Below are 139,545 nucleotides of genomic sequence, written 5' to 3' on the forward strand. Positions count from 1 at the left end.
AAGTTTCCTTGATAAATGCATCCGCACTTTGCATAATTCCCAGTTTCCCTTGCGTGCTCCCAGCATGCACTACTCCTATGCTGAGCACCAGAGGCTAAAGCAAGATGGCAGCTCCCAAAGGAAGGCCTTCAATTACCCTCAACTAGCATCTGGGCATAAGCCCCTGTCCTAGGTGATTATGGCCACAGGTTAAACTAGTGGTTCCTCCTAATTAATAGCTTGGAGTATTGAAGAAACCAGAAGTGACCACAACTCTCCAAGTTTTTGGAAAAGCCCAGCTGGCTGATTGTCAGCCTTCTGTTAGGCCAAACCTTGGTGTGTTGTTTAACCACATCACCCTTTCCTGGAATCTGGCCCTTTGGCTGACACTCTTCTGTGGAGACAGAGTGTCCCTCTTGTGGTTCACAAATACCATTTAGGCTTTTCTTCTGCCTCAGCATTCCTGTTTCTTATCCTGTCGGCTTCTTCCAATCCATTCTTCTCTTCCCTCAGAAATAGGCTGAGTCTTTTCTCATCCATTGTTTTAGTTTATTTTCTTCAGATTTATTTTTCTTTTCCTTCAAAACACCCTGCGTCCCTTCCTTTCCCTGCTCCTTGATTTATCTATTTCTCTCCGTTCCTCTGCCCTCCTCCCTTTTTCTTTCACTTTCTATCCTTCTTTGATTTTTAATTGACCTCAGATGCAAACAAATAGATTAATCATGGTGTTATGCTTCATGATCCTTTCAGCAGGTTCCATGCATGGCCTTCTTTTAGTTGGTTCATGTTTTTTCTAATTATTTGCTTTTAGTAATGTAGCAAGCACTAGTGAATCTAACAACCACTGAAAAAAAAATGGGGGAATCTTACAAAATCCTACAGCAAAAGCTTTGGTAGCCTTTTACTCCATCCCCTGGCTCCCCCATCCATGGTGACCACCATGACAAATCCTGACCATCATTCCTTCCTTTATTTTAATACAGTTTTATTGTTTCTACATACAGTTCTGCAAAAAAAATCTTAAGCTAATTTTTTAATTTTATGAAGTGCTGTATCTATTTTTTTCCTTTGTTTGCCTTACTTAATAGAGGTTTTCTAATTTTAAAATAAGTTCAAACTTACAAAAAAGTTTCAAGGATAGTACAGCAAACTCCTATACAGCCTTACTGATATATATTATTTATATATTATTTATGTATTTGTTTATAGAGAATTCTTACTCCCCAACTCATTTGAAAATAGGTTGCATATATCTTGCCTCTTTGCCCCATAACACATCAGCGTGTTTCCTAAGAACAAGGAGGATCTCTTACATAACTACAAATGAGGAAATTTAACACTGACACTATACCTACATTTTACCAGCAGTCCATTTTTAAGTTTTGTCAACTGTCCCAATAATAGAATTTGTTTAATACAAAAATCTGATCCAGAATTGCACATGGTATTCAGTTGTGTGTCTCTGGTCTTCTTTAATCTCAAACATTTCCTCCAAAATTCTTTGCTCTTCATGACATTTAATATTTGTCTGATATTTTATTAACATCACTCAACTTGGGTTCTCCCGATGTTTTTTTTTTCCCTTCCTTTTTTTTTTATTTTCCCACTGTACAGCAAGGGGGTCAGGTTATCCTTACATGTATACATTACAATTACATTTTTTCCCCCACCCTTTCTTCTGTTGCAACATGAGTATCTAGACAATGTTCTCAATGCTATTCAGCAGGATCTCCTTGTAAATCTATTCTAAGTTGTGTCTGATAAACCCAAGCTCCCGATCCCTCCCACTCCCTCCCCCTCCCATCAGGCAGCCACAAGTCTCTTCTCCAAGTCCATGATTTTCTTTTATGAGGAGATGTTCATTTGTGCTGGATATTAGATTCCAGTTATAAGTGATATCATACGGTATTTGTCTTTGTCTTTCTGGCTCATTTCACTCAGTATAAGATTCTCTAGTTCCATCCATGTTGCTGCAAATGGCATTATGTCATTCTTTTTTATGGCTGAGTAGTATTCCATTGTGTATATATACCACATCTTCCGAATCCAATCATCTGTCAATGGACATTTGGGTTGTTTCCATGTCCTGGCTATTGTGAATAGTGCTGCAATGAACATGCGGGTGCATGTGTCTCTTTTAAGTAGAGTTTCGTCCGGATAGATGCCCAAGAGTGGGATTGTGGGGTCATATGGCAGTTCTATGTATAGATTTCTAAGGTATCTCCAAACGGTTCTCCATAGTGGCTGTACCAGTTGACATTCCCAGCAACAGTGCAGGAGGGTTCCCTTTTCTCCACAGCCCCTCCAGCACTTGTTATTTGTGGATTTATTAATGATGGCCATTCTGACTGGTGTGAGGTGATATCTCATGGTAGTTTTGATTTGCATTTCTCTTATAACCAGCGATGTTGAGCATTTTTTCATGTGTTTGTTGGCCATCTGTATATCTTCTTTGGAGAAATGTCTATTTCTTTTTGATGGCATTCCGAATAGACATTTTGGCAGGAATACTATAGAAGTGATGCTATGTGCTATGTTCTCAGTAAGTCACCTGCAGAGGCCCCCTCATTGGTGACATTAGCTTTGATCCCTTGGTTACAGTGCTTCCCTGTTTATCCAGATGATATGTTTGCATATATTCTTTGAGAAATTACTATTTCACCTAATATTACACTGCTAAGATTCACCCACACTGATGCATGTCACTTTTTCTCTCTTGCTTTCTATTCCACACCCACCCACACACACAATTTTATCTTCTTTCTTCCTGTCTTTCATTTTCCAGCCATATTCTTACTCAAAATCAAATTGGAAGTATACGACTCCTAGCTGAAGTATGTACCTTCTCTTGTTCAATCACCCCAAAGAGTGTTGCATAACGTGCCGAAGATATGCGTTGTTCTGAAAGTAGGTGGCTTAGCAAAGAGGCAAAGCCCAAAGAGATCAAAAAGGGGCCCTTCACCTTTCACTCACCCAACCAACCTTCAACATTTTATTAACTGAGTAACTATTACATTCCCAACACCATACCTGACTAGAAAGGGACCTATAAAATACAAAGCCACAAAGGGCCTAAAAAGCCAATGCTCCCCCACCAACAGTGCACCACAGACAACTTTCTCACGCTTCAAGGTTCAGCTCAAATGTCACCTTCTCCGTAAAGCTACCCATCCCTGCACCCACCATAAGTACATAACTCAGAACCTACTACTTCCCAAGCACAGTATTAACATGCTTTCCTAACAGCACTTCTGGAAGGTAGGTGTTACTATCATCATTTCTCCTATAAGGAGACTGAGACTTCAGTTTCTAAATGACTTGGATATAGTCACATAGCTGTTTTCGGACAAAGCCAGAAGTGGCACCCAAGCCTGACTTCAAAATCAGTGAGATTTACCTTCTCTCTGTTCCAAAATGCATCCTAAAGGAGTTGGTGCTTTTTCCTTAAACGTCTCATAAAGTCTTGTTTATAGCTCAGGTACAGTGAGTAGCACCCTGGCATTGATTTTGAGCTACTTAAGGCTAACAATTAAGTCCTACTCAACTCTGAGTCCCTAGACTTCAGCAGAGTAACTGCAAATACAGTCAACCTTCATTATTCATAAATTTTCTATTTGACAATTTAACAAAATGTATTTGTCATCCCCAAATCAACAATAGGGGCATTTTTGTGAACATGCAGAAGATGAAAATTTTGTCACCCAACTTAAACAATGCCAGCTGAGATCCAACAAGAGACCATATGCTGCATTCTTGTTTCTGCTCTTACACTGTGTCCTTCTGTGGTCTAATACCACGTTTTCCACAACTTTGTGCTTTTTGTTGGTGATTTCACTGTTTAAAATGACCCCCAAGCATTGTGCTGAAGTGCCGTTCAGTGTTCCTAAGTGCAAGAAGGCTGTGATGTGCCTTACAGAGAAAGTATGTGTATCAGATAAGCTTCCTTCAGGCATGAATTTTAGTGCTGCTGGCTGTGAGTTCAATGTTAATAAATCAACAATATATTACAGTCTCCTTAAATAAAAACATAAATAAAATAAATTTACGTATTGACTGACTTACAGAAATGCTGTGACCAGAGACTCTTAGGACCTTAACACTGTATTTTCCCAGAGTAATGGTTTAGTATTACTAATTCAGTGTTCTTGGTGACTTTGGAGAACATAACAATTAGTAATGTAATAACAATTAGTAAGAAGAACCAACTGCAGTACGCGACACAGAAATGTCTGATGAAAAGATGAAGGAAAGAAGACATCTGTTGGAGAAACAAAAAGCTGCTTCATGAACCCACATGAAGCCAAATATATATAGATTTTATACGGATGTGATCAGTATCCATACTGATACTGAAAACAGATTATCATACAATAAAGAGAACATTCAAGGGGGAAGAGGTGATGAATGTACGTTTCCTACTCAATAGGAAGAAAATGCTCCATGACAATTTCCTTCCAAAAGAATGAATATTTATTATGCAAATTCAAGCATATCTGGCTGCCCTGAATACTCCACAATTAATAACTTTTCTCTTTGTATCTCATTGAGCACATTAAACACTCTGTAATGTTTTACATTTTCCAATACATAATAATACATTGTTTAACCACAAGTGTCTTCAAGGGCCCACTATAATTCTTTCCCAAATTCTTTATTACTACTTTTTCCTTACTAAAAAATGGTGTAATTATCTCCATTTCTTTTTTAAAATGCACTAGATTATTTATCTTTGATCTCTTCATAAGCCAAGGAGAGGAGACCTTTCAATTGACTTTGTAAAGCAGATTCTACCCTGTTGCATGATGGAAGAGGGCCTGACCTGACAGTTCCTTATCCATATGATTGTGGTGAAAGCAGACATAACATTATGGCTCAAACAGAACAAAGATGAGCTTACAAAGTACATGGTTTAAAGAATTCCAGAGCTTTGGGACACAGATCTCTTTTTTCAAGACACAAATCTCATGTAACCATAATCATGATTGGTGGTGAGGAAAGTTTAAAAACAGAGTGTCCCCCAAACCCTCCAGACTTAGTCACGCCACAGCTAAATCAGGTGATTCCAACACATGATTCACATCCCACAAAAAAATGAAATGTTTACAAAAATAAGACTCCCAAAAGACAAAGTAGCCTTTTCTCAAAATTCATTCAAATTTTTAAGCCAATCTTTCTATGTTTTGTTTGCCATAACTACCATGTTTCCTATTTGAAAATAAAAGGTTTATACAAACACACACACACACACAGTTTTCACATCTAAGTTTTACCATTCCGACATATTCTAAATGCAACTTTGCCTTAGTAGATGTAGGTCATAAGTCAAGACTATTACTATAGTGATGTGTACATACAGAGAGTTTTTATTATGAAAATTTTCAACAATAGACAAAAATGGGAGAAGAAATTGTATAGCAAACTCCCATACATCAATCTCTCAACTTCAAAAATTAGAGATATGGGAGGGGGAGGGAGTGGGAGGGATCGGGAGCTTGGGCTTATCAGACACAACTTAGAATAGATTTACAAGGAGATCCTGCTGAAGAGCATTGAGAACTTTGTCTAGATACTCATGTTGCAACAGAAGAAAGGGTGGAGAAAAAAATGTAATTGTAATGTATACATGTAAGGATAACTTGATCCCCTTGCTGTACAATGGGAAAATAAAAAATTTTTTAAAAATTAGTGATATTAGTTAGCAATTGTATTTTTAAGTGCAAAGAAAAAATCACACAGTATACTTTTTCCTGCCTTCAACTCTAGAAACAACATCACCACCAAGAACAACACTGTAATATATGAGCTGTTTGACCTGCAAACACATTAAATTTTGACCTGCAATGCCTAGGGGAGTATCTGCATAGAGCAATTTTCCTAAATCCCTTGTATAATAAAATTGATGTTAAAAATTCATGTTGAGGGAGTTCCCATCATGGCGCAGTGGTTAACAAATCCGACTAGTAACCATGAGGACACAGGTTCAATCCCTGGCCTTGCTCAGTGAGTTAAGGATCTGGCGTTGCCATGAGCTGTGGTGTGGGCTGCAGACGCGACTTGGATCTGGTGTTGCTGTGGCTCTGGTGTAGGCTGGCGGCTGCAGCTCAGATTGGACCCCTAGCCTGGGAACCTCCATATGCCCCAGGAGCGGCCCTAGAAAAAGGCAAAAAGACCAAAAAAAAAAGTTGACTAGAACATCTGATATTTTAAAAAAGATTTATGTCATAAAGCTATGCATTTTCATTTAGTAAATTTGCAATTTCAATCACACGAATTTGCATATGGGCGAGTACTTTATGGTATTATGAAATAATTGGTCATTTTCTAGGTACGATAACAGTATTATGGCTAAGGAGGTGTATTATTTAAGGAGATGCATTAATGAAGTATTTGAGGGAGAAATGTTATGATGTCTGCAATTTGCTTTTGAAATGATTCAGAAAACTGTATCTCTGTGTGTGTATGTGTGTGTGTGTGTGTGTGTGTGTGTTTAGATCCAGGGTTGGCAAAATTTTTCTGTAAAGGACCAGATAGTACCAGTTTTAGGTTTTGCAGACCAAAGACAAAATCAAGGATATTTTGTAGATAACGGTATAACTAGTTAAAATGTTGCTGCTTAACAATGTAAAAACCTTTATTTTTTTTTTAATTTTTTTGTCTTTTTGCCTTTTCTAGGGCCACTCCCGCAGCATATGGAGGTTCCCGGGCGAGGGGTCTAATCCGAGCTGTAGCCACTGGCCTGCGCCAGAGCCACAGGAACACGGGATCTGAGCCACATCTGCGACCTACACCACAGCTCACGGCAACGCCGGATCCTTAACCCACTGAGCAAGGTCAGGGATCAAACCCGCAACCTCATGGTTCCTAGCTGGATTCGTTTCCACTGCGCCACAACGGGAACTCCTAAAAACCTTTAATTCTGGGTTGTACTAAAACAAGTGATGAGCTGGATTTGGCCTTGGCCTTAGTTTGCCAACTTCTTGAATACAGACAGATAGAAACATAGATATATACAGATAGTCATAGATAGGGCAAGTGTGAGAAAACATTAACAACTGTTGAATCTAAGTAGAGGGTACAAGGATGTCCACTGTCTTAGTCTTTCATATTTTCTGAATGTCTAAAGAGTTTCATGATAAAAAGTTGGGGAAAATGCAAATATTTAAAAACATAAGGAAAATATCAGCCACAATACAAGCACCTAGAGGTGAACATCATTAACATCTCTTAAAGCAGCTTTTATTTTTAGTTCCTGGAATGTGTGTTTTTACCAACTATAATGAAATCCTACTCCATATAGTTTTATAGCCTGCCATTTTCATTCACCATTTATTCATAAGCATTTTCACATGTCATCACCACATAATGGACACATATTATTCTACTGCATAAGTGTTTGAAGAAGTTCTAACTATTTCCCAATTACTGAACATTCATTTCCAGTTCTTCACCCATACAAATAAGAACTTGGGGTTTTGTTTTGTTTTTTTTCTATTTTTTTTTTTTCAGGGCTGCACACGCAGCATATGGAAGTTGCAGGCTAGGGGTCAAATCGGAGCTGCAGCTGCTGGCCTACGCCACAGCCACAGCAACATGGTTTCAGACCCACATCTGCAACCTACATTGCAGCTAACGGCAATGCCAGATCTTTAACCCACTGAGCCGGGCCAGGGATCAAACCCTTGTCTTCATAGATACTAGTCGGGTTCATTACCAGTAGGCCACAACGGAACTTCTATTTTCTATTTTTTTTATTTTGAAGAATTTTAAAGCTCTGGAAAAGTTAAACGAGCATTACAATGAACAGGTTCACCAACTGCTAACAGTTTAACACATTTGCCTTATCTCCCCTCCATATATTTACTATTTTTATTGTTATTTTGAGAATCTTGAGTACATTACTCTCAAGTTTCTTACTAAGATATTTGAAAACTACTGAAGAACTGACTTCCTTAGGGTTTCCAATGTTTGCATTAAATGTCCTCTGATACCTAACTGATCTGAAGTGACAAGAAAAAGGCTCCCTCTCTCTCCTCCCCCTCCCTCTCTATGTACATACATACATACACATGTATACCCAGGAATTATTTTTAAGGACAAACTCAAATTAAAACCTTCACCTTGCCAACCAAAAGTTACATCATGTATTAGAAGTTAGATTTAACAGTTCTCTAATGCTTTAGTTACTCTGTAGAGACACAGCCCCAAACACATTCTTGCAAAACAAGCATGTGACATATTAGAGTGTCATATCACACCTCTGCTGTAATTTAACTTTCTCTTTATACAGATTTTGCTCTGTCTCCATCCTCCTCCCAGCTTTATGAGAAAATTCACCAAAGCGACTTTGGATGTTTTTCTTTGACTCTACTGCCACCTAGTGTGGAGAAAGAATAATTCTGGGCTCTGCTATAAATATATATATATAAATATATATATATGTATATATATATGTATATATATGTGTATATATATATATGTATATATATATACCCACTTATCTGGTTTCAAAGCCTGTTTTATTGCAGAATAAACTGCGGGGAACTATGCCTACCATGGTCCTTTTGCTTTTCAGTAAGTAACACCTCTAAGAAAAGAAACCATACTTCAAAAATTAGACTATGCTTCACATTCTCATGAAACAAGGTAGAGACTTGGTTTTCCCAATGTCCCTGTGGCCTATCGGGCCCTTTCGCTACGATCACATACTCAGGTCTTTGCCATGGTATTTTCCTTCTTTCCAGTGTGACAGGCTGAAAAGAGGGTGGAGAAAAGAGGAAGAGAAGGAGAAATGTAAAGAGGAAGAGAATGAGACAGCGGCGGAAATGAGGGGAAAAAATAATAAAGACCCTAAGAGACTAAAAACGGGGTAGAGGTACAAGAAAGAAAATGGAGAAGGAGGGAGTTCTCATTGTGGCTCAGTGGTTAATGAACCCAACTAGTATCCATAAGGACGCAGGTTTGATCCCTGGCCTTGCTCAGTGGGTTAAGGATCCGGCCTTGCCATGGGCTGTGGTGTAGGTCGCAGACGTGGCTCAGATCCTGCGTTGCTGTGGCTGTGGTGTAGGCCAGCAGCTGTAGCTCTGATCTGACCCCTAGCCTGGGAAATTCCATATGCCGCAGGTACACCTCTTAAAAAAAAAACAAAGAAAAGAAAAGAAAAGGAAAAGGAAAGAGGAAAAGAGACCTGAGAGCCTAGAAAGCAGGGAACTACAAGAGGTAAGTGTCAAGGAGCCAAGGGAGGAAGAGTAAAGGAAAGAGATGGGGACGGCAAGGGGACCAGGGTCAGGGCGCTGTTAATCCATCAGCCTTGGGGGGAGCCCAGGCCCACACAACTTGGGCAGCTCATAGAGGTCTCAGCCCTCCCTGGCCCCTCATCCCACCCCACCCCACGCCTCTTCATCCCTTCCCTGGTGCTCACCGCCTCCTTTCCCACAGGACAGCTGGGTTATTCGTTATGAGCGCTGTCCATCTGCACTGGAATCAAAGTTCCAGGAGGGAAGAGACTTGGGCCTTTCTTTTTCTTCCTGTTTTATCCTCTGACATGTCCCTAAGTGTCTCGAGCAATGCCTGACACATGATGATACACATTCAATAAACGTGTATTGAATAAATGAAGGAATGGTGAGGGCCACTCTAGAAATGGGCAAGAAGATGTATGGGCAGACTACATTTTCTTTTTCTTTTAATCTTTTTAGGGCCACACCCAAGGCATGTGGAGGTTCCCAGGCTAGGGGCTGAATTGGAGCTGTAGCCACTGGCCTAAGCCACAGCCACAGCAACACCCGATCCAAGCCGAATCTGCAAACTACACCACAGCTCAAAGCAACACCGGATCCTTAACCCACTAAGCGAGGCCAGGGACTGAACCTGCATCCTCATGGATGCTAGTCAGATTCATTTCCCCTGAGCCACAACAGGAACTCCCTGGGAAGACTACATTTTCACTTGCAGGTTATTGGCTGGTTTATAACACATCCTGCTATGGACTAAATGTTTGCATTCCCCCAAAAATGTATAGATTGAAACCTAATGCCCAATGCGATGGACGGTATTAGGAGGTGGAGCCTTTGGAAGTGCTTGGGTCATGAGGGTGGAGCCCTCATGAACAGGATTAGTGCCCTGTAAAAGAGACCCTGCAGAGTTCCCTCGGCCCTTCCACTGTTTGAGGACACAGGGGAAAGTCCGTGACCCAGAAGACAGCCCTCACCTGACCGTGCTGGCAACCCTGATCTTGGACTTTCAGCTCCAGAACTGAGAGAAATAAGCTTCTATTTGTCATAAGCCATGTAGTCTGCAATTCATTATTGCAGTCTAAAAGGGCTAGTACACTTTCCTTCTGAGGAGACAAGCACTTCTTAGAAGTTATTGGCACTCCATTAAAAAGAACGAAATACCAGCATTTTTTGCAACATGGATGGACCTAGAAACTATCAAGCTAAGTGAAGTCAGCCATACAATGAGACACCAACATCCAATGCTTTCACTGACATGTGGAATCTGAAAAAAGGACAGACAGAACTTCTTTGCAGAACAGATGCTGACTCACAGACATTGAAAAACTTATGGTCTCCGGAGGAGACAGTTTGGGGGGGTGGGGGGATGTGCCTGGGCTGTGGGATGGAAATCCTGTGAAATCAGATGGTTATGATCATTATACAACTACAGATGTGATAAATTCATTTGAGTAATAAAAAAAATAAAAATTAAAAAAAAGAAGTTATTGGCACTCAAGTCAACATTGGTTCCGATAGTTAAATTCTGACACCAAAAACAGAGACAGAAAGCATGTAACAGAATCAACCACTTTTTAGAAACGAAGAGGCAAACCAGTAAAAGAGATAGATCCTCACTTCAAGCTCAGTCTTAGAAAGAATGTTGTACAGCAAGAAAAGCAAATTATAAAAGGTTGTTTTGGGAGTTCCCATTGTAGCTCAGTGGTTAATGAACCCCATTAGTATCCATGGGGATGCAGGTTTGATCCCTGGCCTCACTCAGTGGGTTGAGGATCCGGCATTGCCTTGAACTGTGGTGTAGGTCAGAGATGTGGCTCGGCTCCAGCATTGCTGTGGCTGTGACTGTGGCGTAGGCTGGCAGCTACAGCTTCAATTCGACCCCTAGACTGGGAACTTCCATATGCCTCGGGTAAGCCCTAAGAAGAAAAAAAAAAAAGACAACCAAAAAGTTTTGGTTTTTTTTTTGCTTTTTATTTAATTAAAATTTCACCTTTTCCTATATTTTCCTCACTACATATCTTATCTTTCCAGCCCCCAGATCAAACAGATAACCTGATAACTGAATTTTTAAACCCTGACTATCTATATAATAAAGAACTCTGAAAAGCTCATGTAAAAAATTATTTCAGGAGTTCCCATTGTGGTGCAGCGGAAACGAATCTGACTAGGAGCCATAAGGTTTCAGGTTTGATCCCTGGCCTCGCTCATGGGTTAAGGATCTGGCGTTGCCATGAGCTGTAGTGTAGGTGGCAGACGCGCCTCGGATCTGGAGTTGCTGTGGCTCTGGCATAGGCCAGTGGCTACAGCTCTGATTAGACCCCTAGCCGGGGAACCTCCATATGCCGCAGGCACGGCCCTAAAAATAAGGGACAAAGAACAAAAACAAAAACAAAAAAAATTATTTCAGAGTTAGAAGCTTACATGAAAAGATATCAAAGTCTTTAAGAAGAGATATAGAAAGGAAAAGTTAAGGAAGATATCTTTCTACCTATATTTGAAAAATGGCTGCATGATGCTGGCACACTTCATGACGCTAACTGAAAACATTAGGAGCAGCTGAATTCACTATTCAAAAAGCAAAAAGGAATTTTTTTCAATTCTTTCATGGCAGATCTTTACTGGATAAAGATACAAAGGCTGATTTGGAAATCTGGCCTTTGAGGTGTGTTGTAAAATGATGCCGACTCTGCACGTGCTCACACAAATAGGTCTAGCCAGCCAGACACAATCATTGCTTCCAGATCACACAAACCGTTCCAAGCATTCACACCTACGTTATCCAATTTGGTGCCCCCAGTATGTCTTAGCTGGGAACAGGTATTATCTTCAACTGCCACCATTTTGCGGCTTTAAAATAGTGAAGCTGGATCTACATTATTTTCCCCTCTCCATCTCAGCCTCCCATGACAGCCATGGCAGCCCAGAGCCAGAGGTCTCTCCTGTCTTCCCCTAGACCACAGTGGGTCCTGGGCAAATATCATGGCACTGAGAATCCAAGTGGGTGAATGCAGCAGGAGTTAAACATCTCAAACTGGGTCTCCTCAGTGGTTTGGAAGAAACGGCTTGGGAGATCCCGCTGTGGCACAACAGGATCAGCATTGTCTTAGGAGTGCTGGGACACAGGTTCAATCCCCAGTCCAGCACAATGGGTTAAGGATCCCCACATAGCTGCAGGTGTGGTGTAGGTCTCAAGTGTGGCTTGGATCTGATCCCTGGCCTGGAAACTCCATATGCCACAAGGTGGCCAAAAAAGAAAAAAAAAAAAAGGGAAGAAGAGAAAGAAACAAAACAGCTCTGTCATTGTTTGTGACCATGGCCAAGTTAAGTAAACTCTTTGGGCCTTGGCTGCCTCATTTGTAAGGTGATTTATGTAGTTCTGTGTGGCCTTTAAGGTGGTAGATTCCAGACAATAAATCCATGAGTCAATTGGGGAAAAAGGAAAAAAAAAACTGTTTTAATTTTAAGGATTAACATGAGCTAGCCATCCCGCTATTTAAAATAAATTCAACTACAACCATCCACACACTTCTCCTCTCACACTCGCTACAACCAGTGAAGAAATGACATAGAGATCCAAATGAGGACACAAAACAAGTTTACTAGGGCACTGATTCAGTACCAAATGCCCCACAGAGATGCCTCATAAAGCTGAATAAAGGGGCATTAACTGGCATCTCTGGAGGAGCTGGGTTTAATAACCATGCCTGATGCCAGTCAGATGCAGCACAGCCTATCAGGGAAGCGCTCCTCTACCTGAATGAGAGGGGCCTCAGCACCCCACACCTGCCCTGTGGCTGCTGCTGGGGGCTGTGAAGGGGGCAGCTAAGCTATTGCCCCAGGAGGCTCTGAAAACAGGTCAAAACAGAATATCAAGTAACTTCAAGGCCATACACACTAAAGGCCAAGATTCATTGCCTTTTCTGTTTTCCATTGCAAATGCCATTCCAAGCAATACTCAACATCTCTCACCAGAGATCTTACAATGAACATCATACAAAAGTCTGATGTCACAAAGCCAGCCACACAAAAGCACCCAAATTTCAACATGATCTACGGAAATGACTATCTTTCCAAAGAGAGGTTGAATTCCAAACATGAAATCTTTTGACCTTGGTCAATTCAAGTCTGAAGATGCTAACGTTCAACATTTTCTAACACTCAGATTTGCTATACAATAGGAATCGTCTTCTCCGGCACATACTCCTGACAGCAGAACTGTCTCTTTCCTAAGTGTTACAGACAGAAGATCATGGATCCCAGTGGTACAAAAGGCACTTTTAGGAACAAGCCAGAGGTTAGAGGTACTATCTGCATGCAAGCCTCCCATACAATGGATCCTGAGAGAAGCCATGGAAATGGTACGCAGGGGCTGAAGACGGTCTCTGACTGTGCTTCAGTCTAACTGAAGACTGATTGCTCTAACTGTGCTTTTAAGCTGAAGTAGAGTGTACCCTACATCTTCTCCCACTTCCCAGCTCTCTGCTCAGGAAGATGCTAGGACTCTCTGCGCATTTTTTTTTTTTTCTTTTTAGGGCTATACCTGCAGCAGTGCAACCAGTTCCCAGGCTAGGGGTTGAATCAGAACTGCAGCTGCGGCCTACACCACAGCCCCAGCAATGCCAGATCTGAGCTGTGTCTGAGACCTACACCACAGCTCATGGCAACGCTGGATCCTTAACTCACTGAGTGAGGCCAAGGATTGAACCTGCGTCCTTATGGATCCTAGTAAGATTCATTTCCACTGCACCACAACAGAAACTCCCACTAGTCAGATTCTTAACCCACTGAGCTACAATAGGAACTCCTGGCTGTGCATTTTTAGGCCATTTCCAGAACTATTTGTGCAACAGGTACCAGTTGCCACACTGGAGAGTCTTCCTCAATTTCCAGTAGAGAACAATCAGTTGAATACATACAGTAGAATTATGAGTTAACCTCAAAAAGGAAGGAAATTCTGACACATGTTACAAAATACGGCCTTGAAGACATTACACTAAATGAAAGAAGCCAGTCACAAAAGGATAAACACTGAATAATTCCCCTTATAGGTGGTACCTAGAATAGTCAAATTCATAGAGACAGAAAGCAGAACAGTGGGAGTTCCCATCGTGGCTCAGTGGTTAACCAATCTGACTAGGAACCATGAGGTTGCGGGTCAACGATCCCTTGCTCAGTGGATCAACGATCTGGCGTTGCCGTGAGCTGTGGTGTAGGTTGCAGACGCAGCTCAGATCCCGCGTTGCTGTGGCTCTGGCGTAGGCCGGTGGCTGCAGCTCCGATTCAACCCCTAGCCTGGGAACCTCCATATGCTGCAGGAGCGGCCCAAGAAATAGCAAAAAAAAAGACAAAAAGAAAAAAAGAAAAAAGAAAGCAGGCCAAGATTCATTGCCTTTTCTGTTTTCCATTGCAAATGCCATTCCAAGCAATACTCAACATCTCTCACCAGAGATCTTACAATGAACATCATACAAAAGTCTGATGTCACAAAGCCAGCCACACAAAAGCACCCAAATTTCAACATGATCTACGGAAATGACTATCTTTCCAAAGAGAGGTTGAATTCCAAACATGAAATCTTTTGACCTTGGTCAATTCAAGTCTGAAGATGCTAGAGAGAGGGAGGAGCTAGAGAGAGGGAGGAGTTATTGTTTCATGGGTACAGAGTTTCAATTTCAGAAGATGAAAAAGTCCTGGGGACAGTGGTCATGGTAACCCAGCGATGTAAATGTACTTAATACCACTAAACCATACACTTAAAAAGTGATTAAGACTGTAAATTTTAGAGTTCCCCTTGTGGCTCAGCAGTAACAAACCTGACTAGTATCCATGAGGATGCAGGTTCAATCCCTGGCCTTGATCAGTGGGTTAAGGATCTGGCATTGCTGTGGCTGAGGTGTAGGCCAGAAGCTGTAGCTCCAATTTGACCCCAAGTCTGGGAACTTCCATATGCTGCTGGTGTGGCCCTAAAAATTTTTTAAAAAAATGTAAATTTTATATATATTTTACCATAATTTTTTTAATTTTCATTTTTAAAGAATCTCTTAGCCTGATTATGGAACTACAAACACCTTTTGAATATTCTTTGCAACACTCAGCTATCTGGTGAAGTGAAATACAATGAGACCGCCAAAGCACTGAGGCTCTTTTAGTTAACACCCTAGCAAACCCAGCTCTCCTGAATTCTCTTGTTTTCTTCATAGAGGAAGGCTCTTCCTCCAACATTTTCACATCTGGGTCAATGCTGGGGAGACAGTTTCCACCCCACATGCTTACCATCCAAAAGGAAGAGACACACATTCACAGGGCATGGCTCACCGGTGGGCAAAGTCTGGGTGAGAGTTCATGGCACCTTGGCAGAGTTAAGCTGGCTAAGCCTGGCCCACTCTAGCAATCTATAATTATGTCTCTGCTCCACCTCCTCTACCTGTGACTGGGTGTCACTCAGATCAGCCCTGTGGGGTAGACCTGGCTGAATTCAGTAGCAAAGGAGGGAAGAGAAGGCTGCCCTTTGGCCTGGATTTAGGATGTTACTGAGCCCTTGCCCAGCCCAAGACCAAAGGGACACTTTGATCCCCATCTGGGTCTCAGTTTCTTGAACCTTTTCTCCTCTGACAGGTGCAAGAGAAGCAAAACTATATCATCTTAGGTTTTCAGCTGGAGTTCTTCATGACAAAAACAAAAATTAACACGAAAAAAATAAAGCATGCAACTCGCATCAGTCAGGAGAAATCTAAATGAAGAGGAACTTTTTTTTTTTTTTTTTTTTTTTGCTTTTCAGGGCCACATTCACGGCATATGGAGGTTCCTAGGCTAGGGGTCTAATCAGAGCTACAGCTGCCGGCCTTCACCACACTCAGAGCAACACCAGATCCTTAACCCACTGAGAGAGGCCAGGGATCGAACCTGCAACCTCATGGTTCCTAGTTGGATTCATTTCCACTGCGCCACGACAGGAACTCCAAAATGAAGGAGGAACTCAAAGCAGTGGCTTAGAACCCTAGCTTATATAGCAACTTCGACCAAAAAAAAAAAAAAAAAATCTCTAGGGAAATGGTAGGACAAAGGAAAGCAGTTTTAGCCTTCCAAGAGCGGCAGACAGTGGGAAGGTAACTATATGGGAGGACATTAAAGGAGTGAGGTTTGTTCGCAGATCCCTCTGATGTCTCTGGGCTGCTAAAAGCCTATTGCCAGCAGAATTCATACCCTCTCTTTAAGCAGCAAAGAGGGAGCTTTTCCGACATCTGCGGCTTCTCAATTGCTTTCAGCTCAAAATAAATTTTTCTGTCAGGGAGACATATTTTGGAGTGACATTCCAGTTTCCGTCACAAGAAAGGAGGGCAGCAAAGAAAAGGATAAAGGTTTTACGCCCCCCAAATTAGAAAAGTAGGACAGATATCCTTTTGGGAAATACATTTCGCTTTACGCAAAATTCACTTTCTTTTTACTTGGTTTTTCGTTTTGTTGCAATGATGACAATTATCACTAGCTGACGAAGCGACATTTGAGGAACATTTGAGGAGGAAGTACATTGTGCTCCAAAATTCTGCACTACTAAGACCATTGCTTCTGCTTCCACCAGCCCTCTCAGAATCTCAGGAAATGGAAGTAATAAAAGATAGGTGTGGAAACCAGGATTTAGTGCCTTACAGAATGTGCTGGACAGGTAAGTATTTGACAAGTGAAGAAATAAGGTCTTTTCTCCTGCGCCAGGGTGATCTAGGACCTCATCTGATTTATCTAAATAAATCATCTGTTTATCTAAATCCAGAGTCGGCTTGGACACTCTTACGTGGATGGGAAAAAGAAGAACCAGGAGTGACACAGTCCTGGGGCACACTGCACCCAAAATGATTTCACAATAGGTAGCGAGTTTATTTTTACTTCATGCGGCTGCCCGAAAATTCAGGTTTCTCTGGTTCAGCTCTTTTGTGCTAGCATTTGTTCATTAAAGTGAAATGATCGTCTCTTCATCATTGTATACACGCCAGGACTAAAGGGAAAAGTTACATGAAACGTTCTACATTTCATGAAATTCTCCAGGTATCTGAGTTCATGAGCATGCACTTATTTCTCTGAGAATCATTAGCTCATTCTCTCCACCATGTTCCCCTGCAGAGAGGGGGAAAAAGAACTCGGTGTCCCCACCCCCACATAAAAAGTCATTCTCTCTTGGCAAGCAACTTTTTTTTTTTTTCAGCTGACATGTCCTAGATTGTTCTAAAAAGAGCAAATATAAGAAGAGATGATTCAAAGACTCCCTGGGAACTGCCACCGTCAGCTCCTAATTACAAATGCAGGGCTAGGCGAAACATCTGGATTCTGAGTCATTCCATTTCTCCAGAAAGGAAGATGTCGGCATTAGCCCTCTTGTTGCACAAACCTGTGATCTGGAAGCAGGCTCCTGAACGGGTCCACAGTGCGCTAGGCCTTGAGACTGCAACTCACCCCCACCCACTCGCACCTACATGCAGCACATTTTGAAGGCATTTTAACCGACTACCTGCAACTGAGAACATTTAAGTCTATTTTTTAAAAAAAAGACTATGGAGTTCCCGTTGTGGCACAGAGGAAATGAATCTGACTAGGACCCATGAGGTTTCGGGTTCGATCCCTGGCCACATGCAGTGGGTTGGGGATCTGGCGTTGCCGTGAGCTGTGGTGTAGGTCAAAGATGCAGCTCGGATCCCGTGTTGCTGTGGCTGTGGCGTAGGCCGGCAGCTGCAGCTCCAATTCAATCTCTAGCCTGGGCACTTCCATATGCCATGGGTGCGGCCCTAAAAAGCAAAAAAACAAAAAATAAAAATAAATAAAAATGACTGCAAAAGCAACATATGCATGTCTGTGTCTGTGTATTCTGAGGGAAGAAGGAAATAAATAACCTTAAAAACCTATACAGGTTTCTGACCTTGATTCTCGAATGCCTGGACCAATACAAATTCAGGAATATTGCCTTTTGTGTGAAGAGATCCTAGGAAAAAAGTGAAAAGGGAAGCAGATTATTTTCTAGAAAATGATAAATTCCAAAAGACAGCTGCCTGAGGCTTTTTGATTAATGAATAACAAAAAGATGACGGCAAAAGACATTGAAGAGTGAAAACCAAGTTCACCAATGTGTTTTTAGGAGTGAATGTCTCTTCTCATGTGGCTCCTATGGGGAAATTTCACTGTTTATACAGAGAGTGTAAACATCTGCTGACTTAACAAAATACTGGTTTTCATGTTGTACCCCTTCTCTCTATGCCAGTGGTAGACAGCTTGACATTTAGGCTCACAGGCTTTGTTATGAATCGGCGGTTCAAATCCTGGCTCTCCTATTCATAGCTATATGTCTTAGGCCAAGCTTATTATCCTAAGTTTCAGTTTCCACACCCTGTATGATGGGACTAATGGCTGGGTCTGTCCAGGGCAGCTGTAAGGACAGAAGGAGATAACACAGGGATCCGCCACAGTTCAGTTCCTGGAACACTAAAAGGCTTGATGACTGTCGGGGTGGGGTGGGATGGCAGTTTGCAATGGATTTAGCTAGATTCAGATTATGGGAGTTTCCATCATGGCTCAGCAGAAATGAATCTGACTAGTATCCATGAGGCTACAGGTTCAATCCCTGGTCTCGCTCAGTGGGTTAAGGATCCGGTGTTGCTGTGAGCTGTGGCGTAGGTCATGGATGTGGCTCAGACCCTGCACTGCTGTGGCTGTGGCGTAGGCTGACAGCTGCAGCTCTGATTGGACCGCTAGCCTGGGAACCTCCATATGCCACAGGTGCAGCCCTAAAAAGCCAAAAAAAAAAAAAAAAACCCTCGAATTATAAACACCTGGTATAGAACAAAACTAAAGCTCTCCAGGACAGGCACTACAACCTCAGACTCTAAGTAACAACATCATAAGACATGCTTGTATGAGATCCCTTTGGGTAAAGAAATGCAACCAAATCCGAAAGAAGAACGGAGGCTGGCAGAAATCACCTCTGAAAACTCTGACACAGTCAAGTGTTTGCAAAAGGAAGGTAGCACATTATGATAGGGACTCCCTGAACTGGCCAGGTACTACCTAGTGACTCCAGAAATTAAAACGGCCTGTCCTCAACTGGACTTGGCCCAGATGTCTTCAGAGGAGTGCTTGAGAATGCAACTTTTCTACAACTTTGTCTGAAGGTAAAAAGAGAAAAAGCAAATGGGGTGGCTGGAAGTAACTGTAGGAAGGGCCTGGCATGGCACAGCGGGAGGAAGAACTTGTCTCTTACCTTCACTTCCTCTCAGCCTCCCTTCCACCAATCTCTCCCCAGATGCCACGGGCTAGAGCCCTGGACAACCCTCGAACTTGACCAGAATGATATCACTCTAAGATAACATAATGACATATTGTTATAACTTACTTTTAGTAGCTAGTACTAGAATTCATCTTGCACAAGATCCTTCTGTGTTTGTAAAAGGCCTGGGTCAGTCCACTTGGAGAAGGGGAATATCTGTGGGGTCATGGATGCGGGCTTGTACCACAGCTTCTGCAATTTACCCTGCATCAGGGGAGATGCCTGTGGTGCTCCTGGAGTGGAAGCAGATGAACAGTCAGGAGGGAAGAGGAGGCTGGGGGGAGAGAGAGAGAGAGAAGAAAGTAAAGTCAGTGAAATGATGGACGGCTATGTAGCAATGGAGGAGAGAGCTCCTCAGACTCTCACCAAAACCACTAAACCTACGAAAGCTCACGAGTGGGTTATGATATGTGCAGGGTTTGTGTCTTGAGTTGGGAGGTTACAAACCAGAGAATGCACAGGCAGAAGCCGGAGCCAGAGAGGGGGATGTGATTAAACATCCACCTAACAAAGGCTCAACATGTCCTGAGCAGACATGCAAAGGTCAAAAAGACCTTAAGAAGGTGAGAACGTACGAAAGTGGAGCAACAGGACGAGCGACCTGCCTGCGCACGTACGTGCAGGCAACCACCCACGTCATCACTCACCCATCAGCTCTGGCTGGACTCCCACCATGTGCCGGGCAAGACCACCACGGTGACCAAACCAGAGTTCTTGCTTTCCTGTTGTCTGCACCCTAGTGGAAGAGACAGACATGGATCAAGTAATTGCACAGAGAGTCGTAAAAGAAGGAGCGCATGGCGTTACGAGAGACTCTCAGACTGGCCCGGCCAGAGATGAAAGTTTCCCTGAATAAGTGATGTAGTGATCTTACTGATCTGAGCACTTAAGTGATGAGGTGCTGACTGGGTGAAGACAGGGGAGAAAAGCAGTCTGGGAAGAACAACGTGAAGAGGTCCTGGGGTGGCAGATTTGAGGAACGGGAAGACGGTGAAGTGTGACAAGGGCAAAGAGATGGCGAGGAGAACAGGCTGCCTGATGGTGGGAAGCGGGGAAGAACCAGGCTCCTTGGGGACAGTGGACCATGAGATGGTATTAATCTTTACCTCAAAAGCCGTGGGAACTGAGGGTTTGGGATGGAACTGCTATAAAATTTGGTTGTGATTATTGTTGCACAACTATAAATGTAATAAAATTCATTGAGTAATTAAAAAAAAAAAAAGCAGGAGTTCCCGTCGTGGCTCAGTGGTTAATGAATCCGACTAGGAACCATGAGGTTGCAGGTTCGATCCCTGGCCTTGCTCAGTGAGTTAAGGATCCGGCATTGCCCTGAGCTGTGGTGTAGGTCATAGACCCAGCTCGGATCCCTTGCTGCTGTGGCTCTGGTGTAGGCTGGTGGCTACAGCTCAGATTAGACCCCTAGCCTGGAAACCTCCATGTGCCAAGGGAGTGGCCCTAGAAAAGGCAAAAAGACAAAAAAATAAAAATTAAAAAAAAAAGCAGTGGGAAGTCATTGAAGGGAAACTGATGGGAACTCCCCAGAAAAATCTGAAAATAGCAAAAGAGACCCGTTTACACTTTATCCCTACTTTCCTTGGTATCTCTACTAACTACCACACCTAGCCTGTGGAAGAGCATGCCCTAAATCAGAAAAGTAAACATTTAATTAACTTTGTTAACTTAGTCATTTCATTTAAATAATTCGTATTTTTTAAATGAACTTTCCATCAACATACAAGAACTCCCAATTCTGAACCACCATCAAAACGCAAAGGCCCAGGAGTTCCCATCATGGCTCAGGGGTAACGAACCCGACTACTATCCATGAGGATGCCAGTTTGACCCCTGGCCTCGCAGGATGGGTTAAGGATCTGGCATTGCCATGAGCTGTGGTGTAGGTCGAAGATGCAGCTCAGATCCCCAGTTGCTGTGGATGTGGCTGTGGCACAGGCTGGCAGCTGCAGCAATGATTCAATACCTAGCCTGGGAACTTCCATATGCTACAGGTAGGGCCCTAAAAAAAAAAAAAAAAAACCCACAAATGCCCAGTATGTTAATTCACAATTCAGTATTTGGTCTTTAGTTACTGAAAGAATACTGAACTAGGAGTCAAAGAGCCTGAGTAATTCTGACTCTAGCATTGATTAGTCACATGACTTTGAGTCACCCTCCAAACCTCTGTGCTGATTTCCTCATCTGTTTGGGTAATAACTCTTGCCCAACATACCTTACAGGATTAAAGTGAGAGCCTTTTGTAACACCAAATAAACAGATTATTATTAACCTTACTCTGAATTGCAAAGGCAAATACACAACTTAACCAATTCAGATAAAGTTTTTTTTTTAACCTCACATATCAAACTTTTGCAATATTGTTACAAAATAATGCTTAATCTTGAAGGTCACTGCTCTCTAATACATTATAAAACTACTTCTTGAGTACATAAAACTGAGAAAGAGATTCTTTAATTAAAAGTTTTGTTTCATTTGACTGTAGCACAGATGATTCAGTTCAAATATTATCACCCAAGTATTATATCTACTTTTAAAAAGAAAAGGATATATAAAAAGATCCTCAACTCATCAAAAAGAAGTACATGTCAGAGTGCCTGTCATGGCTCAGTGGTTAACGAATCTGACCAGCATCCATGAGGATGCAGGTTTGAGCCCTGACCTTGCTCAGTGTGTTAAGGATCCGGCGTTGCTGTGAGCTGTGGTGTAGGCCAGAAGCTATAGTTCTGATTCAACCCCTAGCCTGGGAACCTCATAAAAAGTCAAAACTATATGAGGAGTTCCCTGATGGCGCAGAGGAGTAAGCATTCAGCATTGTCACTGCTGCAGCTTGGGTTCGATCCCTAGCCAGGGAACTTCCGAGTGCCACAAGTGTGGCCAACCCCCACCCCCCAAAAAACTATGAGATGCTATTTTTCACCCATCATAGGGGCAAAAATGTTAACTTTTGACAAAACCAGTCTGTTGGACAGATTGTGGGAAAACAGGCACTCCTGGCAAGTACAAAACATTACTATGCCTCATAGAATTAGGCAACACCTAGCAAAACTCCATATGTATCTATGCTTTGGCCCAGAAATTACACTTCTAGGAATTTTATCTTGAAAATATACCTCCAACAATACAAGAAAGCACATACACAAGGTTATTTGTTGCAGCATTATTTGTAATTGCAAAATATTGGCAATACCCTGAAGGCTCACATATAGGACTTAACTGAATAAACTAGGTGCATTTACTCAATGGAGTACTCTACAACTGGAATATAAAAAAGCAAAAAAAAAAAAGATTTCTATGAGATAAAATAAACATATTTATGATAAATAAATAAATAAACATATTTATGATTATAAATATGTTTATTTTATATTTCCAGAATATAATAAAAACCAAGATGCTAAAAAAATTCTATGTAATACGCTACACTTTATATGATAAAGGTAAAATATATCTATTCATTAAAGAAACACAGGCATAGTAAATAAACAAATAAATGTGATTATCTATGGGGATTGGAGGTGATGAAGTAGGAGAGATGGAAAGCAGATAAGACCTGTCTGAATATAATTTTTTATACAGTTTTGGATTTTGAACCATGTTAACATTTTACATATTTTAAAAAATTAAATCAGTAAGAATGGGGGGGTAGAATGAATTGAAAGAAATGAATAAATCTGGTTATAACCAAGTTAATAACACAATCACAAAGAAAATGGAATTAATCCAATACACTTTTGACTAAACACTTTCAGTGGGATATAGTCAAAGGACAAAAAAAAAAAAAATCTTGAACCTTACTTAGTAGGCCTGTTTTAGGTAATGATGTTGGTGAGGAATCTAAAACTGTTTTTAGGTATGTTGTAGAAATGAACAAATGAGTAAATACATTGAAGTTCTGAGGAAACAGGAACTTCACTGTGGGAGAACAAAGTGAAGCATGAAGGAAAAATCCTATCCTACCAGATTGGGTATCAATTGGAGTATCATTATGAACTCATGACTTTTAAAAACTGTCTGTCTGTTGAGTACTGGCCATCGGAAGAACCAAAAAGCAAATTCACCCCAGAGCAATGAGCACACATGGCACTCAAGTCTTGTTTTCTAAAGGCCATTCCCCAAACCCTGGAGGAAAATGCCCAATTGCAAGGTGAGCCTGGAGCAACTAGTTGTGCCAAAAATTAAGGAAGTGTTCAAAACTGAGGAAGGTATGTCAGAGAGATAAAAGAACTCATTTAAGGGACTGTCGCTTGCCAAATTTGGGACAATGTGAGCATCAAAATGGATAATGACAGGAATGGATTATAGCAAACTAAATAAAATAGATTTCATGAATCCACACTTAAATTTTTTTTAATTTTAAAGGGACTGGGAGAAGGAAAAGCCTTCCTTTATCGAAGAATGCCAACTAATAAGCATAAAAGAGAGAGCAGAAAAATCAGTATTTTACAACTACCATAGTAACATTTGATTTCAGAAGAGAATCACCAATGGATACTAAAACCATTGGGAGAAGGATGGGGAAACAGGATCTTCATACAGCCCGTAATATCCTATCACAAATCACTTATTAACTACAAAGGGGGAAAAACCATCTTTATTTATTTATTTATATTTTATTTTATTTTTTTGTCTTTTTGCCTTTTCTAGGGCCGCACCCGAGGCACATGGAGGTTCCCAGGCTGGGGGTCCAATCGGAGCTGCAGCTGCCAAGCCTACACCAGAGCCACAGCAACGCGGGATTTGAGCTGCGTCTGCAACCTACACCACACCCCACGACAACGCTGGATCCTTAACCCACTGAGCAAGGACAGGGATCGAACTCTCGTCCTCATGGATACTAGTCAGATTCATCAACCATTGAGCCATGACGGGAACTCCAAAAAGTCCTCTTTATAATGGAGAAATGCAATAGCTAACATCTTCAGCAAGTGAGCCCATTCACCATTAAAATGACATATTCACATCCTGTGTCCTCTGTTGTGACACACTCAGATGTGTGATACATCACCTACATAGTCTTCCTGCCAAAAAAAGTTTAACCTAAGTCTAACCAGGGAGAGGCAATCAGACATCTGCAAAAGAATGGGCTTGGAGTCTTCAAAAATGTCAATATCATGCATGAAAAATAGAATACAATGACAACAACAAATGATCATCAACCTGCACTACATTAAAGAACACTAAAGAGACATGAAAATAAATGTAATGCAATGCATGACCCTTGTTCAAATCTTTAGATTAAAAAAAAATAGAAGTGTTAAAGGACATTTTTGGAACAATTGCAGAAACCTATATATAGATGGCATATTAGAAAACAATATTATATCAAAATGTAATGTCCTGAGTATGATAACTACATTGTGGTAATATAGGAAAATATCCTCATTTTAATTAATTTATTTATTTTTATGGCCAAACCCACGACACATGGAAATTCCCGGGCCAGGGATTGAGAACAAGCTGCAGCTGCAACCTAGCCACAGCTGTGGCAGTGGAGGCTCCTTTTAACCCACTGTACTGGGCAGAGAATCGAATCCCCACCTCCACATCGACCTGAGCTGCTGCAGGTGGATTCCTAACCCGCTGCGCCACAGTAGGAATTCAAATATCCTCATTTTTAAAAGACACATGCTGAGAGTTTGGGGGCCTAGGTGTCTTAACATAATCTGCAACTAATTCTCAAATGGTTCAGCTAAACAATATACATATGCACAAAGGGAGGATAAAAGGGAGGGAGGGCGAGAAAGAAAGGAAGAAAATAGGACAAAATGTTAAAACTGGTGAATTACATAAATGGCATATGGATATTCATTGCACATTTCTTGCAAATTTTCTGTAAGTTAGCTGTTTTTTCCAAACCACGACGTAGTGAGGGGAGAAAGGAAGCTTTTCATATGGTCACTGCAAGAAGACAGCATAGTCAGACAATCTGAGAACATTCAGTTGGGTGGATCCTTGCCAAGAGCACAGGCTCCAGCAGAAAGCCTCTGGAAGACACTGGAGACAGCCAAAGTGAGCAACAACAAAATTCATACAGGACACTCTGTTCAATTAGAATTTCAGACAAACAACAATTTTTTGAGGGTATGTCCCAAGTATTTTATTTGGCAGCCCCACCCTGGGAGGCACTTTGATCTGTTCCATGCCCAGGATAAAGTACAACAGTTCAAGAACACTAGGGCAGTTCAAGATTAGGGCAATTGATGGGGGTTTTTTTGTTTGTTTGTTTGTTTGTTTTGCTTTTTAGGGCCGCACCTGCGGCATATGGAGATTCCCAGGCTAGGGGTCCAACTGGAGCTACAGCTGCCGGCCTACACCACAGCCACAGCCATGCCAGATTCAAGCTGCACCTTCGACTTACACCACAGCTCACGGTAATGCCAGATCCTTAACCCGCTGAGCAAGGCCAGGGATCGAACCCACAACCTCATGGTTCCTAGTCAGATTTGTTTCTGCTGTGCCACGATGGGAACTCCTTGATATGCTTTATGTACGATTTGCCTTTAATCAAACTCTACTCCATTTTCTGTAATGAAGACCACTCTTCAAGCTGTACTTTCTCCTTACATATTGTTGGTACAGCCCTCATTTAGGCTTCATTTTTCTCACTGAACCGCATAACTTCCCCCACTCCCACCACCTTTGATTTCTAAATACTACTTCCCTCCACCCCTTTACCTATCTCTTTTAATTTCTACCTGTTTCCGCCCAGGAGAGAACAGTTTCAAAACAGTAAATGATACTTAGCCAGGGCTTTAACCCCACCCAATGTCATTAAATGCCTTGACCTAGGCCGGCTGGGGAGCCTCCCTTCCAATCCCTGGACTCTTGCCATAGCACTTTCAGTACCTTTGGCATCGCTCAGGCCAGAGCAGCTCAGAGAAAAGATTTACAGCTTACACTCTCTTAAACTCCCTCGTATAACTGAGGCCCCTCCTTTTTGGTCTTCTTCATCAGCTTGTCTTATGTTTCTTACATCCAGATGTTGGACAGCCTCATCTTTAATTCTGGGCATTTTCTCTTCTCCCCCTGGGGTCTAGTGCTTCCCCAAGTTCGATCACATGTATCTCGTCTTCATGATTTTTGACATCTCTCAATAATTATTACTAGTTTTCTTTAAATGGATTTGATTTTTTAAACATATGTGTTTTAAAAGAACTTTAGAACAATTATTAACAGAAATTAAATATCATAAGTGGAAGATAAATCTAAAAACAAAACCACAGAGGTCTCTTGAGGCACAGTAGGTTAAGGATCTGGCATTGTCACTGCAGCGGCTCAGGTGGCTGGTGTGGCACAGATTCAATCCTTGACTGGGGAACTTTCACATGCCACAGGCACAGCCAGAAAAAAAATAAAATAAAATAAAATAGAGGCTGGATGGTAAGTTAGGGACACTGAAGACCAAGAGAGAAGGTAACCTGCCCAAGATCAAAGCAAAGTAGGGGCAGAGCGGGATTATACCCGAGACCACTGAGTTGCAGTTTCAGAGAACAGACTCAGAAAGGAACACTGACTCTTGGCGGCCGGAGGGGGGAGGGTTCAGTCAGGGGACAGGAGCTTGGTGCATGGTGGAGTAAAAAGAATATAAATTCTGAAGTAACAGGCTGTGGTCCAGTTGTGAATAGGCCAGGAAAGTCACATTACCGTATGCTCGTGATTTTACTCTTTGAACCTCTGTTTTCTAACATAACTTACAAATTATAGAATTGGGAGAGGACAATCAGACACATGTATTGAGTGCTCAGCCCAATGGTTACACCATCAATCAACTGAAGTTTCCTTTTCCTCCCCCATCTCTGTTATCACCAGCACGGTCACAGACCTACCCACCACTGGCTATAACTCCTTTTGAAGGAGATACAGATTTTTTTTTTTCCTTCTGAATAATCCAGCCCTCACGTCTTTCCATCACTGCCCTGTACCCAGTGCTGGTAGAAAGGACTCCATCTGGACTAGGCTGACTGGCCAAGAGAGAGGCAGCAGCTTCCTGCCATCTTCTAGGGGCTGGCTCTGTAAAGATGAAGATGGCCTAGAGATGAGCTCTGAAAGCCTCAGACAACCCCCTGATTTCCATAGCAATGAGAGGGCTACGGGCTTTAGAGGCAGCACCTGAGCCCAGGGATAGTCTCAGGTTCCTGATCCAGTGAATGTTCAGAGGCCCCTGGGGAAGTTTGACCCCAGGAATGCCCTGGGAGGGGCAGGGCTGTGCGGAGCCTAGAGAAGTCTAGAGGGCAGCATTTGATGAGTATGGAGATAAGAGGCATGCAATGCAACCTAAGAAAGAGCTAGGAGTTGGATATTCAGTTTCCAAGAGACAAGGCATAGCTGAAACTTGGAAGTAAGGCCAGGAAGGAAAGATGGGGCTGCTGGTCTCCATGGCAACAGGGAAGGGAGCACAACTTTCCATCACTCAGAGGGTGAGTGAGTTGAGGGCAAAGTTTAAAACATGTAACCCACCCCTAGCTTGGACACAAGAGAAACATGGGATATTTTGTTGTTGTTGATTTTTAGGACTACACTCAGAGCATATGGAAGTTCCCAGGCTAGAGGTTGAATTGGAGCTACAGCTGCTGGCCACAGCCACAGCCACAGCCACAGTCACACCAGATCCGAGCCATGTCTGCAACCTATACCACAGCTCATGGCAACGTCGGGTCCTGGGACCCACTGAGCAAGGCTAGGGTTCAAACCTGTATCCTCAGCTATACTAGTTGGATTGTTTCTGCTGCGCCACAAGTGGAACTCTGAGAAGCATGGGATTTTAGGAGTGTGAAGATAACAGCAGGGTACGGTGAAGTAAAGAACTGAAATTGGCATTTTTGGGCATACTGGAGAGTCCACATGTCCTTGAAAAGAATCCAAGTGTTGCTGGATTCTTCTTGGTGTCAAGGAAGTCAGATGGCAAAGTAGCAAGGAGACTACCAACCAGGGAGAAGTAGTAGACTGCCCACACGAACATCTCCTGGGAGCTGCAGCTAGATCCCAAGAGGGATGCATGATGCTTTCAAACGCAGGTCAGCAACAATGAACCACTGGAGGCAGTCGCCTAAGCTGAGAGAACTGACCATGAGGCCACGAGTCTCAGACCTCGGCATCAGATATGCAGCACCAAGGCAAAGAAGAGACCCCAGAAGGACCAGAGAATCGAGAGGACCTCTCAAAGAGCCTGTGGATGTGTATCCAGGGACACTTCTTTTCAGTCTTAGGACCCCAGATCATCACACCCCCAGACAGCATGCAAAGCATGTGGAGAATGAAATCTGAACAATGGGGCATATATTCAAAACAGACCAAACCATCAAAGATTCGATTTACACCAGAAAAGACTGAGACATGTTAACTGACAGGTTAAAATTTTTATCCCCCATAGTTCTCAGAGGGAAGTAGAGGCCCGAAGTAAGATGAGCTTCATTTTAGGGGGAAAAAAGTACACTCATCTAAGCCAAATCTTACATTTTCGATTTCAGGACATTTGTTACCGTATTTTCTCAACACTTTGAGAACAAGAACTGTGTCTGTTTCTGTCTTATACCAAGCACTCTTCATTCGTTGAAAAAATGAAATGGATGAATGACCCTAAATAAATGGCTGATTCTGGAGCGGCAATGTCTAGATTTTAATTATTAGCATATACCAGCTCACCAATTTTCCTAAGGTTTGAAAACATGCACTGAAAATAAAATTCTTTTACTTTACACAACTTCTTAGCTCATACGTATAAGGCCCCAGAGTAATTTAAACTAAGAGATTTTGTGGCAGGCGGAAACAGATTTTATCAGCCCTTTGCAATTCCTCAAGCTACAGAAGATAGAAAAGTCCAGTCTAGGAGTTCCCGTCACGGCTCAGCAGAAACAAATGTGACTAGGATCCATGAGGATGCAGGTTGGATTCCTGGCCTCCCTCAGTGGGTTAAGGACCAGGTGTTGCTGCGAGAGATGTTGCAGGTCACAGACACAGCTCAGATCTGGCATTGCTGTGGCTGTGGCTGTGGCACAGGCTGGCAGCTGTAGCTCCAAATCAACCCCAAGCTGGGAACTTCCACGTGCAGCGGGGGTGGCCCTAAAAAGACTAAATAAAAATAAATAATAAATGCATGGTTGAGTGGCCTTGCTGAGAATGCGACCCTTGAGCAAAGATATGAAAGAGATGAGGATGTGACTAAAGGGAGGGAAAGCATTCTAGGCAGAGGGAATAGCCAGTGCAAAGCTCTGAGGCAAGAGTTTTCCAGCTGTGAAGGAATCACAAGACTGTAGTTTGGAGTGCAGTGGGGGGGGGGGGGGGGGGGCATGTAGAACAGAAGTGAAGGGAGGAGTTCCCGTCGTGGCGCAGTGGTTAACGAATCCGACTAGGAACCATGAGGTTGCGGGTTCGGTCCCTGCCCTTGCTCAATGGGTTAATGATCCGGCGTTGCCGTGAGCTGTGGTATGGGTTGCAGACGCGGCTCGGATCCCGTGTTGCTGTGGCTCTGGTGTAGGCTGGTGGCTACAGCTCCGATTGGACCCCTAGCCTGGGAACCTCCATGTGCTGCGGGAGCGGCCCAAGAAATAGCAAAAAGACAAAAAAAAAAAGTAAAGGGAGAGGGTTTATAGCTATTGCAAGGACTCAGCTTTCACTCCGAGAGAAACAGGGAGCCACTGAGGGGCTTGGAGGGGAAAATTATAATCGTGCTCAAACTTTAATGTGAGTTTTCGGGCAATCGTGTTGAGAATAGATAAAGAAGGACAGAGGTGAAAGCTGATAGCAACGAGGCAGGGAAGCAATGGTGACTGACATCTGGTTGGGAGGTGTGGAGGGAGTAAGAAGTCACTGACTCTGCACATACTTGAAGGAGGAATCAACATAATTCCCTAATGTCCAACAATAATCTGTATCGAGGTTGCAAAGAACAAAAAGCCTTACTTGAGGTCTTAGGCAATGCAGCTGAGCAGACAGAGATTCAGACACAGATTCAGGTAAAACCTCAAGTGTCTGGAGAAGAGAGAGGGTCAGGGGCTTATAAAAGCAAAAGCAATGGAGTTGTTAAAGTTCATGCAAGGTTGTAAAAATTCTTGCAAGAATTATGATTGGCTCTGATGCAAAAAGGAAATATTTGTCTTTAAAGGTTAAGTTGTCATGAGTTATTTAGGATAAGGGTCTGAAAAATTATCTTGGGTTTCTGGAATACTGTGCAGATGTTCTGGATGCCTACGTGAAGATAATAAGTGGTCAAAAGTTCAGATTCCAGCTGAGCTAAAACGTGCTGTTAGGTCTCACTTCCTTAATGGTCTCCCCGCTCCATTTTAGAGTTCTCTTAGCTAGCTACATTGACTCTATTTTTACTCCCCGATCCCACTAACAAAGGGGATTAAAAAGCCCTGGGAAAAAAAACCTGGCTGACAAAACTATGACTCCAACCCTTACACTGCTGACTTCATGGCCCTATGTGAAAAAAAAGCACTGGGTTTGACGAGGGTAGCCTGTCAAGAAGATATTAAGCTTCTGGTTCAAGAGACAAGACACACAGGAACTCATGGAGCAGTGTTTCTGTCCTCTAAAGCTCACAGCTGCCACATTTCTGCTCCTAGTTTTTGGAAATACCTCTGGACTGTAAAGCAATCTTCACAAAGATTCTGAGAAACTCAATCGTCCCTCCAATGACATCCAAATAAAGCATCAAACCAAACGTTTCCACTGGATTTTACAGATCCCTGTGACCAATTTAAGTTCCCATTACAGTACAATACGGACAAAAAGAGATATTTTATCTGTCAATATCTTTTGATTAGCACTGTGTCTTGTTTTACAGAGCCTCATTTAGCCTCATGGGGAATCTTAAAAGCACATTCTGAATAGAAGTTAGGCTTTGGGAAACACACTGAAGAAAATGCAAATAAAAAATATTAAAGCCTTAAAAAGCATTATCAACTGCTACTCCTCTAAAATTCTAGACACTTGAGGCTGATGTTTCCTGAACCAGTTCTTCCATACAGTATTCCCTGACTGGGTGTGGTAGCATTAGTATTGCATATAATAAATGCAATCATGTATCATCATGCTTTTTGGACTCTATAAAAACACCACTGTCAGCCTGTTGAAAAGATTGGCTTGATTGTCACGTATATTCAGAACCAAAGCATCTAGATAAGGCATTATACAGAAGTTGTACCTACCTGTTTTAAATTACCTTTAGTATAGACAGTGGTTAAGAAGAGACTCTGCTTCATTAGGGTTTGGATTCCAGCGGTGCCATTTACTTCACCACAAACTCTATTTCTCCACCTTTAAAGTGAGGATAATGATATTCTAGAGGAGTTGTTGTGCGGATTAAGTGAATAATTACTTGTAAAGCTGTCAGAACAGTGCCTTGGCAACAGCCAGTATTAATGTGCTCCTTTTAAGACCATTATCCCTCCAGAATCTCATAGATTTAAATTTGAATGCTCTTAAAAAGCAGAGAAATCAAAGCTGTCACATTTTTTCAACGCTCTAATTTTATTAGTTGCTCGAGGCTTTCGAAGTATTTAGAACAAGGCAGATAGCATTGACGGTAACAGTCAAAACAAAAAGGGGGGAAAAACCCACCCAGGTCGTTTGCTAGTTTCATTTAAAAATTTTTCTGTTCAAAAATTCTAGTATGACCGTCCTTGGTCATCCTTTGCGATTATACATTTTCTTCAAAACACGGTTTTGTTTTTAAGAGAAGTTAATCTGGGGACTAAGAAAAAAGCACAGCATTTCCCTTGAACACACTGAGATCTGGGTGTACAGTGGAAGCTTAAACGCTGGCGTTTCTAGAGGGTCGGCAATTAAGACCTCACTGAGACATTCATTCCCTCGAATTACCAAAATTGAAAAACCAGGAAGAGCGCCACGAGGCCTCAGATCCAGACTAAACTTTCCCTGGAAGCAACAAGGAGCATCCAGAGGAGAAGCCGAGCCTCAGAGTAGATCCAGGCCCTGACTGCGGCCTCCGCGTCTCTCTCGGAGAACGAGAGGCTTCTTTCTCTCCTCTGCCCGGCGCTTTTGCGAGAACAGCAAACGGGCCAGGCGACGAACGCACGCAGCCAACAAGAGTGGAGTACTAGCTGTCAGAACGCGACCCGACGTTCCACTCGGAAAGCGCCTGCGCGCAGGAGGCGGTGGCGGCGGCGGAAGCAAGAGGGGCGGGGCGGCGGGCGTTTCCGGCGTGCGCGGCTGAGCGCTCGGGCGGAGGCAAGGCCGGCTCCCAATCGCGCACAATGAGACAGCGCTGAGCGCCGGAAGTGGGGCTGAAGGAAAACACGGAGAGGGAGCCTGGTCGGGACAGGAAGAGGCGGGGGACCGCGGCGGAGGTGGTGAGTGCTCTCGGGCGCCTTTTCGCCTGTGTCTTTCTCAGTTTCGCGTCTGGGGTGGGTCTCCGGTGGGTTCTCGGGTCTCCAGAGTAGAGGGCGGGCCCGGGAGGGGGGATACGTTGCCTTCATCCTCTGCCGTCCTCCTCGCCCTAGTTGTGAGGACCCGGGATCCCCCGGGCCGGTGAGGACTGAGCTCTCGGGCTGGAGTCCGCATCTTCACTTTGTGTCAGACCCTACGGGGACTAGAGAAGCAGGAATCTCGGTGGAGGCACTCGCTCCCGGCCCCCTGTTTTGCCAGGGGGACCCCGGAACCCTATCGAGGAGGCAGGTCACTTCCTGCTTCCTGGTCCCCGCGGTGGCTTCGTGGCCAGGAGTGCGGAGACGCCTCCTATTTCTCCGCCTCCGACCCGAAGAGTGGAAACTGAGGCAGATCGGAGGTGGGGCTGTCACATGGGGATCGAAGAGGGAGAATTTCTGTTCGTGACAAAACCAAACTTGTTTGGAGTTGAGGATGAGGACTGGGCAGGTTAGCTGGACTTCTCCATCGGTCGGAAAGCCAGCCCCTCTGACCAGAGCGGAGCCTTGGTCGGGAGCCCAGCCCCTCCGAAGCCCAAGCTATAGAAGTCGGCCCTTCTGAACAGTGGTGAGCAGAGCGGAGGCCCCGGGATACCGAGAAGGGATGGAAAAGTGGAGATAAGATGTACTACGTCCACAAAGTTTCGGTTACTTTGTATAACACTTAAAAATAATTGTCAGCTTGTTTTTAAAGGACCGTTTGGGGAGTTCTCTAAAGTATAGGCTTAGGGTGAAGTTTGTTTTTTGTTTTGTTTTGTGAGAAGAGCCTTAGTTATATGGGTAAAAAGTCAACCAGCTTGTCATGAGTGACAGTGTTTTTATTCTCCAATTTTTAAGACAGACTCATAGATTTAATCTTTATGTTAAAGAACGATACTAATTTCATGAAGAATATTATGGTATTAAGCCTCCTGACTTCTAGCATAATGCACTGACTATTGGAATGTGACAGAAATTAGGAAAAGAAGAGTTTTCTTACAGGCTTTTGAGCATCTTGCAATAACTGTGGTATTTTGTGTACTTGGCATGATATCCTATAATAGTTTGATGCCTTCTTATAGGTGCAGAGTAAGAAAATTGAAGTCAAAGACCATGGGAGATGCTGCCAAACCTTATTTTGTGAAGCGTGCTAAAGAGCGAGGGACTACTGATGATGAAGATTTCAGAAGGGGTCACCCCCAACAAGATTATTTAATAATGGATGATTATGCTAAAGGCCATAGCAGTAAAATGGAAAAAGGCCCTCCCAAAAAAAAATTAACACCAGGGAACTATGGGAATACCCCCAGAAAAGGACCATATGCTGTTTCCAGCAATCCATATGCATTTAAGAACCCAATTTACAGTCAATCTGTTTGGATAACTGATAACCACAAAGATCAGAGTAAGAGATGGCTATCTGATGAACTTGGTAATGCAGACAGTTGGAGAGAATTCAAACCTGGACCTAGAATTCCTGTTTTAAACCGACCAAGAAAAGACTCTTTTCAAGAAAGTGAAGATGTATATAGGTGGCAAGATGGAAGAGGCTGCAGAACTGTAAGACGATTGTTTCATAAAGACCTGACAAGCCTGGAGACCATGTCAGAAATGGAAGCAGGAAGCCCTGGTAATGTTTCCACCCTGTCAGGTTACAACCCTGAAGTCAGCAGGATTGTGACTGAAGTCAATTTTCTTTCTCATTCAGATGAGTTTTACTATTTTCAGCAATGCAGTTCCAGTTTTTCATAGTTTCTGCTTATTTAATATGATTAAGGACCATGTTTTTTGGGTAGCTTCAACACATTGCATGTATTGGTTCCTTTCAAAGTTTACCACAGGCTCATTTTGCTTTAGTAAAAACATATTTCCGGAGTTCCTGTTGTGGCGCAGCAGAAATGAATCCAGCTAGGAACCATGAGGTTTCGGTTTTTGATCCCTGGCGTCAGTCAGTGGGTTAAGGATCCGGCACTGCTGTGAGCTGTGGAGTAGGTCACAGACATGGCTTGGATCCCGAGTTGCTGTGGCTGTGGCGTAGGCCGGCAGCTGTGGCTCTGATTGGACCTCTAGCCTGGGAACCTCCATGTCCTGTGGGCGCTGCCCTAACAAGCAAAAAAAAAAAAAAATCCCATTGGTGCTTTTCACAGAAGAGGGTGATCATACCACCCTGGGGATATATTATAATTTCTAGGTGGTGTGTATGTATTTTCTAAATTATGTTATAATACAATTATAATATTTTGTACTTGAATAATGTATGTGTCCATGAAATAAATGACAGAATATAAAGCTTTTTTAAAAATCTTATTTTAGACTGCATTCATCTGCTTTTGTGAGGAGCATCAGTCTCCAAGGGAGGATAGTGCAAGATTTTTTTTCTCAAAAGTTGACATGGCAAACAGGTTGAAAAACATTAAGTTTAGAACATCAGAAATTCAGAAAAAAGCTTTGTCTTTTATTTATTTTTTATGGCCATGCCCACAGCATATGGATGTTCCCAGGCCAGGAATTGAATCCAAGCTGCAGCTACAACCTACACCACAGGTGCAACAATGCCAGATCCTTAACCTACTGTATGACAGCAGGAACTCCAAGCTTTGCCTTTTTGTTTCAGTAAAACCAAAACGCACTTCTAAGCTTACTTTGTACTTGATAAGAATTGCTCCAGAGTTATTATACTCCCCCCCCCCCCTGTTTTTTGGCAACACTTGTAGCATTTGGAAGCTCCTGGGCCAGGGTTTAAACCCACAGCACAGCAGCAACCAGAACCACTGCAGTTAATAACACCAGATCTTAACCTGGTGAGCCACAGAGGAACTCCAATTAAAGTTTTTCTAACAGGTGAATAGATTCTGTCCATGTAGCAATAGTTCCCATAAACAAAAAAATAATTTTTATTTAATGGACAGTATTTGCTAAAATGAAATAAAGTCATAAATTTGAAGGAAAAATAAAGTTATTAATGTTTAGTCTGAAAATGCAAATTATGCTTGGAAAAAGCATTTATATTTTTTGGCTATAAGCCTTTTTTTTAAAGGCACTATATAGAGTGAGTTGCAAACTAGCCAGCACTTTTTCTTTTTACATTTTTTTAAATTTAAAGACAGTATTGGCACTTTCTAGGTCTCCAGAGCCCTTTTCCTTCATAAAACCTCCCAATGACCAGTTTATATATGTGTAAGGCATTTCAATTTTTCATCTGGACATTTAGGATGCTTCATGAGGAGAAGACTTCTTTTTAATCTTTAGTGTGTCTTAAGATACTATAAAGTGGGGAGAAAGCATGCTCTTTTATATTTTTTAAGATAACAAAAATCAAGAGAAAATGCCTTGTATTGTGTAACAGCAGTAGACGTAAAGAACTCAAATGGAAAGAGGGCCAGTACCTCAATTTTGTAGGTTTTTTAAGCTAGAAAGAACTGGCAGGAATTGTCTGCAGTCCTGTGTCGTGACGAATCAAAGGTAGAGTCAGTTTTACAAAGCAGGCAGCTATGGCTCTAGAGAGGTTAACTTTATCGAGGCTTGTTTATGCAGAGTGGTAGATGAGGAAGTGGAACTGAAATCATGTACTATGCTGCTCTGGCCATGAACTCTGCCTCCCTGGACCTGGAACCTGACAGAGCAAAACTGAACACGTATTCATAATTTCTGGACTTTCGATTTCAAAAGTTTGTGTATATTTAAGTAGTTCTATATCACTGTGTCCACGTGAGACATACACATTTTAATTTAGTTACCAGTTGTTGGTCTTTCAAAAAAGAAAAAGTTCATCTTGAGCAGCTCATAAAAGGAAAGATTTATAGGTCAGAAGTTTGCAACCAGACGGATATTGAAAGAGACTCTCTACAGACCAAAAACCTCTTATTCTGTACTGCTGTCTAGCCATAAAAGCAACTAAGAGAGTTGCTTTTAAGTGATTTTGACCTGAATTTTTACCGGCTTATTATTTAAGTTCCATCCCAAACTCGGGTTTTCACTGTGTGAAATTACAGATGTGTGCTTTCAGTTTCCAACTGAAGGTCTGTTCCCTTGAAAATCTTCGTGAAGGAAATATTAAGCTCTGACATAACATTGCTTACTGTAGAGAGATTCAGTTTAAAGTATAAACTTTGCACTATCCTCAGAGGATCCTAAAAAGGATCTCATTAAAAGAGACTGAAATTTTGCTTAAGTCAAAAGTTATATTTCTCTTTTTTTTCCCCCCAATGACTGCACCTGCAGCATATGAGAAAGTTCCTGGGCCAGGGATTGAATCTGAGCTGCATTTATGACCAACAGCTGCGGCAAAACCAGATCCTTCAACCCACTGTGCTGGGCCAGGGATTGAACCCATACCTCCTCAGTGACCCAAGCCACTGCATTCAGATTCTTAACCCATTGTGCCACAGCGAGAACTCCCAAAGTTATATCTTAATAAGGAAGGGTCTTGGAGTTCCTATCGTGGCTCAGTGGTTAACGAATCCAACTAGGAACCATGAAGTTGCGGGTTCAATCCCTGGCCTTGCTTAGTGGGTTAAGGATCCACTGTTGCCATGAGCTGTGGTGTAGGTCACAGACAAGGCTCAGATCCCACATTGCTGTGGCTCTAGCATAGGCCGGCAGCTACAACTCCAATTAGACCTCTAGCCTGAGAACCTCCATGTGCCGCAGGAGCGGCCCTAGAAAAGGCAAAAAGACAATAATAAAAAAAGACGAAAAAAAAAAGAGTTTCCGTCGTGGCTCAGTGGTTAACGAATCTGACTAGGAACCATGAGGTTGCGGGTTCGGTCCCTGCCCTTGCTCAGTGGGTTAAGGATCCGGCGTTGCCATGAGCTGTGGTGTAGGTTGCAGACGCGGCTCGGATCCCACGTTGCTGTGGCTCTGGTGTAGGCCAGCAGCTACAGCTCCGATTAGACCCCTAGCCTGGGAACCTCCATATGCCGTGGGAGCGGCCCAAGAAATAGCAAAAAAAAAAAAAAAAAAAGACAATAATAACAATAATAAGGTAGGGTCTTATTAAATGATGTGAGAAGATGGATGTAACGGAAATTATCTTAGAGTTGCTTTGTTTTTTAATACTAACTCTGTATTTTTCAATTCTACATCACTACCCCCTATTTCATTCCTCACATATCCTCGATTGCCAGCCTGTGTATTTGGGACAGTGCCATTAATGATCTTAGCTGGAAAACGTCCACTGAGATACGCATTGTCGGAGTTGCCAGCAGAAATGATCCGACTAGTAACCATGAGGATGCCAGTTCAATCCCTGGCCCCGCTCAGTAGGTTAAGGATCTGACGTTGCCACAAGCTGTGGTGTAGGTCGCAGACACAGCTCAGATGCCACGTTGCTTGTAGCTGTGGCAAAGGCCAGCAACTGCGGCTCTGATTCAACCCCAAGCCTGGTAACTTCCATATGCTGGGGGTGGGGAGCGATACGGCCCTAAAAGGCAAAAAAAAAAAAAAAAAACAAAACCAGATACACATTGTCTTTTGTGAATGGAATAAAAAACTATATGCAAATAAAATATGAGAAACTTAGAATAGTGTATATGGAAAATTCATATTACTACAAAAACCCTGGGATAAGGCAGGTAGTCTTTCTCTAGTAATTATGGGAATTTTTTAGCAATACATAGCCCTGCCTTTCTAGCTTCCATCCAGTGAGACTTTATTTGACTGTTTTTAACTACGCGGGCCTATGAAACTCAGTTCAAAAGCTTATATTGCTTTGTCAGTTTTGGTCTGTTTTAGATGTGAATGGATTTCCTACAAGAAGGGATTTTTCCTATATTGTTAGATTAGAAAGGTGAATTTCAGAATCCCATCTATGCTCTAATCTTTATTTCCACTCCCTTTGTGTGACTTAGTCATGTGTCCCTGGACAAGTTATGTACCTTCTCGAGCAGACGTTTTTCCCATCTGTACATTGGAGATAAATCTTAGCATCCATGGCAGGATCACTGCAGGGATTAAACTGAGGCAGTACACACAAAGTGCTTACATTGCATTTGTCACATGATAAAATAGCCCCAGGTGTTGTCATCATCAGTCAGAATTTCTGCAGCCATCCATTTCTCCAAACAAAAACAATAAGGAATTAACTGTGCTCTTTGGAGGAAAATTAAAGTTGCTCTTGAAATTGATAGCAAGTATAGTTATATTGTGAAGCCTTTGTGATCAAAAAAGAGAAAGGGTTAAAGAAGTAATTTGGTTTCTGATTTTGTTTTGTGGACTAATAATGGACTTTTCTAACAGATTTGCACATCAGTGTAAATCTTTAATGATTTTTGCCTAAGGAATTTCTGCCCTGAATACTGACATCCAGTGCATTTAGTTTGTAATAAGCGAATTAAGTGAGAATGCACATACCTCTTAAGTTAAAAGAAATGCTTATCTCAAAAGTTTATGCAGATGAAGAATATTGACCTTAAAAGATCATGATAATTTAATTGGAGGATAAATTAAATTGATAGGAGGATAGACAGATTTTCTCTTCAAAGAACTATTTACTTTTTAGTGTTTTATTTGTTTCATCCATTGTGATTGCTTTTTTTTTTTTTTTTTAAAGGCCGCACCCACACATATGGAGTTTCCCAGGCTAGAGGTCAAATCAGAGCTGTAGCCACTGGTCTATGCCATAGCAACAGCAACGCAGGATCTGAGGTGCATCTGCCACCTACACCATAGCTCATGGCAATGCTGAACCCTTAACCCACTGAGCGAGGCCAGGGATTGAATCTTCATCCTCATGGATGCTAGTTGGGTTCGTTAACCACTGAGCCACAACGGGAACTCCCTTTAATTTTTTTAAGTCGCGGCTTTGTTGTAGTATAGAAGTTGTTGGCGGAATTTCATTATATTCATCTTAGGTTAAATTGAACACAGTGCTTGCTGCTTTTCCTTTAGAGATGTTGGCGATAGCTTTTTAAAATTCCCTTGTGGCCCTTTTGGCTCAGTAGGTTAAGTATGTGACGTTGTCACTGCTGTGGTGCAGGTTCCATCCCTAGCCTGGAAATTTGCACATTCTACAGATATCACCAAAAAATAATAAGTAAAATAAAATGAAGGGTTCTATATCTCCCTTTCCTGATAATTTTTTTTTTCAATCAACTGATTATCATACCTGCTATACAAGTAATGGTTTCCTCTGAAGACCTGACATGGCAATTGCCACATGTGGAACATTTCCGTAGGTTTATATTTTCAGAGAATGATTTTTGGTAAGCCATTTAAAAACTATACAATCCACTTATTACAGGTTTTTTTTTTTGCTTTTTTTTTGTTTGTTTGTCTTTTTTTTTTTTCAGGGCTGCACCCACGGCATATGGAGGTTCCCAGGCTAGGGCTTTAATCGGAGCTATGGCTGCCGGCCTACACCACAGCCACATCAACTTGAGATCCAAGCTGAGTCTACGACCCACACCACAGCTCACAGCAATGCTGGATCCTTAACTCGCTGAGCTAGGACAGGGATTGAACCTGCAACCTCATGGTTCCTAGTCAGATTCGTTTCTGCTGTGCCATGACAGGAACTCCCACTTATTACAGTTTTAATTGAAGAAATGAATTTCATTTTACTCTCATGTGGTACCAGTAGCTTCATTTTCAGAACTTGATAGAACTTACCAGTTATTGAAAACAGTTTGTGGTGGATTAGTCTCACAAGCATCTTTGGTTTTACTGAAGTTGAAAAGCTGTGTTTTTAAAAAGGAACAGAGTCACTTATTTTAGTTATAAGGATTGTAGAACTAACAGCAGATGAGTTAGTCTGTACTAGTAGAAAAGTTAACTGAATTGTTTTTTTCCTTTGAAATGTGCTCAGTATGCAGGCCATTCAAAGAAACTAAAATGAAAGTAAAAACTGAATGGATAATAGTTGTCCTCGGTAAATGAAATTTTGACGTGGACTTCTTGATATTAATGTGGTGGGGAGACACAATTATGTGAATGCTCAATTTGCAATTAAAGATGGATTTTCACTACAGATAAAGTGTGTGTAGTTGTTTTCTGAGTTTTCTGGAGATGTATTTGTCCATCTTTCCTTTGTGGAGATTGTTCACATATAAAAAATGAAAGCAAATGTGGAAAGTTTTATATATATATAAAAGATATATACTTGAGGAATACTAGAAAGTATTAGAGAGGTTTGCATTATATAATATGATGTATCAATTATATTAGAATTACAGTGTACTTGCCTTCAAAGGATAATTTTTACTGTTGCTTAAGTATGTTCAGTGGTATACCAGGAGAGATGATAAAATCAAATTTGATTAAGTTATCCAAAAAGATGATTACTATGGATTGATATATCCAGATGGGAGGTGCTTCATAGTATTCAAGCATTTTATCCATGGGAGAGCCATACCTTTCCTTTTGCTCTGTATTCAGATGTCAGTCAGCTACTACATGATCTCATTAAGAACTAGGTAAGTTCTGCTTTAAACTCAGTGGTATGATTCAGTATTGCCAATAATATTTTCCCCCTAACTTAAGAAAACAAGAAGCAGAGGTCCAGACCTAGGAAGCCACGGAGGACTAGAAATGAGGAAAATGAACAGGATGGAGACTTGGAAGGCCCTGTGATCGACGAGTCTGTGCTTTCAACAAAGGAACTGCTGGGCTTACAACAGGCTGAGGAGCGATTGAAAAGAGACTGCATCGACAGGCTGAAAAGGGTAACAGCCTTTATTTGTTAGTTAAAATCCTTGCTTTGGTTTAAACTATGTCAGTAATTGGGAATATGTACTCTGAATGAATTATATATCCTACTTTGGTGTGTAAGAACTACAAGGTAAAAGTGATACACAATTTGATTTAATAGAATTACTTTAAAAAAATGATTATCAGGAATTCTCTTGTGGCACAGTGGGTTAAGGATCCAGCATTGTCACTGTAGTGGCTTGGGTTGCTACTGTGCCATGGGTTCAATCCCTGGCCCAGGGATCTGCATGTTGCAGGCATGGCCAGAGAAAAGGTAACATTAAAAAAAGGAGGTTTTGGGTTTGTTTGTTTTTTTTAATGATTATTAGCATAGTGATCAAGAGTGACGGTAGTAACAATTTTAGAAATGAATCTTCTGGCCAGTTTTTGTTTACCTGTATATTGTCTTTGTACATCTGTTTCTCTCTATATGTATATATGTGTGTGTGTGTCTGTAATACATATATATATATATCTGTAAATCTCTTCAAATTGTAGCGACCAAGAAACTACCCTACAGCAAAGTACACCTGCAAACTTTGTGATGTTTTAATTGAATCCATTGCATTTGCTCATAAGCATATCAAAGAGAAGAGGCACAAGAAAAACATTAAGGTAAGTTTAATGTAACCCAAACAAATATATTCATTTGTCAGTTATTACTCATCGTCTTTATGACTTTCCTCTCCTTAAGATTATGATATTAATAATTTTGCTACTTATGTTATTGAATTTATTTTTGCCAAACTACTTTATATCAGTCAATATGTTTTGCTGGGCAGTCGTGTGAATTTCCTTAAGGACAGTATCAGGATAAATGACGCCATTGCTAGGACCTAGATATATGTCCTTATGCCAGTAATAATAAAGCAAATAATTTGCCATTGCTGTTTCTAATGTTCTTTGCTTACACTTTTTCCTTATTCCTGCCTTCCCTGTATTATCACTTTCTGTGCATAAGGAAGTGTGTATTTGACAAGATGAAGACTAACATAGCTAAAGTGAGAAGGAGGGCTGAGAAAAATATTCCAGAATATTGTACAGGGTGTTGTCTCAGTGAATGGTAGAAGGTAAAAACGGTGTGAGTCATTTTTAATCTCAACATTGATCTTAAAAGGAGAAGCAGGAGGAAGAGTTGCTCACCACGTTACCCCCGCCTACACCCTCCCAGATAAATGCAATTGGTATTGCCATTGACAAAGTGGTACAGGAGTTTGGCTTACACAATGAGAACTTGGAACAGAGACTAGAAATTAAACGTATCATGGAAAATGTGTTCCAACACAAGTTACCAGGTATTTTCTAGATTTGTTTTTCTTTTTAGCTACCTAAAAGTACCCTGTTCATTTTTCCTACCAGTAGTAATTTTTGCCTAATAGAAATTGATTTGCCATGTCCTGAAGCTCTCAATTTTTTGTGTGATTTTGTTCTTCCTGGCCTACCCCAAGGTAACAAAGACTTTTACCAAACTGCATTGTCATTAACCTGTCTTCATCGTGAGTTTCATCGTGTCCATTTACTTTACATTAAATGCCCCATACTATTAAGAGCACCATGGGACTCTTATAATTGTCTACTTTTCTATTTATTTATTTTCCATCTGTGAGTTTTTTTTTAATTGAAGTATTATTGACTTACAGTATACTAGTTTCAGGTATACAACATAGTGATTCAGTATTTTTGTATGTTACACATTGATCACCGCATCTTTCTACCTATTTAAGTGGATACAATATTTTGAGTTAAAATAAAGAGAAGTATCCTGGAGTCATTTTCAGGTTATCTGTGTCCAAGAAAGGTTCTGTTTTATCACAATTAAAAGAATTATACTGTCTTGGAAGTTCCCTTATGGCACAGTGGGTTAAGGATCCAGCATTGCTGCAGCTGTGGCACAGGCAACAGCTGTGGCACAGGTTCGATCCCTGGCCCAGGAACTTCTCTATGCCACAGATGCAGCCAAGAAAAAAAAAAGAATTACATCATCTAAAATGAGCTTTGAAAACTAATTTGTAGTACATTTTGTGTACTGTTGAATTGATTTTCCAAGTTATATCTGTGGAGCCAGGGAAAACGGTTTTTTGTTTTTTTTTTTTTTTTTTTGGAAAGCTACACAAGCGATTCTGGCCACAGCCAGGGTTGGAATCACAACTTGAATCCATCACCGTACCACCCATAGAGCTATCTGCTCTCCTGACATCATTCATATTAATATATATTCATAAAAATGAAGGGTAGGAGCCTGCTCCTTGCCTCCTATAGTATCTCATCCTTTATCTTGTAGAGAAGGTACTGAAAAGTCCTTTGTAATTTTGATTTTTTCCATTGTAAAACTGAATGTATTTTATCATGGAAAACTGTTAAATCCCAAAGAAATCACTTGACTTAACAAACCTGGGAAAAAAACCTATGAAGTCCCCTGATGAGAAGGGATAATATTTTGGCACAACAATAGGAAGGCAGTGGGGGAAATGTCATGAAGAAAATACAGGCAGTGCACATACATACATGTCTTCCTCTGAAGAATGAGTCACTGGCTGCCTAACATTTTCAGTTGTATCGGTGATATTCTAATTATTTTCGAAAGTTTTCCTACAGGGGTTATATTAAGTTAAATTAAGCTTTTTGTTCCTAATATAATGAGTATTGGTATTGAAAAATAACTTTATGGTGATTTTTATGAGTATTGTTTTACTGATACATGACTTTATAGTACATGATACCTTTATGTGTTTTCTAAAAGATGAAATGTTTGCATTAACTCTTTAGTATACTGTCAGGTTTATAAATATAAAGCAAAATTGGGCATCCCTTTTCGATGTCCACATTTTAAAAATCAAATAGTTTTTTCTGCAAAAAATGTGAAATAATTTTTAAACTTGTTTTACAACTAATACGAAAAGAGTGGCTATTAATTGCTATGTTCCCTTTTAAATAAAGTAAAATGAAGGCAAGAGCAAAGATTCACTCATTACTGTCCTTGGCTTTTGCTGGACTTGACTCCTGTTTTGCTTTTGTGTAGTTTTAATTGATTGTTCCATTTCTAAAATAGCAGTGTCTTGTAACTTTTGAGAAATTCTACTTTATCGCTTTTATTTATTTAATTTTTTTTTTTTAGATTGTTCTCTGAGATTATATGGATCATCCTGTAGCAGATTGGGTTTCAAAACTTCGGATGTAAACATTGACATTCAATTTCCAGCCATTGTAAGTCCAAAATGAAATGTTATTTTCACAGAGTTATGTGGAAATTCTTTTTTTTTTTAATGTGAGCTATATATGAATATATTCTAGATATTTGAAAACAGCTTAAGTTTAATATTTTTTTCTAAAACATTATTTAATCTTGATGAGTCTGAATTTTAAAACCAGAAGGCACTTTAGTAGATTATCCATTTACCTACTGGTAGCTCTCACTGTCCAGTTTGCAAATGGTTTATGCCCATTCACTTGGGTTGCTACTTAAAAATAAAGATTCCTAGGCATCACCCCTAGTCACTCTTGTTTCACAAACCTCTTGTTCCTGACCATCCGTGGTCAGCTGACCAGTAGATTTTTAACTATCATTTTAACCTTAAATTCTGATTAATAATTTACCAGTGTAGCAGTTATTTTGATTTCATGTCATTTATTCATTTAACAAATGTTCAGTGAGTTCGCGTTATATGCCAAGAACTCTACTGGGTTCTAGAGGACAAAACAGATACAATTCCTTCCTCGTGGAATTCATACCTAGTGAAGAAAATAAGTAATTATGTATATATAATTAATCGTAACGAGAGCTATCCAGGGAAACAGAGTTTTGAGGCAAAAAAAAAAATAGTGTCACCAAAACTCCCTCTGCACCAATGCAGTTGAATCTCAGAGACACAGTTTTGGGAGGAAAAAAGAATAGCTTTATTGCTTTACCAGGCAAAGGGGGACACAGTTGGCTCCTGCCTTCAAAAACTGTATATCTCGTTGGGGGCCGAGGGCCTTGGTGAGAAGTTGTATATCAACAAGAGGATCAGGGTGTGCGGGGATTGTATTTCTTTCATGTGGCCTCAGGTGGGTCTCCTGTTGAGGTCCTGTGGATCTCAACTTGAGGTTATCAGACTGTGACCTTCTCTCTGGAATGAAGAATACTTCATCAAGTAGTTAACATCTTCCTATCTTTTGGGGGTCTCAGTTCTGTAAAAGAGCTCAAAGATACTCTTAAGTGTATCCCTTGAGGTGGAACTGGGAGCCTGCCAGTGGCTGCATTATTGTTTCTTGACTATTCCTCCCTTCCCTGGTTAGCACCTGTTTGAACCTGCCCTCAGGGAAGGAAGGTCATGGAGGCTGAAGCTTACTCCCTACAAATAAGAAGTGGGGAACAAAAAGGCCTCCCCAGGGTTCTGCTCAGTTTTAAGAGTGTAGATGTATTAGTCCCAAAGGCCCCTTTAAAGGGATAACATTTCAGCTGAGCTCTAAAAGATGTAAAGGATGTGGAAAAAAGGGAACCCTCCTACACCATTGGTGGGAATGTAAGTTGGTACAATCACTATGGAAAACAGTATGGACATACCTCAGAAAACTAAATATAGAACTACCATATGACCCAGCAATCCCACTTCCAGTCATATAGCCAGACAAAAATTTCATTGAAGAGAATACATGCACCCATATGTTCATTGCAGCACTATTCACAATAGCCAAGACATGGAAACAGCCTAAATGCCCATCGACAGATGATTGGATTAGGAAGATGTGAGATAGATAGATAGATAGATAGATAGATAGATAGATAGATAGATAGATAGATAATGGAATACTACTCAGCCATAAAAAAGGACAAAATAATGCCATTTGCAGCAACAGGAATGGAACTAGAGACTCTTATACTGAGTGAAGTAAGCCAAAAAGAGAAAGACAAACAACAAACACCATATAATGTCACTTATATTTAAAGTCTAAAATATGGCACAAATGATCTATGTACAAAACAGAAAAGATCATGGACATGTAGGACAGACTCGTGTTTGCCAGAGGGAGGGAGTGGGATGGATTGGGAGTCTGGAATTAGTAGGTGAAAACTCTTGCATTTGGAGTGTATGGGCCATGAAATCCTGCCATATAGCACAGGAAGCTACATATCTAATCACTTACGATGGAAGATCACGTGAGAAAAAGAATACGTGTGTGTGTGTGTGTGTGTGTGTGTGTGTGTGAGACTGGGTCACTTTACAGCAGAAATTGACAGAACATTGTAAATGAATCATAATAAAATTTTTTTAAAAACAAAATAAAATATAAAAAGGAGTTGGGAGAATGAAAGGAGTACAAGTGTTTTAGCCCAAGGGCACATCATTTGCAAACAGTTAGCTTGGTTTATTCATGGGGCTAAAGGGAACACAGTATGGTCTGTGGTGAAGAGACTAGAGAAAGAAGAGCCTAAGATTAAATTGGATGGAGAGGTAGGCTAGGGCCCATGGTAAAGAATTTCATTTTGGGGAGTTTCCGCTATAGTGCAGTGGGTTAAGGATCCAGGTTGCCACAGCTATGGCATAGGTCACAGCTGCAGCTCAGATTCAGTTCCTATCCCAGGAACTTCCATGTGATGTAGGTGCAACCAAAACAAAACAAACAAACAAAAATTTCATTATGACCTAAGGGTGTTAAGAAGCCAGATTGAGAGTTTTAAGGAGAGGCACAACTAGATCTAATTTATGATTTTAAGTGGTTTTGGTTCCTGTGTGGGGCAAGGATTGGAAAAAGGCAAGACTAAAGTGGAGACCCAGTGAGCAGTCTGTTGAAGTAAGTATTATGGAGTAAGAGGTAATATTGTTAACAGTCTCACAACTTCAAGTCGCAGCTTTGAGATTTGCGAGCAGCTGATCACTTCAGAAATTAGTGAATAGGAGTTAGCTGGGTCATAGGTCTTTTTTTGCCCCCACTCCTCTTTTTGTTTTCTGACTCACATGTGCACACAGTGCAATGATTGGCATTTAGGTAACTTCAAGTGATTGTATTATCTCAGTGAAGCAAAAATACTTAAGATTTGGAGTTCCCATCATGGCTCAGTGGTTAGCAAACCCAACCAGCAACCGTAAGGACACAGGTTTGATCCCTGGCCTCTCTCAGTGGGATTAAGCATCCAGTGTTGCTGTGAGCTGTGGTGTAGATTGCACATGTGCCTAGGATCCCATGTGGCTGTGGCTGTGGTATAGGCTGGCAGCTACTGCTCTGATTGAACCACTAGCCTGGGAGCCTCCATGTGCCATGGGTGCAGCCCTGAAAAGACAGAAGACAGAAAAATAAAAATAAAAAATAGTACTTATGGTTTGACATATTCATTCATTTATTTCCTAGATGTCTCAGCCAGATGTTCTCTTACTTGTCCAAGAATGTTTAAAGAACAGTGGTAAGGCCAAATTTTTTCTGCATTTTGCTCTTAAATTTTTCTTTTATCTATGATTTGAATATATCTTACTGCTCGTTTTTCTTTTTTTTTTTCCTCATTTCTTATTTTTGAATCTTACTTATCAAACTTTTCCTATTTTGGAAGTCTTTTTTTTTTAAATGGGTAATATCCAAACAAATGAAATGGGTAATATCCAAACAAAAAACTGAGCAAATGCCTATGAATTATTAGCAACTTAGTCAGAGTCTTGTTAGTTGTTCTAGTATGTAGAATAACTATGTTATACATAAAGCTTTTAGCTTGGTGATAATGTCAGAATTTTATAAAGACTAAATGATTCTTAGTTTGAGACTAAGAAGAGGCAAAATATGTCAGATTTCCTCTTATGGATAAACCTAAAGGATATTCCTCTTTATTCCATTGTTTAAGTTAATACTTTACAAATGATAAAGAGCGTGACCCAGCCCAGATTAGTCAATCAACAAATATTTTTGTTCCCAGTTAGTTTTATCACTTATCTAAAGTAATGCGTAGCTGGGACTTGATGGCTTATATGCTTTTCCATAAGTCTCATTAAACAGTGTCATCACTTAAATTAGTCTTTCCCATTCTTGTTGTTTCAGTTGAATGAAGCATTTAAATATTTCTTCTTACTTCAGTCAATTATGTATTTTGACCCCAAATATTTTATTAGCTTTTGCTGCTGTTTCGTTTTTTATATCCTATCCATATTTCTAATTATGTTATCTATATAACATTTAATAGTTCTGATTCAATGTAGTCATTTCTAATCAGACATCAGTTTTGCAAAATAAGAGTTTTAAATTAATGTGATCAGAGTTCTCGTTGTGGCTCAGTGGTTAACAAACCCAACTAGTATCCATGAGAACATGGGTTCAGTCCCTGGCCCTGCTCAGTAGGTTAAGGAGCTGGTGTTGCTGTGAGCTGTGGTGTAGGTCGCAGACGGCTCAGATCTTGCGTTCCTGTGGCTGTGGTGTAGACTGACAGCTACAGCTCCAGTTTGACCCCTAGCCTGGGAACCTCCATATGCCTCGGATGCAGCCCTTAAAAATGACAAAAAGACCCCCCCCAAAATTAATTAATTAATATGATCACTCAATTCTTGAGTATAATACTTTTTTCCTCTTCAAGTCATTTTTATTTTGTAATCATCTCTCAAGAGCTTTGTTTTGTAATGGTCTTTCAAAAGGCCAAATAAATAATTCACAACTGGTATTTGTACTTTATCTAATTGTTCGTTTAAACAAAGCCTTAATTAACCTATTTGATATTCTTTCTTTTTCCTCAGACTCTTTTACTGATGTTGATGCTGATTTCCACGCTAGGGTGCCAGTGGTTGTGTGCAGAGAAAAGCAAAGGTCTCTGTTTTTTTAAGCTGTTTATTAATTATCAGCTTGTCAGAAACACGTGTACTTTTACTGCATCTTAATGTCCAGTTTCTAGAGTTATAAGCTCCTGTGTGGTTAATTTCACGGGCTTCTTATTAACATTCTCCGTATGCTTTTGACATTTTATGAAAGAGGAAGGAGTGTTTTATTTTAAAAAGAAATTTGACCCATTGCAATTCAGTAAAGACCAGCTCTGTCAAAGAGTAACTTGCTCTGATCTCCTTATTTTCCATCCTTTTAGCAGCATTTTTAATAGTCGTGAGTAGCAATTGGTGTGACTTCACCTGGCTGTGCCACCATCCATCCGGAAGCGTTACTGTTACCACTGTAAGATGGGTGGTTTGTAGGCCGTAATGGTTTGCCATTAGGCAGATTCCTCCAACTTGGGAGAACACTCTTTTGCTTTAAAAAGATGAATTCATACTCCCATTCGAGACATTCTACAGTGTGCTCCTTATTTGCCTTTTATCCTCCCAAATGGTTTGAATATATAAAACCACAGGAGGGTTAGTTCTGAAAAACAAAGTTTACTCAGAAAATAGCTGCCCTAACATTTTTTTATCCAGTTATTTAAATGATCCATAAAGATTTAGTGAGCTTTTCATTTTCGTTTTTAAGGTATTTTATACCAGTTTGCATTCGTTGTTGGTGGTGTAAAAGATACCTGATACTTGTGTTAACACTTATCTTTCTCTTTGTCCTTCCTATCCTCGCCCTCTACCCCCACCAGCGGTCTTCTCTGTAAAGTGAGTGCAGGAAATGAAAATGCTTGTCTGACAACCAGTCATTTAACGGCCCTTGGAAAACTAGAATCAAAGTTGGTTCCTTTGGTGATCGCATTTAGACACTGGGCAAAGGTAGGTTTGAGTTCTTTAAATGCATAAATACATGCCACATGTGCATAAGCAGTATGCTTTGATTTTCACTTGGGTCATTTAATCTTAAATCTTTGGATGCATGTTTATAGACATCAAGAGAGTGGGCATCTGAGTATTGGAACAGAAATTTTAGTGTGTACAGAAAGGAAAATTTAGGAGTTCCCGTCGTGGCGCAGCGGTTAACAAATCCGACTAGGAACCATGAGGTTGCGGGTTCGGTCCCTGCCCTTGCTCAGTGGGTTAAGGATCCGGCGTTGCCGTGAGCTGTGGTGTAGGTTGCAGACGCGGCTCGGATCCCGCGTTGCTGTGGCTCTGGCGTAGGCCGGCGGCTACAGCTCCCATTCAACCCCTAGCCTGGGAACCTCCGTATGCCGCGGGAGCAGCCCAAGATATAGCAAAAAGACAAAAAAAAAAAAAAAGAAAAAAAAGAAAGGAAAATTTAGTGTTTCTGTATCACTGTAACAGTATTGCTTAAAAGATCAAAATGATTTATGGTGCTTATTAAAATTAGGTTTATGTATCAGATCCCAGAGTTATGGCCCAAGAACCTCTTTTACATTTTAACTAGTTTCCTGAGGTAATTCTTAGATACCAGAAAATTTGAGACTCAGCTTCTCATACCATGTCTAGCGTACCCAGAGATGCCCCAAAAATGAAAGCCACTATCTAATCTTGTTTTACAATTTTCCGGTGTTTTAAATACGGCATTCCAATTGAAATGCTTGAATAAATGTGAGAACATTTAACATTTCCCCGAAATGTAAAGTCCCATCATGCTTGAGAAAAAACTTGCGATCCTGTGTCAATGCTTTATAGAGAAAAGCCAAAGCTTTACTGATTGAGACATGGCCATAACAGTATGTGTTTCCTGTTGCTTGGGATCAGGATGAACTGAGATTGCCCCATTCTTAACTGGGTGAATTGATAAGTACAATATGCTATCCTTTGAAAGCAGCCTCTTACTTCATCTCTAAGTAGGCCGTGCTGTCTAAGTTATGTCTGGAGCGCTAAGACGTTTGCTTGCATTCGCTCCCCTATCACCTTTCTGGTCAAAGCACACATTTTCAATTTAGTAGCTAAGGATGAGGGGACCATTAAGCTGAGCACAGCCAGTTGGCTTACATGTGGAATTGAGCTGTCATTTTGACCTCAAGTGTCTGAACCAAGTGGATGAATTTACCATGGATGTCCAAAAACTGAAACAGCAAATATTATTTTAGGGCCCTTCACAAGTGAATTTAGTTAATTAACAACATGAAAAGATTGAAATCAAAGCTGTCCCTCAAAACCACAGAGGGTGATACCTCCAAAAGTACAAAGAAGTCTTATCTTTTGCCGCTGTGGAGTTTTATTCTGAGGAGAAAATCATGTGATACATGGAAGTGAAGTATTTTAGACCAAATTGCATAAGTGACAAGTTGGTACAAAATAATGCTTATCCTCTTTTTTCTCATTTGTAGCTTTGCAGTATAGACCGCCCTGAAGAAGGAGGTTTGCCACCTTATGTGTTTGCCTTGATGGCCATTTTCTTTCTTCAGCAGAGGAAAGAACCCCTTCTGCCTGTTTATCTAGGATCATGGGTATAAAACTTTTTTTGTTTATATATTTGATACTGATTTTATTACAGGGCTGCAATCCTTTATTCATGATTTCAAAGACTAAAAAACAAACCAGAGGTAACCTGAATTTATTTATTCATACTATTGTGAATATCCTCTCATTGCTAAAATGTTAATGTGCTTGACTACAAGATGCCGCCCTAAACTCTGCTAGGGACACTTTTCTAAACTGAACCCCCCCCCCCTTTTTTTTTTTTTTTGGCTTTTTAGGGCCTTAACCTCAGCATATTCAGGTTCCCAGGCTGGGGTTGAATCAGAGCTGTAGCTGCCAGATCCAAGCCTTGCCTGCGACCTACACCACAGCTCATGGCAATACTGGATCCTTAACCCCACTGAGCAAGGTCAGGATTGAACCCGCATCCTCATGAATGCTAGTTGGGTTCATTACTGCTGAGCCACAATGGGAACTCCTTGAAAAAACTCTTAATTCATGGAATACGATCCTGATGTTTTCAAATGAGAGAACATGAACCTATATTAATTTATCATTTGGTAGACACTTTTTTTGGGTACAGTTTTTTAATATGATACTTGAATTTATATATCACCTCCAGAAAGACTGTGGGAAGCATTCAATTCACTATCACTTACTTTCCATTTCTAGTCTTTTTGTTCTTCTTATTCCCCCTTCCCTGTGAAACAAAAGAAAATATAAGTGCTGAGATTGCTGCCTATACCACAAGATGCACAACTTAGTAGTCACCTCTTGAACAACACTTTGCTGTTATCTTTAAGGTGCATTCAATTTTGGTAATGTAACCACTCTTTCTTTCTGGATAAATTAAAATTGAGCTGATTTATTCAAATAATAAGATTTAAAAAGCAGCCATCTCAAAATCAAAATGAGGTTATTCTTATCTTCTTGGAAACCTCACTTTTAGTTCCTAGGTGTTGGTCTTGATAAACTCTCATTTAAAGATTTATAAATCTTTATAAAGAGATTTATACTTTATAAAAAGGCTCACTTGATGAAAGCTTACTTGGATACATCTAGTATTTTAACTACTTGCCTTACTATACTCAGGATTCTCATCACTTAAGGAGGACATGTTCCAGAGTAGAAGCTATGGATTATTATGATATATGTCAAAAAAGCAGGGGCAGGGGGAGGGGGTTAAGGAACCTTTTCTTTATACTTTATAAGTTGATAATTAAGCAGGGACCTTTATCTGCCAGGCCCTGAGAATAAAGACTAAAGCAGAGTGAGTCCTGTATAAACTCCCTCCAGGCCTTAGGGATTGCAGTCTGTTGTGAGTCCCAGATGCCTAAAGGGAGCTCTCTCTGCTTATGGTATTGAAATGAAAGAAGTCAGGGTATCTTTGCTACACTGCTCTCCTGGTGGAAAAAAGAGTTAGAGAGCAAAGCCAACCCTTAGTTGATAAATAACCATTTCAGCAGACCCAGGTAGAAATCCATAAAAGTCTTTGAAGTTTTCTTTTCACTTTGACCCAGAAGAGACAGGAGTTTATGATGGCACCAAACCAGATGGATTCCTGTGCCCAAAAAGCCTTAGAAGAGGTTGGATGTGTTACCATGCTCACTGTTGTCTTAGTGAGATCTGCCTTTTCTTGTGTCCTCATCATTTCTGAAGGAGGTATCTGTCACAGTGTGAGGAAGCAGGGGGAAAAGGTGCTCCTATTCTGGTGATGAGATTCTTCTTAGGATTTGCTTAAGGGTAGTAAGAATACTATGGCCAGTGTATTATTTCCCTGGCAGTAATACTGGAAATTAGAGAACTAGTGCCATTTGATTTTGATTATACCAGTTGTTTATTGTATTATTTGGCCAGTGTATTATTTCCCTGGAAGTAATACTGGAAGTTAGAGAACTAGTGACATTTGATTTTGATTATACCAGTTGTTTATTTAAGATTTAATGACAAAATTGGGAGTTCCCATTGTGGCGCAGTGGAAACAAATCCAACTAGTATCCATGAGGATGTGGGTTTGATCCTTGGCCTTGCTCAGTGGGTCGGGGATCCGACATTGCCATGAGCTGTGGTATAGGCCACCGATGTGGCTTAGATCCTGAGTTGCCATGGCTGTGGTATAGGCCAGCAGCTGTAGTTCCTGATTCAACCTCTAGCCTAGAAACTTCTGTGTGTCATGAGTGCGGCCCTCAAAAGAAATGAGAAAGGGATTTAATGACAAAATTGGGTATATGGTGGCCAAACACTGGATTGAATCCTGAGGATCAAATAAGACATACTGCCTGAACCGAAGATATCTGTAGTTTTAACATTTTAAATTAGTCAAGCATCACAATGCTGGCTTCTGCTAGAGTCTTAGTCACAAATATAAAGCAAGTGAGGAAAAAGAAATTCAGTGCCTTGTTGATGATTCCAGATATTTTATGTCACTATTTCTACAGAAAATCTATTAAGACCCTCAGAATTATGTGTATGAAAGTATCTAAACCGTTAATTCCTTTGAAGTCTTTAAAGAACTCTGTATATTAGTCATTGTTAGGCCCTAAGGGTAATAATACACAGGTGAATAAGACTAAATTCCCTGTCAAGAAGCTTAGAGTATCACATCTCTTTGCTCTGATCTGTCTTCTGAAACATCTTTTAGCTCTTCTCTCCCACCCTACTCAGATCTTTTCCATGTTGGAAACTCTCCTCTCTGACCGGTTACTCCCAAAGTTCCCACCTTATTATCATTAGATATTTATGTGTGAGTTGTAGATGACAAACAGGCTTCACCCTATCTTCTTAGCACCTTTTATCCCCTACAACAGTATTTTGCTAGTCTCGGGAGTTCCCATTGTGTCTCAGCAGAAATGAAACTGACTAGTGTCCATGAGGATTCGGGTTCGATCCCTGGCTCCGCTCAGTGGGTTAAGGATCAGGTGTTGCCATGAGCTGTGGTGTAGGTTACAGACATAGCTCAGATCCCCCATTGCTATGGCTATGATGTAGGCCAGCAGCTGTAGCTATGATTCAACCCCTAGCCCGGGAACTTATATATATCATGAGTGTGGCCCTAAAAAGACAAAAATATGTATATATAATATATATATATATATATTTTAAACTGGTCTCCAAATAGGTAGTACTTGGAATCTTCCTTAGTTTATATAAACTTAACCTTTAAGAAACAGTTATTTACACCTTAAGGATGCCAGATGATACAGTAGAAAAAAGGGCAGTATTATCACTTGGCAGCCCTGAGATTCACCCAGGATTTGCCACTTAAATCCTTGTGACCTTGAGCAAGTTATTTAATCTCTGAACCTTATTGAAAGGCTCATCTGAAGAATTTTGAAATGAGATCATGAACATAGAGCTCCTGGAACAAGGTAGGAGAACAGGTGTAGTCCTCTTCCCCTTCAGTAGAAAGTCATCTTCCACTTATGGCATGGAGGCATGAACCCCTAAAACTCGTGATCCTTCGGAAATAACGGCAGTAAATTCTCGACATAAACAACAATGCAGAGGTTCTGGAGACTGAATAAATGCTGACAGACCTTTGGAGAGAAGTCAAATCTTGGAGCACATGAACCAACACAGAGTGGGTTTTTATAAATGGCTTCACCCCTAAACTCAACTCTGGCAGAAAAACAGTCTCTTTGTTACCAGAGGAATTAGGGCCACCAGGTAACAAGGGAGGAAAAACCCCAAAAGGGCAGTTATAGAGAAATGGAATTAATTCTGTGTGGAAGCTCAGTACATCTCTGACTGACTCTTGGACCAATCCAGTGCATCATGTAAGGAGCTTGGAAATCTTCACTCTGTCCTCACAAGAAGTAAAAACCTGAACACTGAAAGTTAACAGCTCGTAGAGCCACCAGAGAATAGAGGTCATGAGGGTAACCATTGCCTCCAAAATTGGAGAGACAGGTAAATGTGTAACTTGGCAGAGCAAAAGCGCAGGAGCAGAATCCTACCACTGGAACCGTGACCAGGGTAGAACTGTGGTTCTAGAGGCTCAGTTTGGATAGGCTTGAAAGTGAGAAACAACTGGGGGGCCCGTTTTAGAGGGCTGGTTTCATGAGGTTTAACTCCAGAAATGTCCACCAGGTTCTCAGGGTAAAGATCTAATAAAAATCTCATGCTTTTTGAGGAGAAATGTAGCCATTTTGAAATTATCCAGAGCATTCTGTTGTCCTAAACAAAAGCCTGCCCTCAAGGGAAACTGTTCTACCAAAACCTAATCACCTTGGGTTTTATCAGGGCCCAACTAACCTGAAGAAAGGAAAATATACCCAGCTCCAATTCTGTGGTTACGCATCTCATCTCAGATGGGCAGGACCGAGAACCCTGCCTAAAGGCCACAGCCCAGGACCACAGGCTCACTCAAAGACTGAGACCTGATCAAAGGACTACAGAATGAATCCTCTCCCCCCATAGCTTACCACAGCATCATTAGGCCTCCTTTATAATAATGGAATTATATTAGAAGGACCTTATTTCAGAAGAAATCACTTAGGAAACCCTCAAATAATAGAGGAGACAAAAACAAGGATACCAGAGAAAGTTATAGCCTGTTGACATCTACAGCTACAGCAAACAGTACATGGCCTAATTCTAGCCAGCTAGAAGAAAACCTCACACTAAGACCTGCGCACCTCAGTTCCTTTTACCCAGCTTTCGACAAAAAGAATTACAAAGCACACTAAAGGAAGAAAAAAAAAAAACACTGTACTTTGAAGACACAGAGCAAGCATTGGGATTACCAGACCAGGAATTTAGAAAACAAAACTTAACATGCTAAGGGCGCTAAAGGAAAGAATGGTCAACATTCAGGAACAGATAGGTAATATGAGCTGAGAGAAATTCTAAGAAAAAAATCAAAGGAAATACTAAACGTCAAAACTAGCAAAAATGAAGAATGCCTTTGGGTTCATCAGGGGATTGGACACAACTGGGGAAAGAATCATTGAGCTTTATTCAGTAGAAATGTTTCAAACTGAAAAGCAAAAGGAGAAAAAGAAATGGATCAGAATAAGAACTGCAGGGCAATTACTAAGGGTTGTAATGTATGTATAATGGGAATACCGGGAGGAAAAGAAAGAAGCAGCAAAAGAAATAGTTGAAGTCCTAATGATGGAGAATTTTCCAAAATGAATGACACACCACTTACAAGTCACATATGTGAGGCAGACTGGAAACAGCAGGCCATGGCTTAGAAAACTCAACTGGGATCACCAGCTGAACTGCCATGCACCAGAGGTGTGACAGTGTGCATTTTGATTGATCAAGTTAATTACCTGTAAAACAAAAGTAGCAACACGTTTGGGAATAATGTACAGAATTCAGAATTTTCGCAATACACTCTAGTATCACAATATCCAGAGTAAGATTAAGAATTAACAATACAGGAGTTCCCGTTGTGGCTCAGTGGTTAACGAATCCGACTAGGAACGATGAGGTTGCGGGTTCGATCCCTGGCCTTGTTCAGTGCGTTAAGGATCCGGCGTTGCCGGGAGCTGTGTGTAGGTTGCAGATGCAGCTCAGATCCCGCGTTGCTGTGGCTCTGGCGTAGGCCGGCAGCTACAGTTCCGATTCGACCCCTAGCCTGGGAACCTCCATGTGCTGCAGGAGCGGCCCAAGAAATGGCAAAAAGACAGAAAAAAAAAAAAAAAAGAAGAAGAATTACGATACAAAGAGCCAAGAAAATGAAACACTCTCGAAGGAAAAGAAATTGACAAATGCCAAACCTGAGATAAGCCCAGTGCAGGAACTATCAAAAACTTTGAAAGCAGTTGTTATAACTGTTGCCCCAGGAGATAAAGGAAATAACACTTAAGCGATAAGTGAAGAGATAAGGAATATCAGCCAGAGAATTAGAAATGGAAAAAATGGAAATCTTAGAAGTGAAAAAATACATTACTTTTTTTTTTTTTCTTGCCCTCCCCTGGCGCATGTGGAAGTTCCTGGGCCAGGGATCAAACCTGCACCACAGCAGCAACCAAAGCTGCTTCAGTGACAGCCCTGGATCTGGATCCTTGACCTGCTGCACCACAAGAAAACTCCACATTATCTAAATTAAAAAATGTATGAGATGAGTGTCACAGCAAAGTGGAGATGATAGAGGATGGAGTCAGTAAATATGAAAATAGATCAGTAGAAACTAATCTGAAGAAGAGAAAGAAAAATTTCAAAAAATAAATAACTGAGCCTCAGGGACCTGTGGAACAATTTCAGACAAATCTAGCGTATGGGTAGTTTGAGCCCCAGAAGAAGAGGAACAAGAGAATGGAGTAGAAAAAGTTTCGCAAATTTGATGAAAAGATAGATTTATAGTCTCAGTAAGATGAGCAAACCTCAAGTAAGATAAATTCAAAGAGACCCATGCTTAGCTCATCATGGATCGCTGAAAACCACAAATAAAGAGCAAAACTCAAAAGCAACTGGATAAACCCCTTACGTGAGGTGAGAAAGGTGAATAAGTACATAGCAAGTGGCAGAATCCTCTGAGGAAAAAGAAACCCAGGAAAGGACAGAGAGTGGAGGAGCTCTTTAAAGACAAATACGTGAACAGAGCCTGGTGAGCAGAGCCTGAATGTAGTCCCGACTGCAGGGCTGTCTGATGTGGGGGGCAGAGCCTGCTAAGCAGAGGGAAAAGCAGGTGTCAGCTCCAAGCCAGGAGGATAGACGAGAAGATGGTCAGTGAAGTAGCAAAGGACCACCCGGTTACCAAGGCCCTGGAGAAGGCCGGATTTCATCCTGCCTAAGAAGGGAACTGTTTGAACAGAGGGGCAGTATTGTGTCTTATGTTTTAGGATTACTTTGTCTGCTAAACCAAAGAAGTAGTCCATTTCAGGTGGAGACACATTTGAGAACCAAGATAGCCCATCCACACCCAGCCCCACAATTCATTATGTACATAACCTGTTTAAAGGCTGTGAAAATGCCATCATTGTATCTCTTTAGCAGTTTGCATCTTAACATCATCAAAAGAAATATCTTATATTTATTGTACTTAAATGTATGCCGTTTACCATTATGTGAATGTCCATTATTTTATGCCTTGACTACCCCATGAAGGAAATTCTGGTGTTATCCATTTTTACAGGAACCTGAGGCCTAGAGAAAGTGAGGATCTTACTGAAGGTCTCAGAGCTGGTTCATGAGATTAGATTAGGGCGGTTTTATTCCAGAACCATGGCCTTAGGCTGAGGCCCCATTGCCTTCTCTTAGACTTTTAATGAAGCATTATTTCCCAAAAATGACCATTTCTTTTGCAAATCAAACGCTTGATTTTTCTAATTTGCAGATGTTCTTTTACACATGTCTCACAGTTACTCCTTTTATATTTTCAATGAGATACAAGTGTGTTATCTTTCCCTTTCTTCCAGGATTAATATGCTCTGATTGATAGAAGATCACTTCTGCCTTATAATAGTACATGTCTAATTTTTCCTAGATTGAAGGATTCTCATTAAACAAACTAGGGAATTTCAACCTTAAAGAAATACAGGAAGACTCTGTAGTCTGGGAATACACTGATAATGCTGCAGGGGACACAGACACAGCAAAAGAAGAGGCACCAAAAGAAATGCCCATTAAAAGGGGACAGGTCTGTTCTTGTTTGTTTCTAGTTTTATCTGTTTTTAATTCAGTTGTTAATTGTGGAGTTTATGAGTTACTCACTCTGCCTCTCTTCTTTCCTCAACTATCTTAACTACTTCATGGCTGTTTAATTTCCTCTTCAGTCCTTTGAATAGACAAATAATGAGAAAAGGTAAAGTTCTAACAATTGAATCCATAGGTAGTTTCTTCTGTGCACAAGGTGCTGTGAACGAGATTGAGAATTCAAAGATTAAATTTTTATCTGTCTTCTAAGAGCCACTTACATTTTAGGTGGTATTATGATGTTTTGATAGAGGAAAAGTTAACTAACCTCAAATTCCTAAAATTAACAGTGACTAAATCTGTGGTCTAGAGTACTTGAGTCATCCATACCATTAGAAGTGGATAGGAGAATTTATGTATAATTTGTATACATAAATTTTATGTGTAATTTATGTATGTATAATTTACATGTACATAACATATTAATGTATACATTATTTATTATAATTTATGTATGAAATGTCAATTACCATTACCACTGAAATTTCAAACAAAAATCTGAGCAATGTAATTATACCAGTAGTAAGAATAGGATTCTGGCCCAAATTAGTAAATCGTCCTTGACTCCATGACCTTCCCCATAACCTTTTGGGGTAAAATGACAGTAATAGCCACAAAATACTTTTGAGACCCAGATTCTAATCCCACCTCTTCACAGACAGGTCATGTCACTCCTCTAGTTCATGGTTTACTTGTGCCTAAAATGAGGAGATAGTGGTGAATCATATTCTCCAGCTGTGTTTCCTACAATCTTTTGAGAGTTGAGAGGACAAGGGCCGTGGTGGCTCTGCTCTCTACTGCTGCCACCACAACACACCACTGTATCAATTTTCTGTTTGGGGTATCCAGTAGTAGCTAAGAGCACAGGCTGTGGAGCCAGAATATTGGAACTTGTATCCCAGCTCTCCCACTTCCTAGCTCTGTGTCTTTGGGCAGGTGACTTAATCTTTCTGTGCCCCAGTTTCCTCACCTATAAATGGAGATGTTGGTACCCTCTCCTAGGGCCATTGATTTATGGAATGCTTAACTCAGTGCCAAGCATGTGATAAGCACTCAGTGAATGCTAGCTGCAGTTCTTATTTTATTTGAAAAAATAAAGTATTCTCAACATTAAAAGAAAAAAAAAAAGAAGAGCCAAAAACCCCTCAGCTAAGTACCACTAGTCTAGATATTGGCAAAGGTCTTTTAAGTTCCACGTTTGTGATATCAAGTCATTTCAGTGAGATGCTTAAAAATCCTTAGTATTGCTGACTAAGGCTTATGGTAAACAGGTGAAATCTGATGCAGCTTTCCATTTCTGGGGTTTTCTTTGTGTCCTCAACTGTAGTGTGTGGGGACCTAGACAACTTCCATTTTTAATCAGTTTTGCTTTTATAAATCCACCTGATGACTTTATCTCATTTCACAGAACCTGTGCAGTTGAGATTTAGTGAATAAGTCTATGGTATGAATAAAATAACCATACCACTTGTTTTGAAGCTTAGTATAATAAAGCACAATTGGAAACAAATTTCTGTACCTTAGAAGGAAAAGCTGTTGCTGCAAGTCCAATTCAATACCTTAACTTTACATTTGACTGCTAATCATGCTGCCACTGAAACTGAGATCTGGACAGTGTCAAAATTGCATGGTGTGGTGAAGCAGCGCGCACGGGAATGGGGTGACTTGGTTCCCTTTCTGCCGTTGACAAACACTGGGACCTTTGACAAGTCACATAAACTCTTGGGGCTTCAGTTCCTTCTCTTGTAGCATATGGGAGTTGAACTAGGTTACCTCTGAAGAGTATCTGACAGTTGTGACATTGTTTCGATGATATATGGATTTCTTGTATTTAAAAAGACTATAAATGGAAAAAAATACAGAGAGCAACCAATCTGCCAGATGCTTTCCCGTGTTTCTGATTTAATCCTCATAACTATCCTGTGTTATAGGTGGTTTCATCCCTACTCTGCAGATAATGATAGCGACCATTTTTTGAACATGTGTGCCAGGCACTGTGCTAAGCTCTTAACAGACACTCTCTCACTCAGTCCTCCCAACAACCCTATGAGGTGGGTACTGTGATCCCCATTGTTCAGATGAGGAAACTGAGTCTTAGACAGCTGGTATCCCTTCACCAGGATCAGACACGGCTAGTACCTGGCAGAGTTGGATGTCCGAGCTGAGCGTGTCCCATTCCAAAGCCAGTTCTCTTAGCCACTGTGCTGTACAGCGGCCAGTCTGAGACTGAGGATGCTAAGTCACAGAGCAGTTAAGATCTGTGAAGTGGTACAATCAGTATTTGAACCCATTCTTTTCCAAGTCCTATGCACTCTCCACTGTGTGACATCCCAGTATGTTCCACCCTGTCAAGAGTCTGTGACTGGAAAACTTGTACTAATTTCTCATATCAAGAGTTATTTATTTGACTTAAAAAGCAGTTGCCACTGGCAGATCCAGTGAACTTAATGTAGCTTTTTCAGAGCAAGTGAGAGGAGTGTTTTTCCTTTGGCTCTACATCTCTAGTTGGCGCCCACCTCTGTGTGTAACTGTGTAAAGGCGTCCTCCAGACGCAGGAACCAGGAGAGCGCCGTGCTGCGAGTAATAGCAGTCAGGGTGCAGTTCTCTCCACCTGCCCTTAAGACTTCAAAATGAGGAGTGCTGCCTGGGTACAGAAAACTACCTGTCCATTCCTCCGATACTGACTAGATTTTAACATACTCTAATCCCAGGAATTCTGTGAAGGAAAGCTATTTTCCCACAAGCAAAATATAACCTAGAATGGGATTTATCTAGATAGGTTGTCAGATGCCTACTCTTGCTAAGGTTTTTCAGATTTTTTTAATTTGATACTTGAATGATCTCTAGTTTTTCAGATTGTACCAACATCGGAAATAACTGTGTATTTTCTCTTTGCTTAATTAATAGGTATCATTAACATTTGATTTAAAACACCAGCCTTCAGTACCAGTTGGGCAGCTCTGGGTGGAATTACTTCGATTCTATGCCTTAGAATTTAATTTGGCAGATTTAGTAATAAGCATCCGTGTCAAAGAATCAGTATCTCGTGAATCAAAGGATTGGCCCAAAAAGCGCATTGCCATTGAAGGTATTTCAAAATGTTTATCTTTAATTCCTTTTTTTTTCTTTTTTGTAAGGTATCAGTCTAACAGCATGCTTTTTATTTCAGTCTTTTTTCAGCTCCTAAATGTAAGGTAGGCCTCACCCCACAAGTGAAATAGGTGGCTCAAATATTGCATGTGTTACAGTGGGTCATTCCAAGGGACTAGTTTGCTCACCCTGGGTTTTTTTTAAGTGCTGCAGTAAAACATCTTAGTTACTTAAGCAGCTAAAAGAATGGCTGGCTGGGTCCTTATTTTCTTTGGAAATTGCTTAACAACTTAAATGCTATCCAAGTGATGTGCAAATCTCCCTTTCCTCTTGACTGTTCTCATTTCTGGATGTTTAGATTCCATCCTTGCATTGATTGTTTTTGATGTTGTTTAGCTTTACAGAGGTTGAAGAAAATACTTTTTCTCATGAAAAATAGCATTCTTTGTTGGATTCCTCTCCATAGAGGGAAAGGATAGTTATTTTTGGAATATCTGCAATAACATTTAGAACTTATTCATAAAAACATCTTTTCTGTTAAAAAAGCACTAAACTCTTACATGAGTTAAGCCTCATTTGACTGAAGCCATTGTATGAAAGACATGCTGGTGTGCCCTGTAGACTTCCTTAAGTGGACTGGTTCTTCTCAGTTTTGTAAAATCAGGAGGTGGAAACCCCTCTAGAAATCTTAATTCTCCTCCTTCAAATAATTTAAAGAACCTCCTAAATGGAATTCTCTTATTTTTGCTTGATTTTTTTTCAAGCTTCGTATTGCATAAGAGGGGCTTTTTTTTGCATTTTGCATAAATTCTGTGTTCCGTCATGGGGATCTCACATTTTTAAACCCTCCCCTGCAGTTTCTGTGGCTCAGCTCTTCTGGCCAATTGCCTAACCTGCTGGAGTTCTAGGGGAGGAGAAAAGATTGAGAGAAGTGGTGTCTCCTCCTGGTGCCTCCCTCTCGCCCCTGAATTCAGTCCAGCCAGTTCAGTGATGGGGCTTCCCAGGGCAGAAGAGTGGAGGTAAGCTCTACACACCCTAGGGCCTGGCTGAGTGGGGAGGCAGAGCACTCAGCAGAGCCTGGCGGGAAGCCCTCACTTCCCCAGGGCATGAGAGCCACACCAGTGATGTCTTTTTCCACCTCCCCAGTCACAGAACAGAGCAGGGAAGGGGTACTGGTTGTGAACAGAATGGGTTCTCTTCCTAGAGCAGATGTTTAAGAAAACTTCTTTTCTTTTTGTTTTGAAACCTTATCTTCTTCCTCCCCATCCCCAGTTTTTTAAAAAAGCATACAAGATACATGGTAAAATTTTCTGTTGCTAATTTGTTGTCTTTGTTTATAGCAGTCTGATTTTAAAAACACGAAAGAGAACTGTATGAAGTGGTGATTTCTTTTTTTTCATTGCAGATCCCTACTCTGTTAAAAGAAATGTGGCAAGGACCCTGAATAGTCAGCCTGTGTTTGAATTTATTCTTCATTGTTTAAGGACAACGTATAAATATTTTGCTCTTCCACACAAAATTACAAAATCCAGCCTTCCAAAGCCACTGAACACTGTTACCTGCACTTCTGAACGTTCTAAAGAAGTAGCAAAGCATGATCCAGGTGTACAAGCCAAAGGTGACAAGCTCAAGAACTCAGTTTTGGCTCAAGGTCCTGGCGCTGCCAGTTGCACCACAAACACCTGCAAGGTACAGCCACTCCCTCTTAAGGAGACTGCAGAGAATTTTGAAAGCCCGTGTACAGGGGAAACGGGGAACCCCTACATCAGAACCCACCTGGGAAACGCAGACTGTGTCAAGGCAGAGGTCAGTTGCGATGACCGTGAGGATGTTAAAGTATCACGTCAAGAAACAAGAAGTAAAAATGAGAAAGAAGAAAATGGAAAGGAGGGCAAGCATCCTTTGAGTACTGACCGTCAATCGTTAAGTGGTGGCGAAGCTGGAGAGCTTACCGCCAGTGGCAGCACAGGAAATAATGAGACAGATGGCACTTTGGGTTTAGAAGGCTTCGAAAATGCTACAGCCAAAGAGTGCACGGAGTTTGCGACTTTAGATGACAAAGCTGATGTTGATGAGGAAAGCACAGAAGGTGCTAATGAACTCGAAGACACCCTAAGCCACTTTACCCCTTCAGGACAGGACCACACCTCAGGAATCACTCACTCTGACGAAGAAGAGGAGGACGAAGAGGAGGAGGAAGAGGAAGAACCCAGGCTCTCCATTTCCCAAAGGGGAGATGAGGATGACATTGCAAATGAAGATGAGTTAGACAATACCTACACTGGGTCAGGGGAGGAGGACGCCCTATCTGAAGAGGAAGAGGAAATAGGAGGGTCTGCTAGCTACGAAGGCTTGCAAGAAGGTGGGAAACATGTGGACGGAGATCTCCTAGTGGAGCTGAATAAAATCAGCCTCAAAGAAGAAAATGTCTGTGAGGAAAAGTCAACTGTGAATCAGTCTGATTTTTTCTACGAATTTAGTAAACTCACCTTCACCAAAGGCAAGGTAATCGGTGCCACTCCTAGACATGGAACTAGGAGACTTGAAACACTTTTAATGCATGTGATTTCAGCTTTTGTATATTAGACAGGGCTCTCCCTGTTCTGGTAGTTGCTAATAAGGTGGTCTTTCACTCCAGTGCAACCACTAGGTCCACTTCCCTTCTTAGCATCTTGGAAATTTGCAGAGGAGAAAAGGAATGCTATTGGTAGTGAAAATACCTGCCTTTTTCCCCATCTCAGGTAGTTTGGAGTGGCCACACATTCTATTTTCACCCTTTTGAAATGTGAGGAATAGAATGTGCACTTTGGAAAAGAGATTCAAAACTCCTTTATTTTGGGAGTTTCCATTGTGGCTTAGCGGGTTAAGAACCCAGCTAGTATTGGTGAGGATGTGGATTCGATCCCTGGCCTCACTCAGTGCGTTAAGGATCCGGCGTTGCTGTGAGCTGTAGCGTTAAGTCACAGACGCAGCTCGGATCTGGAGAGGCTGGCTCTGACGTAGGCCGGCAGGTGCAGCTCCGATTCAGCCCCTAACCTGAGAACTTCCATGTGCTGCAAGTGCAGCCCTAAAAAGCAGAAACGAACAAAAAAACTCCTTTACTTGACAAAGTTTTAATTCTTCTTTTGCTATGCCGTCTTCCTGCAGTCTCCTACAGTAGTATGCAGTTTATGCAAACGAGAGGGTCATCTAAAGAAGGACTGTCCTGAAGACTTCAAAAGAATCCAGCTGGAGCCTTTGCCACCATTAACACCCAAGTTTTCAAATATCTTAGATCAAGTTTGCATTCAGTGTTACAGTAAGTGAATTAACGTTTCTTTTGTCACAATATTACAGTGACATCTTCTCACGAGTCATCCGAATCGCTAACTCACTCGCTTCATTGTAGAGGCTGTCTTTTCCATTCTCCACAGTGCACCGTGGATCCTGTTCCACTTGGGACTTGAGATAAATAGTTGTTAGAGAAAGGTGGGGGAGGGGTGTCTTTTAAGACTGGAATACTATCATTTCCCAACTGGTATCCCTTGAAATGTTTTTCTAGATCCTTGCCATTCATAGTACTTCATAGCAAGAAGCATTCCACAGGTTACACAGAATAGCTCTACATTCCGCCCCCTCCCTTAGAGATTTTCAGGGCACGATAACATAATAAAGGCTTCTAAGAAATGTTATGGTGTATAACTGACTTAGCTCTTCAGCATTTCCAAAATTTGAGCATAGACCACTTTTTAATGAACACTAATTAGTAACGCTTATAATAGCCCTTTAAGGAACACCAGTTTGGGGAAGTGTTGGTATAAGGATTTAAAGTTCCGTAGGGGAAAGCATTGGATGGAGAGGCATGCAGCTGCTTGGAGCAGGAGAACGTGCTGCATCACACTGCTGCATCTTGAGTTGTCTGTGCCTGGAGAAACTTGTTTGTAATCAGGAATTTCTTTTTTAAACCTCTTTGGAGATGATAAGCTATGAAAGGGAATTGTCGGTTCTCCTCACACAGCTTACAAAGTGTCATGTTCACCCTCTGGGGTAGGGTAGTTCCCTGCAGGCTGCCTTCACAGGGCTCTGGGTCTCTGAAACCCAGGAGCAGAACCTTAGTTCAGACTAGTTTGTATCTCAGGGGCAGTTCTTGGTGATAGACTCTTTCAAAAAGGCATCTTTATTTTATATCGCTTAATGCTGTCTACCGAGAAGATACACACAAGTTAGGGTTTTCTTTTTTGCTCTCTTTTTTTTCCAAGCTTGTTAAGTGTTTTTATTTAAAAATACAATTCTTCAGAGAATGAGAACAATCTTTGTTTCTGAATGTATCTATTTATTTTACGCAGAGGATTTTTCTCCAACTATTTTAGAAGATCAGGCTCGTGAACATATTCGGCAAAACCTAGAAAATTTCATAAGACAAGAATTTCCAGGTAAATAATTTTTTACCTTTAAGAAAGGCAGTGTGATTTTCCTTCAGAAAGAGCACATTAAGTTTGAGAATGAGAAAGTACTCTTATGGTGAGGGTGGAGGCAGAGCTTCAGTTGTTTTGTGATATCCTTAGGATGGTGTTTGGTCTGCCAATCCCAGTTTGCCAACAAAAAAGACAGTTGCAGAGGAGTATTTCTCTTAGCAGATGCCCCAAGTGAACTTCATGTAGTCAGTAGTTTGTTTAGGGTCAATATTCACACCTCTAAAAAGTAAATTTATTGAAAAAGTAGTAAATTTTATGTTACTAAATATGCTGAGGTGATCCACATTTTCCTTGAAATGCCCTTGCATTTAAGAAGAAAGTGGCATTCGATCATCTTTCATGTCTTCTATAGCTTGTATTTATTTATAGTAGATTTTGTGAGAAAATAACTTATAATAAATGACTAGTTAATAAAAGAACAACTATAATTAGATTACTATAGGGCAGCTAACAACTGGGGATTTTTAATTCACGAGAGGGTCGTTTTGATCAGAAAAGGGAATGCACTCAGGTAATTATTTGCTACTTTTCCTATCTCCCCAACAGGAACTAAATTGAGCTTGTTTGGCTCCTCCAAAAATGGATTTGGGTTCAAACAGAGTGACCTCGATGTCTGTATGACAATTAATGGACTGGAAACTGCTGAGGTACAGTGATTACGTGAAACTTCCATTTGCTGCAGCAGCGTGATTTGACGGTCTTGACTGACAGTATAGCATGGTATTTTCCAAGTTTATCAGGGCATATCATATGAAGTAGGCCATTAGGCACAATCTGGCAAATACATTAAAGGTTTAGAGGTGAACATAAGGAGTAGAAAGACTTGTGCCTGCAACCTAGAATACAAAGTGGATTTGAAAGTGACATCTGGGAATTCTAGAAAGCCAAACCAGCCTCTCCAGTGTCCCATTGGCACGGCTGATAAGACAGGCTCAGGTGCATAAATACAGCCACGTAAGGGCTTCATAAAGTTTTTTAGCATGCAGGCCGTGTGGCACAATGATAAAAGAGTGTTAAACTGGATCCGAAACAGACTTGGTTTCATCTCTCCCACGTGTGGCCTTCTGTGGATAATCTCTAATACAGAAATGAGAGCCTCTTGCCTCTGGAGGTTGTTGTGCACATCAGCATCGATCATGTGTGTCAGGAATTAGCTCACTGGTCACTGCCTGTCTTGTACATAGCAGTGTTATTGGCACACAACCGCACCCCTTCATCTGTGTATTGTCTCCATCTATTTTCACTCTAACTTCAGGGTTGAGTCCTTGCCACCAGCCTTGGGGCCTGCAAAGCAGAGAAGGTTTTCTGGCTCTGATAGATATCAAGGCATTTTTAAAGTATAAAATATAGGGAGTTCCTGTTGTGGCACAGCAAAAATGAATCCAACTAGTATCCATGAGGATACCGGTTCAATCCCTGGCCTCGCTCAGTGGGTTAAGGATCCGGCCAGCATTGCTTTGAGCTGTGGTGTAGGTCATAGACTTGGATCGGATCCCAAGTTGCTGTGGCTGTGGCATAGACTGGCAGCTGTAGCTCCAGTTCGACCCATGAACCTCCATATGCTGTGGATATGGCCCTAAAAAGCACGTGAGCTCTTGCTTTCGCTCGTGTGCTCGTGCTCTCTCTCTCTCTCTCTCCCTCTCTCTATGTATATATATATAATACTGGGAAAAGGTAAAAAGTCTGAGTAGTACTGAATCCCTACCCTTTATTATTTTTAAAAACATTCCAAATGGTATCTATTTGAATGATGCAGCTTTTGCTCAGGGTTTTTTCAGCCTTTTATGAGTTTCAAGTCTTTGTCCTTTGAGGATATATCTGATTTGGGAAAATTGCCATTTATTCAGCATGACTTTGGTGAATAATGTAGATAAGCAAGATTAGGTCCAATATATGGAATGACCTGAATATTCATCGTCGAGATTGAATTTTTACATGATGAATAAACTAGTTTTGAGGGCACTTCTAAAATAATATTCTGAATGTATTCTGGGAGGTAATAACCATCAAAAGGGCCTAATGTTGAAAAGGTGAGTACACAGGTTTTTAAATATTTGAAATATTATTCTTATTTGCTGTATGACTTTCTTTTTGTGCTTTTTTTTTTGTCTTTTGTCTTTTTGAGGGCCACACCCGAGGCATATGGAGGGTCCCTGGCTAGGGGTCTAATCGAAGCTGTAGCTTGCCAGCCTATGCCAGAGCCATAGCAACGCAGGATCCGAGCCGCGTCTGCAACCTGCACCACAGCCCACAGCAATGCCAGATCCTTAACCCACTGAGCAAGGCCTGGGATCGAACCCACAACCTCATGGTTGCTAGTCAGATTCGTTTCTGCTGCACCACGACGGGAACTCCCTGCATTGTATTTTTGACTAGTACTGTAGGGGAGTAATCTGGGCTTAATCACTCTCCACAGCAATTCATCCGGTCTTAATTGAACTGTAATGAAAGTCTACCCAGAATGAATAAGACAGGCTACAGACGCTCCCTCTTGTTGGTTGTGTCACATGGAGTACTTCTGAGTGACACAGTTACATAAAGGGAAAAAATGGACATTCTCACCAGTTCAGAGACTCTTCTAGGACTCTGATTTCAGCCTTTCCTGTGCTTCTAAGAACAGTTAGTAAGTAGGATGTATGGAGAGTTTCCATATTCTTAGGATGTGCCTAGAATGCAGACTAATGTTCACCTAAAAGGAAAAAGTATATATAGAACAAGCTGAAGTTAGTATCATTATTTCTGGAATAGAAACTATAACTGGATTAGAAACCTGTCTTTTTTTTCTTTTCTTTTTTTAAATTTTATTAAAGTACAATTGATTTACAGTGTTGTGTTATGTCTTCCAGTTTTGATTTAGTAGTCTGTGCCATTTTTGTTACAGGGCTTGGACTGTGTAAGAACTATTGAAGAATTGGCAAGAGTCCTCAAAAAACATTCAGGTAAGCTTCTTCTGAAAAATATTTTTGTCTTTTTTATTTGTGTTTTACATACTTAGAATTTACTAATACTAATGAAACAGTGTAGTGCCTCATACAGCATGTTTATGGTATTGGTGTCTTTCAAAAAGCTTATGTGATTAAGTATGAAAATCTGAGGTTATAATTTGTGTGCACGCCTCAGTCCGTTTTATTTCAAGACAGAGCACATACCATACACATAAGAAATTTGGGGAATGGTTTTTGCCTTAGCATTGCGTTAGTCAAAAGTGTAGGGGTTGCTAGCAGCAATGTGTAGTGAAAAGCACCATGGTCTAGGGTGATGGATTGTACTAGAAGCTATTCCACAAGCTCTTTGTGTGACCCTGAAGTATTTATAGCTGTAAAATATATAGGTTTTATAAATTGTGCACAGAGCTGAAATACCATTAACACATTCTTCTGCCTCTGTTGGAGGCAGCCATGGATGCTATCAACAGTGAGAGTCTTCTTTTAAAATGTGGTTCATGAAACTTCTGTGCTGTGTTGAGAATGAAAGTGAGCATGATATGGTCCTTGCCTTTATGGAACTTAAAATCCATGGGCCACCCATGAAAAGCTTTCTTATATCTTAGTCAAGAGTAGACTTAAATTCACAGCATGGACATGCACACACACACACATAAGTAGGTACCTTAAGTGCCCCTTTTCTTTGCTTTTTTTTTTTTCTGGTTTAAAGAGTGTACCGTATTATATAAATAATAGGATGGAAAATCTTAATTTTGGTTTATTCCTATTGAAAATTCACCTAAAGCATCAGTTATTTTTTTTAAATGGGCATCAATATACTTTTTTTGGTCATTGAAATAAGCATTTTGGAAATTTTATCTCTAAAGATCACATGCTTCTTTTTTTTAATTTGTGAAGATCAGACAACAAAATTAAATTGCTGAGCTGTCATGACTGTGATTTAATATTGAGCTAGGTTTTAACTTATGCTATTGAAATCATTTCAGCCTTAAAGGAAAGTAGTAAAAATGGTATAAGTCACATCTCCCTCTGCTATCTAATTAGTCTGTCCTAGACCAGGTTCAGTAGCAGTTTAGAATCCGCAATACCTAGATTTGAATCCCAGCTCCACAATTCACCAACTGCATGTGCCTAAGCAAGTTCATTTCTCTGGGTCTCAGTTTCCTTATCTGTTGTGTGAGGGTGAATGGCCTTAGGAGGTCATGTTTGTAAAGGGATCTAGGTACCCAGGAAAGGGTCTTACTGTCACAGCCCTTCTCCCTTATCACCCCTACTTCCGCTTCCCCAACCCATCCACTTACATAGATGCTCTCAAACATGTCTTCCTGCTTCTCTGCATTCCCGTGCCACCATGATAGATGAGGCCCAGCTCAGGTTTTTTTTTTTTTTAGGGCCACACCTGCAGCATACGGACGTTCCCAGGCTAGGGGTCAAATTGGAGCTATTGCTGCCATCCTACACCACAGCCAGAGCCGTGCAGAATCCGAGCTGCATCTGCAACCTACACCACAGCTCACAGCAACACCAGATGCTTAACCCACTGAGTGAGGCCAGGAATTGAACCTTCATCCTCATGAATACTAGTCGAATTCATTAGCCACTGAGCCATGACGAGAACTCCCCCAGGTCAGTTTTTATACTAGGCACCCAGTCTCTCTTTCAGGTGGTGCCTCCAGTCTGTCCAGTGCCAGGGGCTTTGTCTAAATAGATGTACTCAGTGATTTTCCCCAACTTATCCCTGTTCATTGGTGTTTCTTGGTCTCTGAGGATGTATGTTCTCTATTTGGGTTCTTCCCAGTTTTGACCGTATCCTCTATCACTCATTATTTCTTTCTCTCAAGTCCACTCTGTAACCTGCACAATTCATGGAAGTTCCTGAATATACCATTCTGTTTTAGGCATATTCCATGTGCAGTTCTCCTTTCCTGATAAATAAATCTCCCCAGCCTTCTCTTTATTTGCCTCTTCTTTTTCAAAGCCTTGCTCAGGCCATTCCCTTCTCTCCTGTTGAAGTTGATTCCTTTCTTACCTCTAGTTCTATGGTGAGTAACTTGTTTTAAGGATTCAGATGATTTTTCTCCACATCTGGAGGTGTAGTCATATGGAGAGACTGAGTGGGATCAGTCCAGACTCTGGTAGTTTCCTCTGTTTTGGTGTTGATCAGACTGAGAACCCCCTACATGTGCACATGATCCATTGAGTTCCTAAAAGGCAGTGGCTGTCTTGTTGATTCTTGTACTTGAGATACTGATGTGTTTAACAAATGTAAACTTTGCCGGAAGAGTCTTCCCAGATGTTTATTCATAACAGAGAATTCTTGGACTAATGTTAGTGACTCAGTGAAACCAGCCAAAGCCAGGTTTACATCACTTTGTGTTGGAACATTAATGGAAGAGCAATGTATATCCCTGGCCGCTGTATTTAATGATCCTTTCCAATTTCCCAACCTAGGGCTGAGAAACATCTTGCCTATTACAACAGCAAAGGTGCCAATTGTGAAGTTTTTCCATTTGAGGAGTGGTCTCGAAGTGGACATCAGTTTGTATAACACATTGGTAAGATTTTCTCTAGATTTTTTTTTACTTCGGGGAGATTAAGGGAAACAAGTATCTCTTTATTTTTATTTTTTTCTTTGCTTTTTAGGGCTGCACCCATGGCATATGGAGGTTCCTTGGCTAGGGGTCGAATCAGAGCGGCAATTGACAGCCTACACCACAGCCACAGCAACACCATATCCGAGCCACATCTATGACCTGCAGCACAGCTCACAGCAATGCCGGATCCTTAATCCATTGAATCAGGCCAGGAATCGAACCCACATCCTCATCATTCCTATTCAGATTCGTTTCCTAAGTATCTCTTAATTTACGCAATCTTTAAGTAAAATTAAGCCATTCCTTTAATCCTATTCATTCTTTGAATAGTTATTTGTGTATGCTTGCTAAGTGTCTGGCAGTGTTTGGAGGCTGGGGATATAACACAGAGTTGAGTTCATATTAGTATTCATTTAAAACGAAGGCAGAGAAATTCCCATTGTGACTCAGCAGTAGCGAACCCAACTAGTATCCATGAGTGTGAGGGTTTGATCCCTGGCCTTCCTCAGTGGGTCAAGGATCTGGTGTTGCTGTGAGCTGCCATGTAGCTTGCCTGTGGCTGGTGCAGCTTGGCTGTGGCTGTGGCGTAGGCCAGTAGCTGTAGCTCTGATTTGATCCATAGCCTGGGAATTTCCGTATGCTGTGGGTGGGGCCCTAATAGGAAAAAAATTAAAAATAGATAAAAAATTTAAAAATTAAATAAAATAAAGTTAGAGTGGCAGATGCTTTGTGTGCGGTGGGGGTGGGGGGAACACCACACAGCAAATAGAGTTCCCTGGCCAGGGATCAGATCTGAGCCACAGTTGTAACCTATGTTCAGCAGCAGCAACGAGCAGTGCTGGATTCTGTGCCAGGCCTGGGATCAAACCTGAGTCCTGGTGCTGCAGAGATGCCACTGATCCCATTGTGCTACAGCAGGAACTCTGGCAGCTGCTTTTTGTTTGGCTTGAACTTTGTTTTAATTTGAGAGAGAAAGTGTGTGTTTGTGTGTGTCTAGTCTTTAGTCTCATACTTGATTTGCTTCAGGCCTTTATGGGATCTCTCTGGCACCTCAGGACATTTAATTTGAATAATTAGGGCAGGGGATCTTACATTGATTAAAAGAACTAATTATTTTAATAGCTTTTTGTTTTCTAGGAATGTTTAGACTAAGGAATCTTAAGATCAGATGTTTGTAATTCTTAATTATTATCTAGTAAGTTAATAAAGCTTGTCTTTAGGGAAAAAAATATTAGTTTCATTCTACGTGTCTTCATCCTAAAATGAATTACCATGCAAACCTTTTCAGAATATTCCAGCTTAAAACGTTTTCTTCTAATTGGTAGCCTTATAGTATAATTTCCCTTTTAACAGGCCCTTCATAACACAAGGCTCTTATCTGCTTATTCAGCCATTGATCCCAGAGTGAAATATTTGTGCTACACCATGAAAGTATTTACAAAGGTGAGTGTGTTGCCTGGATTATAATTTGTAAAAGTGTTGAATCACTCTTTTGTACACAGGAAACTAATATAATATTGTAAATCAACTATACTTCAATTAAAAAAAAAAAACATAAATCTGTATTTTTAAAGAATCATAGCTGTGTCAAATGCTTCTTTTAACTATTTGAGAAGCCCCACTCAACAGGCTGAAATTTTGTTGTCTTAAAATTTTACGTGGTAACCTAGTATTGCTTGTGGCTGATGGTTCTACTGCTTTGTTGAGGTCTGTTTTGTTATGATTTGAATTTTTTTTTTTTTTTTTGATGGGTCTACTTCATTTCGTTGGCATATTTTAGCATTTGAAAAACGTAATTTTCATATTAGTGCCCTGTGGTATCATACTCTTAGTGAAATAGAATAACCACCAGTGTAGCAGAAAACACTGGTGATCCTTCCTTTGTTCCTCCTTTTCCTTCCCTCCAGATGTGCGATATCGGTGATGCATCTAGAGGCAGCTTATCATCATATGCATACACGCTTATGGTGCTATATTTCCTCCAGCAGAGGAATCCACCAGTCATTCCTGTCCTTCAAGAGGTATTAGTAAAAGAAATTGTATTTCTCATCAGTAAGAGCTGGGTGATCTTTGAGCCCTCTTCCTTCTCTAAATTTCTGTGGTTCTGTAGTTAATTTTTTTACTATTTTCCTACAAGTTTTTGTATCAATGCCTTAAGTTTGTAATCCATACTAATAGTTTAAAAATTAATTTCAGATATACAAAGGTGAAAAGAAACCTGAAATATTTGTTGATGGCTGGAATATTTATTTTTTTGATCAAATAGATGAACTGGTACGTATTTTAATAGTAAAGATTTTTTACATCCTTGACTGAAAGTTAGCTGTACTATGCTGTAGTGTAGATGGTGAACAATTATATTATCACTTGTTATATTTATTTATATTATGATAGTAAAAAAAAAACACACACACACACACACCAAAAAAAACTAGCGTATACAGACTATTCCTTTGAAATTGAAAACATTTTTTTAAGCCAGGTGAGTTTCTAGGGACTATATCTAGGATTTCTTTAATGCTGCATAACTCCAAATGCTTGGGTAACTTTATTCCAAGTGAACAAATATTTGCTCTGTGATTTTGTAGAGTTTGGTAAGACTTTTAGTTACAGAGATACAATAACCAGATGTCACCAAGGCTCTTAAAAGTAATTTCCAGATTCTTCCACAAACATACATTCTGAGGTTTGACATTTAAAACCCTGAGCTCATTCTATCTCCAAGTCATAGAGTAGAAATTAAGAAACACATGTAAGTGACATTTTAAAATATAGAAGAAAAATTATATAATTGTATTTTTATGTATTTAAACTCTAGTTAACAAAGATAAATCCAAATTTACTCCCTAAGATATGAATGCCTATTGATATTAACACTTCACTATAGAGCATGACATCTCTTGTTCCTTCTATTTCTAGCCCACCTATTGGCCAGAATATGGAAAAAATACAGAATCTGTTGGGCAGCTGTGGTTGGGACTTCTTCGTTTCTACACAGAGGAATTTGATTTTAAAGAACATGTTATTAGCATCAGGAGAAAAAGTCTGCTTACAACTTTTAAGAAACAGTGGACCTCAAAGTACATTGTTATTGAAGGTACAAATAAAATCAGACTTAAAACTGCATAGAACATAGAGCTTAAACTCTGAGGGTGTTTTTCTTCATCCTTGGAGAGCTCTTACAGAGCAGCTCTGAGCCGTTTTCAAGAGATCGATGACCTCCTGTGGGGCGTCTGACAAATGCAGGAATCTTTGTTCACCGTGACAGGTCCCTTTACCTTTGTTTAATGGGTACTGGAGAATACACATTATGATACTGCAATAGAGATACGCCAGCTTCGAAATAGTGGGAACTTTAAAAACTTCCTAACCAAGAGTTTGAAGATTTCCACCAAGGGTCAGTTTTCACGATCCTTAATTGGCTATTTATTGGTGGAGGAGTTTACCTATAAGTAGTTATATATAAAATTTGACATTTTTTACCCACACAGAAGCCTTTTCTTCCTTAAATGCCAGGATCCATGGCCATTTGTGTTTGTGTTTGATTATTTCCAATTTGGGGGATTTTTGTTTTAATCTTTGTAGAATTTTTTTATTAACTTTATATGTGTTTATATGTATCCAGGTATATTTGTATATACATACACCTTTTTTTAATAACTGAGCTCATTATTCTGAGACTTGCTTTTTACACTAAATGGTTTTACTTTGATATCTATTCTGTCTATATATTCACCAAGTTATTTTCAGTTGTTGCTGAGTAGTATCTTTTTTCATTGAGGTGTAGTTGATTTACAATATTACAGTAGTTTCCTGTGTACAAACTAGTCATTCAGTATTTCTATAGAGTATACTCCATTTAACGTCATTATAAAAGATTGGCTATATTCCCTGTGTTGTACAATACATCCTTGTTTCTTATTTATTTTATACGTAGTATTTTATCTCTTAGTCCTCTACCGTTACCTCACCCCTCCCCATTCCCTCTCCCCCCCTGCTAACCACTACTTTTTTCTCTCTATCTTTGACTCTGTTTCTGTTTTATTACATTTCATTCATCTGTTTTACTTTTTAATTACATATATAAGCAATCAATTTTTGTAGGGTTTTAATTTTATATACAAAATGGAGTTTAATAAATGTAATTGAATAATTAAAAAATACTATAATAAAAAATGAGAAAAAAATGGAGTTTAAATGCTTAAAAATGAATTGAGAAATGGCTTCAGAAATATTTTGTTGATTTATCTTAATTTTTTATACACTCATATCCACCTAAGTATTATGTTACTTTGGGTTATGCTTTCATCATTACTTCTGCCTATTGGCAGTATCAAAATACTGTGGAACATTTGTAAAATTCAGATGACAGAGGGTTATAGATTTGGTTTTAACTTTTAGGATCTCATAGGTCAAAAAACATACACGTTTGTCTTAAATCTTTACCGTATCACGGTGGGTTCTTATGATCTGCCAGCTATTAGTATTTTGTTTTTAATTTTTGAAGCCTCATTATCTTTTGCCTTTAATTTTGCATTATTTGCAGATGAGCCATTAGCAATAGGCTAAAATAGAAGGAGGTCTTTTAACTGATTATTCTAGAACTGAGACATTCCAGTGGTGGTAGTGGTAGTGTTTGTAACTGTACAAAAGCTAATGTCACAGTATCTCTGCTATACCAAGCAAACAACCAAAAATATTCCCACATAACACATACATAATAATCACCAGAAGAAAGCATGACCAAACCTACCTGAAAGGTAACCTTCCCACAGCAATGATTAGTGTAGGGTTAAACTGTGTAAAAGATCCTAGACTAGTAAACTCTTAGTGAGTCTAAATCAAATGTATACTCCAATTATTGTGTGATAGGAGCATAACAGCAAACTGAGAGGTCGCCTCTTTTTCCTTTACCCCACTTGTGTGCTACTGATACAGCCTCCATTTTCTTCATGAGATGATCAACAAAAAAAGGTTTGGTTTGGTTTGGTTTTTCTTTGCTTTCTTGAAATATGTTTTTAGACATTTATTGGAAATAGTTAAATATGTACACATAATGTTAAGGTTGTATTTTGATTTAGAAGTAGTGCTTTACCTTAATGTATTTCATGAACCAGATTATTCAGATCTCACGTATGTCTTTGACATCAGCCTTTTTTTTCATCATGCCCACCACTTTCTGGATCATCTGGCAAATAACATTTCAGACACACAGATGTACCTGTCCAAGACGTTTGAGACCCAGACATTTAAGCTTGTATGGAAGTCCTTGTATGAAACTTTTACTGGAAATTGAGATGTAGATGGCAGATTGTATGTTATTGGGACAGGTGTGTGTATGTTGTATGGTTTATGATCTTGAGAAGTTGTTTTCTAAAATGATTTTTAAAAAACTGTTAATTAACAGGAACATTCAGGGAGTTCCCGTCATGGCACAGTGGTTAACGAATCCGACTAGGAACCATGAGGTTGCGGGTTCGATCCCTGGCCTTGCTCAGTGGGTTAACAATCCGGCATTGCCGTGAGCTGTGTGTACGTTGCAGATGCAGCTCGGGTCCCGCGTTGCTGTGGCTCTGAAGTAGGCTGGCGGCTACAGCTCCGATTCGACCCCTAGCCTGGGAACCTCCCATATACCGCAGGAGCAGCCCAAGAAATGGGCAAAAAAAAAAGACAAAAAACAGAAACATTCAGTGCTAAAATGTTTTAAATATATTTGTGACCTCTATTTGCCTCTAAAACTAGTATGATAAAGTATTATCAGACTAATATGCCTTTTCCAAATAGCATTTTGTTGTTCAAAAGGAAGCACCTTCTCATAATATGAAGGACTCTTTAAGGATTCAAGTGTAAAACAATACCTTCTTTTCTAATGGACACTTTTGGGAAAAACTTGCCTCATATTTAGGAATATGTGTTACTTAATGTATTATAGATTTGAAACTCATTAAAAGGGCAGTCATGTAATATTTTTATTAATGACAAAGCATGTAATAACATTTTCTTCTTGTTACATAGACCTCATTTAATGTATAAATAGTGGCATTTCCTATTTGATCATCTTTTTTGTTTCCATTCATTTTCTCTGCTTAGATCCATTTGATTTGAATCATAATCTTGGAGCTGGATTATCAAGGAAAAGTAAGTTACTTTGTTTATAAATATTAATACAATCTCTTTTCCTTTTAATCCTGCCAAGTAAAAGCATTTACTCTTTTTTTCTTAGTGACAAATTTTATAATGAAAGCATTTATTAACGGTAGAAGAGTATTTGGTATTCCAGTCAAAGGATTTCCAAAGGATTACCCCTCAAAAATGGTAAGTGTCTGTTGGAAATACAAAAAAAAAAAAAAAATCTAAAAAGCCTTTTAAGCACCTAACTTGTGCACATTACTTTGGTAATAACCTAAATAATTGAAAGTTTGGTGAGTCTAGCCAAGATAAATGATTACAATACAAAGTAATTCCTAACCCTTTTTTTGAAGCCACTTATCGGAACAGAGAGAGATAGCCAGAAGTGGAGTAGAGTAGGAAGCTTAATCATTTTGTTGCTCCTTCTTTTCCTCCGTGACACATTAGGTGACATTGCTGTTTCACCAAGCATTCAGCTTCATGCTAGCCTCTGCAAGCCCGGTTTGCACCTCTCTAAGGACTTTCCGCACCCCCTCATGTGACCTCTAGATTTTCCGGTCTGCTTGCAGAAAGTAATAAATCCCTTAATGGGACTCAGAGGGAGACAGTATTGCCTCTGCTAAAGGTCTGTCTGTTCTCATTTAACCTGATATTCAGCTTTTCATGGAACCACACTCAGTTAAAAACAAAATTGCCTTGTAAAAGTTCATTTCAGTGAGAGAAAAGGGAAAGGGGTTACCAACTAGAGGGTTTTGTGTTAAGAGTCAAGGGGTTTTTTGCCTCCACTGATATCCTAATATAAAGATTTTTTAAATGTACTCTACGTGATTGTGTATGCATAGTCAGCATTTGATTACATCTAGCTTTTTACTAAGTATTGCTACGTCGGTGTTCTAAACCAGTGCTTCTGAAACTCATTCATACAAATCACCTCAGGATTTTGTTAAAATGCAGATCCTGACACGTGGCCCAAGACCACGTGTCCTGCAAGCTCCTAGGTGATGCCCATTCTGCAGGTCCCCACCTCAATTTCTGTGGCAGGAAGGCTGGAGTCTAGACCATTGGCTTTCCTTTCCACAAACAGTTTCCTTCAGAAGCCACAAGAAAGCATCAGCACAGAGCCTCTTTCTTTTTAGGTTTCAGCCTTTTCCTTTTCTGAGAAATTTTATGAGAAGCCTTTGAACCTGGCTTCAGCTTGCCCAGGTCCTAAGAAGCTGAGTCACGAGGATATGCAGTGCTCTCATTTAGAAGTATGCTTAGGGGAAAAGCTACTGTTAATGGTTCAACAGTGTCCTGTGTGATTAAAAAGGAACAACAGGAATGAATTTAGGTAAACCTATCCTAAATTAGACTTCCTAGTGGTTTTAGATTTTGGAATGAAACAGTACAATGATTATTAAAAACAATGCTATCCAGAGTTCCGTTGTGGCTCAGTGGGTTAAGAACCCGACTAGGGTCCCTAAGGATGCAGGTTCGAATGCTGGCCCCACTCAGTGGGTTAAGGATGCCACGTGGCCGTGAGCTATGGTGTACGTTACAGGTGCAACTCAGATTCGGCGTGGCTGTGGCTGTGGTGTAGGCCGGCAGCTGCAGCTCTGATTTGACCCCTCACCTGGGAACTTCCATGTGCTTCAGGTACAGCCAAAAAAAAGAATAATAATAATAAAATGTCCATGTTGAGATATAAGATCCCTGATTGATTGGTTGGCTTTTATTTGGATATCACATTAATAGTTCAAATTTTTATATATTTATGTTCTGCTAGGAGTACTTTTTTGATCCAGATGTGCTAACTGAAGGAGAGTTAGCCCCAAATGATAGATGTTGCCGAATTTGTGGGAAAATTGGACACTTCATGAAGGACTGTCCTATGAGGAGAAAGTAAGTAGATATTCAAAGGAGTAGGTTTAGTTTTTTTCTTACTGTCCTAGTTTTTAAATGAGGTTCTCTTGTAACAGAAAATAAACTTGTGTTAAATCCAGCATTCTCAGATAAATTTGAGGCTTTTACAATGAAAATGAGTGATTTAAAACATGGCTTTACATGCAGATAACTAGGGTTAACTAGGGTATACAGATGGTAATCTTCCAGGTCTGCTCCCTTTTCCTGATTTTGAGCACAGCCCTAATCATCACTCGATTGTGTGATATCACACTCTCCAAAAGGATGGAAGAACAAAAGAAGAAACTGAAAGTCTTCTCTTTGACGGCAGTAAGATGCTTAGAATCATTTCAGTCAATGAAAAGTAAAATGGGTTTCCTAAGGACCTCAATTACACTTCTAGTGTGCAATAACTGGAGTGTACATGTTGCGGTTTAGGCTCACTAATAGTTTATTGGACTATAGGACCCTTCACTTCTACACATTTTCACTCCTAATAATTGCTATTTGGTCAGTTTGGTCAACAGGCTTTCTTTTAATAATGTTTGCAACGGGGGAAGGGGACATGGTTTTGGTTACTTGCCTGGGACATGTTCTTGGTTTTGGGTGGTGGTGGTTTTGGGGGGTTTTTTTTTTGTTTGTTTGTTTTTTTGCCATTTCTAGGGCCGCTCCCACAGCATATGGAGGTTTCCAGGCTAGAGGTCCAATCAGAGCTGTTGCTGATGGCCTATGCCAGAGCCACAGCAATGTGGGATTCTTACTGAGCAAGGCCAGGGATCGAACCCGCAATCTCATGGTTCCTAGTCGGATTTGTTAACCACTGAGCCACGATGGGAACTCCTGGTGGTGGTATTTTTAACTAGACGATGATATTCTCATAAAATGCATCTTAGAGTAAGTTACTGTCTGGAATCCGAGGCTCTTTATTTTTTATTCATATAATAGTCATTGATCATGTAGGGCAAGGAAGAAATAATTTTTGCTGGGGCATTCCCCTTGTGGTGCAATGGAAATCTAACTAGTATCCATGAGGATGCAGGTTTGATTCCTGGCCTTGCTCAGTGAGTCAAGGATCCGGTGTTGCCACGAGCTGTGGTATAGGTCACAGACACGGCTCGGATCCCACATTACTGTGGCTGTGGTACACGCCAGCAACTGTAGCTCCAGTTTGACCCCTAGCCTGAGAAGTTCCATATGCCGCACCTGGGGCCCTTAGAGCGGGGTCGGGGGTGGGGTGGATTTTGGCACTTTAAGAACATAAATCTCCTTATAACGACTGTTCCTTGTTGAATCTAAAGTTTCATGTCTCAAGTTTCCAGTGCTAGTAAGTAATGTTAATGGGCCAGAAAGGTTTAAAAAATCACTCCAAGGGTAATTTGAGTTTCATTACATCAGTACCAAAGTAGGTAATGAATTAAAGGAGTTCCACTAATTGCAAAAACTGGTTTTATAGCATGAGAGTAATTGTGAAGATGAAAAAGAAAAGCTAGACCCTTGAGCCCTAAAGTTGCTTCTTAATTGAGAAGGTGGACATAAATTTATTAAATTCTTGTTTTTCCCTCTATATCTGGTTGTCTTCTAACCCTGGAGTGGTCTTAATATTTTGTTTAGGTTTCTGTTTAGATTTTTTCTACTAGTATCGTATCTTCTACAGAGTGAGGCGACGGCATCAGGAAGATACCCCAAACCAAAGATACCCTGAGAACAAAGATAAAAGAAGCAAAGAAGACAAAGAAATTCAAAACAAGTACACAGAGAGGGAGGTGTCAACAAAAGACGATAAACCCATGCAGTGCACACCTCAGAAAGCCAAGCCAGTGAGGGCAGCTGTCGACCCTGGGAGAGAGAAAATTCTCAGGCTACCGGTGGAAAAATGGAAGAGACAGGATGACAAAGACTTGAGAGAAAAACGTTGTTTTATTTGTGGACGAGAAGGGCACATTAAAAAGGAATGCCCACAATTTAAAGGCTCTTCAGGTAGGGACACCAATCACACCGTGATGTTTGCACTTGCATCTCAAAGGAAATCTTTCTCTTAGAGTTCTTAACTATTGTAGTTCTATTTATTTCTTTAACAAACCTGTCTGCTGGAAAAGATTGTGTTTTTAAGAAGGCGAACCCACCTCCCCTGCATTTATTTCTGATCCTCTATATGTCTTAAGCACTTATTCCTGGTTTTTTGAGGCTTATCAGAGTCACTTGGTTGACTTTTCTACTAAGATTGTCACTGAATTAAAGACCTGGTCATCCTCAGTACCTAAAAATTGTAGCATATGCAACCAGGAAACAAACTCCAGCTCGAGCCTTGCTGGTCAGGGTGTGCACTTGAAATGGAAGCACTGGAATTCCCTTCCTGTCGTGGCTCAGGGGTAATGAACCCGGCTAGTATCCATGAGGACGAAGGTTCGATCCCTGGTCCCGCTCAGTGAGTTAAGGATCCGGCATTGCCGTGAGCTGCAGTGAAGGTTGCAGACACGGCTCAGATCTTGTGTTACTGTGGCTGTGGCGTAGGCCGTCAGCTGCAATTCCAGTCTGACCCCTAGGCTCACACATGCAGCCCTAAAAAGACCCAAAAAAAAGAAGAAAGAAAAGAAATAGAAGCACTGATTGGCTGTCGGAGGCATAGCCGAAGTGCTCTCAGGACACCACATTGCTTGTGCAGGAGCCCCTTGTATTATTGTTTGAATACACAGGTGCACAGGCCTAGAAGGGGGACTAGAAGGAGGTGGGTTACACAGTTAATTGTGGTTCTACCTGCAGAGAATTATGGAAAATTTTCTTTGCATTTCGTCATTTTAATGCTTTTCTGCACCTAAGCATGGTTTGTCTTATGATGAGAAAAAATACATTATCAGTCCATAATTGAAAGTCATCCATAAATCTTGCCCCTTTAAGTTGGGGGATCAGAATCCACCTTTTCTATTACGTATGGGCACCTTTTTAACGGACTTAGTAATAAGGGTACCCTGTGTTTGGGGGTTGGGGATAAGCTAGGATTTATGAAGCAGTTTATTCACTCTCACTTTATTTTCTCAGAACAAACCTGTGAAAGTGGATGAAATGTGATTAGCATAAAAATGAAACCCTGAGAGAAAATATCTTTCATTAAAGTAGTAATCTTGTTCCTGTCCTCAACTGTACTGTTTATGGACAGCATAAAAAATGTCAGCAGTGCTGACAGTTTCCTTAAAACACTGGCTCTAGTCTTTGTCGTTCCTGGAACACTAATACCTCTCTTCCATTTTATGATATATCAGCAATAGAGTATGTACTTTTTTTTAAGATAGAAATTTTTTAGATCAGCTATTGTAATTTTTTGATGAGCTTTATATGAAAGGAAATATATTTTTAAATTGCTTAATTATTGATTGTAAAATAGTACTTAAATGTTTATGAAAAATACAGTTTCAGTTTGCCCTACCTCTAAGGAACTCAGACAAATTCAAATTCAAATGTTTTTGCCCTAACACAGGACGTAATACCAGAGCAAAATGATTTTCTTTTATAATTATAAGAGGTAAAATGTTTAAAAGAAATTAAAAATGGAGTTCCCGTTGTGGTTCAGCAGTAATGAACCCAACTAGTACCCATGAGGACACAGGTTCTATACCTAGCCTTGCTCAGTGGGTCAGGGATCCAGAGTTGCTGTGAGCTGTGGTTTAAGTCACAGACATGGCTCCTGTGTTGCTATGGCTGTGGTGTAGGCTGGCGGCTGCAGCTTTCATTTGACCCCTAGCCTGAGATGCAGCCCTAAAAAGACAAAAAAGAAAAAGAAAGAAATTAAAAGGAATAGCTAATACTCATTGAGCACTTAGTATGGGTCAGGCAGTATTTTAAGTACTTTACATGGGTAATCTCATCTAATTTTCAGCATGGCCCCGTTAAATGTGATGTTATTGCTACCCCCAGTTTACAGGTGAGGAAACAGTGAACAGTACAGATAACATGGAATAGAGTCTTACCAGAACCCTTTTTTTGTGAGCTACCATTGAGAAGAACTCACGGTCTGCGTTTACTCAGAGCAGGAAGCACAGTTAGCCTTGAGTTCCCCTTTGGTACAGAAGGAGAAGGAATGCCCCTGCATTTCCCCAGCTTGGGTGGGTCTCTTCTTTCTAGCTAGTAGCAAGTTATAGGTTGTCCACTAGTGAAGCTTTCAGAATAGTTAGAGCAGTGGTTCTGGCTGGCTAGGAGGCAACAGAAGTCAGAGGGAGACAGGGGACATCCTGGGGCAGGGATGGCGGTTTCTTGCGAATGCAGTGTGTAAAACCTTCACTCAGGTAGTCAGCATAATAGAAATTAAAATTCAAAAGGGAGGAGTGGGGCTAGAGTCTGGTGAGTTTTCTCCCCTAGCAATTACAAATTATCAGCTTCTTCCTGTCTAAAAATTTATGTTGTTTCCTCTCATTTCTTCAAATATGTTACCAGCTGTTTCACACAGTATACTGAGTAGAGCTTCTGTCATATCAACAGAAAAATCTTTCTGTGCAAGTCTGAAAACAAGGCTACTGCTTTCAATTTAAAATAGGAACAAAAGGTACTGATTTCTTTCTCAGGTCTGTCTAGATCAGACTGTGTGTTTGGATCCCCCTCTTCACCTAGGCCTTTGAGACCAGCAGGCACATTCGTTCAGGTAAACCCAGCTCAGGCCTGAGCAGGAAGCCCTCCTGTCCTCTGTCCAGCCCAGTGCTAGCAGCTCTGTGCCAGGGGCTCGGGAGGTGCTGGGTGGCCCCAGGCTCTGCCCTCCGCCCTCCTGGTCGCCTCCCGGCTCCTCTGCTCTGCCCGCAGTTCGGTGTGTGGTGAGCTTGCTGTGCACCAGCTGGCTGGGCCTGCTTCAAGGAATCCTGCGTCTGTGTCCTGCTTGTCCATTAACTTGCAAAGTTCTGCCACCCACATTCCTAATTTCAGCTCTCCTTGGATATGGTTACAGTTTTCAGGCTGTTTCGGATGCTGTTCCTTTCGCCTTTGTAAACCAGTCTATTTCGTTTTTTAGGCAGTGCTTTTACATGAAGACCAAAAGAAACAAAAAACATCTATATTTTTGAGTCCCCAGTCAGGTATGTGGGTTTAAAAAAAAAAACAAATGTGTGTTATTTTATTTACTGCATAGTGTACCACATGCCTTTTGAGGTGTTTCCTTTGAATAAGTAGTTTTAGCAGGGATCGGACATCAGAATCACTTGGGGGAACTTTTAAAAATACAGCTGTCCTGCACCCACCCTCACTTCCTAAATCAGATTCTTCAGAGGTTAGGCTTGGGCCTGTGTGTTTTTTAAGTGTTCTAGGTGATTCTTATACCATCCTTGAGTAGGAGCCATAGTCTTGAGTTATTTGTTCCTCTTTTACACTTTTTGTTTCTGCTTTGAAATCGCCACTGTCCTTTCAGCAGTGTATTCCCCTCATGGAGATTATCTGCCATGCACGAGAGGAGGGAAAGAACGTAACCATTGGCCTGAATACTCTCTCCCTCGCAGCTATTCATTCCTTCCAGGAAAGTTTATTAAGCCACACCTCCCACCCACCCATCCCTTCCAAGTACAGGGGATGGGCCTAAAGGTTAAAGATACAGAAGTGCATCAACAAAACTCCTTCTCTCATTTCCTCTGCACTCTTATCAGAAGAGAAATAGAAGAAAATATTTCATGTGATTACAGGTGCTAAGAAATACAAAGCAGTTAAAGGGAAAGAGAATGTTAGGTGGGGGGCAACCTCTAATAGACTAGCGTTTAAGCAAAGAATCAAATGAAAAGAAGGGGCAGGAGTTCCCGTCGTGGCTCAGTGGAAACGAATCTGACTAGCATCCGTGAGGACGCAGGTTTGATCCCTGGCCCTACTCAGTGGGGTAAGGATCCGGCATTGCCATGAGCTGTGGTGTAGGTCGAAGACGTGGCTCAGATCTGGCGTGGCTGTGGCTGTAGTGTAGGCCAGCAGCTGTAGCTCTGATTCAACCCCTAGCCTGGGAACCTCCCTATGCTGCAAGCGCAGCCTAAAGAGACCAAAAAAATATAAAAAAAGGAAAGGCTAGGTCCGGAGGAAACTGGAGTTAGACACTGAATAGAAGAGGAGGGTGGTTTGAGGTGAGGTCAGGGCACATGGGTCTGGGGCTGCTACTCCTTCCACAGTGGCCGAGATGGGCTATTTTCTCTGCATGGGATGGGCAGCTGTGTCGGGGGGTTTTGAGCAAAGGAGTCATATATTGAATTGTTTTGAAAGGTTCACTGCAGCTGTTGTAGGAGGCATGGGTGAAAATTCAACGAGAAGACTCCTGCTGTAGTTCAGGGGTGAGATGAGGAGGGCTCAGACTTGGGTGGAAGCAGTGGAGGAAGTGAGGACTGCTTGTGTTCTGATGACTCTGAAGGTAGCGCCAGCATAACCTCTTGTTGGTTTGGATGATAAAGCATGACAGAAAAGGGTGAGATTTTGGAGAACCAGAGCTGCCACTGCAATTTTTGATCTGATGGAATTGGAATTTCCTGTGCTGGGAAGCAGTCAGGAAGAGCAGACCATGGGGAGAAGCAGAGTCTGTTTCTAGACATGTATGTTCTAAGAGACCTGCTAGGTGTGGAGGTGGAGATGTTGAGGAGCCGAGCAGATAAAGCCTGGCATTGAGAGAGGACGTCTGGACTCAGATACAGATTTGAGTATGATCAGTGTATAGCAGATGGTAGTTAAGCCCTGAGTGTGAGTGCAGATAGAAAAGAGGAACGTATGCACAGACTCAGACGAAAGAAACCAAGGAGACAAAGAGAAAACGGTATGTGGGGAGGAGAAGCAGTTCTTGGGTCCTGGAGTGCAGACCAAGAAAGTGCCTCAATGAGGAGGAATCAACCTCGACTGTTGGTGCGAATTGCTGCTCACAGGTCTGTGCGGGGGTGGACTGAGAATTCCACGTTTTATTTGGCAACACAGAAGTCACTCACTCTGACTTTGAAAAGAGCCATTTCTTTGGAATGGCGGCCAGAAAATCCTGATTGTAGGGAGTTGTGGTGAGAAGTGCTGGAAGAATGGTAGGCTACCTAACCTCTGCTGTGGGTGCCTAGTGCCAGGGCCACATCCCACCCAGTCCCCAGGCCTGAGGAAAGATGCTAACAGGGAGGGGAAATGGGAGGCCGAGAAGAGAAAGAGAACAAGAGAACAGTAAATGCAATTTTTAAATTGTTCTTTGGTGTTTCAACAGCGATTTTGAGTTCTGAAAGACGGGAGAAATTTGAGAGGGAAGAGGAAAATCAAAGTAACTTCATTAACACACACTGAATCACTTTTCAGGCTTTTTTAAAAGTAAGGGATGAAACGATAAAATGTAATGCAAACATCAGAGTTCTGGCCTTTATATACCCTTTAACTTTGTCTAGTATCTCTCTCTTTCTCTCTCTCTCACACACAAACACACATATATATCTAGTTCAGTAAAGTAAGGTTAAAGGAGGAAGACTATATAAGCAAATAGAGCAGGGTACCCTCTTTTTAACTTGCCTGTAACTGGACTTTTTTGTATATAATATAAGACAAACCATATGCTGATGCTCAGCTTTTGCTATTGTATCCTGTTGCTAATGTGCAAACAATGTTAGCTTTTAGATTAGAGAGATGCCCCTGTTAGTTACAGAGTGTGAAGAGGTTAAGCTGGCTCTACCATCAGGTGTCAGTTACGGAGAAGGAGCAGTGCTCACAGAGCCTCGGCAGCGCCCCAGGGCCTGCAGTGGAGAGACCCCCTCCCTGCTGTGAGCAGCCCAGGCTGAAGTAAGCCAGGCGCAGAGGACTCAAAGGGGAAAGCTAAGAAAGCTCCAGACAGAGAGTATTTGATTGTCTCTACTTTGAATGTCATTAAGAAGAGAACTATAAATGCAGTGATTCAATTATTTAAGTACTTCCATTTCTGTCAGTACCAAGATGGATTATCTCCAGTCTATGAAATGATCTACACAGAAATAGAAACCTGTTTTTATGATCTGTGAATTTTACAGTTGGGTTGTTTGGGGGGGTTTTGTTGGGTTTTTTTTGTTTGTTTGTTTGTTTGTTTTAATGATTGGAGAAAACATTTGAAGCGAAATCAGATCTCTTTCCGAAAAAAATTTAAACGGCTTGAGGTTGGTATGCAGAGTGAGGTGGAACAAGGACCCGGAGAGAATCAGAGCATTGCCACCCTCATCCAAAAGGGAAATACGGTGTGTCTGTGAGAGGTAAAGACACAGGGGGCTCTGTAAGAACAGGCAAGAGCAGCTCTTTCCTGGGAAGGTTTTGTAGTTGTTCTCAGTGGAATATATGGGCTTAAAAATAGGAAAAGTTCTGGGAAAACCCTCAAAATGAAATAGAGTGAAATGGGGTCCAGGAGAGGATTTGATTGACAGTGGGAGCAGCTGTGAAGGATGGATGTGGAGAGTGACAGGCTGCCCCTGGAAGGCACTTGAACAGATGAGGGGATTGTTTGAGTTTGTGGGATTGTTTCCCATAGATCCTCTGAGACTTTGAGTGCTTCAGCCTTGAACAGGTATTTCCAGAACGTTTTACATGAGAAAATACTGATCCTTGCTTGGTTGAGATGTTTGTTTTGCCAACAACAACAAGTCGTTTATGAATATCAGCTTTGCCATCAGATTACATGATGTGATTTCTGGCTTTGTGATCTAGTCCTCCACTTACTTCAGTTTCCTCATCTGTTACAGGGGATAATAATACTGCTTCTATTTCTTGCCCTGTAGGGCTGTTCAGAAATCCATGTGCAAGCACTTAGAATGGTACCCTCTTAGAGCAGAGGTTGCTGGGGGTGGCAGTGGCATTGAAGTCAGACTTACATGAGTTTAAAATCCAGCCCAATCATTTACTAGCTGCATTACCTCTGTTGCATTATCAGACATCTCTGTGCCTCAGTTTCCTCATCAGTGAATTGGCGCTAATATCTCATGGGGCAGTTGGATTAATTTCATGTTTGTAAAGCCCTTGACATGGCACCTGGTACACATCACTCACAATAAATTATTACTACCCTTGTTTCAGAAATTCTCAACCTTGCTGTAATTGTCTCTTCTAGGACAAATATATAATGGAAATTTTTAACAAGAGTTTGTGGAGGACTTCCTGTCGTGGCTCAGTGGTTAACGAATCCGACTAGGAACCAATGTGGTTGCGGGTTCTATCCCTGGCCTTGCTTCAGTGGGTTAAGGATCCAGCGTTGTCATGAGCTGTGGTGTAGGTCGCAGACGCAGCTCAGATCCCATGTTGCTGTGGCTGTGGCGTAGGCCGGCGGCTACAGCTCCGATTAGACCCCTAGCCTGGGAACCTCCATATGCTGCAGGAGCAGCCCTAGAAAAGGCAAAAAGACCAAAAAAAAAAAAAAAAAGAGTTCGTGGAGATTGGAGAACCATAGTCATGAACTGTTTAGTATGAGAATCTCAAGAAACGAACATTTTCTATTTCTTAATCCTCTACCATTTTTTGGAAAGAAAATTACTTTTCAAAAGAAACTACCTCTGTCTCTTCATTTATTCCATTTTAATCCCATGATTTGAAATCTTAAAAACTGGAGATGTTATAAGAGATTCATGGATATCTTTTCTCCCACATGATGATGTATAAACTTTTTTCCTTGACCAGAATGTTAAAGCCTACTTATTTAAAAAACAAAGCAATTATATGTCTACAAAATCTGAGTTCCTACTGTGGCACAGTGGGTTAAGGACCTGGCATTGTCTCTGTGGCATCATGGTTTCAATCCCTGGCCAGCGCAGTGGATTAAGGATCACAGCCTATGCTCAGATTTGATCCCTGACTCAGAAACTTCCATATGCCATGGGTGTGGCCAAAAAAGGGAGAGAATTTTTTAAAAAAGAACAAAAACATAGTGGTCTTTATGATAGTAAATTTTAAGTAATAGAGGCACACTTTTTTATGTTTTTTGGGGGGGGTTTGTTTGTTTTGCTGACTTTTTTTCCTTTTTTAGTTCTGACAGTCTTTTAAAGCATGTATTGAAATAAGCCAAACTTAATTAAAATGCTGTATTTCAAAGGAATAGAACAAGATTTTCAAATATAGCCAAGCCTACCCAAAGGTATAAAATAATGTATTTAGTAAAATTCAAGTTGTATTAAGGTATAATTAACAAATGGTATTTTCTAAATATTTTAATTCTAATTTACTTTTTTTTATTGGAATATAGTTGCTTTACCATGTTGTTAGTTTCAGGTATACAACATAGTGATTCAATTATATGTCTACACATATTCATTCTTTTTCAGATTCTTTTCCCATATAGGGTTGTTATAGAATATTGATTAGAGTTCCCTGTGCTATACAGTAGGTCTTTGTTGGTTGTGTATTTTATATATAGTAGTCTGTATATGTTAATCTTGAATTCCTAATTGATCCCTCCCCCCAACAGAGGCACTTTTTAAAAACCATATGGGAAATATTATTATCAGTGAATGTACATCTTTTTTTTCATACCCTTCTTGATATTCCATTATATGAATATGTCTTATTTATTTAACCATTCCTTATTAATGGGCTAGCTCTTCTAAAATATTTATGATGTCAGTGTTTCAAAAGTTTTTTGCTTGCATGCTTTCCCCCAAAATCTTTGGGGGGAACCACCCTTGTATATGTTTAAGTTGACATCTCAATTTCTCATTGTAGTTGCGTGTAATTTGTGGAGGTTTTCTGTAAATATTGGCCTTTTAAAAACAAAACTTTCAAATCAGCCTTAAATGTATCAGATGAAATATAAATATTATGGCAGAAATTTGACATCATTTTTTTCCTTTGAATTCCTTTGTTTCACTCCCATGGAATTTTATCTTAAGGTGATATATTTTTATCATATATGTTTCAAGCATTTTCTTGATCAGCCTGTGCTTCTTATCTGCAATAGAAGTATTTATATAAATTGGATTTTTAAGCTTTTTATTAAATCTGAGTGTAAAATTTTCTTCCAATTGTTTTTAGAGTTATTAATAACATAATTGGCCAAAAGAAATGTTACACATTTTGATTAAAAATTACTTTTTATGTTTACTTACTGAAAATGACTATCATTTAATTAGATGAGATTTTTTTCCCTCACATATTCGTGTATCTTTGGATCAGTACTACTTACTGCAGGAATGAAACAATGAATCATTTCTATTCCTAATCTTTTTGGTTTTTTACTTGCTAAACATTGAGAAACCTCATTTGTCTTTATGATAGCAAGTTAAAAATAATAGAAATACCTTTAGGAGTCTGGAAGAGAAAGATGTATTACAATAGTGCCACTCAGTTATGTTCATTCCTTTTTAATTAAATGACCAAAAATTACATAGTCATGCATCATCAGAAGTTATTTGTGATGGTCATCAGCTATCTGTAATTTAATGAAGGCTAAAAATTTGGAGTTTTATTAGAGGCATTCACATTTTGTCACAGGTATCGATATTTTGTTTGCCTCCTTGCCTCCCAAGGTTTTTTCACCATAGGGCAACGTACCACATGTAAGAGGTGGATGGTTGGAAGATAAACCTCTCTTTCGTGAAAAAGGGAAGAAAAACTGGTGTGATTCGTGAAAAACAGCCCAAAGCCTGGGCCACAAAGTCATTCTCAGAGAGAACTCAGAAGTTGAAGCACTGTGGTCACCTCCCTTAAAACTCCTTCCTTACCCACTTGTCCTGCGAAGCTGCTGAGGAGTACATGCACCCAGGGTTGAAGACCACTGTTCATATAAACACGCCAGTGCCTATTTGCATACTTGTCTAGTTATTTCTTCAGGATAGATTCCCACTTGGAAGAATAATAGGTTTAAAAGTGTGCTTATTTTGGGAGCTCCCGTTGTGGCTCAGGGGTAACAAACCCGACTAGTATCCATGAGGATGGGGGTTCAACCCCTGACCTGGCTCAGTGGGTTAAGGAGCCGGCATAGCCGTGAGCTGTGGTGTAGGTCACAGATGCGGCTCAGATCCTGTGTTGCTGTGGCCATGGTGTAGGCCGGCAGCTGTAGATCTGATTCAGGACCTAGCCTGGAAACTTGCATATGCCCCAGAAGCAGCCCTAAAAAAGCCAAAAAAAAAAGTAGGTATATTTCGACAGTGATACCAATATTACCAAATTGTCATTGTTGACAATCTGTCTTTCCCACACCCTCACTTCATTGAGCTAGTCTTTCGCTTACCCTCTTGAGGTTCTGTTATTACCATTGAGCTGTGACATTTTCTACATTGTCATTTCTATTTTTTCATATTATATCTTTGTGTTTTGAGTATTCATTTTGGTCTTGAGTTCTTTCTACTTAGAAATTAATTCATGCTTTGTCAAATGTGTATAGTATCCTTCACCACCAGCCTCACTTAGGATTTATTTTGCTGTACCTGTATTTGTTTGTTTTAGTAGTTTAATCTAGCCAACTTTAGGGTAGTTTCAAGTCACGTTTATAGGATTTTAAGAATTTCATGTTCTTCCCTCACATTACATAAACGTTCATATTTTATTTCTAACAATTTTATCTTTTTACATGTGAATTTTTTATATGCAGCCTCTTCAGGTATAATGAGATCTATTTTTTTATAATAGAGGATTACATGTTTAAGAGCTACAGTCTTCTTAACATTTGGGGGAAAAATATAAAAAGATACAAATAATGTAACAACTACCCATCTGTTAGAGAACTGGCATTATTTCACATTGTCTTCAGTCTTTTGTTAATAAAAGGTTTAGATGGTCAAAGTTCCTTTGACTACCACCGCCAGGCCCATTCTGTCTCTCATGTCCCCGTCCATCCCACAGGATCCATTATGATGCGTTCAGGTATCCTTCCTATTCTTTTTTAAGCCCTTACACATGTATCCTTAAAAATACATATCCTTGGTGAATTTTTAAATTTAAATGATGTATCACACTGCCTAATAACGTTCTACAACCTGCTTTTTCATATCTATTTAATGAAATGATTTTGAAATCTATCTTGTTCACAGATTTAGTCTCTTTACACTATTGCATCATAGGAATACAGAATAGTGTGTGAGCATTTAGATTGCATGTGATTATTTGCTATTGTAAACAGTGTTGTAGTGAACGTTCCTATGTGCGTCTCCTTGAGCATGTCTGAGAGGTTCTCTAAGGTTTATGTACCTAGAAGTCCAGTTGTTCAGTTATAGTGCATCTTCATATGTGCATCCTCAGTTTAGTTAGATACTGTCAGTTACCCTCTTACAGGGTTGAAACTGCTGCCACTCCCATCAGCAGTGTTTTTTTCTTGCAAATCTGATGAGTGAAAAATACTTTGGTGTTGTTCTAATGGATATGTTTTGACTCTGGTGATGCTAAGCATCTTTTTATGTTTACTGGCCAGTTGAGGTTCCTCTTCTGTGTTCAAATCATTTGCCCATTTTCCTGTTGCATTATCATTGTTGTATTAATTCATAAGGGTTCTTCATTTATTCTGAATGCTGCTCGTTTATTATTGTGTACATTCTAAATATCTTCTTCGGGTATTTCTTGTCTTTCACCTTATACCTATTTATTGCTACATCAGGTTTTTAATTTTGAGATAATCAAGAGATCAGTGTTATCTGATTAGTGTTCATTGACAAGTGATACATGATTTTAGGATTGTCTTTAAGAAATTCTCCCCCCCCCAAAAAAAAAAGCGGGGGGGAGTTCCCGTCCTGGCGCAGTGGTTAACGAATCCAACTAGGAACCATGAGGTGGCGGGTTCGGTCCCTGCCCTTGCTCAGTGGGTTAACAATCCGGCGTTGCCGTGAGCTGTGGTGTAGGTTGCAGATGCGGCTTGGATCCTGCGTTGCTGTGGCTCTGGTGTAGGCCGGTGGCTACAGCTCCAATTCGACCCCTAGCCTGGGAACCTCCATATGCCGTGGGAGCGGCCCAAAGAAATAGCAAAAAGACAAAAAAAAAAGAAAAAAGAAAAAGAAAGAAAGAAATTCTCCCCTAGGAGTTCCCATGATGGCTCAGTGGTTAACGAATCCAACTAGGAACCTCGAGGTTGTGGGTTCGGTCCCTGGCCTTGCTCAGTGGGTTAAGAATCTGGCACTGCCGTGAGCTGTGGTGTAGGTCGCAGACACAGCTCGGATCCTGTGTGGCTGTGGCTGTGGCGTAGGCCAGCTGCTACAGCTCCAATTGGACCCCTGGCCTGGGAACCTCTATATGCCGCAGGAGCGGCCCTAGAAATGGCAAAAAGACAAAAAAACAAAAAAAAAATTTCTCCCCTAACCCGAGATCATAAAGATATCCATCTGTATTTTCTCCTGATAGCTTTAAAGCTTTATTTTTCCTATTTAGATATTTAATATATCAGGATTGTGTATATGTAAACTTTTGTCCCTCCAGTGGAGTGTGCAGTTCAGAATATCAAAGATGTATATTTGTGATCAGTAGATACTCTATGGTATAAATATGGTATTTATACTATAGTAATAGAGTGCTTTGATTCTTCCTAGCTGATAACTCTCATTTTTCAGTATGAGTTGACTCACTAGGTGCTCTGCATTGAAAAGCTTGCTGGGGGGAGAGGGGGCAGGGAGTACGTTCATATTTACATACTTAATATGTTTGCTTTGACAATTTTAGAAAGTACAGTTAAGCAAAATGAAAATAAAAGCCATTTATATCTGTTCCACTAGAGTATTGACACTTACTTAGGTTTTAGAAGTAAAATCGTCCCATCGTTTTATTATCAGTGTAACGATAATAGTGGTCATCAGGTAGTTTCTATGTGCCAGGTAGTGTTCAGCTACATTACATGTAGTAATTCGTTTAATCTTTACAACAACTCCAAGGGGGTAGGTATTGCCCTCATTTTACAGATAAGGAAAATGAGGCACCACATATCTGATTGGTGGAGTTTTGCAGGGTTGTTTTGTTGTTGTTGTTTTACTTTTAAGCTTTAATGAAACTATTCATGTGATTTTATAACCTGTTTTTTTTCATATTAGTAATTATCCTTCTCTGCATACCTGGTATCTTGGTCATAACAGACATAGTCATATCACAAGTTCTGGACATTTGAGTTGTTTCGTGTATTTAAATTATTATAAAGTTTCTACAAATATTCCTTTAGCAAAATTTCTACCCACCTCCCTGTCTTTCTGATTTTCCTTCAGATAATTTGGTGTTTAGAAATTGGTATGTTCCTTCACTTTGTATTTCTTTGATTACCCACTGATATCGAATATTTTTTATATATTCACATGCTGTTTTTTTTTCTCTTTCATGTATTGCTTTTTCTTTCCCTAGTTACCTATTGGTATTCATCTTTTCTGTGTTGATTTGTAACTTCTTAGCACTAAGCATAGCAAGGGGCTTTTTTATGAATAAAGCATAATGTGGTATATTTAGGAAACTCTTTCCCCACCCCAAGATTGTGTAAATATTCACAACTTCTTATAATTTGACTCTCTTACATTTAGTTCTGTAATTCATTTAGAATTAGGTGGGGAGGAAGCAAACTTATCTAACCCTTTCCTTACTTATTTGACATAATACCAATTATCAAACAGTTCATACTTTTCCTCATTGGTTGGAAATGTATACAGTCATTGTGTATAACCTTTGTTACATACTACTTCCTTAAGAATTTCTCAATTTCCTTGTTTCATTGATCTATTTGTTTAGGCTCCAGAACAAAATTTATTCCCCTTTCTGTGGTGTGCTTTTAATTAGCACTCTTCATTTTTGCCCTTCACTTGTAAATATAAGTTTCCTTTTTTCTTTTAAATCTTTAACTACAGTGTCACCAATTCACAGCTTCATGTCTGCAGGGTAATGATTCAAATGCTTATTTCTGACCAAAGAATTCTTTGCAATCTATTCTATTTGGTTGCAAGTGTAAAGCAGAGCCTTTAAAAGTTTACCTAGCCTTCTGAACCAATATGTAAACAGTGAGCATGCAAATGTAATAAAATGATGTCACTCTAGCAACTCCTGCCTGCATTTAGAAAGAATGTGACGAGGCTTATGTTTAATAGATAATGTTGCATCTATATATTTTTATGTCTAGCCAAGTTACTTGATTCAAAACAAATGACCGATTCCAGTATGAAAAGTTTCTGTAAATTGTTAACAATAAGAAATAACTTACGGTTTTTACGATAAAGTGAGGCTTGTTTCATTTATGTTGGGTTTTGTTTTTTCCCCTCCTCTAGGTAGCCTTTCCAGTAAATATATGACTCAGGGAAAAGCCTCAGCGAAGAGGACCCAGCAGGAATCATGAGGGAAGGAAAATGCCGCACTCTAAATGCCACTCAGGCATTCCTATTCACTTTGAAAATAGGGTTCATTTCACAGGACACAGCAGCATAGATCAGGCTTCGACTTAACATTTAAGGGAAATGTCAGATTTTTTTTAACTTAATGAAATTGTTAATGAAAAAAAATTTTAATAAGAGTCTTACCTATTACAAATCCCATAGGTTTAAGGATTTTAATAGAAAGCCATGATGTATGTATTTAAGACAGGTTTAAAAAAAAAAAAATGTAACTATGGGCCAGTATTCAGTGAATACAATTTCATGGTTTTTAAATCTCTCAAAGCACGCTAAAAATAGTGTGCTGATAAACTCCAAGTAAATTGATCTTTTTTTTCCTTAAAAATCCTTTTTTTGTTTGTTTTGAAGAGGGGAAATTATATTTATTGTCGTTGACTGAATCCTTGTGTGAAAGCGTGTCAAATATGTGTGAACTGCTACTACTGTATTTACGATTTTCAGACTTATTTTATTGCTCTTTGTAGAAGTGATAACGTAACATGAGTACCTATTTATGTGAGCCTTCCGTGGATGAGCAGTGCCACCAAGGGGCTTTTGGTTTTCTCCCTCTCTAATTTTGTAATTATATGTAAGTTGACATATAATTACTATGGTCATAAAAATGAAGTAAGGAAAACAAGAATCCTGTTTGCTGCTAAAAAAAAAAAAAAAATATTTTCAAAGGAAAAATGACAAAATAAATACTTTTTACTTTCTATGATATTCAGAAATTAGGTGGAGCACTTTTTAAATCCCTGAAGAAGAAAGAGGCTATCATCTCTCTGCCAATCACGAGCTGGATTGGTTCATGTTGGTTTGACTGGAGCCCTCATGGAAATGTTTCTCTAATTCGCAAGCCCTTCGTAAGCAGTATATGGTCAGAACTATGCCTTAGTTTATTTATCCTTTTGAAATAAAATCAAAACATCAACCTGTAATTTTATCCACATTACTTTCCAATGAGAGTCCTAAATTTTCACGAGTCCAGGATGAAGGGCAGTACACATCCTCCTCTTTATCCTGTGCTCCCTTTACTTGCACTCACATGCTCTGGTGTTTATGGTCACCAGTTAACACCAAGCTCTGAGAATGTGCAAATAAGAGGCACAGACATGAGGGGATATATACATAAGGGAGGGCCGCAGGGGCTGCTCGCTGGATATTCCCAGGTAGGAGAGGTTGCAGAAAAGTAGCACTCTGGAGTTCCTGTCGTGGTTCAGCAGAAATGAATCTGACTAGCAATCCTTGGCCTTGCTCACTGGGTTAAGGATCCAGCATTGCTGTGAGCTGTGGTGTAGGCCAGCAGCTGTATCTCCCAATTCAGCCCCTAGCCTGGGAACCTCCATATGCCACGGGTGTGGCCCTAAAAAGACAGAAAAAAACAAAAGTTGCACACCTTCCGAGTCTTTCTTTTAGAAGAATTATTTGATGGCATTTTCCAGGTAAAGAAGAAGAATCACCAAAGAGAGTTGGGAAATTGTGTTAGAAAAACTTGGGATGATTCTTTACTCAGTTTTGAGTGAACACAAACTCAATGAACACGTGAATTATGCAACCTGGGCTCAAACTATTCTGCTTGACTTTCCTCTGCAGCTTCTCTTTTCTTCTCTTGCCTTCGTGCATGAAAGTCCACATGACTAGACAGAGAGTTCTTGTCACACTTTCTTTTAATGCCATTCTCTTGTCTTCTGGCACTGTGATAGAAGACGAGGGCCAGCCTGATTTTTGTTCCCTTATATGTTTTGCTTTTCTGCTTGGATGCTTCTGTGTTTACGTCTTCCCCTAACTTTTGTATCAGAGACTTTGATCTGAAACAGAAGTGAATCCAATGTCTCGCCTCACTCGTTTTTTTGGTTGTTTTTTTCCAATTTGAGAAAATATCTATATTCATAATTTTCTCAAAAACACTTTGTCTTTTCTGAAATTCCTCTCACTAGCATCTCTTTCCATCCTGTTAGCAACTTGTCAAGTTTAATCTCCAAGGGACGGACTTGATCTTTAGTGGCATTCTGCTGTTTGCTGTTTCTAACCTGAATGTTGTCACTGTACTTTTCATTTTTCTTGAACTCACCTCCCCCACCACCTTCCTTTCCCTCTCATTCTTTTGGTTTATTCTTATTATCTTCCTTTTCATAGAAACCACATTTTATTACATCCTTTTAAGAATGTTAAAAGTTTCCTGCATTTTATTCTGATTCCTATAGTAAATTCTGCCCAGTGTTTTTGAGAGCTTTGGGGTTGATTTTCAGTTCCTCATGCCGAATCACTGGGCCACTGACCAGGGTTTGCCAGCAGACCTGGACAGTGGATTGCCCTTGGTTCTTCACACCCTTTACATGCATGCTGGTCACAGCCCCTCCTCAGCACCCTGTTTAGGGGACAGCTACAATCTGCTCCATGCCCAGGGTGTGGCTATCTTTCACATGCAGCTGGCCTGTCTCTCTTAACAAGCCGCCACGATGCTCCACTCCCAGGGTTCTCCCTTCCTCTTTGTGGAGCAAACAAAACTCTGAAATCCATTTTTTATATTCCCAGTCTGCACTTTTTAATCTCTTGCTCGGTGTGGACAGTAGCAGCACTGGGCACACTTAGAAATGTTGGTAAAATGTTCTGAGGTAATTTCAGGTTATTTTTTAATCTTGAAATGTGTTTCACAAATAGTCTTATTCATATATGTATATATACACACACACACACGTACTCAATCCCCTAGTGAAAAAGATCCTGGATAGCTAAGTCAATAGGGTTCATAAGTGTGTTCGGGCAAAAAAAAAAAAAATTGTTGAAAAGCAAACAATGTAACAGACCTCTATAAAACAGCAGAGATGTGTTCAGTATGTTTTCTTTCTTGAAAGCAGGCTTGTTTGGACAGCAGCAGTCAAGAATGTAGCCCACTCTCTCTTCAGTGAGTGGAATTGTAAGCTTCATTAAGGTTCTGGCCCTGCCTTGTTTCCAGATGAGAATGTGGCAATCCGCACCCCCTCTTAGCAGTTGAATTTCCTTGCCTAGAAGATGAAAATCATACCCGCCCTTCCACAGTTGTGAGGATCAAATGCAGTCTTAACTGAGAAAACACTTCTGGTGGTTTGTGTTTTCAGAACCCTGAAGTGCAGTGTTGAACTTTTCCCTAGTGCAAGTTTTTAAAACTATTACGGGAAATCTAGACATGGTTACAGCTTACAAACTCCTTCAGCAGTTCCCACACCTACTTAATTTCCACACCACTGGACAGCTGCAGCTCTGAGATAAAGGAACACTTTTTTTTATATATATCATGAAGACACTTTCTTCTTCTAACATGCCAGTTTTTTTCAGGGACCTGCACCAGTTTCAAATAACATTAGACATGCCTAATCCACTGACAAACATTATGTGAATTAGCACGTACATGCAGAAACAGCTAATAAGTTAAAAACTGAGTATTGAGTATTAAAGTAGAGGAAAGAAAGCTATTTAAACACGCACAGGATCCTCAATTCAAACGTTTAGTAGTAGATTTTTTTTTTTGTCTTTTTTTTTGCCATTTCTAGGGCCGCTCCTGCGGCACATGGAGGTTCCCAGGCTAGGGGTCCAATCAGAGCTGTAGCCTCCGGCCTACGCCAGAGCAACAGCAACGTGGGATCCAAGCCGCGTCTGCAACCTACACCACAGCTCATGGCAACGCCAGATCGTTAACCCACTGAGCAAGGGCAGGGACCGAACCCACAACCTCATGGTTCCTAGTCGGATTCGTTAACCAATGCGCCACAACGGGAACTCCAATAGTAGATTTTTAAAACTGTCCAATTCAGCACTATACTGAAAGGCTTGAGTTTAAGCATCATTTATGAAGTGGGGGTGGGATTTTTTTGGCCATGCCAGGGATTGAACCTGAACCTCATCAGTGTCAACACCAAATCCTTAACCACTAGGCCACCAGGGAACTCCTAAGCATCATTTATAAAATAGTTATGCCAATGCTACTGCTCTGTGTGGCTCAAAGTTGTGAGGCTCCCATGAGATAATGTACTCAAAGGTTCTGAAACCCAGTAAAGTGCTGCACAACTACATAACATTTTTTTCAGTAACTGATAAAAAATGATATATAGCATCTTTTTTACATTTTTATTAATAAATTCTTTTAGGGCAGTTTTAAGTTCACAGCAGAATTAGGCAGAAAGTAGAGTTTTCTTATGCCCTGCAGTGCACCAATCACCACCACCGTCCACATCCGGCACCAGAGTGGGACATTTGTTACAATCTATGAATCTCTACATGGACACATCATTATCACCCAGGTCCACTGTTTACATTCAGATTCATTCCTGGTATAGCACATTCTACTGGTTTGGACAAATGCATAATGACATTGTACCAGAGTGTTTTCACAATTTTATGGCATCTCTAAATATCCATTAACGGGAGTTCCTGTTGTGCTCACTGGCCTGGCACAGTGGGTTAAGGATCCATTGTTGCCTTGAGCTGTGGTCACAGACATGGCTGGGATCCAGCATTGCTGTGGCTGCGGCCTAGGCTGGCAGCTGCAGGTCTAATTTGACCCCTAGCCTGGGAACTTCCATATGCCACAGGTAAGGCCCTAAAAAAAAAAAGCAAAAAAAAAATTATCCATTAATAATTAGTAGCGTTTAATCTGCACCACATCTGTAGGAGGAAGAGCAGGAGAAAAATGCCCTATACCAGATCAACCAGCTAGTTAAAGATGAAGCCGAGAGACATACCACACTACCGTCACCTAATCCCAGTTTCCTCTGTGCACCGTGGGGCCTGGGGAAATAACCATTCTCTTAATGTCAGTGTGATTGCATTTCAACAGCAGAGAGACAAGTGATGTAACGAATTCTAACTACAATCCTATAGGCTCCAAGGGGCCTAAAACACTAAGCTCCTCTTGTAGGAGGTTGGGGATAGGCATTGGCCTAGCCCCATCCCGCCCGCCCCCGGCCGGGCATTAAAAAAACACTTCACTGATTAGTTCTTTCCGTATCAAAACAGAACTGGAATTCCTCCCCAGAACCACTCCACAGAACCTCCTCCCTTTCCCCCTTACCTCTAGCGCTTCCAGGAGAAATGCCACCTTTCCTCATGGTCTCCCATCTTACCCCCCCTGCTGCACTTCTATCCTACCAGGATCTCATTCTCCAAACCCTCTATTTACCAGGCTTCCTGTGTATGCCCGGGTATACTGCAGGCTGCACAGTGCATGCGACTCGGGAATATTTGCTGAATCAAAAGGCAGAAGCACCTGAGTACCCAAGATCTAACAAGCAACATGTATTCAATCTAGCTATTGACTGGTACTTGCTATAAAAGTATTACCAGAGCTGCCCGGTCACATCTCAGAGTAAGACTGTGTTCCAAATTCAGCACCTGAAGAGAACACTGCGTTAGTACCGTCTTTTAGCTTCCCAAACAGCCTGCGGAAAGAGGGAGGGGAGAAGGAGAGGTTGTTTATCGAGAATCTGCGGTAATTCTACGCCCTTAATAACCCCCTAGCTGGACCAAAAAGGAAGACAGACGTGTACTACGTCTGGGCCTCAGAACCACTCTGTCCTTGAGAGCACCAGCCGGTGGACTTATTTGCGTTCTTAAGCGGCAGCGCCGCACCTTGCTCTTCAGGCAGGTAATGGAACTACGCGCTTTCACAGTCCACAAGTCGGAGCTAACTCCACGTGCCCTAGTCTGCACGGAGACAGGGCACTGAGACCTTGCGCAGAGGGACGACCTTTCCCTCGCCCCCTGCGCCCCCACGTCACGTGACCACTGCCCGGGCGTCCGCCCCGCCCTCCGGCCATCACTCACGCGGCCCGTCCAATGGCCACGGCGAGGGCGGGCCCGCGCAGGGCGGGGCCTCGGCCACCGTGCGCCGGAGCTGTGGCGTCAATGCGCCAGCCGTGTCCATGGAGAGAGGCTGAGGTGGCCGAGCTCCGGCCCGAGGTACCGGGTCGCCGGGACGGCGAAGATGTCGGCTTCGTTAGTCCGGGCCACTGTCCGGGCTGTGAGCAAGAGGAAGCTGCAGCCCACCCGGGCCGCCCTCACCCTGGTGAGTGGCCAGGACGCGCGGCCGGGCCCGTGGCTTTGGTTACCCTCTGCCCCCGCGAGGGGGTTGGCGGGGCACGGCCGGCCGACGTTGCCCTGGTCCCCCTCTGCAGCCGCCGCTTTGCCGCCCCCTCCCTTCGGAACTCGTCCCTGCTGGGGAGATAAACAGGCGCGGGAGGGGCTGCTCCTCGGGAGCCGGGAGCCCGGGAACTACGTTTCCCAGCAGGCCGTGCGCCGTCGCGTAGAGGGGGGAGGGGGCGCGAGCTAGGCGCCCAGCAGTCAGTCTCGGTGTTCTGGGAGCCTGGGGCAGCGGAGGTCTGGTAGGGGCTAGGGTGTAGGTTATTTAGAGATCTGTGTGTCAGGTGCCGGGGTTAGCTGGATGAATGAACCTGGGTAGCTGTCCTTGAGGCGCTTGGAGAGAACCTTGCCTAGCCGCAGTGTGAGTGCGTGAGCGCCGGTGAGAGCGCAGAGGTGACAAAGCCCACGCTCTGGCGAAATCAAGGCTGCAGTGCATAAAGGGTTACTTCCTGGTGTCTACGGTGGAAGAGAGTTTTTGAAATGCACTCTCTGCTTCCAGCGGTGTTGGGCCGTGGTCACGTCTTAAAAGGGACAAAGAAGGATACATTTCCGCCCAGAGTGAGTTTATAGTGTTTTTTGGGTGAAGGGTCAAACATGTTCAAAGGGCACCAGCATACGCGCTGCAGATAAAGAATTTACTACGCGTGCTGGATCATCGGCGTACTGCGCCGTGTTTTTTTCTTTTCTTTTTTTTTTTTAAGCTAAGGGAACATTCACATAAAATGTACCACTTTAAAGCGTTCGATTTGGTGGCATTTAGTACATTCGCAGTATTTTGCCCCCGTCGCTTCTACGTAGTTCCGAAACATCTGGACCCGAAGGAAAACCCCAGTATCCATTAACCAGTCACTATTTGCGTTTTGAAAGATTTATTTCATAGGAAAGCTAATGATCAGTTCAGCATTCTTTTCACACACACACCCCACTCCTGATTAAGGAGAAGCTGTTGTGTAAGCACTCCAGTTCCTAAAGACCGGAAAACAAATTATATTGAATCATAGATTCTGTTTCATCTAATGCCACAAGAAAGTCTGTTGCCAGAAAATTAGTTGTAGCAAAGCAGAAGAAAGTCGTGATCAGGTGGGCGAATTTATTTTTATGGTGGCTCACTGTTTTAGGTCCATAAGGAAGTTATACTGTTTGTATATGATATTCTACATTCCTTTTTTCTGTACCACCAAGCCTGCTTCATGTCATGAAAGATCATCAAATCTTAGAATTTTCCAAGGTCTTGAAATAAGAACTAGTTGGCACTACTCCTACTTTGTGTCTCCTTTTAGTCACAGTTAAAAGATTTCTGAATCAAAAGAATTCTACCAGTTCTAGTAATGGTAGTGCCAGGAAGAGTCAGAAAGTGTCGTGACACTTTTTTTGCCTTTTCTTTCTCCACCATTTGGCGTGTTACCTGTTTCTTCAAAATTTCTGAGTTCCACAGTTGCCCTTGTGGCTCATCGGTAACGAACCTGGTTATCCATGAGAACGCGGGTTCCATCCCAGATCCATGGGTTAAGGATCCAGTGTTGCCGTGAGCTGTGGTGTAGGTTCCAGACACGGCTGGGATCCTGCGTCACTGTGGCTGTGGCTAGGCCAGCAGCTGCAGCTCTGATTCAACTCCTGGACTAGAAACTTCCATATGCCATGGATGTGGCCCTAAAAAGCAAAAAAAAAAAAAAAAAAAAAATTCTTGAGTTCCTTCTCTCCATTCCTACTTAGTCATCAGACATTTAAGGCCCAGATTTCCCACTTTCCTGGGGCCCACCTTTGACGCCTCTAGAAGTTACTAGGAATAACAACCCAGCCCACATTCTCAGGCCTGGGCTGTCCATCCACACTTGCTCCTTTATGCTTTGTTATTTGTTGCAATTTACCAGGCCAGTTCTGCTACCAGCACTGCTTTATCATATCAGTTTTTATAATTGCCTTAGATTAACGTGCAGGAGTCCATTGTCTGAATTTATCCTACATAACTTGTCTAGCTGACTTTATGAGCCCCTTTCCCTGTGATCTTAGAAGCTGGTGCCAAAGCATGGCCCTCTTGCTTTCTACCAAAGGTCTGTGGTAGCAGGCTTGCTGTCATTTTAATCCTGGCCTATGTTCCCTAGTCTTAACACAAGTGTTTTTGGAAACATTTAAGCCCCCCATGTTCACTTAAGTGCAAAAGCATTGAAAGCATCAAAGGACTAATGAGTGAAGACAAGTGAGAGCAAATGAAACTAGAGAGAGTTCAATAAAATGGGTAAGAAGAGACAAATGTTCAAATATATAAATTTTTAAATAAGGAATCTGACTTGTTGCAACCTTTGAGAAGGGCTGTAACTGGGTCATCTACCAGAGGTCAGCAAGAGGCTAGGGAAAGGAAATGATGAAGTAAAAGCATGATTCCACGTTGTCAGCACCAAAATTATCTGCGTTAAATGATGTTAATCCAGGAGAGGATTGACAATTTGCTGAAGAGAAAGACCTAAAAGAATGGTCACAGGCACTTTTATGCAACCATAGGTGGGCCCCTGCTAGAATGCTTTAAGACTTCAACCCACCATATCAAAGCGAGTACCCTTGACACTACAGAGAACAAACATCCTAGGAGGATGACATCCCCCCCTTCCCCTTCTTCCCCGGAGACCCAGTAATTGACAAAAGGAGTTGAACATGCAGGAGCCAGAGTAAAATATGACTAAGGAAGTTAGATTTAACACTACACTGTTGGCAGAGTCCTTTATTTCCATCGTTGTACAAATCAGAGCTCTTGCGGCCCTAATTTAGGATTAGGGATGTACCCACAGCAGTGCCCAAAGCTCAGCCAAAGCTGTGAAGATTGATAGCACATAGCCAGCATCATCCTTGATACACAGGAGAGACGTTACTTCATGGTGTACGTTTAATGCTTTAGGGCTTAACTTTCTAGCAGCAGCACCTGGTTGAGAAGGGTGCTGGGCATCAATATGGCATTAAATACATTGGGGCTTAAGGAGTTGTTCCTTCTCAGAAGGCCCAGCCTTAGAAGTCCTCTAGGACGGTGACCAAGCTGTAAGATTTGTCTATGGAGGCAATTTAAGGGGCATTACACAGGAAACAATTGGAAGTAGCCTGCATGTCTAACAATGAAAAGTCAGTTAAGTAAATTAAATCCTGTTGATGAGATACATAGTCATTGTAAATAATGATTTTTTTTTTTTTGGAAAGTTTGATAATCACACTCTTCATTCTTTGACTTATTAGTCTTCTGCAAATTATTTAATCTTTCATACCTAAATCACAGAATTGGAAGAATGAAAAAAAAAAAAAAGATGGTTCATATAAACTGTTAAGTGGCTAGGTACTCAGTAAACAGTGACTATGTGTATTTACTATGTTATGCTTTTAAAAATTGTGTATCTGTCCTATGATTACATGTATGAACAGGCACACACAGAAATGGGAAAAGATGAAAAGGAGATAGCATGTTGATGCGGCCATAGCTGTTAAAGAATGAGTTAAAATATACCATAGTTGGTTCGTTGGCTGCTCTTTTATCTTCCATCTTTTAAACCTTAAAAATGCCAGATTTATAATACAGTTGAAATAGGTTGTAATTGTTGGCATGTGTTTAGTATACATGATTGTGGAGTTAATTTTGAGTTTTAATCTTGTTTCCTTAAAGAGCAAAAAATGAAAATTGCCTGGGAAATGACTTAAGGAAATACAGGATGAAGGATGAAAAGTTTCTGCTACAAAGAATAGAAACCCTGGGGCAATGGATACAGTAAAAGTGTTACTACAGAGTAGTTAAAAATTTGTGCCTCTGTAGCGCCTTTTCCCATAATTTCAACCGATTAGAAATCTTTATTTAAGGCTAACATATCTCAAAGATAAAAAGATACTCTTTCACTTGAATGTCTTCTGTAATACACATGTGAGAGACTTAAAAGCTATCATTACATCTCTTTGAGTTTCAAGAACCTCTTTTTTTTTTTTTGCTTTGTAGGGCCTCACCTACATGTGGAGGTTCCCAGGCTAGGGGTCTAATCAGAGCCACAGCCGCTTGCCAGATCCGAGCCAAGTCTGCGACCTACACTACAGCTCATGGCAACGTCGGATCCTTAACCCGCTTAGCGAGGCCAGGGATCAAACTCATAACCTCATGGTTCCTAGTCAGGTTTGTTTCCGCTACGCCGCAGTGGGAACTCCTCAAGAACTCCTTAAATTTTAATTCAGTGGCCAAACCTCAGGTGAATTAGACTCAGGTTAATTAAATTTCTTGAATGGTGTGGGTTTCTTAGTTTACTGGAGTGCGTTGAAGTTGGAGGGCTACTAGGCTTATGGTAAGTTGTTTCATTGATGTTTTTATACAGTTTCCTAGAATGATTTTACTTAAGTGCGCAGTCACCAGAATATGGAAATAGACTCAGAGCAAAGTAGGATCCTTAAAGTCCTGAAAGTTCCCTGTTGAATCATTCCGACTTGTTCTGAAAATCAGATCCATCACTTGGAAAATTATAAAAACCTTATTTTCCCCTTAAATGAGTAACACTTTGTAGCAGGGTATGTTTAGTTTTTGCCTGACACTGGAAAATTTAGAAATGTTTTAATTTAATTAATGACAATTCCCAAACACACAGGTTACTTTTCCCTTCAGACCCTTTCAGTAAGAGATGTGAACATCAGCCACTTGGTGGTAAGGAGGCCACACTCCATGAATCGCTTTCATTTACTAGTTGAGTGTTTTCTACTAAAAGTTGAGAAACGAAGAAAATACATTTTTTTCTTTTTTTCCGGCCACACCCACAGCATGTGAATGTTCCCAGACCAGGGAAATCAAACACAGCAGTGACAACACAGGCTCCTTAACCACTGCACCACAAGGGAACTCCAAGAAAAGAAGGAAATATATTACTTTCTAAAACTAAACTAGAGAGTAACTTTGTGATAAAAACACAGGGGACTTGTTGACAGCATGGTATGTGTGCCCTGAGGGCCTCCAGCCCACCAGCAGTAAGGCTCCTCATGGGGTTGGACGGTTGGACATCTAATATTTTCCCATGGCTGTGCCTTTTTTTTTTTTTTTTTTTTAACTCAACCAGAAATCTTTTGCCATTTGATAGTAATTAGATTAGTTTCTTCAGGACTGTAGCAGGAAATACGACCTGAAAGTTGGAAAAGCTAGTTTTTGATGGCAGTCATTTAGAAAGGTGAATAAACGCTTTTAAGAGGGGTTTTTTTTTGGGGAGGGGGGGTTGAGGTTTTTTGGTCTTTTTGTTTTTTAGGGCCGCACCCACAGCATAGGGAGGTTCCTGGGCTAGGGGTCGAATCAGAACTGTAGCTGGGAGTTCCCGTCGTGGTGCAGTGGTTAACGAATCCGACTGGGAACCATGAGGTTGCAGGTTCGGTCCCTGCCCTTGCTCAGTGGGTTAACGATCAGGCGTTGCCGTGAGCTGTGGTGGAGGTTGCAGACGCGGCTCGGATCCCGCGTTGCTGTGGCTCTGGCGTAGGCCGGTGGCTACAGCTCCGATTAGACCCCTAGCCTGGGAACCTCCATATGCCATGGGAGCGGCCCAAGAAATAGCAAAAAAAAAAAAAAAAAAAAAAAAGAACTGTAGCTGCCAGCCTATGCCACAGCCACAGCAATGCCAGATCCAAGCCGCATCTGCAACCTACACCGCAGTTCACAGCAATGCCAGATCTTTAACCCACTGAGCGAGGCCAGGAATCGAACCTGTATCCTCATAGATACTGGTCAGATTCGCTAACCACTTAGCCACGACGGGAACTCCTTAAAAGACTTTTTTCATTAATATTTCTTTTAATATTTGAGGTTGATATGCTATGATCTCAAAAAACAAACCAAAAAAAAACCCCATAATTGTCTTCAGCATTTCCTCTTTCTGCCCCCTGCATACTCTTCTGTGTTGTTGCACTGCTTGGCTCCTGTGCTGATAGACCCATAGGTAAAGGCCTTTATAAAGCACCCATTGATGGTGGTTTATTTAATTTTTTTTTTTTACAGTGATACAGTAAGAAATTATACACACCATATAGTAATAACTGAAATCAGAGTCTCCTAACCATTCATCTTTATCAACTGCAATGCATTATTTTCATGTTGTGTTTTTTGTTTTTGTTTTTGTTTTCAAATAAAAATGCTAGTCTCAACCTTCTCCGTTTCATGACCTTTCTAAATTGGCTTCAAACTCTGCTAAAATGCATGTTCCTCTGGCCAAGCCCCTACCAGCCCGGGCAGAAGAGCACCCTCGACCATCCATTGCGTCCACTCCCTCAGCACAAGCTTGAGTTCTGGCTACAGTTACTGCCAAGTCATAGGTCATAATGTCCACTGTTTGAGATTTCACAAACCAGGAAAATGCCGTTGTAGAAAACTGGAGGGATCAGCGTAGCATTGACAGCTAGAGGAGCTAATGAAACAAGAAGCAGGAGGGGCATGATCTCACCATGCTCATCTGTCATCACTGTAATAATAGCCGGCTTATGTTGAGCTCTTTGCGCCCGGCACGGCACTGTTCTAGATGCTTTTTGTGAACTGCTTTATTTAATCCTCACAAGAATCCTGAAGAGGAGGGACTAGTATCCCTGTTGAAGCCAAGCAACAGGCCAGGATATAGCTAGGAAGTGGACCAGGAGTGCCCTGGGACAGGCTTTGTCCCTGACAGCCTCCTTTCTCAGGAAGGTAATGCTGCTCCATACACATGCACTGCGTTGCCACTTTAAGGATAACTGGGCATGGTTAGTCAGCATTTCTCCTGAAAAACTTACGTGTTCTTGTTTTTCTTATTAACCAGCTGAATAACTAGTTCTGTTCACCAGATAACCTGAGATGCTGATTTGAAGAGTCTCTTTGAACATTTGGTGGATCTGGCACTAGAGGCCCACTCTAGGTTATTTGATGCCGGAAACACTTTTTCCTCTAGATGTGCAGTTTGATGGATTTGAAATACACTTGGAGCGAGTACAACGAGCAGCAGAGTTAATAATGATCTGTAGGGTGAGAATGCCTGAAGATTGGCTTTCCCAGTGTGGTCCTTGATGTCATTCGTTGACTGTTGAGTGCCTTCTCTGTGTCAGGCAGTGTGCTTATTGCTGGGCATGCAGTAGGAACACAAAATAGGTGCTGACCTGAAAAACTACATTTGTGATGTAAGTAGATAGTACCATCGGGATGATGACAGGGAACCGACCTTGACTGAGGGAGAAGGGAAAGCGATGAGGAGGATGTTGTCGGTAGATGTTTTGAACATTAAAAAAACAAAACAAAACAAGACCTTTTAACTGAGTAGAGTTCGTGTGTTTGTGTATAAAATCTACAAGGTACCCGGGCAAGAATGGAACATAAATTCATCACATGAACTAACTAAAAATAGATTTGAACAGCCTTAAAGACTAGGAAGAATGCGAAGTTTGTAAATGAAAACATTTTCTTTTTTCAGACACCTTCAGCAGTAAACAAGATAAAACAACTTCTTAAAGATAAGCCTGAACACGTAAGTAAAACCAATCAGACAAATAATTGAGTAAAAAAATTGAAGTCGTGGAGTTCCTTTGTAGCTCAGGGGGCTAAGGAACAGTGTTAGCACTGCAGTGGCGCAGGTTTAATCCCTGGTCCAGGAACTTCCACATGCCACAGACGTGGCCAAAAAAAAAAAAAAAAAAATTGAAGTTGTAGTTTCACAGTGAATTTATCTTGTGATAAACAATGTGCTTTCATTAATTGGGGATTTTTATTTTAAAAGTAAAACATGCTTGTGATTTTTAAATGCCAGTAACATAACAAAGTTTTTTTTGTTGGGTTTTTTTTTTGGTTTTTTTTTTTTATTTGTTTTTTTTTTTTTGCAAGCCAGCAAAGTTTTTATTAAAGGAAAAGAAAAGCAGATAGCTCCCAGGGTTACTGGGAGGGGGAGAAGAGCCGTCTTTCTCTACTGTCCTATAGGGGTTTTTATTCTTTAAAGTTGGGGTACCAACAAGGGGTCCAGCGAGATGTGGTCTTCTCCCATTGGCCTTATTCAGTTGCCCATATCAGTCCTTGTCCAGTAGGGTCCTAGGGGTGGAAATGTCCTGTAAGTCTCATAGTTTCTTTGACCTTTTCCTCCCATAAACTGAGTCACAGGGGGTTACAGATAAATGTCCGCATCTGGGCGGAGGTACACTCCCTGTGGTAAACAAGGCCTGTGGGGATGTTACTCCCTGGAGCCCATAAGCCACAAATGTTAATCCATGACCATATCAAAGACTGCATCAAAGCCCATGCTCCCACACAGACTACCTGAGTTAATAATTCTGCCTCAACCTCCCCTCTAGAGTTGAAGACCCTAACTTCAGGGGAGAAGGGGCGACGACCGCTCTGACTGCTTCCTGCTGAAAAGGGAAGTCGTTAGGGGAAAGCAGTTAGGTCTCCACTCACGGGATGGTCGAGTGGGCTTCGATATATTACATTGGGTACCCCTTCCATCACCATCTGAAGGTTGATAGCTTGTAATCGGGTTGTAATGAAGTAAAAAATGTAATTATTTATACAGTGTCCAAATAAAAGGATTAAGATCACAATGATGGCTATGGTGAGGAAATATTTTCACCAGGAGGAGGTGGTCAACCAATTCCAAAGGGCAGCTCCAAAAGTCGGAGCTGGATCAGACGTCTTATGAATCTGCTGCTGGAGATCTAGCAGAGAATCAGACATTCTGTGAATAATCAGGAATACAGACACAACATTTAGATTTTACGATAGCACAGGTAACTTGTCCTTGTGAGGAGTTTGATTTATGGTACCACCTTGCTTTTAAAGTTATCTTACTCAAATTTATTCTAAACTCTGTCCGCATAATGCACAGCATTTTTCTCAGTATCCACTTCCCACACACCTTGCTTCACTTTCTTTATCCATATTAGTCTGTCCCTTATTTTTCCATCCAGCACAACAAGCTAAAGACAGACTATCTTTCTTTTGCCTTAATAAAATGCAATTCCATTCCTCATTCCTTCTTTATTGAAAGTACACACATTCTACTTTTCTAAAGCAACCACAGACTTTTATAATTTCTAAAAACACATGTTTTTCTTACAGAGAACATCTCAGGGTGGCACTAAACATATTGACTACTTGTCCTAATTACCTTTCATTTCTTTGTTTAGTAGCTGATGTCTCAGTGTCTCATTTGACTTCTGTTAAACCTGGGTACAATAAGATATTATAGTTAATGTTGATAATTCTAACGTGTCTGTATTAATTCGATCAGCAAACTTCAATTCTAACATAAGATATTAATTTAATACTGAATATTTCCCAGTTTATGTGAACCTAAAATTAATTCTGGCCAGTTAGATGTCTTCCATGTTTTGAGAATTTGTACATGCGAAGCCTTAGCCGAGGAAATGCAGAAAAACAACAGAGTATTATTGAAAAGGAAGTCACTTTCTCACCCCAGACTCTTTGTCTTCATTCTCCCTTCCAAGAGGCAGCCTCTTCATGTCCTTCCAGAGCTCACCTGCATTTTATTTATCTGGACCAGGGTTTCTCAGCCTCCGAACTGGTGATGTGTTCGGCTGGGTATCTTTCTGTTGAGAGTGGATTGCAGGGGTTTAGCAGCACCTCTGGCCTCTGTCCCTGGCAGTGCCCCCCTCCTGAGTTATAACAACCAAAAGTAGTTCCCTGAGAGGAACCACTTGCCTAGACTGTGCCAGTTACATTTGAATGTGTGTCTTTTCCTGCTTAGATAAGACATACATGCTGTGGTTGCACTTTGCTCTTCCCCTGATAATACAGCTTGAAGATCGTTTTGTATCCTTAAGTCAAGGTCCTCCTCATTCTTTTTCATTGCTCCATATGATAGTATATTCTGCTGAACAAGTTTATATAACCAGTCCCCCCTATTAAAGGTCTGTTAGGTTGTTCTCATTCAGTGCTGCCATGAATGAACACTATGGCAACAAATATTTGTTGTCTCTAGCATGCCAGGCCCATTGTTGTAGGCCTGTAAGCATAGTTCAGTACCCCTGTGTAGGCTGTGTTCTTAGATGTTAGAATTATTAAGGGGTGTGCCTGTCACCTTAATCTCAGTGCATTGTTAATTGCCTAAAGAATGCTATAAACTACTTCCAAGACTATTAATTAGTAATTAGACTGCAGAGTAGTTCTAGGTTTCATTGTACAAACTGCATTACAAAGTTATGGGGGTTCTGTCATCTTCCTTCTAAGAATTTTTTTGGCCTCGTAATTACTAAATCTGAAGTATATCAGTGTTCCAGCTCAATTTAGGTAGACTAATGACTAAAGTTTAAATTGACCGAATAAAACAGTGTGGCTTTGTAGATTTGAGGGATGTTTGTTCATATGGACATGAAAAGGGTTGAGCAGACACGTCATCAGGTGTCATCTGTGGCATAAGCAGTCCCTTTTCCAAATCTCAGTGACCCGAAGCTGTGTTTTCGCGTGCCCTTTCTCTATCCATTCCTGATAGCTGGCATCCTGCTTGCTTGAGTCTTCAGTTTGCAAAGATAAAAACTAAGTTAAACAGGTACTTGTAACACGTGCTCCAGAATTTTAGCAGTTGTATATCATGCTGAATACGTGAAATTCCCTCACACATTCTCTGAGCTGTCTCTCTGAGGGTGGATAAAACCACAGTCTGTCTCCTTGCTGTTGTTTTTGTTTTTTGTCTCTTTAGGGCCGCAGGTGTGGCATATGGAAGTTTCCAGGCTCAGGGTTGAATCCAAGCTACAGCTGTTGGCCTTACACCACAGCCACAGCAACGCCAGATCCAAGCTATGTCTGCAACCTACGCTACAGCTCACGGCGATGCCGGATCCTTAACCCACTGAGCGAAGCCAGGGAGTGAACGTGCGTCTTTATGGATACTAATCAGGTTTGTTACCACGGAGCCACAGTGGAAACTTCCTGTCTCCTTGTTTAAAGACAAGAGGAAAAAAAAAAAAAAAAGGAGTTCCCGTCATGGCGCAGTGGTTAACGAATCCGACTAGGAACCATGAGGTTGCGGGTTCGGTCCCTGCCCTTGCTCAGTGGATTAAGGATCCGGCGTTTCCGTGAGCTGTGGTGTAGGGTGGTGGCTACAGCTCCAATTTGACCCCTAGCCTGGGAACCTCCATGTGCCATGGGAGCGGCCCAAGAAATGGCAAAAAGACAAAAAAAAAAAAAAGACAATAGAATACTCTGAATGCATTAGTTCATCAAACCCTCAGACACCTTACCATTCTCACTCACTCTCTTCAGATGTCTTCCCACTTTTATGATTGCTGCTTTTCAGAGAATCAAGACTTGCTTGCTGAAATGATGCTTCTTAGGACAATGCTATTTACTTAACAGTAAAAAGGAGGTAGGACCCAAGAATAGAAGTTCGGTAGATATTGTCAGAAAATTACATTAAGGTAGACATTGGCATTTTAAAAGTGCTTTTTGGTCACTTTTTAAACTGACCTCTGTGTTGACTGCAGTCTTTTGCTTTCTGGTACTTGAGAATGTTTACAGAATTAAACATTCTGTAATGTAGAGGTCCCCCTGTCACGTAGAGGCCTTTTGAGTGCCAGGTAATGGTCTGTGGACTGTAAGGAAACTTCCCAGAAACATCTCACATGAGGAGGGGGAGCAGAAACATTTTTGAGAAAGTTTGATTTTCTTACGTGGTCATCTCTGCCATCAGATAATTTTTCTCTTAAAAAAATGATTATTGGAGTTCCCATCTTGGCGCAGTGGTTAGCGAATCCGACTAGGAACCATGAGGTTGCGGGTTCGATCCCTGGCCTTGCTCAGTGGGTTAACGATCCGGCGTTGCCGTGAGCTGTGGTGTAGGTCGCAGACGTGGCTCGGATCCCGAGTTACTGTGGCTCTGGTGTAGGGCAGTGGCTACAGCTCCGATTCAACCCCTAGCCTGGGAACCTCCATATGCCACGGGAGCAGCCCTAGAAAAAAGGCAAAAAGACAAAAAAAAAGTTATTAATTTTTGGAATTCAAACTCTTCCTTTAAAAATGTTATTCCCAGCCTAAATGGCAAATAGTTAAGAGTTAACTAATAAACATGCTTTAAATATAATGTAAGATTATGTAGGTATAACTTGGAAATGATGAGTGTGGAAGCTAATTATATGGGGAAATGATGTGTTAAGTGGAAAAAATGTAGCAGAGAATAAATTTTTTATTTCTGTTGTAAACATGTTTAGATTATATGACAAAAGATTGGAAGAATATAGGAAAAAAATACCAGCTCTTTTTTTAGGGTGGAGTGACTATAGTTTGGGGGTATTTTTTTCCTCTATTCTTTTCTCTGTATATAATTGGTTGTTAGTCCTTTTGGACACCTGCTGGTGTTGTAATGATGTTTGCACAATAGTTTCTTTTGGGGGGGGGGGTTGGTCTTTCTAGGGCCAAAGCATATGGAAGTTTCCAGGCTAGAGGTCAAATTGGAGCTGCAGCTGCCGGCCAAAGACACACCAACACCGATCTGAGCCAAGTCTTCAACCTGCACCACAGCTTACAGCAGCACTGGCTCCTTAACATACTGAGCAGGGCCAGGGATCCTGCCTGCATCCTCTTAGATGTTAGTCGGGTTCATTACCACTGAGCTGCAACGGGAACTCCACAATAGTTAAATTTTTAAATGCTTGTCTCCTATTCTACTTACACTTCCTTAAGGGATGTTTTATAGCCAGAAATCTGATATTTATCTTTTAACTTTCAAAGAAACGAATAATATCAAATAGGGCTTTTATTAACATAATTATTGAACCTGTGCTACTTTAAAACTAAGTTTATATATGCAATGCCTTTTCAGGTAGGTGTGAAAGTTGGTGTCCGAACCAGGGGTTGTAATGGCCTTTCCTACACTCTAGAATATACAAAGACAAAAGGAGACTCTGATGAAGAAGTTGTTCAAGATGGTGAGTTGTTTGTGTTTGGTTTTTTGGGGTTGGGGGGGGTTTAATAGCCGCTGCACCTGCAGCATATGGAAGTTCCCAGGCTAAGGATAATAATATTTTATATTTAATAATAGTTTAGATTTTAGTAATAGCTCAATTTCTTATGAAGAAGAAAGCTTTTTTTTGTAAGGGCCACACCTGCAGCATATGGAAGTTCCCAGGCTAGGGGTCAAATCAGAGCTGCAGCTGCTGGCCTACACACCACAGCTAGAACATTGCCAATCTGAGCTGTGTCTGCAGCCTATACCACAGCTCATGGCAACACCAGATCCTTAACACTCTGAGGGAGGCCAGGGATCGAACCTGCATCCTCATGGATCCTAGTCAGATTTGTTTCTGCTGAGCCACGATGGGACCTCCCAGGAAGAAAGCTTGCTTGCTTTCTTTCTTTTTTTTTTTTGTGTGTGTTTTCGTCTTTTTAGGGCTGCACTCCGGCATGTAGAGGTTCCCAGTCTAGGGGTCCATTTGGAGCTGTGGCCACCGGCCTACACCACAACCACAGCAACGCCAGATCTTTAACCCACTGAGTGAGGCAAGGGATTGAACCCGAAACATCATGGTTCCTAATTGGGTTCGTTAACCACTGTGCTATGGCAGGAACTCCAAGAAAGCTTTCTTGATGCATTTGTATTTATGAAGATGCCCAACCTCTACCTACTTCATAGCTAGGGAGTTAGGATCAGTTTCCCAGCTCATAAGCCGAAAAACACAACTGCTTGTACTGATTTATGATTTAGTCTTATTAAACTAGCTCACCATAGCAGTTTTTTGTTTCTCTAGGCTTGGCAGTGTGTTGTGGTAACAGATAGCATTTCAGGATTTTCATTAATTTTAGTGACTCCATCTTTACAAAACTCTCACTGGAAATATACAGATTTTCTTCATGTCCCAAGTTGGAAAAATAGATGAATAGCAGAAGGCAAATTCTAGTCTTACATAGAATTGTCCTAGAATTTGCTTGCGTACAACTGTCTAGACTAATACGTAGATTCTTGTGTGGGAAAGGGGACAAACAGGAAGCTGGGCACTGCATCCCTTAAGGGAAATAATGAGACGGGTTCAAAAGCTTCCTGTTTGGCTTTTGTTAGTGGTTACTTTTTAAGGTTCGCTTGTGCTGTGAGTCAGCAGGTTGTGTAGGCTGGCAGGCTGTGTGTGACTCAGCGTGTTCTTCTCCCCCAGGAGTCAGAGTGTTCATCGAGAAGAAAGCACAGCTAACACTTTTAGGAACAGAAATGGACTATGTTGAAGACAAATTATCCAGTGAATTTGTGTTCAATAACCCAAACATCAAAGGGACATGTGGCTGTGGAGAAAGCTTTAACATCTGACTCCTCAGGACTGCTCGGGCCATGGGCCCCAGGAGAGCTGCGGACGCTCTGGGGCTTATTGGAGAAATCATGTGACTGTCACGTGATTAAGGTTTGTAACGTATGACTGCCTTACAAGGAAAATAAAGTGATGCATTTTGAAGACGAAGCCAGTGTGTCAGATTCCAGAAAGCTGGGTATTTGTGTTCTTTTTAGGGGACAGAAAGCAAAATGCTTCGGGGGCATTTTTTAAGTCCTCCCCTCGAGTCATTCTTTCTGCATCCTTTCTGTTAGAAGCAGCTGCATGACAGTTGCCTTTCTGGGAAGATTTCAGGAAACATTCGTCACAGGTGTGCATTGGTAGTTCTTTTGAGCAGCTTGAATGTATATATCCCCAAATGGATGGCTCTCGAAATTCAGCGGCAGGAAGTCTTGACCGCTGGTGTGATGTGATGGAGCGTGTTTTTCTACTGAAGTGGGCACGGAGTTTCTACTTTTTTATCCAAAATTTCATTGTCAAATGCCTCCTTTGCATTACCCTGTAGCATCCCCAGCCATTACATTAAATCGGACAGAGAGTTCCTTGAACTGTAGTATAGAATCCTTCTGAGTGATGGGATCAGAAGGTAAATACTTTCAACCCCCTGTTTTTAAATCCATTTCTTTTGCTACCCTGCTCAGACATGGGGTCTCAGGCTGACTTAGAGCCTTTTTGTTAGAAAGTTTCTTAAAAGCCATCTGCCGCCCGCACCCCCCAGTACTATACTCACTTAGTTCTATGCCCAGGGAAGCTGAAGGGTTTTTGTCCCAGCCCCCTGGTACTGCAGGCGAGCTAGGGGCAGAGCCAAGACCACCCACATCTCCCCCCTCTTGGTAGTGACATGCCAGCTCTTCATTCTGAGGTGGTCAGTGAAGGTAAACAGGTGATCTGGCTTCTTTACCTCATCAACACTTGGATAAGAGTTCTTTGTAATTTGGAGAGCATAGTTTTATTTTAAGTGAGAAGATTCTTATTTAAAAACCCATTTAGGAGTTCCCATCATGGCGCGCAGTGGAAATGAATGCGACAGGTACCATGAGGTTGTGGGTTCAATCCCTGGCCTCGCTCAGTGGCTCAGATCCCACGTTGCTGTGGCTGTGGTGTAAGCTGGCATCTGTAGCTCTGCTTTGGCCTCTAGCCTGGGAACCTCCATATGCCGCAGGTGGGGCCCTAAAGGGCAAAGAAAAAAAATTTTTTTTAATTAAAAAAATAATAAGAAAAAAAAAAACTCACTTATGTAGGAGTTCCTGTTGTGGCGCAGCAGAAATAAATCCAGCTAGGAACCGTGAGGTTGCAGGTTCGATCCCTGGCCTTGCTTAGTGGGTGGGGATCCGGCATTGCCATGAGCTGTGGTGTAGGTCACAGAAGCAGCTCAGATCCTGTGTTGCTGTGGTATAGGCCGGCACCTACAGCTCCAATTGGACCCCCTAGCCTGGGAACCTGCATATGCCACAGGTGAGACCCTAAAAAAAAAAAACAGATAAATAAAACCCATTTATGTGAATTACCATCGTGTTTCACTCAGATCAGGGAACAGTAGTTTACCCTAGCAGGGAAGAAGACATTGTAGCAACCCAGGATTGTTCTCTTGGAATGCAGTAGTAATTGAGAAGCAGAAGATGGGGTCTTTTCTTGTAATCCCAATAGGCATACACTTTCGAGGTCCTAGTGCTAAAATTTTTTAAGCCTAGTATTTAAACCTAAGGTTTTCGTCACCAACTTTTCTTTAACAGTGTTCTTTTTATCAAGTAGTTGATTTTCCTGGGTTTGGTATATATTAAGTGTTCTGTGAGATGACATACATGCTTTTTTTGGAATCCGAGTCTTACGAGTTGAAGTAGCCGAGTTCCTTTCCGTTCACCGTATTTACTGAAATACTTGGCACAGAAATCACCGAAACTTAGAGCAGTAGCTTTATGTAACTGTTTCATGAATTTGTATTGTTAATATAATTGTCAACCCACTATGATTTGTGCAATATTGTATATATGTAGAGGTTGAGTTGTCATTAAAACAAACAAAAAAGCCTGTTTGTGATCATAAAATTGCCTTTTCCTTTAAGAGAGAAGGGTTTGGAAATAGTAGCCATCCATGGTAGCTGCTAATAAATGATGTCTTATTTTCCTAACCAGTCTCCCTGGCCCAGGGTCCCCTACTGGATTCTGCCGCATTCAGTGTTTGAGTTGCTGAGTTCCCCGTGTGGCCCATTTGACAGGCCCATTTCAGATTGCTCTGGGCTCCAGAGGAGTCATTCCCTTTCTTCCTCTGCCTTGTCCCTCTCGCTTTCTCACCATAAGGACCATCTGCCTCACTGAAGCCTCTTCCTACAACTTCCTGCACAGATGTCTTCCTTGTTTTCTCACCCGTCGTTATCCCTACCAGGAAGGCTTTTTCCAACTCTCTCGTCTCCGCTTTATGTTCATCTTCTGCACAAAGGTTCTTAATAGTTGTCTTCAGGCATATTTGTAAGCAGCAGCTTTCCGCCGTCCCTGAGGCCTCACAGATAACCAGAGACAGTCTCAGACCTCAAAGATCTTAGCGTTGCCAAACGAAGCGGACACCAATGAAAAGAACAGGGTAAGTGTTGCTCATAGCATTTATTCCATACTCATGCCATGCCAGGAACTGTTCTAAGTAACATGATCTTTACAGTAACCCATAAAGTGAGTCCTAGTACTGTCTTTTTCCTAGATGAGAAACTGCAGTATGGCCTGGATAGAATAATTGACCTAAAGCAACATGGCGAGTGACCAGGTCAACATGACAGCCTGTCACGCCATCTCGCTCCAACCCCATGCTCCTTACAGGCTGCATCACATGTCATGATAAGAATCAGGACTAGGGGGGAGTTCCCATTGCAGCTCAGTGGGTTAAGAATCCGGCATTGCTGTGAGCTGTGGTGTAGGTTACAGATGTGGCTCAGATCCAGCGCTGCTGTGGTTATGGTTTATGTCGGCAGCTACAGCTCTGATTCGACCCTTAACCTGGGAACTTCCAGATGCTGCAGGTGTGGCCCTAAAAAGCAAAAAAAAAAAAAAAAAAGACCAGGACTAGGGGCACGCTTCTGAAAAGGTATCTAAGAGATGATGACACCTGAGCTGAGTCTTAAAAGACATAAGGGATTTGGAAGGAGGAAAGAGAACAAAACTAAGGAGGATTAGAAACAGTCTAGGAAGCTAAGCACCCAGGAGACTAAGACACAGAGGGGCAGGAGACAGGACAGAAGGCAAGGCAGGCCCGGGGCAGGGGGCTTTCTCTAGGTTCTGTAAGTGTGGGCAGCTGTAAAGATTTTCACATAGGGTCCCTCAAACCGCTGCATTTATCTTTTTTTTTTTTTTTTTTTAATGGCTGCACCTGTAGCATGTGGAAGTTCCCAGGCCAGGAATAGAGTCTGAGCTGCATCTGTGACATACACCACAACTGCAGCAATGTTGGAACCTTAACCCACTTCCAAGCCAGGGACAGAACCTGAGCCACTGCAGAGAAAATACCGGGTCCTTAACCCACTGTGCCATAGTGGGAACTCCCTCCCCACTACTTTAAATCATCCCTGGATTACTTACAATACCCAATGCAGTATAAATGTTATGTAAATAGTTATAAGTACAATGCGAGTGTGATATATAAATGTTGGGGCAAAGCAAATTCAAGTTTTGATTTTTGAAACTTTCTGAAGTCTTTTGCCCCAATATATTCTTTTTTTTTTTGTCTTTTGTCTTTTGTTGTTGTTGTTGCTATTTCTTGGGCCGCTCCCACGGCATATGGAAGTTCCCAGGCTAGGGGTCTAATCGGAGCTGTAGCCACCGGCCTACACCAGAGCCACAGCAACACGGGATCCGAGCCGCGTCTGCAACCTACACCACAGCTCACGGCAACGCCGGATCGTTAACCCACTGAGCAAGGGCAGGGACCGAACCCGCCACCTCATGGTTCCTAGTTGGATTCGGTAACCACTGCGCCACAACGGGAACTCCTCAACTCTCTATCCTTAAGCTCTTCATCTACAGATTCAACCAATAGCAGTTAGAATATATTGGGGCAGGAGTTCCCGTCGTGGCGCAGTGGTTAACGAATCCGACTAGGAACCATGAGGTGGCGGGTTCGGTCCCTGCCCTTGCTCAGTGGGTTAACGATCCGGCGTTGCCGTGAGCTGTGGTGTAGGTTGCAGACGTGGCTCGGATCCCGTGTTGCTGTGGCTCTGGCGTAGGCCGGTGGCTACAGCTCCGATTAGACCCCTAGCCTAGGAACCTCCACATGCCGCGGGAGTGGGCCTAGAAGAGGCAAAAAAAAAAAAAAAAAGACTTGGAGAAAGAAATGTACTGGTTCTATGTCTCTGGAGAACACTTGATTCTTTTCACCAATAGATTCTCCTCCGGGGAAATGGTCCTTTGGCAGAGTTTTCAGTGATTGCTCTAGGAGACTTCTGAGCAGGGAGCCTTTTGAGGGTGAGGGCAGAGTCCGGAGCATGACCTCGAGGCCCATGTAGAGAGTTAGGGTGAGCAACCCGATCTCCTGGGCAGATGTGAACTGCCTTGGCATGTCCTTTGCACTTTGCTCATGTCTGTAGAAGGAAAGACTTGAATGAATACAAATTATATGAAGGCATGCCCGTCGTGGCTCAGGGGAAACAAATGTGACTAGCATCCATGAGGATGCAGGTCCCGAATTGCTGTGGCTGTGGTGTAGGCCAGAGACTGTAGCTCCAATTCGACCCCTAGCCTGGGAACTTCCATGTGCCACAGGTATGGCCCTAAAAGACAAAAAAAAAAAAAACCTGCATTCACAATTCAGCTATTTAATGTTCCCCTTTTTTAAAAAATGTCCTGGAGTTCCCATCATGGCTTAGCAGAAATGAATCCAACTAGGAATCATGAGGTTGCAGGTTCGATCCCTGGCCTTGCTCAGTGGGTTAAGGATCTTGCGTGGCTTGAGCTGTGGTGTAGGTCGCAGACTCAGTTCGGATCCCCCATTGCTGTGGCTGTGGCGTAGGCCAGCAGCTGCAGCTCCAATTCGACCCCTGGCCTGGGAACCTCCATATGCCAAGGGTGCGGCCCTAAAAGGACAAAAAAAAAAAAAGGTCCTTCCATCTTTCACCCTCCACTCATCACCCTCATGCAGGAAGATAATCCCCTGACCTTTGGTGTCACATAGCTGTTCATGTGACCTTGAGGTTGTCCGTATGTCACAATGGACAGTTACTCATCTACTCAGCTCTTCCTAAGCATTGGCATGTGCCAGGTTCCGGGGTCCGCCCCTGGTCTACAGGGTGAATGAGACCTGCCCTTCTCCCCCCCCCCCACCCAACCTCACCACCAGGGTGTGCAAATTCACAGAAGAGCCGGCCGCATAAATGGAGGCTTGTAAGACAAGTGGTAAGTGCAGGGCTTGATCACCCACAGGGTGTAATGAGAGCAGAGAAAAGTGAAAATGAAGCCAGTCTGGGCTTGGCAAGGCAGGGTGGGGTGAGGTGGGACATGACAGGTGCGTCCACGTCTGCGAATTGGGTCCAGAGACTTGACTTTCCTTCCAGGCAGGGGGCGCCAGGAAGCTGGCCCTGCTGGTCAGGGCTGCTCCCGCATGGTCTCCCTCCTCACTTGGGGCCTTCCCCACCAGAAGCCCTATGCTCCCTCCACCTCTGCTTGTCCCACCAAACACACCTCACCTGCCATCCTTTCTCCCTCTCCCCGAATCCAGCCTTGGGAGTTGCAGCCTTGGGAGAGATGAGGCTCTGAACAAGGACAACGTCCAAAAATGCTAGAGTGCTGCTTCTCCCCTTTTCCAGAGCCAGCTCACGGGGACAAGGTGGCCCCTGGGCCAAAACTGAATGGTGGGGAGTTCTTGTGGTGGTGCAGCGGAAACAAATCTGACTAGGAACCATGAGGTTGCAGGTTCGATCCCTGGCCTTGCTCAGCGGGTTAAGGGTCTGGCATTGCCGTGAGCTGTGGTGTAGGTCACAGATACGGGTCAGATCTGGTGTTGCTGTGCCTGTGGTGTAGGCCGGCAGTTATCGCTCCAATTTGACCCCTAACCTGAGAACTTCCATATGCCACGGGTGTGGCCCTGAGGAAAAAAGAAAACTGAATGGTGGAAATGAATGAACCAGCCACCCTGGCTCCCATCCAAAGCCACCAGGTGTTACCTCCTCCTCCTGCCTTAGCTGGCCTGGCAGTTCTCAAGGCCACTGAGCATCGACACAGTGAAGGTTCCATGCAGGTCCAGGTCCCTGAAGACTATCTGCAGAGCGCAGAGGGGTCCGCACAGGCAGTTCCCTTGGATGGACCTGTGCTGATTCTGATCCGCCCACCCTCTCCAACCCCTGCTGCTCCCCACTCAGCATCTTTCTGTCCTTTCCATTGTATATGCTGCCCCACATTGCAGGGGGCCAACACGTAGGCCAACTGTGGTGTGGGTGGCACACAGGCTAAGGCTGGTGACCCCCAGGCAATCTTTCCAGACCGGCCTCAAGTCCTGTTCAGGACACTTGCCAGCTCCCTGGAGAAGGGGTGCAGAAGTGTGCCCGACTACAGCTGCATGGCTTTCCTTTGGCATCAAAGGAGGCAGAGTAGAAACAGCTGTAGGTGCAGAGATGGGTTGGCACAGTGGGAATTACAAGAGACACCAAGGAAATTTGTCCCTCCTCCTATAGGTCGCTGCGCAGAACAGTGTCCCTCTCCGGGTTTCCATCTGTGGGAGCCCAGCTCCTCTTTGGGATTCCAGCCTAGAGGCCCAGAGCTGCTCCCTCCACCGAGCAGACCAGAGCAAGCAGGGGGCTCCCCTGGACCCTACACCAGGTACAGACTCCTTCCCATTTCTGAGAACACGGGCATTCTCTGTTCCCTTTCCTGAAGCACAGGAGCTGACCCACCACCCCATTCCCTGAGACCCTGTGACACAAGAAACAGCTGTGAGCATCGCAAGGTGCTCATTGCCGTGCTTTTCCTAATGGGCTTGGGGAAGATGGGGGCCGGGTCCTTTGGGGATTGCTCGAAGAGTCACTGCAGTTACCACACAGAGATCTGCTCTCTTGGTTTATTTTCTAGACTTCTTTTTGATGTGGGACCACAGGGCTCCAGCCGTATAATCCTTACGCATCTATGGGGCCCTTGCTCTGAGGCTCTATTGAGCTTTATGTCACGGACACTGAGACGCTGAGATGAATGTTCCAGACCTTGGCCTCCAGGGGGAAGGTGATGGTGGGAGAAAGAGCATATCAGTGGTAGTTGGTGGTGATGGCAGTTAAACAGCGGATGCTCCCAAGAACACTTCCAGGAGCCAGGCTGTCTTGTCAACACCACACAAATTAGCTCATTTAATCCTCACACAAATTTTATTTTATTTTTGTCTTTTTGTCTTCTCTAGGGCTGCACCCGCAGCATGTGGAGATTCCCAGGCTAGGGGGTCTAAGGGGAGCTGTGGCCGCTGGCCTACACCAGAGCCACAGCAGCACAGGATCCAAGCCGTGTCTGCAACCTACACCACAGCTCATAGCAACGCCAGATCCTTAACCCACTGAGTGAGGCTAGGGATCAAACCCACAACCTCGTGGTTCCTAGTCGGATTTGTTAACCACTGAGCCGTGAAAGGAACTCCCAAATTTTTAAATATTCTGTTCTAGTTCTGTGAAGAATGTCCTTGGTAATTTGATAGGGATTGCATTGGCTCTGTAGATTGCCATGGGCAGTATAGTTAGTTTGACAATATTGATTCTTCCAATCCAAGAGCATGGTATATTTTCCCGTCTGTGTCATCTTTGATTTCTTTCATCAACATGTATAAGTCTCTGGTCTCTTGAGGTGGGTTTATTCCTAGGTGTTTTATTCTTTTTGGTGCGATGGCAAACGGGATAGTTTCCATATGAGAGGGTCTGGGGCCTTCCCCCGAGAGCTGTAGTCTCTCTTCAAAACTCATCTCAGGAGCTGTTCCTATGACATCCTCTCTTCCCTCGTGGGAGTCCTCTCCTGCTTCGTCGAGCCTCCCCGTCCCAGTGTCTTGGTGGTGGCATTGACAGGCACACTTTGCATCCCTGCATTTCTCAAATACTGCATTTGTTACAAATTGAAGGTTCGTGGCAACCCTGTGTTGTCAGATGATGGTTAGCATTTTTTAGCAATAGAGGGTTTTTTTTGGTTTTGTTTGTTTGTTTTTGCTTTTTAGGCCCACACCTGCGGCATATGGAGGTTCCCAGACTAGGGGTCTAATCGGAGCTACAGCTGCTGGCCACAGCCACAGCCACACCAGATCCAGGCCATGTCCATAAACTACACCACAGCTCACGGCAACACCAGGTCCTTAACCCACTGAGCGAGGCCAGGGATCGAACCCGCAACTCATGGTTCCTAGTCTTATTCATTTCCACTGCGCCACCACGGGAACTCCAGCAATAAAGCATTTTTAAATTTAGATATGTACTTTTTTTTGGACCTTGCTATTGCATACCTAATGGACTACAGTATCGTGTAAACATAACTTTTACATGCACCGGGGAGCCAAAAAGTTCATGTGACTTGCTTTATTGCAACATTTACTTTCTTGCAGTGGTCCGGAACCCAACCCACCATATCTCCGAGGCCTGCCTGTATTATTTTTCATTTTGTTCAGTTGTACGTGTCTATTTTTCCAGATGAGCATAGTGGATGAGAGAAATTGTTCTGGAATCATGGCCTTTCTTGTTGGTCTTTGACGTCAGTATTGGGTCTGTGCATGCGAAACGTGGGAACAGTTGTGGGGTATGAACCACCTGGAGTTGTGAGAATTTTTTTCTTAATTTTTTGTTAAAGTATAGTTGATCTACAGTGTTCTTTAAATTTCTGCTGCACAGCAAAGTGACCCAGTCTATATATATATATATATATATATATATATATATATATATATATATATACACACACATTCTTTTTGCTCATATTATTTTTCATCATGTTCTCACCCAAGAGACTGGATATAGTTCCCTGTGCTGTACAGTAGGACCCCATTTTTATCCATTCTAAATGTAACAGTTTGGGAGTTCCCATTGTGGCTCAGTGGTTAACGAATCTGACTAGGAACCATGAGGTGGCAGGTTCAGTCCCTGCCCTTGCTCAGTGGGTTAACGATCCGGCGTTGCCCGTGAGCTGTGGTGTAGGTTGCAGACGCGGCTCGGATCCCGCGTTGCTGTGGCTCTGGCATAGGCCGGTGGCCACAGCTCCCATTAGACCCCTAGCCTGGGAACCTCCATATGCCGCAGAAGCAGCCCTAGAAATGGCAAAGAGACAAAAAATAAATAAATAAATAAAAATAAAAAATAAAATAAATGTAACAGTTTGCAGAGTTCCTATCATGGCTCAGCGAAAACGAATCTGACTAGTATCCATGAGGACACAGGTTCAATCCCCACCCTCGCTCAGTGGGTTAAGGATCTGGTGTTGCTGTGGCTGTGGCATAGGTCGGCAACTACAGCTCTAATTGGACCCCTAGCCTGGGAACCTCCATATCTGCAGCTGTGACCCTAAAAAGACAAAAAAATAAATAAATGTAGCAGTTTGCATCTAACAACCCCAAACTCTCCATCCATCCCACTCCCTCTCCTCTCCCATGTCCATGATCTGTTCTGTTTTGTCTGTTCGTGGAGCCGACTCATGGCTCATGTTTCCCATTTGGATTGTGTTCTAATCTGTAGTAGCAAACTGTGTCCTCCTATCAGTTGTGTTATATTCAGTTCATCCTCAGACAACCTGAGCAGAAGGCCTCTAATTATCAGGTGCCCACCCCGGGCCAGTCCTTACGCCAGGCAAGTGGCTTCTGTGGGAGGACAGACTCCAAGGTTGACGAATCCAGGGAAAGCAGACAGAAAAGCCATTAGGCATTTTTTTTTTAATTTTTAAAATTATAGTCTATTTACAATGTTGTGCCAGTTTCTGCTATACAGCAAAGTGACTCAGACATACATATATAGCTACATTCCATTTCTTTTATTATCTTTCATCATGGCCTGTCCCAAGAGATTGGATCTAGTTCCCTGTGCTGCACAGTAGGACCTTATTATTTATCCATTCTAATTGCAATAGTTTGCATCTACTAAATCCAACCTCCCCGTCCATGCCACTCCCTCCCTCTCCCCTCCCCTTGACAACCACAGGTCTCTCCAGGTCTGTGAGTCTGTTTCTGTTCCATAGAGAGGTTCATCTATGCTATATTTTAGATTCCACATGTAAGTGATGTCACATGGTATTTGTCTTTCTCTTTCTGGCTGACTTCACTTACCCTTAGGCATTTTGATGAGAGCCCAGGCTCGAGCTAATATATCTATGGGCTCTCACCTGCCTCCCAGGGAGCCTCCCTCATTAGAAGCGTCCACACAGCAGGAACACAGACATCTCTCCCAGAGCCACAGGCCCTTTGGGCTCTCAGAAGAAAAAGCAGTGAAACAGTCATGCCCCATGAATTGGAAATGTAACGCCATCATGATTTCACAGAAATCCCATTTTGTTCTCAATAACTATCGCTGCTGTCAATGTGGAGCATTCCCTTCAGGACTCCATTAATCAGATGGTCTTACACAATATTCAGTTAGCAAGGTTCATTCTGTTAATGTATTTTTCACACCACTGGCTTCTGTTAATCACACTCGCAATTTTTATAATTATTATTGGGGTATCGTCGACTCAAATTCACTTTTGAAAAAGGATCAGTGGCTCAGAAATAGTCACTGAAGCATAAAATAGTGATGGAAACAGTATATCCTACAGTTCAGAGTAATCTTATGAACACACAAGGTCCCTATGACTCCAGATGATGTAGAAATGTCACTGGGGATTTATTGGCTCAAGCGGATCTGCAGGTGTGATGACTTTACACAAAGTGGTTGAGAATTGAAACTGAGTAGGAAATGCCACAATATGAAGACCTGCAACCTGAATTTGATTAGATCAAGCCCTCCCTGCAAAGTTATAATTCCCTCTTAAAGGGACCACTGAAGCTTTTGAGTCATTCAACAAGCAAGGGCAGTGACATTCTAATCAACCAATGGAGTTTCTCCAGAAGAAGTAGGGGAAAAAAAATGTTTTCCAGGACAAAATTAATTAATTTTTATACACAGGGTAATTGTTATTCAAAGTTTTACTTATTAGAGAGTTCCCGTTGTGGCTCAGTGGTTAACGAATCCGACTAGGAACCATGAGGTTGTGGGTTCAACCCCTGGCTTCGCTCAGTGGGTTCAAGATCTGGCGTTGCTGTGAGGTGCGGCTCAGATCCCGTGTTGCTGGGGCTGTGGTGTAGGCCGGCGGCTACAACTCCAATTAGACCCCTAGCCTGGGAACCTCCATATGCCTCGGTAAAAAGACAAAAAAAAAAACAAAATTTTACTTATTGAAGTGAAAACAGGAACATGTTACATTATTGTTACAAACCTCGTGGAGTTCCCTGGTGGCTTAGTAGGTTAAGGACCTGGCATTGTCACTGCTGTGGCTCATGTCTCTTGCTGTGGCTTGGGTCCCATCCCTGGCCCAGGAGCTTCCTTATGCCATGGAAGTGGCCGGAAAAAAAGAATCTCACAAACCTACCAGTTAGTCACATATGCTGTGCTCAGAGAGAAACAAACGGAGCTATTGACAAAAGAGTTTTAACAAAGCTCTTATTGTAAAATGCTAACAGTATATACCATGTGGCAAAGCATTTCCAGTTGCAGATGTGAGCTGTTGATATATGTGTTGTATAGACACACCAAGAAGAAAGCCACAGAGAGGCTTTGTTCCCTTTGTCACTGAAAACTCAGGGAAAAGTCATTGCAGTGGGTGGGCCATTGACTGAAATAGATGCTCAGGTGTCCACACCAAAGGAACACCTCCTGAGGAGAGCAGCTGCTCCTGGAAGGCTATTGCTCTGGGGATAAAGGAACTTTTGAAAGAAATGTATTTATTCGCATATTAATAGTAGAGATTTCAAAGGAGTCAATTCCAGCTCTTAACGAGATGTCTTTGGGAGTTCCCGTCGTGGCTCAGTGGTTAACTAATCCAACTAGGAACCATGAGGTTGTGGGTTTGACCCCTGACCTTGCTCAGTGGGTTAAGGATCCGACGTGGCCGTGAGCTGTGGTGTAGGTCGCAGACGTGGCTTGGATCCCGCGTTGCTGTGGCTCTGGCGTAGGCCAGTGGCTACAGCTCCGATTTGACCCCTATCCTGGGAACCTCCATATGCCGAGGGTGCGGCCCCAGAAAAGGCAAAAAGACATAAATAAATAAATAAATAAATGGCGTTAAAAAAAAAAAAAGCAAGACGTCTTTGAACCAGTATTCTTTTAAATAAATTTTATCAGAGTATAGATGACTGACGAAGTTGTGTTAATTTCAGCAAAGTAAACCAGTTATACATACACATACAGCCATTCCTTTTCAAATCCTTTTCCCATATAGGTTATTCCACAGCATCAAGTAGGTTACCCTGGGCTATACAGTAGCCCCTTGTTATCTATCCAGTTTCTATAAAGGAGTCTGCATATGGCAATCCCCATCCCCTGATTCATCCCTACACCCCCCACCCCAGATTCTTTGAACTAGTATGAAATGCCTGAACATATATGTCATGTAAGAACTTGAGGTGCTCCGGAAAAAAAATAGGTGGTTGAAATGTGATTAATTTGACTGACTTAGAGTAAGGAGAAAATAGAAGAAAACGTTTTTTTGTTTGTTTGTTTTGCTTTTTAGGGCTACACCCACAACATATGTAGGGTCCCAGGCTAGGGGTCAAATCGGAGCTGCAGCTGCCAGCCTGCACCACAGCCAGAACACCGCTGGATCCTTAACCCACTGAGCAAGGCCAGGGATCGAACCCGCAACCTCATGGTTCCTAGTTGGATTCGTTTCTACTGTGCCACGACGGGAACTTCAAGAAAATTTTAATGGTATAAAATTTAAAAAGTGTCTTGCAAAGTTCTAAAAAATTTAATGTGTTACCATCTCTTTTGTATTTTATCTGATTTTTGATCTTTGATTGGGTCTTCCCTTATTTTGATCTTTCAGGGGTCGAAGAACACAATCCAGCACTATGCTCCTCAGTGGAGATAGGGATCCAAGCAAAGGTGATGTGGCCGCAGAGCCTCTTACGTGCTCGGTATGTACTTAGAATACAGGAAACTTTACATTCAAGAATTGTACAGGGAGTTCCCGTCATGGCTCAGTGCTTAACGAATCTGACTAAGAACCATGAGGTTGCGGGTTTGATCCCTGGCCTTTCTCAGTGGGTTAAGGATCCGGCGTTGCCATGAGCTGTGGTGTAGGTCGCAGACACGGCTCGAATCCTGCGTTGCTGTGGCTCTGGCGTAGGCCGGCGGCTACAGCTCTGATTCACCCCCTAGCCTGGGAACCTCCACATGCCATGGGAGTGGCCCTAGAAAAGGCAAAAAGACAAAAAAAAAAAAAGACTTGAGAAGTCAAATCTAATGGACTCCTTTTATAATGTAGGATTGAATGATGTACCAAAACAAAACCCTTTTGGGAGTTCCCATCGTGGTTCAGCAGTAATGAACCCGACTAATGTCCATAAGGATGTGGGTTCGATCCCTGGCCTTGCTCAGTGGGTCAAGGATCAGGTGTTGCCGTGAGCTGAGGTATAGGTCACAGATGTGGCTCAGATCCCAAGTTGACAAGTGGCTTTGGTGTAGGCCAGTGGCTACACCTCTGATTCACTTCCTAGCCTGGGAACCTCCATATGCCGCATGTGCAGCCCTAAAAAGACAAAAAGTAATAATAATAATAATTCCCTTTGGAATGAAGCCGAGATTCAACGCTCTGGTATCTATTCCACATTGCCATGGTGGATTTAATTTAGTCAGGCAAAGATAACTTCCAAATACAGATGCTTATGTTTGTGAGGTTGTTGTCCTCTTTGTTCTAGGATTGGTCTGCCAGGTGATTACCTCTTCATCAGTCTCATGACTTCCTTTTTTTTTTTTTTTCTTCCACAGCTGCCAGAATTATACGCCTTTGTTCAGAATTTCAGCAAGGAGAACACGAAACTGAATCGCCTGAACGCTCACTCTCTTTCACCCAGCGAAGCGCAGAAAATATTCAGCCAAAACCTGAATGCATTGGGAGAAACTGATGTGAGAGAAGATGATTCGCAGCCTCTTCTCACGTGCAAGGTGGTGAGAAAGGACGAGAGGCCAGAATCTATGACCGAACTCCTTCACCGCAGCTTACTGAGCAGCCCCCTCCATCCACTGGAGAAACTCAGCAGGTCCCAGCGGAGAATCTCTCAGCATGGGATCCCCCCTCCCAGTCACACGTTTCCTTATGAGATTCTCATCAGTTCCTCCACAGGGAGCCCAGCGGCCGATGCCAAGAAGAAAGTTCAAGGCATCAGAATCTTATGCAGGCTGGGCATTCCTGCAGTCTCGCCGGAAAAGTTCGTCTTTGAAGATAGGATTCCTAAATACGTATTAGTCGATCCAGGTAATTGAAACAGATGAGGCCGTGAGGGAGAAAAGGAGGGGAATCTGACTGCAGAATTTCCCTGGGTTCCTAGAGTCCTTAACCCATGGGAAGCTCACAGCTCTGAGGTCCAGGGCTGATTCGCTTGCTGGCCACAGTCACAGCGGGAAGTAAGAAGAGAGAATCGAACGTTTGAGGGCCAAAGCTCAGGTTCGTCCCTGGAAAGGGTTGATTATTTCGATTTGGCACTTAAACACTTCTAGAAGTGAGCCAGTTAAACATGGACTTGAAAGTCCACATTGCTATGTGTTTCTAGTTTCATGAAGTTACTCAGGTATTTAGTGAATAATGGGTTGCATCTTGGATTTGCTGCAATCGCAGGTTCCTTAACATATTTTTTAAAGAAATGTTATCCTTTCATTATTATCACAACTCTGTAAGGGCTGTCAACAGAGGCTACAAACAACAGAAGGAAACATATATCTAATTCTTTATTTATTTTACAAATTTTCTTTTTTTTAAGGGAGAGTATGTGGGACTCTGAGTGAGGAGGTAACAGGGAGCTCTGAGAGAGGAGGTGACAGGGAGCTCTGAGTGAGGAGGTGACAAGGAGCTCTGAGTGAGGAGGTGACAGGGAGCTCTGAGTGAGGAGGCGACAGGGAGCTCTAAGAGAGGAGGTGACAGGGAGCTCTGAGTGAGGAGGTGACAGGGAGCTCTAAGAGAGGAGGTGACAGGGAGCTCTGACAGGGAGAGTGACAGGGAGCTGCAGGTCAGGGAAGGTTAGAAGAGTTGTGAATGCGGAGTGAAGGGTGAGGCAGCTCTAAACAGAGGAACTCTGAATGAGCCATGTCTGATTTTCTAATGTGGGTGTAGCCTTCAAGGCCAGAGACCATGTAGACAACATTATTTGAGAGCCTCTAAAGTAGGTTCTTAACTCAAGATCAGCAAATATTTTGTCACCAGCATTTTTTCCTTAAAAGTAGTGCCTGAAGGAACATATTTAAAGCAATAGATTGCTTACTCTGGTCATATTTGGTCCAAGATGCTGTAAGAAACTTGGCTGTAATTCCCTACATCGATGTCTTAACGATGCCTGTTCGGGTCTAAATTCTCTTAAGAGAGTCACACTTTGTGGATTTTGGAGCCCAGGCAGAAGTGGAAATTAGGAATTATAGCAATGTTCTAGATAATCCTCAAAAGTACATAAGTAAATCTGAGGACAGAGAGGAATAAAGCTAAAAACTGTTAGTAACCAATAAGAACTGGCAAGGAGTTCTCATCATGGCTCAGCGGAAACGCATCCGACTAGTATCCTTGAGGACGCAGGTTCGATCCCTGGCCTCGCTCAGTGGATTAAGGATCTGGCGTTGCTATGAGCTGTGGTGTAGGTTGCAGACACGTCTTGGATCCGGCGTTGCTGTGGCTTTGGTGTAGGCTGGCAGCTGTAGCTCCAATTCCACCCGTAGCCTGGAAACCTCCATATGCCTCGGGTGGGGCCCTAAAAAAAAATGCTGAAGGCTTTGGATATTTGTTATGTCTGGAGCATGTATGGCTTTGCTACCCACAGGGGCCAGATTGTCTCTTCCTCCTAATGCCTGAATGGCCTTCTGTCTGCCTCAGTGATGCAGGTCTCTCTTATGCCCTTTCAGACTCTTCGTCAAAGTCTCTCCTTTGCCTCCATGAGCTCATCTCCTGAGATCTTAGAGGTAGACATGTCCTGTTTATGGAGTACGCCTGAGAATCAGATGGGCATCCCTATGAGGAATATCCAGGAATTCCTTAGATTTGACTGCAACACTTCCTCTTTTACTGTCCTATATTGCCTATTATTATTATTATTATTGTGTCAGCCAGCCAGTCCCTAAAGGATTCTCAGTTCAAGAGAACTCCAGGACTCCCCATATACCAAAGAATATTATAGAACATATCCGACTCGCACCAAGCAGGCTGCTCTTACTCAGGCTAAATTCTGTAGGACCACAAAGGTCAGACGTGTGTTTGACCATAAATAGCAGAAAAACCAAAGAAAGCTCCTTTTTATTTTTACACCTGGATGCAGATAAGGGCAAGAACCATTGTTTGTTTTTTGGTTTTTGGTTTTTTTTTTCTTTTGTGTTTTTGTATTTTTCTAGGGTCGCACTCACGGCATATGGAGGTTCACAGGCTAGGGGTCTAATTGGAGCTATGGCCGCCCACCTACACCACAGTCACGGCAACGCAGGATCCGAGCCGCGTCTGCAACCCACACTACAGCTCACGGCAACACCAGATCCCCAACCCACTGAGCGAGGCCAGGGATCGAACCTGCAACCTCATGGTTCCTAGTCGGATTCATTAACCACTGAGCCACGATGGGAACTCCAAGAACCATGGTTTTTGATGTGGTCCAGACCCTGTGCTCCCTCATCTTTTTGTGTGTGGCCCTTGTCTTCATGGCCTTTGTCTTCCTTACCTCCTGGTGCTTCCACAATTCCAGAGAGGAAGAGGGGTCAGGAGAAAGGACCACATTGGCTCCTTCTGTTCTCTTTTAATAGGGAAGCAAAGCTTCCTTAGAAAACCCCTCCTTGGGTGGCTTCTTCCCACATCTTCTTGGCCAGAATCTTGTCCAGTAGCCACCCCTTCCTGCAAGGAGGGCAGTGACTAGAGATCCTAGCTTCCCACCCTTGGAGGAAAGGAAGGTGGAAAAGGATTGTAATCAGTGTGGAGTGAACCAAGCTGTAGTCTCTACCATAGATCACAACACAAAGTTCTTCACTAGTCAGAATTAACTCATTAACTCTATGGCCTTCCTTACCAGGGAGCCCTTGCCTTCCTTTTATCATCAGTTCTTACTGTGTCAGGCCTACCACGATCTCATCAAACTCCCTGAAACTTGGCAGCTGGGCCCTAGGGACATACTCTTGAACACCATGGCCAGGTATGAACTCAAGGAACCGTTCCTGGTCGCATTCCCCTACTTCAGGCGTGCACAGAATATTTGTAAGTGTATACATATGACTTCCTACCAGGTCAACCAAGAGAAACCCAAGCTCATCCTTGGGATGGAAGCCTATGTGGGGCAGGGGCAGTGTCTTTGCCGTGGGTTACCTGCTCAACTATCACCCCACAGGAAGGATGGTAACGTCACCCATGAGAAGTAGAACAGGCCTCCTGCATGTTTGCTCTACGCATTTTTCTCCTTATACTCATTTTGGTTCTTTGGCCTCTGCTTTTCCACTTGACCCTCTGCCTTAGGCCTTGCTTTTTTTGTTTTTTTGTTTTTTTTTTTTTTGTTCACAATTTATTTAGCTATGAAAAGAACTGAAGAGAAGGGAAAGAGAAATGGCTGCTGAGTAGGGGGATTTTTCCCATGGCTCACTGGCTCCTTGGAGGGGTTACAACTTACGAAGGAGACCCCAAGTTGGTAGGTCCTGAAAGTGTAGGGAAAACAGCCAAATTCTAGCTGAACTATTGCCCTTTTATACTTAGGGCTTACACTAACATCTTGGAAGAAAGTACACTGGCAATTTATGCACTTCTGATCAGTCTTCCTCCTTGTTTTAACCACTCATTAAGATCCTTTTCTACTCCCTGTAGATGACCCCAGTGTCCTAAAGGTCTCTCCATTTGCACCATATACCTCTACCTGGAATGGCCTTGCAGGGTCCACTCCAGCCCCATTCGCTAGACCCACTCAGTTTCCTATTGGAGGATGGCTTTAGATGAGATGAACACTATAGGTTCCCCCTATAGTGTTCCAAAAATAGATTTCTTTGGAACGTTCAGAAACACAAGGGAGGATACTTGAGTTCATCAAAGGTTTATTCTTTCCCTGAAGCATCTCTAAATAACTTAAGGTTAAATAAGGCCACTATGTGATTCTTTGAAAATACGATTTTTTTCAGAAAAACAATTCCTGGATCTAAGAGATCTGGAATGGAAATATTACAAGGGGATTGTGAAGTGGAAGCACATCTTTCCAGAATCATTTATAAACATAGACTACGACAGTGAGAAGAGATTTGTAGTGAGCCAGCAGGTGCCTCGTGTTATTTCTCCCCCTCTGGTTGATAAGTCTTTGGTCATTTATCCTCAGGTTAATTATCCAAAATAGTAACTTCTTAAATGGAACATGACGTTTATTAAAACATCTTGGATAGGAGTTCCCGTCGTGGCGCAGTGGTTAACGAATCCGACTAGAAACCATGAGGTTGCAGGTTCAGTCCCTGCCCTTGCTCAGTGGGTTAACGATCCGGCGTTGCCGTGAGCTGTGGTGTAGGTCGCAGACGCAGCTCGGATCCCGCGTTGCTGTGGCTCTGGCGTAGGCCGGTGGCTACAGCTCCGATTAGACCCCTAGCCTGGGAACCTCCATATGCCACGGGAGCGGCCCAAGAAATAGCAACAGCAACAACAACAACAACAACAAAAGACAAAAAAAAAAGACAAAAAAAACAACATCTTGGATATAGATCTTCATTTTGAGAGCACTGAATTTGTACATGAAAAGTAAAAAAACAGTGGCACCTAATCAGGCATAAAAAAGAACATAATCCATTTGTAGCAATATAGATGGGACTGAAGACTCTCATACTAAGTGAAGTCAGTCAGAAAAAGAAAGACAAATACCCTATGATATTGCTTATATCTGGAATCTAATATGTGGCACAAATGAACCTTTCCACAGAAAAGAAACAAACTCATGGACCTGGAGAACAGCCTTGTGGTTGCCAAGGGGGAGGGGCAGGGAGTGGGATGGACTGGGAGTTTGGAGTTAGTAGATGCAAACTATTGCATTTGGAGCAGATAAGCAACGTTATCCTGGTATAAAGCACAGAGAACTATATCTAGTCACTTGGGAAGGAACATGATGGAGGATAATGTGAAAAAAAGAATGTATGTATATATGTATGACTGGGTCACTTTGCTGTGCAGCAGAAATTGACAGAACACTATAAATCAACTATAATGGAAAAAAATAAAAATCTTAACAAAAAAACAGTGGCACCATGGAAAACAGGAAATAAGTCTATACAAATATACATGTAAGTTCCCATATTAAACCATTATAACAGAGTAAAAGATCCAAATTGATCTGCTAATATGACTTGGTTTAGACCAGTGAAACCACATCTGAACAAAGGCAGAGGCAAATCGAGATTACATGAAAAGAAAGGGTGCCTATGAAGGAGAATTCTCAGCAAGAATTGCTCTGAAAAATATTTTAAGCATATGAAGAAGTCCATTATCATAAAATAGTAGGTAGATCCAACAGATGGAAGAATTGACACCTGAGGATATAGAGGTCATTCTAGCACTGTTCACTGCTCAAAGTTGTGAGCAAGAAAGGACCACTTATGAAACAAGAACAAGATTGGAAAAAGAACTAATTGGAATAAAAAATATAGTCTTTGAAAATAATAATAACCCTCAATAAATTACCTCATGTATACTAGATATATCTGAAGAGAGATTAATGGGTTGGAAGATATCACAGAAAGAAACTTATTGATCATAGCACAGTAAGATAAAGGAGGAAATTATTCAAGAAGTTAAAGGTAATGGAGCATAGAATAAGAAACTCAGAATGTAAGTCACTGAAGAAAATAGGGAGAATGGAAAAGAAATGAGGTTTAAAAATAAAATGATGGATAATTTTCCAGGGATGAAAAAACACAAGAAACCATGAATTGAAAAATCTCACTAAGGAGAAAAAGATAATTTTAAGAAAAATCTCGCTGACTGATTAGCAAGAAAATATAATCACAGATGTCAGAAGGTGATGGTGTCATAGACGCAAAATACCAAGGGAAAATAATTGTCAATCTGAAATTAGCTAAGCAGCCAAACTCTTTTTTTTTTTTTTTTGGTCTTTTTAGGGCCACACCTGTGGCATATGTTCCTGGGCTAGGGGTTGAATCAGAGCTACAACCCCCAGCCTACACCACAGCCACAGCAACACCAGATCTGAACCGTTTCTACGACCTACACCACAGCTCACAGCAACGCCAGATCCTTAACCCACTGAGTGAGGCCAGGGATCAAATCCACGTCCTCATGGATATTAGTCGGGTTTATTACCGCTGAGCCACGTCGGGAACTCCCAAACTCTATTTACTTATTTGTTTATCTTTTTCGGCCACACCTTTTATGGAAGTTCCCCGGCCAGGGATTGCATCTGAGCTGCAGCCGTGACCTATGCCATAGCTGTGGCAATTCTGGGTCCTTAACCCACTGTACTAGGCCAGGAATTCAACCAGCAACACCACAGAAATAAGCTGTAACCATTTGTTCACCACAGCAGGAACTCCCAGCCAAATTCTCTTTAAAGAATACGGGTAAAATTGGAGTTCCCGTCGTCGTGCAGTGGTTAACGAATCCGACTAGGAACCATGAGGTTGCGGGTTCGGTCCCTGCCCTTGCTCAGTGGGTTAACGATCCGGCGTTGCCGTGAGCTGTGGTGTAGGTTGCAGACGCGGCTCGGATCCCGAGTTGCTGTGGCTCTGGCATAGGCTGGTGGCTACAGCTCCGAATGGACCCCTAGCCTGGGAACCTCCATATGCCGCGGGAGCGGCCCAAGAAACAGCAAAAAGACAAAAAAAAAAAGAATAGGGGTAAAATAAATACATATTAAAACATATAAGAGCCAAAACTGTTCACAACCCACAATCTCTTAATGAAAAATTCCTAGTGAAGTATGTACTTTAGCAAAAACTCGGAATGCCAGAAATAAGGATGAGCAAATAAAGTATTAAGAATGCATGTGATATAAGTATATAGATATTAAAATATATTTCCGGAGTTCCCATCGTGACTCAGCGGTTAACGAATCTAACTAGCATCCATGAGGACGCAGGTTCAGTATCTGGCCTCGCTCAGTGGGTTAAGGATTTGGGGTTGCCATGGGCTGTGGTGTAGGTCACAGATGCAGCTTGGATCCTGTGTTGCTGTGGCTGTGGCGTAGGCTGGCAGCTACAGCTCCAGTTCATCCCCTAGCCTGGGAACCTCCCTATGCCATGGGTGTGGCCCTAAAGAGAAAGAGTATATATTTATTATTCCCATATTTATTATGAGTGTTTATTCATAAAATATTTAAAATTCATACACGTATGATTTTATGCATAATGAACCTGCACATACTCATCATCTAGATTCAATATTAAGATTTTATTAGACCTATCTCATCTGTTCTTTTTGTTGTGCTTGCTATTTCTGCTGCTGCTTTTTTCTTTTTTCTTTTTTTTAGGGCCGCACCTGTGGCATATGGAAGTTCCCAGACTAAAGGTTGAATCAGAGCTGCAGCTGCTGTCCTATACCACACCCCACAGCCCCAGCAACACGGGATCCTCAACCCCACTGAGCAAGGCCAGGGATCAAACCTGCATTCTCATGGATACTGGTCGGGTTCATGAGCTGCCGGAGCACAGCAGAAACTCCTAGAGCAGAATCTTCTACTGCAGATCTACTCTCCTGTTTGAGAGAGGAGGTTGGATGCTGAAGGTCACAAAAAATTCAACAGGTTCAAGTGTGGTACCTGAACTCTAATAACTTTACTTTGCGTTCCTGGTGCATTTATTGTTTATAGGACACTGTCAGTAAATTGTTGCAATATGCATTTATGTTTATGACTTTATAAATATTGTGAAGGTTGTGATGATAATTGAAAGGCATATTGCCAAATCTTATGCACGTACTGATGAGCAATGTTGAAATATGTCAGTTTTGTTTGAAGGGCAGAAAAATGACAAATTAAATTTGTGATTCCCAAGGCTTTTATCTCTAAAGTGGACACGTGTCTAGAGGTATCAAATAAAATAAGATTCCAAATACGGAAGGACAGTCCCCGCTCTGTGACAGCTACTTAATCTACAATAAAATGTAAGAACTAGATAACATATAAAGCTCACCACCAAGAAAATAAGTCACAAACTGAACACAGCCTTTTCCTCTAGACTAGATCCTACGCACACACATACAGCGTCAGTTTCAAAATGATTTTATTTTATTATTTATTTTATTTATTTATTTATTCATT

The 139,545-nt window shown here is 41.7% G+C and overlaps 3 protein-coding genes across 10 annotated transcripts; all 3 read left to right on the forward strand.

Moving 5' to 3' along the window:
• The first annotated feature begins 32,709 nt into the window (after positions 1 to 32,709).
• TUT7 (terminal uridylyl transferase 7) lies at positions 32,710 to 97,697 on the forward strand. Of its 7 annotated transcripts, none has more exons than XM_047755287.1 (29): positions 32,710 to 32,846; positions 33,980 to 34,527; positions 41,376 to 41,557; positions 42,081 to 42,197; positions 42,700 to 42,877; positions 44,698 to 44,786; positions 47,910 to 47,961; positions 49,271 to 49,340; positions 50,101 to 50,227; positions 51,709 to 51,828; positions 59,238 to 59,390; positions 62,354 to 62,534; positions 63,942 to 65,041; positions 65,684 to 65,834; positions 66,862 to 66,948; positions 67,537 to 67,637; positions 69,872 to 69,929; positions 72,387 to 72,490; positions 73,883 to 73,972; positions 74,437 to 74,550; positions 74,726 to 74,803; positions 75,449 to 75,626; positions 78,620 to 78,667; positions 78,753 to 78,844; positions 80,424 to 80,539; positions 82,194 to 82,516; positions 85,093 to 85,169; positions 85,530 to 85,593; positions 96,658 to 97,697. In XM_047755287.1, the coding sequence occupies exons 2-29, from the start codon at positions 34,011 to 34,013 to the stop codon at positions 96,723 to 96,725; spliced, it is 4,635 nt and encodes a 1,544-aa protein (XP_047611243.1). In that variant the 5' UTR covers positions 32,710 to 32,846; positions 33,980 to 34,010; the 3' UTR covers positions 96,726 to 97,697. The 7 variants fall into 7 exon arrangements, with proteins under 7 accessions (XP_047611243.1, XP_047611248.1, XP_047611245.1 ...); XM_047755288.1 differs by lacking the exon at positions 32,710 to 32,846 and adding an exon at positions 33,183 to 33,486; XM_047755292.1 differs by lacking the exon at positions 85,093 to 85,169.
• A 4,898-nt stretch (positions 97,698 to 102,595) lies between these two features.
• ISCA1 (iron-sulfur cluster assembly 1) lies at positions 102,596 to 117,261 on the forward strand. Of its 2 annotated transcripts, XM_047755085.1 has the most exons (4): positions 102,596 to 102,799; positions 110,292 to 110,345; positions 115,641 to 115,746; positions 116,965 to 117,261. In XM_047755085.1, exons 1-4 carry the CDS (start codon positions 102,719 to 102,721, stop codon positions 117,111 to 117,113), a joined length of 390 nt encoding a protein of 129 aa, XP_047611041.1. In that variant the 5' UTR covers positions 102,596 to 102,718; the 3' UTR covers positions 117,114 to 117,261. The 2 variants fall into 2 exon arrangements, with proteins under 2 accessions (XP_047611041.1, XP_047611040.1); XM_047755084.1 differs by lacking the exon at positions 110,292 to 110,345 and having other exon boundaries at positions 102,612 to 102,799.
• A 12,872-nt stretch (positions 117,262 to 130,133) lies between these two features.
• On the forward strand, positions 130,134 to 135,707 carry C12H9orf153 (chromosome 12 C9orf153 homolog). The gene is made up of 3 exons (XM_047754994.1): positions 130,134 to 130,215; positions 131,069 to 131,555; positions 135,419 to 135,707. Exons 1-3 carry the CDS (start codon positions 130,150 to 130,152, stop codon positions 135,625 to 135,627), a joined length of 762 nt encoding a protein of 253 aa, XP_047610950.1. The 5' UTR covers positions 130,134 to 130,149; the 3' UTR covers positions 135,628 to 135,707.
• The last annotated feature ends 3,838 nt before the right edge of the window (positions 135,708 to 139,545 follow it).

This window comes from Phacochoerus africanus, chromosome 12 (assembly GCF_016906955.1).
Source record: "Phacochoerus africanus isolate WHEZ1 chromosome 12, ROS_Pafr_v1, whole genome shotgun sequence".
NCBI lineage: Eukaryota > Metazoa > Chordata > Mammalia > Artiodactyla > Suidae > Phacochoerus > Phacochoerus africanus.

Bases quoted from the DNA above. Each gene is read 5' to 3' on its own strand.
- ISCA1 (XM_047755085.1), top strand. From the start codon at position 102,719: ATGTCGGCTTCGTTAGTCCGGGCCACTGTCCGGGCTGTGAGCAAGAGG. The intron at 102,800-110,291 runs GTGAGTGGCCAG...TTCTTTTTTCAG, and splicing joins CCCGGGCCGCCCTCACCCTG to ACACCTTCAGCAGTAAACAA. The intron at 110,346-115,640 runs GTAAGTAAAACC...ATGCCTTTTCAG, and splicing joins TTAAAGATAAGCCTGAACAC to GTAGGTGTGAAAGTTGGTGT.
- C12H9orf153 (XM_047754994.1), top strand. From the start codon at position 130,150: ATGCTCCTCAGTGGAGATAGGGATCCAAGCAAAGGTGATGTGGCCGCA. The intron at 130,216-131,068 runs GTATGTACTTAG...TTTCTTCCACAG, and splicing joins CAGAGCCTCTTACGTGCTCG to CTGCCAGAATTATACGCCTT. The intron at 131,556-135,418 runs GTAATTGAAACA...GATTTTTTTCAG, and splicing joins ATACGTATTAGTCGATCCAG to AAAAACAATTCCTGGATCTA.
- TUT7 (XM_047755287.1), top strand. From the start codon at position 34,011: ATGGGAGATGCTGCCAAACCTTATTTTGTGAAGCGTGCTAAAGAGCGA. The intron at 67,638-69,871 runs GTACAGTGATTA...TTTTTGTTACAG, and splicing joins ATGGACTGGAAACTGCTGAG to GGCTTGGACTGTGTAAGAAC. The intron at 82,517-85,092 runs GTAGGGACACCA...TTTCTTTCTCAG, and splicing joins ACAATTTAAAGGCTCTTCAG to GTCTGTCTAGATCAGACTGT.